Genomic DNA, 144179 nt, shown 5'->3' on the forward strand with positions numbered 1-144179 from the left:
GCTCGGGCGTGGGGGCATCATAGGCCTCTGTGATTTCAAATGCCAGGGCTGAATTTTAGTCTCAGTACGTCCCTGCTGGCAGACAATGCCTGCATGTTTATCGGCTGTGCAACAGGTGCCAAACATGCAAGGCGGGGATTTGAGTATTCAATCCGAACACCAGCCAATGCTCGACGAGAGCCGAACATATCCGAGCACTCAGATACTCGATTGATATCTGAGTATCACCAAGCTCATTCGCTCATCACTAATCATTATCCATTTGTAGAAGCCATCCTCTTTTCAACTTCAGCATTTTTACACATGGTGTTATGTTTGCTTCAAGAATTTGTTGATATTTCATTGAATCCATTCTTCCCTCTACCTGTGAAATGTTCCCCGTGCCATTGGCTGAAACACAATCCCAAAGCATGATTGATCCACTCATGCTTAATGGTTGGCGAGGTGTTCTTTTTCGGAAATTCTGTGCCCTTTTTCCACATATACATTTGATCAATTTGGCTAAAGAGTTCTATTTTAACTTCATCGGTCCACAGGCACTTTTTTCCAAAATGCATCAGGCTTGTTCAGATGTTCTTTTGCATACTTATGATGCTGAATTTTATGGTGAGAACACAGGAGAGGTTTTCTTCTGATGACCCTTCCAAAAAGACCATATTTTTGCAGGTGTCTTTGAACAGTAGAACAATGTACCACAACTCCAGATTCTGCTAAATATTTCTGAAGGTCTTTTGCAGTCAAGCAGGAGTTCTGATTTGCCGTTCTTGCAATTCTACAATAAGCTCTCACAGAAATTTTGCTTGGTCTTCCTGACCTCATCTTGACCTCCACTGTTCCTGTTAACTGTCATTTGTTAATTACATTTCGAACTTAGAAAAGGGAAACTTGAAAATACTTTGCTATCTTCTTATAGCCTTCTCTTGCTTTGTGGGCATCCACCATCTTCTGCTTAAAAGAACCCATGGCTGCTGTTTTTTTGCACAAGGTTTTATAAAGCTGGGAAATTTGCATCACCTGGATTTCCCTAACGATGATAGCGATCAAGCCATAACCCTAACAGGCTAATTAAGGTCTGAAACCTTGGTCAATGTTATCTGAACACACAAAACTCCAAGGGTGCACAAACGTTTGCATAGGCCCATTTTCGTTTTTGTAATTTTTAAAATGTAAAAAATTACAATTTTTTTTGCCTAAAATACAAAGGAAATGTGACATATTTAACTTTAGTCCTGACCCCTTTCACATATCAGTCTTTTGGCATCAGTTTTTTTGCGGATACGTCGCAGATTGTGAAAAACTGATGCAACGGATCCGTTTTTTGCCGGATATGACTGCCCTACCTGGTAATAATAATTGGAGCACACTCAGTTTAAAAAAATGGAATCTGTCGCTGGATTCTGTCATTTGACGGACAGCGACAGATCTGGCGCCTATAGGCTTCCATTGTAGCAAACGACGGACGGCGCCGGATCCGTCGCTGTCCGACTTTTTGAAGGAGACAAAAAACGTTACTTTGTCCATCGTCTCCAGCTGCCGGACACAAAATTTCTGACGAATCTGGTGAATGATGGATGAAATGTGAGGCCATCCGTCGCAATCCGTCGCTAATACAAGTCTATGAGAAAAAAAACGGATCTGGCGGCACCCTTTGCCGGATCCGTTTTTTTTTCCAAAATTGCAGGATTGCGACTGATGTAAAAAAACTGATATGTGAAAGCAGCCTTATAGAGATCATTTCATCTTCAACTTGCTTAAGTGTTCTCAGTAACAATAATTTTGACCGGGGGTGCCCAAACGTTTACATGCCACTTTACACCTAATCCCACAGTTTATGGTTTCCTGGAAAGATCTCCTTCCAGGCCTGGATCTGGACATCAATGAGTTCCTGAACAGTCTTGTTCCTGTGATACTGAGAGAGCTCAGGGAGTTGAACCCTCAGGACTGCGACGACAAACCTCCTTAGGGCAAGCTGGCCAGGTGTACCACCCCCTATACAGGGAGCGTTAGGGGCAGACCCAGGGGAGACTATTGCCGCTGAAGCTGATACCTGGGGACAACCGGAGGAAGACGTAGGCAGGGGACGTGCAGGCAACCAGACGGGAGGTGGTGGTGACCACAGGGGAGACTGCTGTAGCCGTGAGGATGGTGGTGGACAGTCAGGGAGGCGGCAGGAACGGGTAGCGGGTGAGACGCTGGAACAGGCAGACAAAGGCAGGAACGAACTGGACCTGGAAGGGAACACAGGGGGGTAACAAATGGGGAAACTAGAGGGAAACCAGGAAAGGTACGAAGCGCAGAGACAGAAGGTACGCTGGAGAGCATGGACCCGATATCAGAACGGGAAACACAATTCATAGTCAGGCAGAGAGCATAGGGGGAAGCTGCCTGATATAGGGCACGCTGGAGAACTTCCGGGTCAGGGTGCGGCAGAGTCATGGACTAGGGGATAGGGCGCCTAGTCTAGGGGGGTGTGCACCTGCGTACCTGGGAGGGAGCTGAGGCCGGCCGCAGGACAGGAGAAGAGGCACTTGATGGACAGGCGTCAGCAGTGGGGGCTGGCCGAGAGGACCGGAAGTGCCTGAGCGACGTGGAGGCACAGGAGGCAGTGGGAACCACCGGTGACATGACGACAGGAGCCATAGCAGAGGCGGACAGGCCGGCGGTGGCAGGAGCACGGCCAGGGAGAGCTGTGGCAGCGGCGGTCAGAGCGGCGGCCGCTGAAGCGGCAGGACGAGCAGGGGAAGGAGAGGTGCGCGTGATGGCAGGAGCCGGGGAGGTGAGCGTGACAGCGGGAGCCGGGGAGGTGAGCATGACAGTACTCCCCTCCTTACGCCCCCTCTTCTTAAGGCCGGAAAGGAATCTGGCTAAGATACGAGGAGCCTGAATGTTCCCCCGGGGCTCCCAAGATCTCTCCTCGGGACCGAAACCCTTCCAGTCAATTAAGAAGAGGGTCTTACCTCTGGATCTTTTCATTGCAAGAATGCCTTTAACTTCAAAGACATCCTGTGCGGAAGCAGGCAGGGGGCGTGCGGCCAGTGGAAGGATGAAAGCAGTTAAGGATAACTAGCTTTAAGAGAGAGGCATGGAAAGAATTAGGAATCCTTAATGAGGCGGGAAGTTTTAAGTTGTAGGCCACATCATTGATACGAGCAGCGTCGGACTGGAACACCTTGGGCCCACCAGAGAAAATCATTCTTGGGGCCCACTATGTAGCTACATAGAAATACAAGACCACCAATTGTGCGGTAAAACGCGCTAATATCAGGGTATAATATAAGGTAGTACAGGTCTTAGTTATGTAGCAGGAGTTGGGGTAGCCCCCTCATAGAATATAATGCAGCCATCTCATAGAATATAATGTAGCCCCCTCATAGGGTATAATGCTGCCCCCTCATAGGGTATAATGCTTCCCCCACTCATAGGGTATAATGCACCCCCTCATAGGGTATAATGCACCCCCTCATAGGGTATAGCGCACCCCCACATAGGGTATAATGGTGCCCCCTCATAGGGTATAATGCTGCCCCCTCATAGGGAATAATGTACCTCCTCATAGAATATAATGCTGCCCCCTCATAGGGTATAACACTAGATAAATAGATAGATAGAAGATAGATAATGGATAAATAGATAGATATAGAGATAGATATATAGAAATAGATAGCTATAGATAGAGATAGATAGGTAGATAGATAGATAGAGGATAAATAGATAGATCGATGGATAGATGGATAGATAGATATGAAGATAATAGATAGAGATATATATAGCTATAGATAGATATAGAGATAGATGGATAGATAAAGGATAAATAGATCTATGGATAGATGATAGATAGATGGATAGATAGATATAAAGATAATATACATATAGATATAGATAGCTATAGATAGGTATAGAGATAGACTATCTATCTATCTCTGTATCTATTCTCTGTATCTATCTATATCTATCTCTATATCTCTCGATCTATCTCTATATCTATCTCTATATGTAAGATAGAGACAGATAGATCTAGAAATAGATAGAGATAGATATAGATAGATATACAGATAGAAATAGATAGATAGATAGATATAGAGAGAGATATAGAGAGAGATATAGATAGCTAGAGATAGAAATAGAGATATATATAGAGATAGATAGATAGATATAGCTATAGAGATAGATAAATAGATAGATAGATATAGAGATTAATAGATATAGGGATAGAGATAGATAGATATAGATAGATATACAGATAGAGATAGATATATAGAGAGATATAGATAGATAGAGATAGATAGATAGATAGATATAGAGATAGATAGACAGATATAGAGATAGATAGATATAGAGATAGATAGATAGATAGATTGCTATAGGGATAGATATAGAGATAGATAGATATAGAGATAGACAGACAGATAGATAGATATAGAGAGATATAGATAGCTAGAGATAGAAATAGATAGAGATAGATATAGAGATAGATAGATATAGAGATAGACAGATAGATAGAGAGATAGATATAGAGATTAATAGATATACAGATAGAGATAGATATATAGAGAGATATACAGATAGAGATAGATAGATATAGAGATAGATAGATAGATAGAGATAGATAGATAGAGATAGAGAGATTGCTATAGGGATAGATATAGAGATAGATAGATATAGAGATAGACAGACAGATAGATAGATATAGAGAGAGATATAGATAGAGATAGATAGATATAGATAGATATAGAGAGAGATATAGATAGATAGAGATAGACAGATATAGAGATAGATAGATATAGAGATAGATAGAGATAGATAGAGATAGAGAGATTGCTATAGGGATAGATATAGAGATAGATAGATATAGAGATAGACAGACAGATAGATAGAGAGATATAGATAGAGATAGATAGATATAGATAGATATACAGATAGAGATAGATAGATATAGATAGATATAAGATAGATATAGAGATAGATATAGAGATAGACAGATATAGAGATATAGAGAGATATAGAGATAGATAGATTGATAGATATAGAGATAGATACATATAGAGATAGATAGATAGATATAGGTAGATATAGAGATAGCTAGAGATAGAGATAGATAGAGAGAAAGAGAGAGATATAGAGAGACAGATATAGAGATAGATAGATAGCTAGAGAGATAGATATAGAGATAGATAGATAGATATAGAGATAGATAGACAGATATAGAGATAGATAGATAGATATAGAGATAGAAATAGATAGATATAGAGAGAGATATAGAGATAGATAGACAGATATAGAGATAGATAGATAGATAGATATAGATAGACAGATATAGAGATAGATAGATAGATATAGAGATAGATGGATATAGAGATAGATAGATAAAAAAAAATCACAATACTCACCTCTCCTCCTAACTCCCATGCTTATGCCGGCTTCAGACTCAGGAGCTGTCCCATCTGCCAGACACACAGCGGGTGCACGATGGTGACGTCATCGCGCACCGGCTGTGAGTCAGGAGCAGAGAGGACTGATGGGAGAGAGACGCTCTCTCTTCCACTGCAATGGAGGGCGGGGCCGGCTGCCTAGGCTGGGGGGCGGGGCCCCGGGGAGTGGAGACCGAGAGTGAAATGATATTCACTGCTTCGCAGTGAATATTCATTTCTCTTTAGCAGCGCGGACAGGGACTCCTGCCTCCTGACACCCGCTGCTGCTTCGCTGGCACGGGCCCCCATAACAGCTGTGTGGCACTGGCTGGGAGCCCCTGGAGCAGTGGGGGCCCAAGGCAACTGCTGGCCCTGTATGCCAGCAGGTGCCAGGGGCCAGGGCCCACCAGATGCCAGGGCCCACCGGAGAATCCTCCGGCTCCCCGGTGGGCCAGTCCGACGCTGGATACGAGCCAAGACATCAAATGGACCTATATACCGAGGACCCAATTTATACGAAGGTTGCTTCAGATGGACAAACTTTGAAGACAGCCATACTTTATCACCGGGTTGGTACAGTAGAGAATCCAGGCATTTTTTATCGGCATGTCTCTTGATCCTGCCTTCAGCATGATCAAGCGCGGTCTTGGTCTCCTGCCAGACCCTGGAGAACTCCTCGGTCAGAAGATCGGCCGCCGGCACACCCAAGACAGGAGGTACCGGCAGAGGAACACCTGGATGTTGACCGTAGACAATAATGAAGGGTGATTTGGAGGAGGACTCACTGGTATGGTTGTTGTAGGTGAATTCGGCCCACGGGAGTAGGCTGGACCAGTCGTTCTGGTGGGCGTTGGAAAAATGCCGGAGATGTCACAAGGATTTGATTTGTACGTTCTGTCTGGCCATTGGTCTGGAGATGGTAGGAAGAGGAGAAGTCCAACTTTACTTCCATCATACGGCACAGGCCCTCCAAAACCGCGAGGTGAACTGAACCCCTCTGTCAGAAGCGATATGCTTGGGGAAGCCGTGGATCCCGAAAACGTGGGTGATGAAGATCCTTGTTAATTCAGGCGCGGAGGGTAAGGCTGGCAGAGCAATAAAATGGGCCATCTTGGAAAATCGATTAACCACGACCAAGATGACGGTGTAGCCAGCAGACCGAGGCAGATCAGTAATAAAGTCCATTGCGACGTGCTGCCAGGGAGCCGAAGGAACCGGGAGAGGGTGTAAGAGTCCAGAGGGTAGGTGCCGAGGGACTTTGTTTCCGGCACACGATGGGCACGAGGCGATAAAACTTCAGACATCTTGAAGAAGAGATGGCCACCAATAAAAACGAGAAATGAGAAGGAGCGTTTTCTTGAGGCCCACATGGCCGGCTAGCTTGGAGGCATGACCCCAGCGTAACACTTGCTTCCTCTCGCTTTCTTGCATGAAGGTCTTACCCGGCGGCAACGAAGTCAAGCTAATGGGTGCAACCATGAAGACTTTACTGGGGTCCACAATGTGTGATGGCTCCTCTTCATTATCGGAGACCAGAAAGGACCTGGATAAAGCATCTGCTTTGAGATTCTTGTCACCGAGACTGAAATGCAGCTCAAAATCAAACCGGGCAAAGAATAGCGACCACCTGGCTTGCCGGGGATTAAGTCTTTGTGCTGACTGGATGTATGCCAGGTTCTTGTGGTCGGTGTAGATTTTAAACAGATGTACAGCTCCTTCCAGAAGATACCGCCACTCCTCCAGGGCCAATTTGATGGCAAGTAGCTCTCTATCACCAATGGCGCAGTTTTTCTCTGCGGTGGAGAACATCTTAGAGAAGAAACTGCAGGTGAGCAGTCGACCGGAGGAAGATCTCTGGGAAAGAACAGCCCCGGCTCCGATGGCCGATGCGTCTGCCTCGAGGATAAAGGGCTTGTTAACTTCAGGACGATGGAGTACAGGCGCTGTAGCGAAGGCTTGTCTCAAGGTTTGAAAGGCATCTTCAGCTTCCGGAGACCAGAGGTGAGGGTTGGCTCCCTTTCATGTTAAGGCGGAGATAGGAGCGGTCAAGGTAGAAAAGTGTGGAATAAATTGCTGGTAATAATTGGCAAAACCAAGGAATCGTTGGATCGCCTTGATTCCCTGGGGATGCAGCCATTTGAGCACGGCGGACACTTTTCCTGGGTCCATACGTAGGCCAGAGTCAGAAATGATGTAACCCAAGAATGGCAGAGAGGACTGCTCGAAGGCGCACTTCTCGAGTTTGGCGTAGAGACGATGCTCTCTTAATCGAAGCAAGACTTGGCGGACATCTTTTCTGTGGGTAGCCAGGTCCGAGGAAAATACAAGGATATTGTCCAAATACACCACCACACAGGAGTAGAGAAGGTCTCGAAACACATCATTGACGAACTCCTGGAACACTGCGGGAGCATTGCACAGGCCAATGGGCATGACCAATTCATAGTGGCCGTCTCGGGTATTGAAAGCGGTCTTCCATTCGTCTCTGGAACAAATGCGGATTAGATTATAAGCCCCTCGGAGATCCAATTTCGTGAAGACCCGTGCTCCCAGTAGATGGTCGAATAGCTCCGGAATGAGAGGCAGCGGATATTTGTTTTTGATGGTGATATCATTGAGGCCCCGGTAATCAATGCAGGGACGTAGGGATCCATCCTTCTTCTTGACGAAAAAGAACCCTGCTCCTGCAGGCAAAGACGACTTGCAAATAAAGCCTCTGGCCAAGTTTTCTTGGATATATTCGGTCATGGCCAGAGTCTCAGAGGGGGAGAGAGGATAGATCCGACCACGAGGTGGAGTAGACCCTGGGACAAGATCGATTGGGCAATCATAGGGCCGATGCGGGGGCTGGACCTCCGCCTCCTTCTTGTTAAAGACGTCCGAAAAAGCCCAATAAGCCGAAGGTAAGTCTGTAGAGACCGAAGTGGGAGGCGTGAAGTTCTTCGGTTGAACGGGAGACAGACACCTGTCTTGACACGACTGTCCCCAACGCAGGATATCCACGGATCGCCAGTCCAAGATAGGCTCGTGAGTTCTCAACCAGGGTAGACCCAAGAGGATGGTATGGGATAGCGCAGGCAGCACATAAAAGACTATCTTCTCCCGGTGTTAGGCTCCAATCTGAAGTTCCACTTCTTCGGTGACCTGAGTAACGGACATCCGCATGGGTCGACTGAAGCAATCTGCCGAGGAGTCTCCAGGGATCGGACTGGGATGCGAAGTCTCTTAACCACCTCGAACTGAATAAAATTGCCAGCTGCGCCTGAATCGATGTAAGCCCACTCAGAGGAGCGTTTGGAGCCTATGTGCAAAAGAACGGAGAGAATCAAGGGTAGAGAGGAATCACAATTACCTAGGGAGGCCTCTCTTACCTGTCCTAGGCGGATGCGTTTCCCGGGCGTATAGGACAGGAGCGGAGGAAGTGGGATGCACTCCCACAATAGAAGCAGAGCCTCTGTTCGATCCTCTCTCTCCGATGCTCCTCCACCGGTTTGAGACGATCCACTTGCATGGGTTCCGGTGCAGGAGTCGCAGAAGATGACACTGGGTGGGAGCGGGGCGGACTATGAGCGGCTGAGAGAACGCGAGGTCTTCTCTCTCTAGCAGCTTCGCGGGATCGCTCCTGAAATCGTAGGTCGATGCGGGTGGCCAGGGAAATCAAATCCTCCAGGGAGGGGTATCTCTTCCCGCTAACTCATCCTTAACTCGACCAGAGAGTCCCCGCCAAAAGGCACCTACCGAGGCCTCATTGTTCCACCCCAACTCTGAGGACAGGGTATGAAACCGAATGGCGTACTGACCTACCGAGAGCGTGCCCTGGTGGAGATTAAACAGCACCTCGGTAGTAGAGACCAAGCGACTTGGTTCATCGAACACCTTCTGAAAGGTGTCCAGAAAAATGGAGAGCTGGGAGACAATGGGGTCGTCTCGCTCCCAGAGGGGGTTCACCCAAGCTAGAGCCTCACCCTCCAAGTGGGACACAACAAAAGCCACCTTGGCCCGATCAGTAGGGTACTGCAGAGGGGACAGCTCGAAGTGTAGCTGACATTGGTTTAGGAACCCTCTGCATAATACCGTGGGGGTTTCGCCAAATGGGGTGGTGGGTGGGGGTTGCCGCCGGGGCTGGAGCAGAGGCCACGGTCTGGAGGGCCTGAAGACAGTTATCCACTGAGGCCATGTAGTTTAAAATATGGGCCCGAGTGTCACGCTGCTGTGCGAGCTCCTGCTGAAGACCGGCCATCTGGGGGGCGCTAGTGGGGTCAGAGGCCTGTAAGGATGACAGATGGGATTCCATGGATTTGAGGAAGGATATTATCCTCCTCTGGTTTTCTCGTAGGGACAGGAGTTCCTTTTGAGTCGGGGTCGAGGTACCAGCGGGGTCTATGGCCTGACTATACTGTGATACTGAGAGCTCAGGGAGTTGAACCCTCAGGACCGCGACGACGAACCTCCTTAGGGCGAGCTGGTGCAAGTGTACCACCCCCTATACAGGGAGCGTTAGAGGCAGACCCAGGGGAGACTATTGCCGCGGAAGCTGATACCTGGGGACAACCGGAGGAAAACGTAGGCAGGGGACGTGCAGGCGACCAGATGGGAGGTGGTGGCGACCACAGGGGAGGAATGGGTAGCGGGTGAGACACTGGAACAGGCAGACGAAGGCAGGAACGGACTGGACCTGGAAGGGAACACAGGAGGGCAACAAATGGGGAATCTAGCGGGAAACCAGGAAAGGTACGAAGCGCAGAGACAGAAGGTATGCTGGAGAGCGTGGACCTGATATCAGAACGTGAAACACAATTGATAGGCAGAGAGCATAGGGGGAGGCTGCCTGATATAGGGCACGCTGGAAAACTTATAGGGCGCCTAGTCTAGTGGGGCGTGCGCCTGTGTACCTGAGAGGGAGCTGAGGCCGGCCGCAGGACAGGAGAAGAGGCAGTTGATGGACAGGTGTCAGCAGTGGGGGCGGGCCGAGAGGACCGGAAGTACCTGAGCGATGTGGAGGCATGGGAGGCAGCGGGAACCGCCGGTGCCATGACGACAGGAGCCATAGCAGAGGCGGACAGGCCGGCGGTGGCAGGAGCACGGCCAGGGAGAGCTGCGGCAGCGGCGGTCAGAGCGGGGGCCGCTTAAGCTGTAGGACGAGCAGGGGAAGGAGAGGTGCGCATGACTGCGGGAGCCGGGGAGGTGAGCGTGACCGCGGGAGCCGGGGAAGTGAGTGTGACAGTTCCCTACGTTGTAGTTACAGGTTTACCATGACAGAGAGGTGTCAGAAGACTGTGGTGTCTGATTTCACGTACTCCTGAACTAGAACTTCACCATCATATTAAAAAATGAATTTTTCTGCTAGCAGTGAATGAGTTATTCTGTTCAGATGAGCGTTTCTGGAGCTTTCTGTTTTGTTGGTCTCAGCTGTTCAGTTATGCTCACTCCCCTCTGCTTTATATACTCACCTGTTGTGAGTTCATTTTCCCCTTCACTGTTGATGTCTGATGATCTCCCTCTGCTGGTGAAGAGAGGTAGTGAAATTGATTGGGTTGGGAAGAACCTGTCATCTGAACAGGTGGAGCCTGATTGGACACCCGGAATCACTGAGTGGATATAAGGCAGCCGACGCCCTACAGGGGTGCTGGTGATCCTTTCTGCTCTGAGCTCTTGCAAACCAGTTCAGTACCTGTCTTCTGAAAGCTAAGTATTTGCTCTCTTATTTTTCCATGAGATATTGTCTGTTTACTTAGTGTTTGTGTTCTGCCTGCCCTTGTTGGTACAGGCTGAGCTCCATTTTTGTCTCTGGTCAAGTTGATCTTTTGCTCAGTCTTCAGAATATACCTGAGTGCTGATATAGTGTTTTTGAAGTCTAGCGACTTCAGGGCCTTTTTTCTATCAGACGTGTTGGACATTATTTTGGCAGTATTTTTGCGGATTGCAGCCAGCATCTTTTCTGTCCTTTCCTATTTAGTTAGTTGGGCCCCATCGTTTGCTCAACCGGTCTTTCTGTCTGTGTTTGTGTTTTCATCTGCTTTTCACCGACAATACATGTTGGGGGCTGTCTATTGCTTTAGGGTCTGCTCTGGGGCAGTTTAGATTTCCCCTTTCTTTCTTTAGGCTTTAGTTCTCCGGCTGTGAACGAGGAGTCTAGGGCACCGTAGAAACCCCCCACGGCTACTGTTAGTTGTGTGAATAGGATCAGGGGTCTGCAATCCGATAGCTACCAACTTCTCCGGTTTTCTGGACTTAGCTTGTATTTTTGTTTTTTCCTCCTTCGGTGACTCATTCATAACACTCACCTCTGGCAATCAGGGATTGCCAGTGTTAGTTTCATACTGCCTGATTCTGGAGTTAGAGGTGTTGGTTGTTTAAGGAGGCATTTGAAGTGTTGTGCAGAAGACTGTTACTTGGTAATTTGTCTGTGTGCTTATCCTCATCCTGTCCTATTTGGTTTTTCCTTCCTTTACTTTTCGGTGTTCCACTCTGTTGTTTGTGAGTGCATAGTTGTATGATTGATACTTTCATTTATCCCTGTACGTCTTCCCTTCTTAGTCTGGTTTGTGTATTCTTATATAATACAACTCCCCACTTCCCCAGGTGAGGGAGAGGACAGATAAGGGATGATTTTGGATCTCAGCAAGGCACATGGCCCTTGTGTCTTCACCATCAGAAGTAATCCAGAGAGCAAGGATAGCTTGTGTGACCCTAGTTTTAGGGATAAGGAAGGAGCCCCTAGCCCCAGCATATTCTGCAACAATGCCATAACAGTTGTGATGTCAGCTGCATTAACACATAACGCTACAAATGTTGTCAGTTGAATTCAGGTCTGAGAAAGGTGAGGGCTGGTCAGTGACATCAATGCCTTTTTCATCCAGGAAATGCCTACACACTCTGCCCAATTGAGGTCTGGAGTTGTCCTGTACAAGGAGGAACTCACTACAACAGCATAAGGTGTGGCAATAGTTTAATGGACTTCATACTTAACATACATTTAACAGCAACCATTGTACCCTTGACTTCACTTGCAGATCTGTGCAATCCTCCAATGATGTGCCTCTCCAAACCATCACTTCCCCCATCCAAACCGGTCCTCTTACTGAAGTAGCAGGGACAGACACTGACAGCTTGTGGCCCCTGTGCAAGAAATGTGTCTGGGCCCCTCTCCTTTTTTGGCGACAAAGCTATATATATATATATATAGCCACACACATTTACATGTATATATATTACATAGTTTCCTTTATTATGTATGTTGCCATCCCTTATTATACAGTGCCCTCTCTTGCTATGAACAGCACTGTCCCTTACATATTGGATTATATAGAGCCCTGTTTTATATTACATACCATCCTGTCTTGTTAGCTGTATAATGCAATAATGGTTGATGGAGCATGGGAAAGACTCTTTTCTAATGAATGAGCTGATGGACTGGTAGTCTGGTCACCGGCTCCTCCATCAGCAGTCATTTTATACCTAACAAGAGAGAGGACTATGTAATAAAAGAGGGCACTGTGAATAACAAAAATAACACAAATACATTATGTAAGAGACAGCACTATACATAACAGCAGAGGAAGCTATATAATAAGGGACGGCATCATAAAAAGTGACTATACTATATACTGAGGGATGGCACTATACATAATAAGTGAGTACACTATATACTAAGGGCCTGCTATACATAATAAGTGAGTGCACTATATACTAAGGGGCTGTGCTATGTATAAAAAGTGAGTACACTATATACTAAGGGACTGTGTTAAACATAATAAGTGACAATAACATCTTCCTCCACCTCCCCTGTTCCTAAATCCATTATAAATCCCCCTTCCTCCCATCCCAATCCCCCACAACCCCCATTGTCCTCCTTCCTCGCATCCCATTATTGTCCTCTCCCCTACCCCAATTATTGCCTTCTTCACCACTTCCATCATTGCTTTCTCCCCCACCACCTCCATCATTGCCTCCTTCCCCAGCACCCCCATCATTGTCCTTTCCACTGCCACCATCATTGCCTTCTCCCCCACTACCCCCATCATTGCCCATTCCACCATCTCCATCATTTCCTCCTCCCCATCACCCCCATCATTGTACTATCAACTGCCACCATCATTGCTTTCTCCCCCACCACCCCCCATCATTGCCCTCTCTGTCAACCCCATCATTGTCTTTTCCTCCATCACTGCCCTTACACACACAGCACTACAGTATTCACCTCTCTGCATGTTCCCCCACAGCGACACACACACACACCACCTCTCACCTCTCCGCGCGCTCTCCCGCAGCATCACCGTTGCCGGCAGCTTCCTCTCTTTGGTACAGCCGCGGCGCTGAATGATGATGTCATCCAGCTGTACTGCTGACTGTGTGAGAGATAGGAAGCATGAGCAGGAAGCAGTACGGATCCCTGCAGCTCTGCTCCACTGCCACTTTCCCTGCAGGCAGCGGAGCTGCCCGCCGCACATGAGGGCAATCTGGCCAAAGAGGGGCCCCCCGGAGCCTCGGGGCCAGATAAACAGGCCAGATGGCCCTTATTATTAGCCATCCTGCAGGGGCCCCCCTCCACCTCTGGGCTCTGGTGCAGCCGCCCCGGCTGCACATGCGGGATGTCCGCCCCTGTGCTGTAGACAGTATACTGCTGACAATCGTGTTCCCCAATTTTCTCACGTCTGTCATATGTGGTCAGTGTGAATCTGCTCATATCTTTAAAAAGAACAGGAAACCAATTGTGTACCTACCACTACTGAACTTGATTCCAACCTCATGCAGTCTCTCTGACAATTAAGTCATAAACATGTAGAACAGTAGCCTGCTGTAGATGATTTTGGTCTCTGAATTTGCTTCTGTTGTTCCTCCTCACACAAAGGATCAGGTACTAGTTGTAATGCTGGATTGATACCCTTCTATTGCACTGTCCAGAAATACTTTTGTGACAACGGAGATGAGTTTGCCATTGTGATGTAGAGGACTAACTGTAAAAGCAGAAGGGGCTGCACATTACCAACTTGTGCTACCATTAGTGACAAGGATACAAGCAAAATGCCAAACTAGAAAAAAATCAATCAGGAAGGATGAGAAGACGGTAATTGTCTTTGGTCATCATCTGCAAAACTACTGTATATACTCGTGTATAAGCTGACCCATGTATAAGCCGACCCCCCTAAATTTGCCACAAAAAACAAGGAAAACTTATTGACTCGCGTATAAGCCTAGGGTGGAAAATGCAGCAGCTACTGGTAAATTTCAAAAATAAAAATAAGATACCAATAAAAGTAAAATTAATTGAGACATCAGTAGGTTAAATGTTTTTGTATATCCATATTGAATCAGGAGCCCCATATAATGCTTCATACAGTTCATGGTGGCTCCATAAGATGCTCCGTACTAAATACACCACATATAATGCTGCACAAAGGTTAATAATGCCCCCATAAGATGCTCCATAGAATAATATGCCCCATATGTTGCCCGATAAAGGTTATGGCCCATAAGATATTCCATAGATTATGCCCTCATAAAATGCTCCATAGATTATGTCCCATAAGATGCTCCATAGATTATGCCCCCATAAAATGCTCCATAGATTTTGCCCCATAAGATGCTCCATAGATTATGCCCCCATAAGCTGCTCCATAGATTATGCCCCATAAAATGCTCCATAGTTTATGCCCCCATATGCTGCTCCACAGATTATGCCCCCATATGCTGCTCCATAGATTACGCCCCCATATGCTGCTCCATAATTATGCCTCCATATGCTGCTCCATAGTTTATGCCCCCATATGCTGCTCCATATATTATGCCCCCATATGCTGCTCCATATATTATGCCCACATATGCTGCTCCATAATTATGCCCACATATGCTGCTCCATAGATTACGCCCCCATATGCTGCTCCATATATTATGCCCCCATATGCTGCTCCATAATTATGCCCCCATATGTTGCTCCATAAATTATGCCCCCATATGCTGCTCCATAGATTATGCCCATATGCTGCTCCATAATTATGCCCCCATATGCTGCTCCATAGATTATGCCCCCATATGCTGCTCCATAGTTTATGCCCCCATATACTGCTCCATATATTATGCCCCATAAGATGCTCCATAATTATGCCCCTATATGCTGCTCCATAGTTTATGCCCCCCATATGCTGCTCCATAATTATGCCCCATAAGATGCTCCATAATCATGGTCCCATATATTGCTACTGCTGCCGCTGCAAAAAAAAGTGATGCACACACCTCTCATCGTTGGGGGACCGGTGCCGGTGTCCTGAGCAGGCAGTGACAGGTGTCACCACTGGCTCAGGACCCCGGCACTGGTGATATTTACCGATCTCCACTCCATGGCTGCGCGTCGCTCTGTCTGCCACGTTGTCTGTCAGTGATGTTCAGGCAGAGGGCGCAGCGCGCACTAACTACGTCACCGCGCCCTCTGACCGGAACATTACAGACAGAGAACGCGGAGGAGAGGGCAAAGCCAAAGCAGAGTGCAGCGATTGACCGGGGACAGGTGAATATAGCTTATACTTACCCCCTCGTGGCGCGGTCTCTGCAGCCCCCCTGCTTCTCCTGGTCTCAGGCTCCTTCCTTCAGAGGTCACGTGGTACCCCTCATTAAAGTCATAAATATGCGCATATTCATGACTTTAATCAGCGGTACCATGTGACCGCTGAAGGAAGGAGCCTGAGACTGGGAGAAGCGGGGGGGCTGCAGAGACCGCGCCGGGGGGTAGGTATGACCTGACACCCCTGCTCCCCCTCCCCACCGACCCCCGGTATATGACTCGTGTATAAGCCGAGAGGGGGACTTTCAGCCCCAAAAAATGAGCTGAAAATCTCGGCTTATACGCGAGTATATACGGGTATTCACATTTTACAGGGTTGTTTTGCTGTTGTCTCTCTAGAGCACCTGTATTCACTTTCATTTCTAGCAAATAAGGTGAATTCAGGGGTGTACAATGATTAGTGCAAGTTGTGCGGCCGCACAGGGGTCCAAGAGGCAAGAGGGCCAAATTCCACTACCAAACCAGGTGGAAATGTGCTATACGATGAGCTATTGGGCTGCAAAGGGCCCATATACTGTTCTTGCACAGGGGCCCTCTCCTCTCTGTGACCGTCAGTGGGTGAATGGATTCGCAATCTTTTATGCTTCTTAATTTGATTGATGGATCTAATTGAAGTTTAATTGACTTGATATGATACAGTGATTCTTTCTTTTTTTTTTTTTTTACGCTATGTGATGGGCGCTATAACGCCCTCCAGATCGGTGGGGTCTAGGTCCTGAAACCTCAATGAATTGCTCAAAACACTGTGTTCACTTTTTAATTTTTTTTGAGAAATGTATATACTTATATTTAGACATGGAAACAGACAAATTGGATGGAAAATACATTTATAAAAGTATGTATAAGCATATGCTGTCAAACTATTTCTGAGAAGTGAATTCTGGTATTTCAAGCAAACGCATAATTAAAGTACATCGGTAATTAAAAATGCTGGCTACACATTCACAGCCATTTATAAATAGCTTTTCCCCTGCAAACACACTTAAAGGCTTTAGTATTTAGCTATATACTTCTTTGGGAACATGTCCATAGTGCTTAAAATAATTGCTCATGGTTGATTCTTAATATTCACATGAAGCTGGTAAAATGTTTACGAATTATAGGCATAAATAGCATTTTCATTTCTTATAATACCTTGCAATATCATTCATTTAGGGTGTGTGCACAGGTTGCGGATTTTACTGCGGATCCGCAGTGGTTTTGGGCCTGCGGATCCGCAGCAGTTTCTGCTGCGGTGTACAGTACCATTTAAGTCAATGAAAAATGAAAACCGCAGTTCACACGGTGCGGAATTTTCTGCGCGGATTTGCTGCGGTTTTAAAACCGCAGCATGTCACTTCTTTGTGCAGATTCCGCAGCGGTTTGGCGCCTGCTCCATGATCAGGTGTCAAACCGCAGGGGAAAACCACAGGCTAATCCGCAGGTAAAACCGCAGGTCTTTTGACCTGTGGATTTACCTGTGGATTTAGGCATATCCACGCGGACAAATCTGCAGCAGATTCCGCAATGTGTGCACACACCCTAAAGAACCACTCTACTGTTTATTTCATTGCACCGCTGGAGTGGTGCTTTAAATGTAATTCCCCTTCCCCCTACCTCATACTTGCCTGCCGCCGCCTTCATCTTCTCCAGCGTCACTCCCATCGGTCTCCAGCGAAAAGTTACCTGTCAGCAGCTCCAGTGTTTTATGGAGCACAACGAAGGTCACTTTTGTGTGAGCCTCGTTCAGGCCTTGTTCTGGCTCTTATAGACTTGCATTGAGAGCTTGTGACGTAGCTTCTTACTTCCCGTCAGTCAGAAGCTACATTCACAAGTTGGCCCCAAAGGACCGGAACGGTGCCAAAAAATGGTTTAGGTGCCACACGCTGCGGTTTTTGCTGCGGTTCCGCTGCGGTTTTGGCCGCAGCAGTTCTGCAGACAGTCTACAGTAGCATGTTATCCTATGGGATTTACATTCTCCTGTACACATGTTGCGGATTTTTAACTGCAGAAAAGCTGCGGTTTTGAATCTGCAGAAAGAAATGACATGTCAATTCTTTTCTGCGGATTCTGCTGCGGTTTACCATCTCCTCCATTGTAGAGATGATAAACCGCAGGGAAAACCGCAGCCAATCCGCAGGTAAAACCGCAGGTCAGTTTACCTGCGGTTTTACCTGCGGTTCCGCAGATAAAAAATCCGCAGACCAATCCGCAGCGTGTGCACGTAGCCTAAGACCGCCACTCCAGCAATGAAAAAAAAACGCTGGAATGGTGCTTTAAGGGATAATTCTTACAGTTAGCTGAAAAAATGCTCCTCTCCCTTTTCATCCCACAACAAATGTAAGTGCTTTACATGAAATTTTTCTTGCTTGCAGAAATTACACTTGAGTTTGGTGGCAGGAATTGCAGGGCAGCAACAATGGATCCCAACAATAAATGCACGTGAACACTTTTCTTGTCTTTAAAATATTTTACTGCAAGTAGTGAAATGTGCAAAATACTACCATTTCATAATCGGTGTATTATTCTTCACACTCGTAATGTTATTTTATAGACCGGGGGCAATCTTCCAAAATGTAGCTAAGTTACCGTGTGCTATCTCTTGCCTCTGTGAATGCAGTATTATATGAATACCGAGGACCAAATGCCCTATGGACTATGAAGTTGTATAAATGGTCAAAATGTGTGTGGAGAATGTACCATATATGAAATGTTGATGTGAACATTTCATTACTTGCAGTAAAATATTTTAAATGCAAGAAAAGTGTTTATATGTGCCTTTATTGTTGGACTCTTGAATATGGGCATTGGAAGAATTTGTTTATGGCATTTTTTACCTCAGTTGCATCTTTTCTATTCTTACCGCTATTTGATATCCTCAGTCATATTGGATGCCACCTAGAATGAGAGGGCAATAGTTCTTCATTTTGAAATGTCTTTTTCTTCATTTTAGCATTAAATACTGACATTCTATTGCTTTGCACAGCATCTCACATGATGCACCTCTCTCTGCTGCTCTTTTGCCATTAATCCTGTTCTCAATACATACTCCTCTTGTATATTTATTGAAGTAAGCATTTGTTACAGCAGATGTGGATAAAGTGCGGCACATTGGCCACATACGGCCCTTTGTCTGTTCTGGTGCAGCCAGTGGTCCGGGATAGCCAAAGGGCTTCATGCAGTGGCGTCTTGCACGACACGGCTGCCCCCTGTCCAGCGTCTCACATTCACCAGTCACCAGTATCCACATCCTCTGGATGAGATACTTGTGAACATGATGATGGTGTAAGAAGGTAAGATATGATGCCTCTCATGCCTCCATTCCCTCTGATTGTCTTCCAGTACTTAATGTTTACAGATGTGTTTTATGATTATTGCTTGCGGTACTGCTACATGTATAATTATGTATTACCGCTCACTGCTCATGGTATTACCACTTGAATGTGTTACCATGGTATAGATAACTGTATATATTGCCGCATGTTCCTGTATGATAATATTGCATATGTGTTATGTGTCATTTCTGTATGTACAGTCAGGGAAAGTTAGTGCATTCTTCTTGGGGACATTAGAGAAGGGCACTTTTAGTATATACTGTAGCTCCCCCATAGACTGCGTAGGTGTAATAATGTTGCGGGCCACTAGATGGGGCATACTAGTGGGACTTGATAGGAGGTTCATAGAGGGTTAATTATATGAGGGGCTGCTGGGTAGTAAGAGGGAAGCTTGTAGAAAGTTAAGTTAGATGGGGGCAGGGCGCCCAAGAGTCCACATGGGCTATAGTCCTGGACAGCTTAGCAGTCACGTAACGTTAAGTAGTTATTGCCCACGTTACCCACGGCCACTGCACGTCTTAGCAGTGGGTCAGAACAGGAAAAGAAAGATGTGGTGTCTTACCGTCTGTGCCACTGCTTTAAGGGCAGAAGTTGGCTGGACTAAGGAGATGAAAGGAGTTGGCAATTCGACGAGATTGGTACAGACGGGCCGGATGCTTCACCAGGGGTCACCGAACGTAGTGATTGATGAATTCATGTCTGGGGCGGAACAGGCCGAAGGAAATGTCATTGTAGTGAGGTCAGATCAGGAAGGAACTGGGAAGCAGTCTAGTACAGTCCGGGCGTGTACTGCACAGAAGTAACAACAAGCAAGGAAAAGATCAGGAAGCAAGCAAATGTTATGATGTACCAACTGTGGATGTAATGTGCAAATTTCTAAGTAAAGCAAGTGTTAAAGTTGTCTCAGACTGTGTCTCCATCGATGGGGGTCACCTAGAAGAGGAATCTGTAACAAATGGAAGGGGAGGCACAGGTGATGAAGTTCACATTCGTGTAATCTCGGGACTACGGTCCAGGGGGCTCCGAAGGGGGCGTGACTAGTGAGCCCCAGGTACCCATAGTAAGATCCCTCAAACAGGACCAGAGTGGGATACCTGGAGGACACAGGTGTTAACTCCAGTTAGACCCCGGACACATAGCTGTCCCAGTGGGACAAACGGGTAAACAGATATTACAGATATTGTGGAACTGACTGCCGGACACCGGGTACATGAGGTGAAGCTGGCTCTGGCGACTTTAGTGTTGTCCATGGATACGGATGGCAGAGTGGCGGAATGGGACGGAACTTGTGAGTAATGATACAGATGTCGTCTGGAATAGTCGAATCACTGGTCACTGATATTCTGCGGAGACAAAGAATATAAGCAGAGTGCAAAACTGAATGCTATACAGCGCAGGCAGAACAGAGACAGAACCGAGATTAGCAAGAGTAGATACTCATTGCTCCGGCACCCTCCCTATGGCGGAGGAGCCAGAAATAGTAATCGGTGCCCTGCCATTGGTTAATTGGTATTTTCAAAAAATGTGCGCTGTCTCTTTGAAAGGCTGAAGGTAAGCACGTGCGTGTCCAAAGAACTCTCCCTGGAGGCCTGCTGGCAGCACGCCAGGAAGCAGAGGAGAGAGAGGCAGCAGCAGGACGCTGAGGAGTAGACAGAGCGAGGATCCCGACGGGGACCTCGCAGAGGTACAGGGGCAACCTCGGGAGCAGAAGCGGGTGAGGGACCAAAGCTGGGATTAGCGCCAGAACCAGAATTAATAGGATCGTTATTGCCTGGGAAGTGTCCGGGTGAAGATTGATCTGGAGATGCAGGTATGCCGAGGAGCATAGTATTGCTTCATGTAGGGGAAGGGCTGGGTGCAGCTGCCACCAGAGTGCAGGTCATGACTACGGTCTTGGCCCTGCCTTACAATGGAACCTCCTGCTGTTCTCTTAATTGAAGATGTGCAACTGAGAGAACAGCAGGCGTGATAATACATTGTGTCATTGCGCAAATCGAAGCTGGGGAATGGGGTGACATGAGCAATTTTTTTCGTATACCATTTTGTGGGGAGTAAAGGAGACTGTGTGGGGTCAGCACTGTTTATGGGGGCTGTGTGCGGATATGATTGTTTAATGGGGTTGTGTAGGGGACATTCTCCAATAGGCTTGTGGAGACATCATTTTGTAAGGGGGCTATTTGGAGGATATTATTCTCCAAGGGAACTAGGTAAGTGTGGCGCCCCTGAGGGTTCAGTCGCCACAGAGGTACTGCACCTCCTCCTGAGGTGAGGTACACCACCATCCAGGTAAGGTGGAGACACCTGACCACATTCCAACACCTGCATCCCACACAACATAGTAGTGTAGCAAAGCACATTTGGTGGCTCCCTGCTTGGAACACGAAGAGTGCTGGGAGGTGGGTGGAGCTTAGTTGCACAAGTGAGCGGGAGATGATTAGGACTAGGTCAGTCAGTGAGAGAAGATCCCCTGAGTGGGATGGATGGAGAGAGGTGCTGCAGCAGTCTCCTGTGACCTGGAGCTGCTGGCACTGGAAAGAGATATAGAAAGCCTGATGCTCCACAAGGAAGAAAGATTTGTACGGAACGTAAGGAGAAGAAGAGAACTAAGGACTAGGGTCGGAGTGGAACCCTTCCTCAAGTTCTAAGCGCATGGCCGGGGTCCGGTCCCTGAGGTTGTATGGATAATAATGGTCCTGCAGCAGACACCGGAGGAATAGAAGTTGTCACCACTTTATTCCCACACAAGACTTGGGGGCACAACTGCAACGTGAGTGAGCCGGGACTTGGTAGTAAGGAGTCCCCGAAGCAGGCTACAGCTGTCTGCCGTACAAGTAGAGTTCAAAGGAACATCTTAAAGGAAGAACTTGGGTTTAACACACAACCACAAGTACTTCATTACAAGCGCTAGAAAGGAGACGTTCAGAGAAGGCATATGTTGGCGGAGTGTTGGAACGGAGTACTTCATCTTGCCTGGAGGTTGGCTGGGCCCCTGACCTGGAGGAAACAGCACCGAGGCAGGCACCTGTATGCACAACAGACTGTGAGTAAAGCTTTGGAACTACATGCCCTGGTGTCCTCTTATTCCTGCATCAACCCACTCAGCACTGCTACATCTCTGTGCTTAACATTGCACCGTTACGCTCTCCTCACTATCTCCCCATTTACACTGCCCTGGGACTACAACCCTACCTGTGGAGGGCCACAACATCATTGCTGCACCACACCATCTGTCCCAGAGAAGCAACCCTGCAGCGCTGGTCAAATTGACCAGAAACCACAGGTGGCATCACGAATCATTCACTTAAACTTTAATCAGCCACGCTTAACAACAGCCCCTTTCACATGAACGCCCAGGGCCAAGGACCGGGTCACCGCTACTGTGACACTTCCCTCTGAGATACCGGCCCTGTACCGAGTACCCCACGGCCCTGGCGGGCGACCCATAAGGACATTATTCTCCTTGGAGACTGTGTGGGAACATTCTTCTCCAAGAGGGATGTCTGGGGACATCATTCTGCATCAGTGATATGAGGTGGACATCATTTTGCATTTGGCTGTGTGGGGACATCATTCTGCAACGGGGCTGTGTGTGAGACGTTATTCTGTATTGGGGCTGTGTGAGAGACATAATTCTGAGTGAAGGGTGTTGTGAGGGATATCATAATGTGTAAGGGGGCTGTGTGGGGATGCCATATTGTGTGGATGGCTTTGTGAGGACATTATACTGCAAGAGCGACTTTGTGGGCACATGTCACAGAGTGGGGGCCTCTGTGTTGACATTATACTGTGTTGGGAGCTTTGGGGGGACATCATGTTGTATAGGAAGCTGTTAGTCAAGGTACAAGGGCTCAATACAAGGAGAAGTATAATTTGTAAACTTTATAAAAAGCAGTAAATTATAAGGTTTTGATTCACTGCTACTGATAACAATATAAGTTAAAATAAGCCTTACCGTAACATCTATTAACAGTAGCAACGAGTAAATGGACATAATTCAGGTAAATATTAAGTGATATAAATTAATATAAAACATTAATAATGATTATAAGCAGAATTTGAGTTTGACTGGTTGGTTCAACATTCTAACATGAATTGCCCACACCTGTTTTACAGACTTGTTTTTAAATTTCCAGCATGTTACCCTGTTGCATGAAGATGACATCTGATCAACCCAATCATCTGATTCTTTTTTGTCACAAACTTTCCCCTAGTTAGACAATAACGTGTTACTGCTAGTGTTGAGCTTTCCGATACCGCAAGTATCGGGTATCGGACGATATTTGCCGTATCGGAATTCCAGTACCGAGTACCAATACTTTTTCCGTATCGGATACCGGAATCGGAAGTCCAAAATGCAATGAGCCACTTTTGTGGCTCTGATTGGCTGCCGAAATGACGTCATCATGATGCGCTGTCTGTGCGCATCATGATGCGCCGTCAGTTCGGGCCTTCGGGGGGGCTGTGCCGACTGTCCGGGGGTCTGTGCAGGCCTGCCGGTGGTCTGTGCAGGCTCCGGGGGTCTGTGCCGGCCTGCCGGTGGGCTGTGCAGGCTCCGGTGGTCTGTGCAGGCCTGCCGGGGGGGCTGTGCCGGCCTGCCGGTGGGCTGTGCCGGCCTGCCGGGGGGTCTGTGCCGGCCTGCCGGGGGGTCTGTGCCGGCCTGCCGGGGGGTCTGTGCAGGCTCCGGTGGTCTGTGCCGGCCTGCCGGGGGGCTGTGCCGGCCTGCCGGTGGGCTGTGCAGGCTCCGGTGGTCTGTGCCGGCCTGCCGGGGGGCTGTGCCGGCCTGCCGGTGGGCTGTGCAGGCTCCGGGGGTCTGTGCAGGATCGTCCGATGGGACTACAAGTCCCATCGGGCGATGCCTGCTACCATGACAGTGATTGACACATTAGCCAATGATGGGACAGTAGTAGTCCCATCATCCGGCTAATGTGTTGAATGTAAAAAAAAAAAAAATTTTTACATGCTACATACATACTACATACATACATACATGTAACATACATACTACATGCAACATGCATACTACATACATGCTACATACTACATGCATGCTACATACATAATACTTATATACTACATGCATGCAACATACATACAACATATATACTACATGCATGCAACATGCATACTACATATATACTATATATACTACATGTAACATACATACTACAAATATACTACATGCTACATACATGCTACATACATACTACATACATGCTACATACTACATACATAATACATATATACTACATGCATGCAACATACATACAACATATATACTACATGCATACTACATATATACAATATATACTACATGTAACATACATACTACATATATACTACATGCAACATACATACTACATACATGCTACATACTACATACATAATACATATATACTACATGCATGCAACATACATACAACATATATACTACATGCATACTACATATATACTATATATACTACATGTAACATACATACTACATATATACTACATGCTACATACATGCTACATACTACATACATGCTACATACATAATACATATATACTACATGCATGCAACATATATACTACATGCATGCAACATGCATACTACATATATACTATATATACTACATGTAACATACATACTACATATATACTACATGCTACATACATGCTACATACTACATACATGCTACATACATACTACATACATAATACATATATACTACATGCATGCAACATGCATACTACATATATACTATATATACTACATGTAACATATATACTACATGCTACATACATGCTACATACATGCTACATACATGCTACATACATAATACATATATACTACATGCATGCAACATACATACAACATATATACTACATGCATACTACATATATACTACATGTAACATACATACTACATACATGCTACATACCACATGCATGCTACATACTACATACATGCTACATACCACATGCATGCAACATGCATACTACATGTATACTGCATATATACTACATGCATGCAACATACATATATACTACATACAATACATACATATAGACATACAGTACATATAACATAGAGTACATACTCACCGTCACTTGTCACTTTGATCCCCGAAGCCATTGTCCCCTTGAGGAATAAATATCAAAATAAAAAAACACCAATATACTTACCCCGATCCGCAGAAGTCCACGAGGTCCCACGTCCATCTTGCGTGGAGAACAGCAGCATCAGCTGATGCTACCGTTCTCTACCAGCTCCAGGAATACAATGACGGAAGGTAGGTATCCTTCCGCACTGTATTTCTCAACCACTGTAAAAAAAAAGTCCCTAGTCTCACTTTATGCCATTGCTGCGTGGGAATTTCCCACGCAGCAATGGCATAAAGTGAGACTAGGGACTTTTTTTTTTTTTAAAGTGGTGGAGGAATACAGTGCGGAAGGATACCTACCTTTCATCATTGTATTCCTGGAGCTGGTAGAGAACGGTAGCATCAGCTGATGCTGCTGTTCTCCACGCAAGATGGACGTGGGACCCTCGTGGACTTCTGCGGATCGGGGTAAGTATATTGGTGTTTTTTTATTTTGATATTTATTCCTCAAGGGGACAATGGCTTCGGGGATCAAAGTGACAAGTGACGGTGAGTATGTACTCTATGTTATATGTACTGTATGTCTATATGTATGTATTGTATGTAGTATATATGTATGTTGCATGCATGTAGTATATATGCAGTATACATGTAGTATGCATGTTGCATGCATGTGGTATGTAGCATGTATGTAGTATGTAGCATGCATGTGGTATGTAGCATGTATGTAGTATGTATGTTACATGTAGTATATATAGTATATATGTAGTATGCATGTAGTATATATGTTGTATTTATGTTGCATGCATGTAGTATATATGTATTATGTATGTAGTATGTAGCATGTATGTAGCATGTAGTATATATGTAGTATGTTACATGTAGTGTATATATAGTATATATGTAGTATATATGTTGCATGCATGTAGTATATATGTATTATGTATGTAGTATGTATGTAGCATGTATGTAGTATGTAGCATGTATGTAGCATGTAGTATATATGTAGTATGTATGTTACATGTAGTATATATAGTATATATGTAGTATGCATGTAGTATATAAGTTGTATGTATGTTGCATGCATGTAGTATATATGTATTATGTATGTAGTATGTAGCATGTATGTAGTATGTATGTTGCATGTAGTATATATGTAGTATGTATGTTACATGTAGTATATATAGTATATATGTAGTATGCATGTAGTATATATGTTGTATGTATGTTGCATGCATGTAGTATATATGTATTATGTATGTAGTATGTATGTAGCATGCATGTAGTATGTAGCATGTATGTAGTATGCATGTTGCATGTAGTATGTATGTTACATGTATGTATATACACTCACTGGCCACTTTATTAGGTACACCTGTCCAACTGTGTGTTAAGACTTAATTTCTAATCAGCCAATCAAATGGCGGCAACTCAGTGCATTTAGGCATGTAGACATGGTCAAGACAATCTCCTGCAGTTCAAACCGAGCATCAGTATGGGGAAGAAAGGTGATTTGAGTGCCTTTGAACGTGGCATGATTGTTGGTGCCAGAAGGGCTGGTCTGAGAATTTCAGAAACTGCTGATCTACTGGGATTTTCACGCACAACCATCTCTAGGGTTTACAGAGAATGGTCCGAAAAAGAAAAAAAATCCAGTGAGCGGCAGTTCTGTGGCCGGAAATGCCATGTTGATGCCAGAGGTCAGAGGAGAATGGGCAGACTGGTTCGAGCTGATAGAAAGGCAACAGTGACTCAAATTGCCACCCGTTACAACCAAGGTAGGCAGAAGAGCATCTCTGAACGCACAGTGCGTCGAACTTTGAGGCAGATGGGCTACAGCAGCAGAAGACCACACTGGGTACCACTCCTCTCAGCTAAGAACAGGAAACTGAGGCTACAATTTGCACAAGCTCATCGAAATTGGACAGTAGAAGATTGGAAAAACGTTGCCTGGTCTGATGAGTCTCGATTTCTGCTGCGACATTCGGATGGTAGGGTCAGAATTTGGCGTAAACAACATGAAAGCATGGATCCATCCTGCCTTGTATCAACGGTTCAGGCTGGTGGTGGTGGTGTCATGGTGTGGGGAATTTTTTCTGGGCACTCTTTGGGCCCCTTGGTACCAATTGAGCATCGTTGCAACGCCACAGCCTACCTGAGTATTGTTGCTGACCATGTCCATCCCTTTATGACCACAATGTACCCAACATCTGATGGCTACTTTCAGCAGGATAATGCGCCATGTCATAAAGCTCGAATCATCTCAGATTGGTTTCTTGAACATGACAATGAGTTCACTGTACTCAAATGGCCTCCTCAGTCACCAGATCTCAATCCAATAGAGCATCTTTGGGATGTGGTGGAACGGGAGATTCGCATCAGGGATGTGCAGCCGACAAATCTGCGCCAACTGTGTGATGCCATCATGTCAATATGGTCCAAAATCTCTGAGGAATGCTTCCAGCACCTTGTTGAATCTCTGCCACGAAGAATTGAGGCAGTTCTGAAGGCAAAAGGGGGTCCAACCCCTTACTAGCATGGTGTACCTAATAAAGTGGCCAGTGAGTGTATGTAGTATGTATGTAGCATGTAAATTTTTTTTTTTTTTTTTTTTTTTACATTCAACACATTAGCCGGATGATGGGACTACTACTGTCCCATCATTGGCTAATGTGTCAATCACTGTCATGGTAGCAGGCATCGCCTGATGGGACTTGTAGTCCCATCGGACGATCCTGCACAGACCCCCGGAGCCGGCACAGCCCCCCGGCAGGCCGGCACAGACCACCGGAGCCTGCACAGCCCACCGGCAGGCCGGCACAGCCCCCCCGGCAGGCCGGCACAGACCACCGGAGCCTGCACAGCCCACCGGCAGGCCGGCACAGACCACCGGAGCCTGCACAGCCCCCCCGGCAGGCCGGCACAGCCCCCCCGGCAGGCCGGCACAGCCCCCCCGGCAGGCCGGCACAGCCCACCGGAGCCTGCACAGACCACCGGCAGGCCTGCACAGACCCCCCGGCAGGCCGGCACAGCCCCCCGAAAGGCCCGTACAGACCCCAGAGAGGCTGTACAAGGCAAAAATAGGGTTTTTCTTATTCCGATACCGGACGTCCCATAGACTGGAATGGGACTTCCGGTATCGGAATCGGCGATACCCGATATTTTTTTTAGATCGGCCGATACCATCCGATACTTTTAAGTATCGGACGGTATCGCTCAACACTAGTTACTGCATTTATTTGTACACAGTAAACATTATTTATCTAGACTGTTTGCATTATTTCAAGTATCCAAGAAAGAAAAGATCTCCACCACTCTCACTCCAGAGCCAACTGTCTGCTATGCTCAATCACCTCACTTCCAGCTAAATTGCATGAACTCACGGGTGCCAACCCAATAAGAACAGTCCAATGCATGTCATTCAAGAGAATAAAAATGAGTGGCACTCACCATTCTTAAAAAATCAAGGCTTTATTTATATACGGTAGCGTTAAAACATCTTCATACAGGCATGCAAGATTAGAACCAGTGGATGATAATCAGACGACGACCGTTTCACGCCCTTGCGCTTCTACAGGTCCTGTCAACTAAGATACATATACACGATGCATCAGCACAGTACGACTAATGAGCACATGAATTCCAATATTGCTGCAAAACATTAAAAATGTACAGGTACTTAGTATTTTTTGATCAAAGATTGCAAAAGCCATCTAACAATGTCAAGGTGTAACTAAATATGGAGGTCGATAGCAAGTGCGGAGAAGCTAGTAAAGTCTTTGATAACAAATTTTCCAAATCTTCCTATTTAGAGCAATGGAACCCATCAACATGGATGTGGATTTAACATATGCGCTATAAGAGCAGGGTGGGAAATTGGACCAGTTCTTGCCACTGGTTCAAACTGCTGACCTAGAAGTCCTTGGTGTTGGGGCTTAGGGTATCTGCTGGAGAAAGGACACAGCCCAGGTACGACTAAACTTGGCTATTTAGGCAGTGCGTTTGTTTGTTGATATGTGTCAGGCTGGTGCAGCGGAAAATAAAATATCTTATCAATCATATTATATATACCGTAACCACTACTCGGTTACTTGTAGTAGCACTAGAGCTAGCCTAGCCGGCATAATGCTGGCTCTACAGGGAGCACAGAGGTGTCTTCTGGTCAGAGGTGTAATAGAAATGTTTCCACTCAGTGAAAACTTTGTTGTATGGCTTTTGTTGTCCATGCTCACAAGGTAATTTAGCCTTACAAAAATAAAAGGGCTGGGGGTGGATGCAACACTGCACTGTTGCATTGGGAATGGGGTCATGTTTATTCAGGAGGACACTAAGGAGATGTAGGGAAAAGTGGATAAGTGTCCCCTCGTGGTAGAACCAGACTTAGTACTATTTCCACAGCTCCCCAGACACATTGTGGTGCTGCACAGTGACTCTCGACAGTATATTATTCCCACAGATCCCACAAACAAATTATAAGGTTCCCACAGTGACTCCAGCATAGTATGATACCCCCAGTCACCCTTCACAGTATGATGCCCCCACAGTATGATCCTCCCACAAAGCTATGATGGCCCCTCAGCCCCTACCCGTCACACACACACAGAATACAAGGATCAATAGCCCCTGTGTCATGGCTCTCACAAACAGTATCATTGATTCCACAGCAACCTCACATGCAGAATCATGGCATTCACAGAACCCCATGACATAGTGTGCTGGCCCCCACAACACTGCATCATTATAATGGCCAACACAGTCCCCCTTACAGTATCATAGCCCCCACAGTTGCCCACATACAATATCATAGCCCCCACACATAGTATAATGACATTCACAGTCCCTTGCATATAGTATCATGGCCCTTGCAGCACGCCTTGCACATTAGCTTAGGTCCACATCCTCACGCACACAGTAACATGACACCCAAAGTTCCCAACAGACAATATCAAGGCCCCCATCACACCAACACACAGTATCATAGCATCTACAGTCCCCAAAACAGTATCTTGGACCCCACAATCTTCCACCCTCAATATCATACCCCATACACAGTATCATAGCTTTCACAGTTCCACACATATAGTATCATGGCAACACAGCCCCCCTTAAACAGTATAATGGTCTTCACAGACACTTCACAGTATCATAGCCCTCACAGTTCCCCACACACAGTATACTGACCCCCACAGCACATGCACACTATATCATCAAATCCACAGTCTCCTCAACACCCCTAAACAGTATAATGGTTCCCACAGCTCCCCACACAAAATAATGGTTCCCACAGGAAGTCCCAGATCACCACTGAACTGCCAACCTTTGCACTTTTTCAATTGGTATCTGTGACATATCACCAAACTGGTTAACTAGAGACTAGGAGAGACCAGCCTAAGGGCACTAAAACATTTTTAGCAAATTACATGTAAGTGCCACAAAATAAACAGGTGTGAATTTGTATTTCTATATTATGAAAGGATAAAGACTATTGGGCCAATTCATCAAGACTGGCGTAGCACACATTCACACTAAGTTAGTCCTGATAAAGAACAAGGTGCAGATTTCATTAAGAGGCGCTCTCCACTTAATGAATTTGGTGCTTCTTAGAAGTGGCTTGTGTCTCTATGCACAAATGCTACTCCAGCCAGAGACTGGAGTGTAACGGTAGTCACTACTTACAGACACACCGTGAGGTGCAGAAGTCAGGGCATCTGAGGTCAAAAGCCAAAACGGTATGTCATAAACAGAGGGGTGAGGCAAAGGTGTAGTCAGGTCACAATTCAGGGTCAGAATTCCAGGAAGGTAGCGGATCAAGACTAAGGGGCTAGTCAAACAGATGGTGTAAAAGGCAAATTCAAGGCTCATCAACAAAGATCAAAACACTAGGGACTCAAAGAACCAAGCAAACACATACCAAACTGACCATAGCTTCAACTGGCAGAGATGAGAGGCAGATAGCCTGTTAAATATCCTGGGAATCACTCTGAACAGGAGACACCTGTAGGAAACCCAGCATGCCCCAGCCCAGATTTGGCAACTGGACTGTCACTCACTGCTTTGACAGTAAAGCCCACCCAAGCCTCAGATTGGACGGCTGAGCTGCCACTCACCACACTGAGAGGAGGAATTGTTACATGTAGTACCATTTCTGTTGTACGTAACATTGTCATTTACAATGAATTGGACGGGCTGGCATGGTCACTACCAGATCAGTCTTGGCTCCTCCCCACATCCTCCCATTCTTACAAAGTTGATGGAAGCTGGCATGAAAATGCCAAAAGTCGCAGCATCTTTGCCAACTCTGTGTTGCGCAAAAATTTTACATGTTTAAAGCTGTTATACCTTTTTTCTTGTATAAAAGCTTTGATGAATTGGCCCCTATCTGTTGTTTCAGTTGACTTTTCAGGTGTACATGAAGAATAAATAACACAATTTCTGACCAATATATGACTTGTATCCTTAAATACTCACAATATCTTATTGTCAGTTATCCCTGTACTCAACTCCAGAATGGGAAAAGACTGGATGTTATGAAGTCTCCTATACATTGCACACAGAGAGGAGGAGATGCTGTTCCCCTATCTCTCTTGCATACACAAACAGAGGCAGCAGCTTCTGCAATATGGCGCTCATTACAAAGCAGTGGATCAAGCTCTAGGGTAAGGTTGTCAGAGAGTGAAAATTAGTCTCATCTCTGCCTTTCTCAAGACATGTGTCTTATCTATGTTTTATTGAAGTATGCATAGTTTGATAAGATGGCAGTGAAGTAAAATAATAAGTAAAAAATAGTTGCAAATTAAGCATTAGTGCATTAGTATATATGTAGTTTTATGGCTAATGTAGTTTAGTTAATCAAAAGCAAATAAGAAAAAGCGATGAAAATATGCTCCATTATTCCCAGCCTTAACCACAGGGAATTAATAAATTAAATTTAATATCCCTTGCTTATATTTGAAAACATCTCTTAGATTAAAAAAGTTATAATTTATTAGATCATTTAATGTAGTGCAATTATAATAAGTAGGATGAGAATGGTTACTTTATCTGGAAATAACATAAATGGAAAATAAAATGTAATACAATTGTATGAGTACATTATTTTAGCTACAGTAGTATATCATTATCTATTTACAATTATCACAAATTTAATTCCCTAGATATCTACTTTACTATATATATGGCCTAGACCAGACCTGGGCAAAGTGCGGCCCGTGGGCCACAACCGGACCTCTGGCTGTCTCAGTCTAGCCCGCAGACCGAGACAGCCGTGGGGCTGAAAACCTGAGGTCCGCAGGCCGCACCATGCCCGCCCACTCGCTCGCTGTCTTCCATAGTCAGCATTGGTGGGGAGGCTGTGTGGGGCTCAATTAGTATATAGGGAGAAAGTGGGGGCCTCATGCAGTATATGGTAGGTTGTGTGGGGCCTCATTAAATATGTGGAGAGACTGTGGGGCTCATGCTGTATATAAGAAGGCTGTGTGGGGTTCATGCAGTTTATGGGGAGGCTGTGTGGGGCCTCATGCAGTATGTGGGGAAACTGGGGCTCATGCAGTATATGGGGAGGATGTGTGGGGCTCATGCTGTACATGGGGAGGATGTGTGGGGCTCATGCTGTACATGGGGAAGCTGTGTGGGGCTCATGCTGTACATGGGGAAGCTGTGTGGGGCTCATGCTGTACATGGGGAAGCTGTGTGGGGCTCATGCTGTACATGGGAAGGCTGTGTGGGGCTCATGCTGTACATGGGAAGGCTGTGTGGGGCTCATGCTGTACATGGAGAGGCTGTGTGGGGCTCATGCCGTATATATGGAGGCTGTGTGGGGCTCATGCCGTATACAGGGAGACTGTGTGGGGCTCATGCCACATATGTAGTAGGCTGTGTGAGGCTCATGCTGTATATTAGGGGCCGGGGGGGGGTTCAAAGATATATAGGGGTGTGTCAGCATACTTAATTATGCTCATCTTAAGTGATACAATTAATATTGAGTAGAATTAATTTCAAGCTATTAGTTCGGCCCTCCACAACAGTCATGGTCTCTCATATGGCCCCTTGGGAAAATTAATTGCCCACCCCTGGCCTAGACTAAGCAAACTGCTCAGGAATATTGTACATATAGCCATAGTAAACTATGTAAACTGCAAAATATATAAATTTTACTATAAACTACTAATATGTTCATCACTCACCATGCCTTTATAATTTAATAAAATGATTGTCACAACTGAAAAAGTTTGGGATCACATAGTAAAGCTGATTTCCAAAATGAAAAGGCTCTTTTGAACTCTCAAACCTCATTGAAAGTTACACAGCATTCAAAGGATGCATATGTACTTATTATTATTATTATTTTTTTAAACACCTTTAATTCTAGGGTGCTGTATAGGGATGAGCGAACGTGCATGGTGATACTCGGTTTTCACTTGAGCATCAGGTTGCGAGCAATGGGTGGTGTTCAATGTAAAACTCGAATCCATGCCCCTCTTCTTTGGCGCCTGATACCCAGCCAATAAGCATGCAGAGATTGCCTGTGAGTCACTGTAATGCCGTAGCCCTCTTGGTTGTGGCATTACTGTGATTGGTTGGCCATGTGACATCATCAGAGTTTATAAAAGAACAGGCACTGCCAGGCTCGGCACACTAATGCCACTGCACAGCACTGTGACACTTCGTATTGGAGGGAGAGAGTGCTTGTCAAGGCCTGTTTACAGAGCATAACGAATTAGAGGCCTGTAGTTGTTGATACTGGTGATGAAGCTGAGCCATCATACTAATGTGAGGATTCGTGAGTCGAGATAAGAGCAGCTCAAGATTAATTATATATTTAATCGGCGAAAGGCGCACTATAAAGATACAGTTATATATAGAGAAGCGCAATATACAAGTATACAGTCAGGAGTGTAGTACAAGGGTAGGATACAGATAGATTGCAATTACCGTGTTATGTAGCATGTGACCACAGGGAGGCACTGATGGATCACAGGCCCAAATCTTTGTTATGTGATTCTCTGGCCGCATCAGATAAGGGGCCTTCTGCCAGTAGAAAAACTGTGTCCAAAAATTGAGGAGCTGCCTATTATCCCCTAGTCTGCTCCCTCCCACACGCTGCGCCAACCCATGGGCTGTGCTACCTCTCTCCTCCCATATCTGAGAACATGATTTTCTGGCCAGAACCATGGATGGCCATAACTTTCCACCCAAAGCTCTAAATAGGATGGTGGCGATGCCGCTGGGTTCTGCTGGATTTTATCTATGCAGGAAGATCAACTACAGCTACCATATTTATTTCCTGGTAGCTATGCTTTATAACTCAATAACGCAGAGGTGGCTGCATGGCATGGGCTTGTGGGGAAAGGAATGCAGATTTCGATTATGTGCTTGGCTAGGTTCAGAGAAATTGCAGTCTTTTATTATAGGTCATTTTCTAGATTCAATACCTCAGAGCCTTGTGCTGCTGAACCTTGGATCTGTGGTGCCAAGATGTCTGCTTGTCAGCCAAAGGGTAACAAAGGAAGCCAGCCCCCCCCCCCCCCGAGAGAGTTTTAAGAAAAAAACATTGGGCTGCTCTGTCCAAGGAAGTGCCTTTGCTGGATGATGAGGTCCCATTGTTTTGAGGTGTATTTGACTTCTATTTTGGCCTGGGGAGAATGCCAAGGGAGGGGGACTGAGTTTGGAGCTAGTATCTTTGGGCCAGACTGTATCTGATAGAGAACTCCATCACATATCAAAATGATATCAATTATATATAATTTTTCCATATCTCACATGGATCATTTTCTCCTGATACCCTTGCGAAAATAAAAAAGTTTGGTTCCAAAGTAATTTTTTTATGAAAAAAGTAAAATGTTCGTTTTTTCCTTCCACGTTGCTTTAGTTCTCATGAAGCACCTGAAGGGTTAATAAACTTCATGAATGTGGTTTTGAGCACCTTGAGGGGTGCAGTTTTTAGAATGGTATCAATTTTGGGCATTTTCTGTTATATTGACCCCCAAATTCACTTCAAATGTGAGGTGGTCCCTAAAAAAATGGTTTTGTAAATTTTGTTGGAAAATTGAGAAATCGCTGGTCAAATTTTAACCCTTATAATGTCCTAAAAAAATATGTTCCAAAATTGTGCTGATGTGAAGTAGACATGTGGAAAATTTTATTTATTAAGTATTTTATGTGATATGACTCTCTGATTTAAGGACACAAAATTAAAAGTATGAAAATTGCATAATTTTCAAAATTTTGGCCAAATTTCAGTTTTTTTCATAAATAAACACAAGTCATATCAAAGAAATTTTACCACTAACATGAAGTACAATATGTCATGAAAAAGCAATCTCAGAATCAGTGGGCTCTCTTGAAATGTTCCAGAGCTATAACCTCATAAAGTGACAGTGGTCAGAATTCTAAAAATTGGCTTGGTCATTAACCCCTTCACTACCAAGGGTGGTTTGCACGTTAACTCCCGGGCCAATTTTTACAATTCTGACCACTGTACCTTTATGAGGTCATAACTCTGGAACGCTTTCATGGATCCCGGTGATTCTGACATTGTTTTCTCATGACATATTGTACTTCATGGTAGTGGTAAAATTGCATTCAAATAACTTGCGTTTATTTGTGAAAAAAACGGAAATTTGGCGAAAATTTTGAAAATTTCACAATTTTCCAAATTTGAATTTTTATGCCCTTAAATCACAGCGATACGGCACACAAAAAACTTAATACATAACATTTCCCACATGTTTACTTTACATCAGCACAATTTTGGAACCAAAATTTTTTTTTGTTAGGAAGTTATAAGGGTTAAAAATTGACCAGCGATTTCTCGTTTTTGCAACACCATTTTATTTTTAGGGACCACTTCACATTTGAAGCCACTTTGAGGGGTCTATATGATAGAAAATACCCAAAAGTGACACCATTCTAAAAACTGCACCCCTTAAGGTGCTTAAAACCACATTCAAGAAGTTTATTAACCCTTTAGGTGCGTCACAGGAATTTTTTGAATATTAAAAAAAAATGAACATTTAACTTTTTTTCACAAAAAAAATACTTCAGGTTCAATTTTCTTTATTTTACCAAGGGTAACAGGAGAAATTGGACTGCAAAAGTTATTGTGCAATTTGTCCTGAGTACGCTGATACCTGATATGTGGGGGGGAACCACTGTTTCGGCGCATGGCAGACCTCAGTAGGGAAGGAGCGCTGTTTGACTTTTTCAATGTAAAATTGGCTGGAATTCAGATCGGACGCCATGTCGCGTTTGGAGAGCCCCTGATGTACCTAAACAGTGGAAACCCCCCAAGTGACCCCATTTTGGAAACTAGACCCCCCAAGGAACTTATCTAGATATGTGGTGAGAACTTTGAACCCACAAGGGCTTCACAGAAGTTTATAACGTACAGCAGTACAATTAAAAAATCATATTTTTTCCACAAAAATGATCTTTTCACCCCCAATTTTTATTTTTCCAAGGGTAACAGGACCCTAAAAGTTATTGTGCAATTTGTCCTGAGTACGCTGATACCCCATATGTGGGTGTAAATGACTATTTGGGCGCATAGCAGAGCTCGGAAGGGAAGCAGCGCCATTTGACGTTTTTGGCTAGAATTGAGATCGGACACCTGTCACGGGGGCTTAGTTCAACTAAGGCTGAAATACCCGGGGCCCCTGTGGTGTCCCTTTTACTAGGGGAAACCCTGTCTGACCCTCAACCCAGGGTTTTTGCTGAAGGTGCAAATGCCTGAGCCTCCGACCTTTCCTTATCTCCTGCTCAGCCCTGCACTTAACCCTCCACCCTCCACCCAGTGAGGAGTCACACCACCAAAGCTCCCACACAAATAATGACAGACAGGGAGAACTTAAACTGCACTGCGCCGCACACACACAGGAATAAACAGTAATGTGAACAGGGCACAACTAAACACAAATATGGGAAGGAGAAAGGATAACGACGGATCATACGACACCAGATATGAATCTCTCTCTCTTGAACACCTCCACTCCAGACCGGAACCACTTGGTATGAAACACAAGCTATAATCGGCGACGCCCATATGCCAGTATGACTATTTAAAGACCGTGGGCGTGACTAACCTTCCAACCTGGTCTCCAGCAGAATTAACCCCCGAGAGCCTGAAGATCAAACCGGCGCCACTGAGGCTATAGTGGCTGGAGGTGGAACTACCTCTGCCTGCCGGATGCTGTGGTGTGAACAGCGTCCGACATGACAGTACCCCGTCTTCTACGAGGGACCCCAGGGCCCTCAAGACTCATAGGACCTGGCTTGTCCGGATGACGACGGTGAAAAGAACTGACCAGCCGATCCGCATGTATGTCTGAGGCTGGAACCCAAGACCTCTCCTCTGGACCATACCCCCGCCAGTGCACTAAATACTGAAGAGTACGGCGTACTACTCGAGAGTCCACTACCTTGGCGACCTCGAACTCTAACTCGCCATCCACCATGACTGGAGGTGGCATCGGCGTCGTGTCCACCAAGCCTACCACCTTTTTCAATAAAGCCCTGTGAAAAACGTTATGTATTCTGTACACCACAGGAAGTTCCAACCGATAAGCCACTGGGTTAATGATGGCAGAAATCCTAAAAGGCCCAATAAACCTTGGACCCAGTTTTAAAGATGGGATTTTGAGTTTTATGTTCTTCGTAGCTAACCACACCCATTCACCCACACACAGGTCCGGACCTGGCACGCGTCTACTGTCAGCCACCCGTTTGTACCTGGCACTCATGCTCAACAAACGCTGTTTCACCTGCCTCCAGACTGATGACAATTGGGCTCCTAGCTGATCCTCCTCCGGGACACCCCCGGAGTCACCCTGACGTAAGGTACAAAACTGAGGATGTTGACCGTACACACAAAAGAATGGAGACTCTCCTGATGACTCTTGGCGGTGATTATTTAATGCGAATTCGGCCAGAGGAAGGAAAGTAGACCACTCCTCCTGGTTGTCGGACACAAAGCATCGTAAATACTGTTCTAGATTTTGGTTCATGCGCTCAGTTTGTCCATTAGACTGTGGATGAAACGCCGATGAATGTGACAACTTGATCCCCAACCTTGAGCAAAAAGCTTTCCAAAACCTCGCCACAAATTGCGTACCCCTATCAGATACTATGTCAGACGGTACTCCGTGGAGTCTGACCACCTCCTTCACAAATACCTGAGCCAACGTCTTAGCATTGGGCAAAGAGGACAACGCCACAAAATGCGCCATCTTTGAAAAACGGTCAACCACCACCAGGATGACCGTGTTCCCTGCCGAGGCTGGCAAGTCAGTGATAAAATCCATGGAGATTTCTGTCCATGGCCTATTGGGTACCCCCAGAGGCTGTAGCATGCCAGCAGGACGGGTTCGGGGTGACTTAGCCCTAGCGCACGTGATGCAAGCTGCCACGTACGAGACCACATCCTGCCGGATTTTGGGCCACCAGAAACGACGCGATACCAGCTCTAAGGTGCCCTTCACCCCTGGGTGACCAGCCAGTACCGAATCGTGGTGTTCCTTCAACACCTTAGGCCGAAGATGCAGGGGTACAAATGATTTGTTGGCGGGAAGTCCTGGTGGTACCTCCTCTTGGGCCTCGGCAATCTCCGCCTCTACCTCAGTCGTGAGAGCCGAGACCACTACCCCTTTCTGGAGGATGGGTACCGGCTCTTCCCGCGGTTCTCCCCCCGGAAAACACCTAGACAAAGCATCCGCCTTGGTGTTTTTAGCCCCGGGACGGTACGTCACAAGAAAATTGAAACGAGTAAAAAACAATGCCCAGCGAGCCTGCCTAGGAGACAGACGCTTGGCCGACTCCAGATAGAGCAGATTCTTATGGTCGGTGATAACTGTGACCTGGTGAGCCGCCCCCTCCAAGAAGTGTCGCCATTCCTCAAAAGCCAGTTTGATGGCCAACAACTCCCTGTTGCCGATATCATAATTCCGTTCGGCCGGCGACAGCTTCTTGGAGAAGTAGGCGCATGGATGCATCTCGCTCAAGGACGAGCCTTGAGACAGTACTGCCCCCACTCCCACCTCCGACGCATCAACCTCTACCACAAAAGGTTTAGACACGTCTGGTTGCACCAGAATGGGGGCTGAAGCAAAACTATTCTTCAGACGCTCAAATGCACGTATAGCCACCTCAGGCCAGTTCGCCAGATCGGCACCCTTTTTTGTCATGTCCGTGAGCGGTTTGGCGACAGTCGAAAAGTGTTTTATAAATTTCCTATAATAATTCGCAAACCCAAGGAACCGCTGGAGTGCTTTCAGACTCTCCGGCCTCTCCCATTGCAACACCGCTTGCACCTTAGCGGTGTCCATTTTAAAACCGGCTGCGGACACAATATATCCCAAAAAGGGAAACTCCTGGACAAAAAATAAACATTTTTCCAGCTTAGCATAGAGCTGGTTCTCCCGGAGCAACTGTAACACCTGCCTAACATGCTCCAAATGAGTGTCCCGATCGCTAGAATAAATGAGGATATCATCCAGGTATACAATCACAAATCTCCCCAGGACATGAGCAAATACATCATTAATAAAATGTTGGAAAATGGCAGGCGCGGTGGTCAACCCAAACGGCATAACCAGACTCTCAAAATGACCCTCAGGAGTGTTAAACGCCGTCTTCCACTCATCCCCCTGACGGACCCTTATGAGGTTATACGCCCCCCTGAGGTCCAGCTTGGAAAACCATTTCGCCCCCGCTACCTGGTTGAACAAATCCGGGATCAACGGCATTGGGTAGGGATCACGGATCGTAATCTGGTTTAACTCTCGGAAATCCAGACACGGGCGTAACCCCCCATCTTTCTTCTTAATGAAGAAAAACCCCGCGGCTACAGGCGAGGACGAAGGCCGGATGTGACCTTTGCTCAGACTCTCCGCGATGTAGTCTTTAAGAGCTTGTCTCTCAGGACCAGAAATATTAAACATCCTGGCCTTAGGAAATTTGGCCCCGGGTTTTAACCTAATAGCACAGTCATAGGCTCTATGTGGAGGCAGTTCTGAGCAACCCTTCTCAGAGAAAACATCCGCGAAATCCTGCAAAGCCTCCGGCAGGCTGGGCGTCACGGCGGACACACATATGGCCAAGCAATTGTCTTGGCAGAAACCACTCCATTGTACTATGTCCTGAGTTTTCCAATCAATTACCGGGTTGTGCCTGGACAGCCATGGAAAACCCAGGACCATTTGAGCTGGGAGATTACGGAGGACCCTACATGTAACCGACTCAGAATGTAGGACCCCAATGTGGAGTTTCACCTCTGCCACAAACTCAGTAATCTCCCCTTGAGGGAGGGGAACAGCATTAATGGTCACCACCTGTATGGGGTGAGGAAGTTTTTCGATCTTAAACCCGGCGGTGTGTGCAAACTCCTCATCTATGAGATTGGTGGCGGAACCGCTATCCACAAACACTGATATAGGTAGCTCTCTGCCGGCGATAATAACCTTGGCAGGGAGCATACATTGAGATACCATCATGGAGGATATGCATACGCTCAGTTGGGTCTCCTCCATACCCTCTGAGCTTAACAGTTTTCCGCCGGTGTGACCCTCTTAGGTAGTACCGGGCAAACGTTAACATAATGACCTCCTTTACCACAGTAGAAACATGCTCCGGGCTTCCGGAATCCCGGAGCGCGAGGCTGAACCTGTTCCACGCCAGCAATCTGCATAGGTTCAGGGGACTCATCTACTTCAACCACACCTGCACCTCTGTTTTCCCCCAGAGGTAGCGTCTCCTGTGCCCCCTGACGAAAACGGCGATCAATACGTATCACCAAACTCATGGCAGACTCCAATGATGCCGGAGTCTCATACATCAGGAGGGCTTGTTTCACCCTCCCTGATACCCCATGAATAAACTGGCTCCGCAGTGCTGGGTCATTCCACTGTGTGTCTACAGCCCAGCGGCGAAATTCCGAACAATAGTCTTCTGCCAAGCGCTCCCCCTGGCGGAGGGCGCGGATTTTAGATTCCGCTAGAGCCAGTCGGTCAGGGTCATCGTAAATGAGCCCGAGGGCAGAAAAAACATTATCGACCGAATGAAATGTAGCAGAGTCAGCTGGTAAGGAAAATGCCCATGCTTGGGGGTCACCACTCAGTAATGACAACACCAGCCCTACTCGCTGGGCCTCATTACCTGAGGATATTGGCCGCATGCGGAAGTATAATTTGCAGGCCTCCCGAAATACGACAAATTTGCTGCGATCGCCTGAAAATCGTTCTGGCAGCGGAAACTTCGGCTCTGCACCGATACCTGCAGATGCCGTTTGCACCTTTGCGACTACCAGGCCCTGCTGCTGAACTGCCCCTTTCAACTCGGAGACCTGTATGGACAGCGCCGCCAACTGGCGGGTTATGGAATCTAATGGATCCATGGACTCCTGAAAAAATGTGGGCCGATTATAATGTCACGGGGGCTTAGTTCAACTAAGGCTGAAATACCCGGGGCCCCTGTGGTGTCCCTTTTACTAGGGGAAACCCTGTCTGACCCTCAACCCAGGGTTTTTGCTGAAGGTGCAAATGCCTGAGCCTCTGACCTTTCCTTATCTCCTGCTCAGCCCTGCACTTAACCCTCCACCCTCCACCCAGTGAGGAGTCACACCACCAAAGCTCCCACACAAATAATGACAGACAGGGAGAACTTAAACTGCACTGCGCCGCACACACAGAGGAATAAACAGTAATGTGAACAGGGCACAACTAAACACAAATATGGGAAGGAGAAAGGATAACGACGGATCATACGACACCAGATATGAATCTCTCTCTCTTGAACACCTCCACTCCAGACCGGAACCACTTGGTATGAAACACAAGCTATAATCGGCGACGCCCATATGCCAGTATGACTATTTAAAGACCGTGGGCGTGACTAACCTTCCAACCTGGTCTCCAGCAGGATTAACCCCCGAGAGCCTGAAGATCAAACCGGCGCCACTGAGGCTATAGTGGCTGGAGGTGGAACTACCTCTGCCTGCCGGATGCTGTGGTGTGAACAGCGTCCGACATGACAACACCATGTCGCGATTGGAAAACCCCTGATGTACCAAAACAGTGGAAACCCCCCACAAATGACACCATTTTGGAATCTAGACCCCCCAAGGAACTTATCTAGATGTGTGGTGAGAACTTTGAACCCCCAAGGGCTTCACAGAAGTTTATAACGTACAGCAGTACAATTAAAAAATCATATTTTTTCCACAAAAATGATCTTTTCACCCTCAATTCTTATTTTTCCAAAAGTAACAGGACCCTAAAAGATATTGTGCAATTTATCCTGAGTACGCTGATACCCCACATGTGGGTGTAAACCACTATTTGGGCGCATGGCAGAGCTCGGAAGGGAAGCAGTGCCATTTGACGTTTTTGGCTGGAATTGAGATCGGACACCATGTCGCGTTAGGAAAGCCCCTGATGTACCAAAACAGTAGAAACCCCCCACAAATGACACCATTTTGGAAACTAGACCCCCCAAGGAACTTATCTAGATGTGTGGTGAGCACTTTGAACCCCCCAGTGCTTCACTGAAGTTTATAACGTCCGGGCGTGAAAATAAAAAAATCGTATTTTTTCCACAAACATGATCTTTTAGTCCCCATTTTTTTATTTTCCCAAGGGTAACAGGAGAAATTGGACCCTAAAAGTTGTTGTCCAATTTGTCCTGAGTACGCTGATACCTCATATGTGGGAGAAAACTACTGTATGGGCACACGTCGTGGCTCGGAAGGGAAGTAGTGACGTTTTGGAATGCAGACTTTGATGGATTGGTCTGCGGGTGTCAAGTGCATTTGGAGAGCCCCTGATGTACCTAAACAGTGGAAACCCCCCACAAGTGACCCTATTTTGGAAACTAGACCCCCTAATGAACTTATCTAGATGTGTGGTGAGCACTTTGAACCCCCCAGTGCTTCACAGAAGTTTATAACGACCGGGCGTGAAAATAAAAATATCGTATTTTTTCAACAAACATGATCTTTTAGTCCCCATTTTTTTATTTTCCCAAGGGTAACAGGAGAAATTGGACCCCAAAAGTTGTTGTCCAATTTGTCCTGAGTACGCTGATACCTCATATGTGGGAGAAAACTACTGTATGGGCACACGTCGGGGCTCGGAAGGGAAGTAGTGACGTTTTGGAATGCAGACTTTGATGGATTGGTATGCGGGTGTCATGTGCGTTTGGAGAGCCCCTGATGTACCTAAACTATTGAAACTCCCCACAAGTGACCCCATTTTGGAAACTAGACCCCCCACGGAGCTTATCTAGATGTGTGGAGAGCACTTTGAACCCCCAAGTGCTTCACAGAAGTTTATAACGCCTGGGCGTGAAAATAAAAAAAACATTTTTTTCCGCAAAATTATATTTTTGCCCCCAATTTTTTATTTTCCTAAGGGTAACAGGAGAAATTGGACCCCAAAAGTTGTTTTGTAATTTGTCCTGAGTAGGCTGATACCCTACATGTGGGGATAAAACACTGTTTGGGCACATGGCAGAGCTTGGAAGGGAAGGAGCACCATTTGACTTTTTCAACGCAGAATTGGCTGGAATTGAGATCAGACGCCATGTTGCCTTTGGAGAGCACCTGATGTGCCCAAACAGTGGAAACCCCCAATTATAACTCCAACCCTAACCTCAACACACCCCTAACCCTAATCTGAGCCCTAGCCCTAACCCTAGCCCTAACCCTAACCCTAGCCCTAGCCCTAACTCTAACCCTAGCCATAACCCTAGCCCTAACCCTAGCCCTAACCCTAACCCTAGCGGGAAAATGGAAATAAATACATTTTCTTTTAGTTTTATTATTTTTCCCTAACTAAGGGGGTGATAACGGGGGGTTTGATTTACGATTTATGGCGGTTTTTATGTTTGGCGGCTGTCGCACGCTAAAAGACGCTTTTTATTGTAAAAATAGTTTTTGCATCACCACATATTGTGAGCTATAATTTTTCCGTATTTTGACCCACCGAGTCATGTGAGGTCTTATTTTTTGCGGGACGAGTTGACGTTTTTATTGTTACCATTTTCGGGCACGTGACATTTTTTGATCGCTTTTTATTCTGATTTTTGGGGCGCAGAATGAACAAAAACCAGCGTTTCATGAATTTCTTTTGGGGGGGTGCGTTTACACCGTTCCGCGTGTGGTAAAATTGATAACGCGTTTTTATTCTTCAGGTCAGTACGGTTACAGCGATACCTCATTTAGGTCGTTTTTTTATGTTTTGTCGGTTTTTTGCAATGAAAACAATTTTATATAAAAAATAATTATTTTTGTATCGCTTTATTCTGCGAGCTATAATTTTTTTATTTTTTTGCGGATGATGCTGTATGGCGCCTCGTTTTTTGCGGGACAAGATGACGTTTTCAGCGGTACCATGCATATTTATATGCGTCTTTTTGATCGCGCGTTATTGCACTTTTTGTTCGGTGGTATGATAATAAATCATTATTTTTTGCTTCGTTTTTTATTTTTATTTTTTAAGGGGTTCGCTAAAGGGGTTAACTAATGGGACAATTTTATAGGGCAGGTCATTACGGACGCGGCAATACCAAATATGTGTACTTTTATTGTTTTTGTTTTTTTTTATTTTGAAAAAATGGATTTATTGGGGAATTTTTTTTTTTTTTTTTTTTACTAATTTATTTAGCGATTTTTTTTAAATTATTTTTAACACTTTTTTTTTTTTTTTTTTTACTTTATTACCTTGTCCCAGGTGGGCCATCACTGTCCTGTGACAGATCGCTGATCTGTCACATCACAGATCACTGTGACAGATCAGCGATCTGACACAGGCACTGCTGAAGGCTTCCTCATGCCTGCGCTTTGCAGGCACTGAGGAAGCCAGCTTCCTCAGGCCCCCGAAGGCCCCCGTCGCCATCTTGGATTCGGGGGCCTGGAGGAAAGGAGCCCCCCGCAGCAGCGCTGCACATTGCGCTGCCGTGGGGGGCTCAGGGAAGCACGGAGGGAGCCCCCTCCCTGCCGATGCTTCCCTTTAACCCCCCGGTACACCGCGATCGCGTTTGATCGTGGTGTGCAAGGGGTTAACGTGTCGGGGGAGGTCCGTGACCGCCCCTGACACATTGTGCCGGGTGTCAGCTATGATAATTAGCTGACACTCGGCCGCGATCAGCGGCGCTCACCACATGGGCGCCGCTGATCGCGATGACGTAATATTCCGTCCATGGTAATTAGGTCCATGGTCACATGGACGGAATATTACGTCAATTGTAGGTAAGGGGTTAAGTACAAAATTGGCTCTGTCACTAAGGGGTTAAGGTGGTATGTAAAATGTACAAAAAGCATGGCGAATAATTTAGGATTAGATTACTCATCCATACAGTATTACGTGCATTATGTCACATTTTTGTATATAACAGTAGAAAAAAGAGTTTGTAAATATTGCTTGTTTCTTCACATTTATTACCCATACACTATTCCGTGTTCTGGGGTACATTTTTGTGATATATAAAACTAGGGAAAAAATGTTTAAAACTTTTTCTTGGTGACATTTCTCAGCCATGCTGTATTACTTGTTCTTGGATACATTTAATTTGTATATAACCCTCAAAAAACTTGTTTTAAATTTTATTGTTATTACTGTATACTGCTAACCCATAGACTATTCCCTGGTCTGGAGTACATTTTGTTGCTATACAAGCCTCCAAAATTTGTTCCATATTTATCTGTATCATATTGCTCACTCATAGGGTATTACATCTTCTGGCCGTCATCTTCATCTTTATCTTTTTAACACCTGCATAAAAAGTGCAGTCTGTTGATAAACTGCTGTAACGTATCTGCCCCAGATTGATCTGGTTCTACTCCTTACCGCAAGTGATGCCATCTCCCTAGATATTTTAAGGCCCAGTTAGGCACACATCTGTGTCTCAGTATTGAGATTTACGTGTTCATTTGCTGTTGGAGTGCACTACCCATTCAAATTGTGCATTCATATTTGCTAAATTCTTGTGATTCCTGCATTTCCTCAGACCTACTGACTATCCCTTTGACTGCAGCAACATCATAAACAGTTTTTGGACTCTGCATAATCTTTGCAAAACTCCTGTAGTTCCTTTGTCTTCCTCTGTGTGCTGCTTGAGACTGTGCTGCTTCAGACTTGCTGTTTTCCCCTTCATCTGCCTTAATGGTTTTGAGGCTTTCAGTGAATCCACATTCTTGCTATCCCATGTGCCTTCCAGCTTGCTGCATCAATGCCCTTAGTTTGTGTATCCATTTTGACATGTAGGCTCCATAAATCCACGTCACCAGGTGAGCAGGAAAACTGAAGTTTATCAGGGAAATGTAACCCTTCAGCACTATAGCACTTTAGGACTAATGCTAGAATCACTTATATGGTACCTTTTTGATTATTATGGCTTGTGCTTGCTAGTGTTTTCCCTGTATCACTGTCCAGCAGCCTTTATGTGACTAGATATCTACTTGCTTTTTTGTTTTCATTGAACATACAACAAGAAGTCATAACCCTTCAATTTCATTGCAGGTTTTTGTGTCATCATAGATGCTTGTGAGCCCACAAATAAGCAAATTACATAGGCTTTTACAGTAGTTTATTTCTAATATTGTACCAGCCTCATTGTTAATCTTGCATCTTACATTTTACATATTGTTTTCCATGCCTTTTTTAGCCAGTGTTAGAGACTGTAACATTGATGGTCTATTTTTAGGATAGGTAATCAATGTCTGTTCGGTGGGGGTGCAATACCCGGCACCCCCACCGGTCAACTGTTCATGATGGTGGTAACTGGAACTGCTCAGTTACGATGCTGCACAGCACAGCACCATATACTGTATAGTGGCTTCAACCGGTTGCTGCACATCTGCCACCTATTCAAATCAATAAGGTGTGGGCATGCAGTACCCAGCCGTGGCCTCTATTCTATCAACAGAGCTGTGAAGCTCTATGACTGAGCAGCTCCGGAAACAGCTGATTAGCGGGGGTGCCGGGAGTTGCACCCCCACCGATCAAACATTGATGACCTTTTTCTAAGGATAGGGCATCAGTGTTAGGCCACGTTGACACATAGAGTATTTGGTAAGTTTTTTACCTCATTACATGTAAACCAAAACCAGGAGTGGGTGATAAATACAGAAGTGGTGACGTGTTTCTATTATACTTTTCCTCTGACTGTTCCACTCCTGGTTTTGGCTTACAGATACTGAGGTAAAATACTGACCAAATACTGAATGTGTGATGGTGGCCTTAAATTTCTGGACAACTCCTTTAATTCTAGGTGACTAAAGTGCATTCACATAACTTGATAGGCTATTTTGCATTATTGCTTAGTAGAGAGTTATTTTACCAACAGATTTTTAACATACAAATGCAAAGAAAATTGCCAACTTTGGAAAAAATAAGCATTCCTCTTTCCAAGTTATGAGGATAGGACAATTTGAATTGTAATGTAATCATTTAAATAATATTACTTGTGTCTGTGGAAACTGAGTCTTTTCTGTATTTGCTTATTAAATACTGGAATAGCATCAGCATCAAATCTGCAGCTTGACATGAAAATAATTATTTTTTTTCAGCGAACACTAGGCAAGTCTGTAATTGCTTGCAGACTGTAGGATACTAGCAGGAACGCGGGATGCAAGAACGCTCAGGAGGCAGAGCAAGGGTTAACAGGTTTATTTACAGGGAAATTACTCCACACAGGGAGATGAAAGAGTTAAACGGTATTAAAGGCACAGCACAATAGTAACAGTACAAATACACAACAATTTGCGTATTAGGAAGTCCTGACTCTGCAGCTTCTGCTGCATACTCAGTAGCGCCGACAACTGCGGGCGCTGCGCCTCCTCCTGGAGGTGTAAACATTGGCCCGTCATCTGGTGACAGTGGTCGGTCTCTGGCACCTTCCACTGTGGCCCCTTGTCCATATATTTACATGACTAATTAAAGGCACGGGCCAAAGAACTGTGTGAGCCAAATGTGGCCCTGGAAAGTCTGTCCTAACTGATACGGTCAGGTCACAAAGGGTCAGAACAACTATTGAGAGTCCACATCAGGCAGGGCCGGACTGACCATCGGGCTCTTCTGGCAAATGCCAGAAGGGCCGTTGCCTGTAGTGTGCCGCTCGATCCGTTCCTGCTTCCAGGGCACTGCACGCAAATGCGGGGTCCCCCTCCTGCAATGACGGGATGAGACGCTGCAAGGCACTTCTGACCCCCCTCCACAGGCGGCTCCGTTCTCAGGCTGCAATTGGCTGCTCTGTGCACACAGGACCTGTGATGAGGTTGTGGTAATGGCAGGTACGCCGGATGCAGTGACGAGACGCGAGACAGATATGACTTTAAACGTTAACTTTTATAGATAAATGCCGTTAGGGCTATGTTACGCAACCAACAGAATAACAGTAGTTGTCCTCACAGGGAGCCAATACACATAAACAAGAATTGGGAGAACGCGACTAATACGGCAAAGACAGGTCACTATAGGACCGCGGAATGGCCGACCACGGGTCCTTAGTCATTATGTATCACTTATCTGTCCTGACGTCCCTCGGCGTTCTGTTACACGGTGTGTCTGCGTCGCAGCCACTGGGCCCAGCCACTGAAGATCTGGCGTAGTCTTCGGACGTTCTGACGCCAAGGAGGAGCAGGGGCACAACAGGCCCGTGGAGAGTTCTTTGGCGGGATGTCCCCCAGCGGAGGCAGCGGGATACCGCCTGGGAGTGGGACAGTGGAGGTCGCAACTCTCTGACAGGGACTGGCAGCGGCGGTGATAAGTGGCGGTTGATAGGCCACAGGCACAGTCTGAGGCCGCACTGGAGGATCCGCAGCGGGCACAGGCCCAGTCTCTACCGTGGACTGGAGCGGGGCGGTGGCAGCTGCAGGAGGCAAAGGAGGAGTCACCGCCGTGGTCGGGAGTGAAGCAGAGGTGTCTGCGGGCAGCAGCGAGGAGGCCACAGCCGCAAGCTGGAGTGAGGCGGTGTCGGCTGCGGACGGCTGCGAGTAGGCCGCAGCCAAGAGCTGGAGTGAGGCAGCAGTCTTCTTTTGTCAGTAAGCTTGGCGCCGTCTCCCTGCGGTCCACCAAGAGTCTCCATCCTGTCGCTGTCCTCCTCTCAGGTAGCTGCTCGTGACTCTCGCACTCTGGCCCTCATCAAGTCTCCACCTCCTTCTCCCTCGTTCTGCTGACTCACCCAGTCTGGCCCTCTCCGCCCCTCTTCTCTGGACTCCTCCCCCAACTGCCCTGTCAGTCTCAGCGGTCCATCCCCTAGCTCTGCTCCCTGGAAACAGATACCCCAGGAACCTAGAAGACGGTCCCCTCGGTTCCGGCCCGGGTACTCGGCGGAGGCCTCTCCTCCTACACTGTCACAGGAGGGGAGGAGTCAGGGGTCACATGATCAGGAGCCTCCATGTGTATGCAGGACTATGCCATGCTGGTTGTCATGGTGCACTGTTGGATCTGGGTAAGTTTCTGTGTGGGGTCAGGGGGGATTTACAGGGTGGATGTAGCAGAACCATGTTTATGAAGAGTATGGAGCGGAGCCGCATGTGTACGAGGTGAATGTGAGTGGAGCTGCGTGTGTACAAGGTGTACGGAGCGGAGCCGTGCGTGTACGAGGTGTACGGAGCGGAGCCGTCCATGTACGAGGTGTACGGAGCGGAGCCATCCGTGTTCGAGGTGTACGGAGCGGAGCCACACGTGTACAAGGTGTACGGAGCGAAGCTGTGTGTGTACAAGATGAATATGAGCGGAGCCGCGTGTGTACGAGGTGTAAGGAGCAAAGCCGCTTGTGTACGAGGTGTACGGAGCGGATCCTCGTGTGTACGAGGTGTACGGAGCAGAGCCGCGCGTGTACGAGGTGTACGGAGCGGAGCCGCGTGAGTACGGGGCGTGCGGAGCGGCACGTGTACGAGGTCTACGGAGCGGAGTCATGTGTGTACTTGGTGTACGGAGCGGAGCGGCGCGTGTACGAGGTGTACGGAGTGGAGCCATGCGTGTACGAAGTTTATGGAGCGGAGCCACGTGAGTACAGGGCGTGCAGAGCCGCATGTGTATGAGGTGAATGGAGCGGAGTTGTGTGTGTACATGGTGTACGGAGCAGAGTCGCATGTGTACGAGGTGTATGGAGCGGAGCCGCGTGTGTATAAGGTGTATGGAGCGGAGCCGCGTGTGTATAAGGTGTATGGAGCGGAGCCGCGCGTGTACGAGGTTTACGGAGCAGAGCCACGTGTGTACGGGGAGTGCGGACCCGCGCGTGTACGAGGTGTATGGAGCGGAGTCGCGTGTGTACTTGGTGTATGGAGCGGAGCCGCGTGTGTATGGGGCATGCGGAGCCGTGAGGGTACGGTGTGGAGCCATATGTGTACGGGATGTACGGAGCGGAGCAAAGTGTGTACAAGGCATACAAAGTGGGCTTTTCCCACGGACACAGGAGTACATGGCGGAGCCCCGAGGAGCATTTTAAAACTCGCACATGGCGTTCCACCGGAAGTGATGTGCTGGAAGCTGACCGGAAATTAGATAATTTCATGCGGAGATTGTGAAGGAACTAGGAATGCTTCAGATCCATCACCATGTCCTCCGACAGCGCACACAGCAGGATTGCCTTGGAATCGGGGATGCCGGCCATGTGAGCGGATCATGATATGTCCTGCACCGGGAGGCTCAGGTGGGCACTACAATGGGAGCCAGGCTGCTATAGTATCTTTATAGAATCTTTCTTGATTTCTTTCTCTCTGTTTCTTTCTTTCTCTGTTCTTTCTTTCTCGCTCTGTTCTGTCTTTCCCTCATTTTCTTTCTCTGTCTGTTCTTTCTATCTCTAATCTTTCTTTTTTCTTTCTCTCTCTCTGTTCTTTCTTTCCCCTCTTTCATTCCTTTTATTTTTCTTTCCTCTCTTTCTTTCTCTCTGTTCTTTTTTTCTTTACTTCTTTTCTCTCTCTGTTCTTTCTCTGTCTCCCTCTGTTCTTTCTTTCTTTCGCCTCTTTCTCTCTCTGTTCTTTCTTCTTTCTCTCTCTGTTCTTTCTTTCTCTCTCACTCTCCTTTCTTTCATTCTTTCTTTCTCTCTGTTTTCTTTTTTCTCTCTCTCTGTTTTCTCTCTTCCTTAGTACCAGTCAGTGTGCCCACAGTACCAGCAAATGTGCCCATAATGCTAGCCACTGTGCCCTCAGTACCAGTCAGTGTGATCAGCAGTGCTAAATGGGTGCGGTTGGGCTTGGACATGGGTGTGACTAGTTGTGAAATGGGTGTGGCCGGGGTGTGGTCTAAAATTTGCAGCGGCGCGCTGCACGTGCCGCAGTCCTTGTCCCTCTTTCCCTTCTTCAAATGTTGGGAGGTATGATAGGGGCGGCTATGACCAGGGAGTCTGGTTGCCCAATGGATAGCAGTTCTGCCAGGAATTCTGTCACTGTGCGTACAAAAGGGGACAGAGCTTTGGGAGGAGTACTGCAACTAAAAGCAATAAATAGGACTGAGCTGAAATACTGGGCACAGCTGTGACTACATGTTATATAGTTGTGTTAATCTCCTCTCACTTCTTGTAACCTACAAGTGTACAAAGATATTATATAGTCACCATGTGAATAGTGGCCCTGTGTAACTTCAAATGCCAGGGCTGAATTTTAGTCCCAGTCCGGCCCTGACATCAGGGATGTGGGTGTCAGGCCTATGAGTGGTCCCTCGTGGACAACGTGTGTGCGGTACTCACGGTCACGTCGTGCACGGCACTGGTACTCTCTGGCGGTCACTAGGCACACACCGTAGGCCCCGCTCCCCCGGATACCTGCTGTTGGCGGCAGGCGGCACTGGACTGTCTGGCGTTGTTACTCCCGACCGAAGCACTACTCACTATGTCCACTGCGACACCAGGGTTGGCTCTGTTTGGGTATACTGCTCAGCAAGGCTCTGCTTTGCGTGGTTAGGCTCCACAAGACTCTGCTCTGCGCGACTTGGCTCCGCAAGACTATCTCTACTGGCAACTGTATCTCCCTCTTTCTTGCCCATCGCCACACCGGAACTCTCTTGGGGGAAAGGAAGGGCGCACCGCTCACTGCTCTCCCGGCTGCTCTCAGCGCAGCCGTCTGCACTCCTGTCTGCCAGCGCCAGGCTCTGCAGCTTCGCACGCTTTTTCCCTTTATCCTGCCGACGCTGCGCGCCCTTTACAGCTCCCAGCCCACTTGTCACTCCAGGAAGCTCCATCTCCCTGAAGCTTCTCCCTGACTGCAGGGGAAGCTCTGCCTCCCTAACCCTTCCTCCCGGGGACAGAGGATGCAGTGGCATGGTCCACCTCCCTACAAGAGAGTGAAAGGTCAGGATCAGGAATGCCAGAAATATTAAAAATAAATAGTACAGTGCAAGGTGCATCCAAAAATAAGAAATTTGCTTTGATGAAAAAAAAAATCTAAAAGTATACAAGTTATATAAGCAACAAATACAGGAATTCAAAGTAACTAGATGATTTTACATGTAGGGACAATTTACAATCGCTGATTTTGTGACACCACAACGATCTCGCCAGCGAGATTGCTGTGTGTGACGGGGATCAGCAACCAGCCCCCCTGCCGGGTATCGCTGATCGCGCTCCATTGTCCTGGGCCGTTTTTTGATCGCTGATCTCCCGCTGGCGAGCAAGCACCGCTGCGTGTGGCAGCGAGAGACCAGCGATCAGCGACGCTAGACGCTGGTTTCCAAGGTAAACAGCGGGTATCCAGGAGCCGCGCGGCTCTTAGATACCCAATTTTTACATGGGAAACCAGCTTGCTCGCTGGTCCTGATTGCTGGAGGGGCTGTCTATGTGACAGCTCACCAGCGATCAGCCTAACGATGTCCCAGTGATCCCATCCATGTCGGATCGTTGGTGGGATCGCTGGGACATTGTTATGTGTAACGGGGCCTTAAGACAGCTGACAGCTCTGAAAGACGATATCTCAAATTATTTACAATGATACATAATTTAGCTCTGCTATATCTCTAGACACTAGTTGCAGAGATCAGTGAGGAGAGGAGGGCGTGTTCTTTTTTACATGTATGATGCTGCCTGTTTATGATTGCTCAGCTTCATGCAGGAGAAGAAGCACACGCCCCTAGAGATAAACCTCTGGTTACATCCAGTCAAACGTTACATAAATTATAATCTAAAACTTTATAACTCTTTATACCAAAAAAGAAAAAGGAGTATTTAAATAACCTAATATAAATCAATAATATACCAAATAAGGTTCAAATAGACAACTGAAACTTATACATATACAACTACTTGACTACTAGAATCAACACAAAAATATAATGCAAAGAATATGTATAAAAAATAACATATTTTTTATTAGAGACACCAATTACAAAATAAAAGGTGGGGGGGCAAGACATGATAAACAGGTATAACAAACAGGGGGAGCAGGGCACCACATGCAATGTAAACATAGAAGAGTTTGATGACCATAAATATCAATCAGTACTTTTTGAATGATAAAGTGCTGTGCATAAAAATAATCCAAATGGTATTGGAGAATTATAAAGAAGAATATATATAAATATTTAATTCATGTATTGCAGTGTCCATATGCATATAAGCACCGCAAGGTGTCAGAGTTAAAATAATGGTCTGTTGGTCTATCTCGGGTTGGGTGAGAGCTTATTTTTTGCATGCTGAGCTGTCTTTTTTATTGATACCATTTTGGTGCAGATACGATATTTTGATCGCCCGCTATTGCATTTTAATGCAATGACGATGTGACAAAAAAAAATTAATTCTGGCATTTTGACTTCTTTTCTCGCAGTGCCGATAAGCGATCAGGTTAATCCTTTTTTTACTGGGAGATTCTTTTTTTAATATTTTGAAAAACATTAGAAGCTGCCTTAACCCGATCGGCCCTGATACATACAGGCGATGATCAGAACACCTGTGTTGGCGTGGCTGGTCAGGAGCCGGAATCTCCAGGAGTGGACCCTCTGGACCGTGGCACCGAGGGGCCCCGGGCTAGCTGCCAGGTGGAACCGACCCCTATACAGGGACCATTAGGAGCAGGCCCGGGGGTTCGAGTACCTCGGTAGCCGGTACCGAGAGGGGCGGCTGAGGATGGACTGGAGTAGGAGTGTGGGACTGAAGTGTAGATGACAGAACAGAGCTGGAACACAGGAGACAGGAGTGGAGTAAGACTGTAGACTGGAACGTGAAGGGACTGAAGTGTAGATGACAGGACAGAGCTGGAACACAGGAGACAGGAATGGAGTAGACAGTAGACTGGAATGTGGAGGGATGGCTGGAGCAGGAACACAGGAGACAGGATTAGAGGAGGAAGGAAGGACTGGAGCAGGATGGAACTGGCACACTGGAGGCAGGGCTGGAGTAGGACAGAAGGACTGGAGCAGGATGGAACAGAAACACCGGAGGCAGGACTGGAGTAGGACGGAAGGACTGGAGCAGGATGGAACAGGAACACCAGAGGCAGGACTGGAGTAGGACGGAAGGACTGGAGCAGGATGGAACAGGAACACTGGAGGCAGGACCAGAGTAGGACGGAAGGACTGGAGCAGGATGGAACAGGAACACTGGAGGCAGGACCGGAGTAGGACGGCATGACTGGAGCAGGATGGAACAGGAACACCGGAGGCAGGACCGGAGTAGGACGGCATCACTGGAGCAGGATGGAACAGGAACACTGGAGGCAGGCCTGTGGAATACACAGGGAACATGGATAGCAGGACTGAGAGGCTGCTGCAGGGAGCAGACGAGAACGGGACTGCAGGACTGCAGAGAGCACATGATGAAGCGAGGCCCAGTGTGCTAGGAAACACAACGATCAGGCGCCTCCATCAGGAGGAAGCGGCCTGATATGCCCCTGTCTGGTCTGCCATTGGTCAGGGGGTGTTTCCGGGTCAGGGCATAGCCGGAGCACAAGAAGCAGGAGGGAGGCGCGGCCTATGGCGCATGCGCATTGCATGCAGAGACGCCGCCGGCTGCGAGCCTGTCGAAGATAACCTCCGTGGATGTTGGGCGGCGGAGGGCTGTGGCGTGGGAGCGGTGGCCGGGTGAGTATGCAGAGAAGGCGTGACAACCTGTATGTAACAGAATTGCTGACTTGCTATGAGCGCTGACCACCGGGCAGCGCTCACAGCAATCCGGCACTGACAACCATAGAGGTCTCCAGGAGATGCCAACCCACCAGTGACCCATGATCACATGACGGGGGTCACCAGTGGGCGGATTTCCGGCCCGATGGCCGGAAGCGCGCGTTAAATGCCGCTGTCAGAGTTTGACAGCGGCTTTTAAAGAGTTAATAGCTGCGGGTGGATCGCGATTCCACCCGCGGCTATTCTGGGCACATGTCAACTGTTCAAAATAGCTGACATGTACCGGAAAAAAGTGGGCTTACTGCCGGAGCCCACATCAAAGGGAGGGAAGCGACCAGTGCACTACTAGTATGGGGGAGGTGGCAAAGGGGTTAAAGTATCACTTTGAAGAATTTAGCACAAATACTGCAGCAGAGTCAATAAGAAAAGTGATTATTCAGGGCCTAACTGCATAATTAACACATGAGATGGCCTAACACAAATCTCCTAAATTGTCAATTTCATTGTAAGTCAGGAAATATAACAGAATTTAACCACACAAACAACATTTTAAATTTATCCTAAAACTTTAATCATGACCAAATGCAGACAATTTAAATGGTCATTACAAAAAAAAATAAGTTATCCCCTTGGTGTATAGGGCATGACTTGCTGATAGCAGGGGGTCCAACTGCTGAGACCCCGAGTCATCCCAAGATTGAGGCTTTACAACCCCAATGAATAGGATTCTGCAGCCACGGAATGAAGAGCGGAGGTGTGCATGTGCAGACTCTGTTCCATTCATTGTCTATGGAACTGCAGACCGTTATAATTGGCAGTTTTATAGACTATAAAGTGTGAAGCGCTAAAGCCCCGATTTCAGGAACACTGGGAATACTAGCACTCTGACCTCCAGCAATCAGCAAGTTAGCCCGTTTTCACTGAATAGGGAATAACTTGTTTTATTGCGGGATTAACCCTTACTATACTCTTTTAAGTTGTTTGCTGCAGGCAGGAAAGCAAAAAAGTTCCAGCCATTATTCTAACCGAGACCATACAAGTGGCAGAAACTTGAGGTCCTGAGTCATAGAAGGATATATTTCACTGATACATGTAGAAATGCTTTCTTATATACGATCCTTTTTAATATGACATGGAAATTTGTGAGAATATGTAACTGGAGATTTGTGAGAATTTACATGCAATGACAGAACACCATTGCCAGTGTCAGTGGAAAAATATAAGTTCTGTTTACCTAAAGCTAAACACATTCATAAAATAAAGGACATTGTTCTTTATGTAATAATATGAGCACTTGTTGTGTGTCATCCCAAACAGCCATTTATATGGGAGTGTGTATGACCCAAATAAACACAAGACTTGGTGACAGTAGCACAACCAGTTAAGCCAGTCATATTGATTCAGGCAAAAAGTATTACTAATACTTAATTATAATGTGATTCATTCAGATCAATGTAGTCTCATGATCTGAAGGTAGAAGACAAATCAGATATTACTTCTGTTCTGTGTCGATCTAAAATTAGTAATATGAATGATAATTAGTGTTGATTTACACCATCAATCACTGTCACTCAACTGCATCATTGTTCAATATCTAAAGCGACAGGGGCGCAATAAACGCTGCAGGGCAATCAGAGGCTGGCAGCTGACGTCGAAGTGCCAGTCACAAGTAGCGCATGGCAGTGACGTCATGTGCTGCCCGTACCGACACTCGGAGGTCAGCTAAAAAGGAGGACACCGCATGTTGTGGGAGTAGGGTAAGGTGAAAAGAATCTTTTTTTATGTAGTGCAAAAAGGTGGCAGAACATTACAATCGTAAGGGGCCCAGGATGGGAGACACTATACCATGATGGGGGGCATTATACGTATAAGGAATGGGCTCCAGATTGGGCTTTATATAAGGAAAGGGTCCAGTATGGGTAGCGTTTTACAACAATGGGGCCAAGAATGGGGAGCATTATACAGTGACGTGGCCCAGGATGGGGCTTGGCTTTATATCATTGTGGGGGTCATTATACCAGGAACGGGCCTAAAATGGGGAACATTGTTAAAGAATGGGGGATATTATACTAGTAAAAGGCCCAGGATGTGTGACATTGTTTTAGGATGTGGGACATTATACCAGGAGGGGACCCATGATGGGGAACATTATACCAAGGAGGGGAACATTACTCAAGGAAGGGACCCAGGATGAGGGACATTATAACAGGAAGAGGCACAGGACACGGGATATTATAGCAAGGAAGGAGCATAGGATGGGGGGATATTATACCAGGAAGGGGCCTATGATGAGAGACATTATTACATGATGAGGGAGATTATTAAAGGAAACAGCAAGGACAGGGCACATTATTACTTAGAGGTGAACATTCAAATCTTTTTGGATTTAAGACTGCTACAAGTGGCCATACATCTCATCAACATGCAGGCGGGGGACCAGATCCAAACTTGGCACTGGAGCCCATCAGACTCTAGTTACATCTCTGAATAGAAAGGTACTGTGTACAAAATTGGGAAGGAAGAGTCAACTCACCAGAATCAATTGCACCGACATCCAAGTCTTGCGTTCATCACACAGAACCGCCGGAGTCAAGGCCACAAAAGAACATGCTTGAAGGAACAGGAATTTCCAGTAATGATCAGGTAAGTATAAAATAAAACTTCACTTTTATTATAATGGTTAAAAACACTAGTAGTGAAAAACAGCAAATCATCATTTTGCCTGAAAGACCTACACATTTTGTTATATAGCCTTAGGGCCCTGTTACACGCTTCAATGTCCCAGCGATCCCACCAACGATCCGACGTGGATGGGATCGCTGGGACATAGTTAGCTGATCACTGGTGAGCTGTCACATAGACAGACTCACCAGTGATCAGGACCACCGAGCAAGCTGGTATTCAGGGTAACAGCGGGTAACTAAGAGCCGCGTGGCTCTTAGGTACCCGCTGTTTACCCTGGATACCAGTGTGTACGCTGGTATCCAGGGTGAACAGCAGGTATCCAAGAGCCGCGCGGCTCTTAGTTACCTGCTGTTTACCCTGGATACCAGTGTGCAAGCTGGTATCCAGGGTAAACAGCGGGTATCTAAGAGCCGCGCAGCTCTTAGTTACCCACTGTTTACCCTGGATACCAGCTCCCAGCGTCGCTGATTGTTGCTCTCTCGCTGTCACATGAAATAAATAAAGAAAATTCTGGATTTTACTCCTTGAGCTGGACTTTCCTTTTTCTGTGAAGTATTCCAAGACGTCCAAGTGGAGACGTGTCCTTTCTCGGACCTTGCTGCGGCATCAATGAGGGGTGAGCTGAACTAAATCATTTTTTCTCCAGCGATGTGTGCTGCCCAGTGGTAGACCAACGATAGAATTATGGCCCAGACCATTAGGCAACGATTAATGATCGGCCAACTGATCGTTGATCGATGCTACATGTCACACGCAACAATGTCGTTTCGACATCTCTGCAACATCACCAAACTGGTGACGTTGTAACGATATCGTTCACAATATCGTTGTGTGTAACGGGGCCTTTAATCATGATACAAGTTGTCATGACTTTGAGGTAGTTAAATATACAAATGATCATGTCACGTGTGTAAGCCAACAAATCAGGTTAAAGTCCTAGACTCTCAGAGATGCCTCTACCTTTGTCTGCATTTTTAATTATAATGTCCCTATTTACTGTCAAAGTGTGGTTCTTTAATCAGGAATAAGGTTGTTCACATTTTTAGAAGGGGTATGTTTGTCTAGTGAAGGATCAGTTTTAACAAGTTTCTGAAACTGATCCAAAGCTGTTGGTCATGATTGCAGCAGATAAAAATAAGGATTACTTGAGATGAAGCAGTCATTGGATGTGGTATCCATAGGTAACAAATCCGATAGCATACAAAGGTGGAGGCATTGTGGTTAGCGATGATGAACACTAAAATGTTTGAGTGCTTGGTGCTTGAATTGAGCAGGTTGGACACTCGGACAGACTCAAATCGAGTACCGAGTATAATGGAAGTCAATGGGAAATTTGAGCATTTTTCCAGAAGACCCTAAGAGGAGGGCTGGATGGGAATGAAAATCACTAAAATGGAAGGAAACAGCACTCAAATGGAATGGGCAGTGCATCTCTGACTCTCAGGTCACTGCTGGGAACAATGTTGTCAGAGTATTGCTCCACTTTTACGGCCTGACAATAAAACATACAAACCGAACATAAAATGATGTTGGACTACGTTTGGTGCAACAACTCCATTCCTGCCTATGAGTGTTCAGTTGCTAGATTTGTATGCTGTTTATAAATTTAACAAAGAAAAAACTCCCACAGGCTCACACAGGGAGAGCATGTGACTGTATTTCCTGTTTTCAGGTGTCTGTGTATGAGAGAAGCAGCCTGCTGTAGATGCTGCACAGATAGAGACACACAAATGATTTATTCCTAATCTATTAAGCTTATCATATATTTTTCCTGTTTGTTCCTGAATAAAGAAGCTCTGTTGTCAAACTCTTGGAAAGTATCCTGAATAATCTGCTGCCAACAGGATATGGGTCCAGAGTGACACAGAACTCCTGAGTAACACAGCAACAGAAGCGAGAGCAAAATCTGCACAGAGCAACAGAGAAGATGTCCGCTAGCAGCAATCCTGTCAAGTTCTCAGTGCCAAGCCTCACTAACCAGAACTACCAGTCTGGGAAATTCAAGGTGAAGATGCTGCTCATAAGAGAGGGTACGTGGAAAAAAACTCAGGAACAAGTGCCTCATCCATTATCAGATGATTGGCTAGAGAAAAGGCCCCGTCTCACTAAGCGACTTACCAGCGATCCCGACACCGATATCAAGGTGTCAGGATCGCTAGTAAGTCGCTATGTGATCACTGGTGAGCTGTCACACAGACAGCTTCACCAGCGATCAGCACAGCGATGCCGAGCGCCCGGCATCGCTTGCCATCCTGTAAAAAATAGAATCAAAATAAAAAATATTGTTATTCTCACCATCCGATGTCCCGCGCAGTCTTCCGGCCTCTCTCCACGCTCCGGTCCCAGTGATCCTTTGCACGAATGACCGCGAGATGTCACGGTCTTGCGGGATAACAAAGTCTCGCGGTCATTCGTGCAAAGGATCACTGGGACCGGAGCGTGGAGAGAGGCGGGATGGCTGAACGGGATGTCGGAAGGTGAGAATAACTATATTTTTTATTTTTTTTATTATTTTTTACACCTGATCGCTGGTCTCCCGCTGTCACACACAGCGATGCGTGCTGGCCAGCGGGAGACCAGCGACAAAAGAAATGTCCAGAGATTTCTTGCAGCGATCAGCGATACCGGCAGGGCGGCCGCTCGCTGATCGCTGTCACACACAGCAATCTCGCTGGTGAGATCGCTGTTACGTCACAAAAGTTGTGACTCAGCAGCGATCTCGCTACCGAGATTGCTTAGTGAGACGGGGCCTAAAGATCAGAAAGCACAAAGAACTATCTCCCTCAGTGTAGATGATAATCAGATTGTGCGTATATGCAACTGTGCAACTGCAAATGAGATGTGGGATGAATTACAGAAAGTGCATCAAAGATCAAATCTCAGCAATAAGCTTTATCTCATGAGATATCAGTCTAAGCTAAATGATGGACAGAATATGCAGAACTATATCAGAAACACCCTAGAGATTGGGAAGCATTTCAGGGGTACTGGAGAAGAAATTAAAGATTTTCATGTTGCTGCACTGCTATTAAGTGGTCTTCCGGAAATTTATGACACACTCGTGACTGCACTAGATGCACGGCCAGATGATGAGCTGACACTAGAGTATGTTAAAGGCAAACTTGTGGATGAATTCAAGAAAAAAACACAGCATGTAAGCAGCAGTAATGAATCCAGAGCAGAAACAGCATTAAAGACACAGGATTTCCGTAAATATAAGAGCAATCTAAAAGAAACTTGTGAATGTTTTGTCTATAAAAAGCCCACTTAAAGCAGACTGCAGAATTTGGAAAGAAAGAATGAGTCAGCTTAAAAAGCAGGTCATTAAAGGGTTAAAACAGCTGTAAACGAAGTTTCTGCATGTGTTGAAGCTGCATTTAATGCCACTATAGGCCCATCTGCAAAGCATATATGGTGTATAGATTCTGGTGCAAGCAGTCATATGACAAATAACAAGGATTTCTTCACTGACCTTAATGAAAGCAAGTCAGAAAAGGTCATCTTCACTAATGATCGCTATATGACTTCAGGAGTAGGAGATGGCTGCCTCCACTCTCCAATTTCCACAGCGCAAAGCAGAAAGATCCCAATAAAGGATGTTCTCTATGTTCCCAGCCTTGAAGGCAATGTTCTGTCAGTAAAGAAGCACACGCAAAAGGGGAATAATAATAATAAGCTTTATATAGCGCTAACATATTCCAGAGCACTTTACAGTTTTCAGATATTTTCATCACTGTCCCTGAAGGGGCTCACAATCTAAATTCCCTATCAGTATATGTCTTTGGAGTGTGGGAGGAAACCCACGCAAACACAGGGAGAATATACAAACTCCTTGCAGATGTTGTCCTTGGTGGGATTCAAACCCAGGACTCCAGCACTGCAAGGCTGCAGTGCTAACCACTGAGCCACCATGCTGCCCTATGTGCTTACTTTTAAAGATAACAGCTGCATCATCTCAAAGAAGGGTCACACTCATGCAGAAGGAAACATCCAAGAAGAACTTTATCAGCTAAAATGCAAAGAAAGAGTGTACAGTGCTAGACAAGATCTGCATAAGAACTGTATTCATGTATGGCACAGACATCTTTGACACAGAGACCCAGAAGCAATAAGGAAGCTAGCTCAACTTGGAAATGATATTGAAATCAACCAGTGTAGTCAGATGATGAAGTGCACTAGCTGTCTTAAAGGGAAAATGTCCAGAAAATCCTTTCCTAAAATAAGCACCACTAGATCTGCACAACCACTGGATCTGATACATACAGATGTATGCGGTCCAATGAGTGTTCAAATACCTAGCAAGAAAAGATATTTTCTCACATTTATTGATAACTACTCCAGATATACAGTCGTCTATCTGCTTCACAGTAAGGATGAAGTTCCACAGAAGCTTGAAGAATATCTTGCTGTAGTATTTAACAAATTTGGAAGAATGCCAAAAGCCCTGCATGCAGATAATGAAAATGAATATACAAGTGGTAAGGTGCAAACCATTTTGAAAAAGGATGGAATTGTGTTCCAGACTACCATTCCATACAACCCAGAGAGAAAGAATCGTACTCTCTGTGAAAGTGGAAGAAGTATATTGTTTGATGCAAATCTACCTACAACATATTGGGGAGGCGCCATCATGACAGCTTGCTATCTTCAAAACAGAGTGCCAGGTAAAGCCACAAATAAAACGCTGTATGAGATATGGAACAACGAGAAGCCTAACCTGAAGCACCTCAGGATATTTGGAAGCAAAACGTTTGTGTATGTTCCCAATGAAAAACGTTCCAAGTGGAAATCACACGCAAAGCAAGGAGTCCTGGTGGGCTATAGCGAAACTCAAAAGGGATACAGAATCCTGCACCCAGAGACCAACACAGTAACAATCAGCAGAGATGTAGTGATTGATGAAAACTCTGTATCGCTCAAATTCCATGAAGTTACACCAATTAATCAACCTAAGAAGCAAGAACAAGAATCTCAAGCACCAAACCCAGATGTTACGGGCTGGCGGAACGCACCAAATAATAAAGATGGAATAATATATGAGGTGCGTTTGTAGCCTGGGGCCCACCGTGCAGAGGTGACCAATTGCAGCTGAACAATGAGGAGAAGGCGTGTAAGGAAAGCCGGACACCGGTGGGTAACCACTAACCCGGTGCTAGCAGGAACGAACTCTGTTACTTCACGTAATTCGCGCCAGCTGGCGAACAACCGCAACCTGTTAACGACACAGGTCACGGTAATGTGATCCACTGCTTGGAGCGGGTGCAATGTCCGCCCTGATGGACGCCACTAACCAGCCTGTCAACGGTGCTGGAAAGCACACATATGGCACATGGCACTGCTCTGGCGGACGCTGCCTTAGCAGTAGTCCAGAGGCCTGGACTGGACAACGCCCAGGGCACTAGTGGAGGATGAGGAGACACACTGCGGGGCTAAGCAGTGTCAGAGCTACGGTGCTGACTCTGATTCCTAACCCTAACTCATATGTAATATCCAAGGAGGGGGGAATTATAATGCATCAGTCACCAGGCTGATTTATTCATCATCACATATACACTAAGCACTATAGCCTGAGAGTATATCATAGCACATGGCGGGTCGGCCATGCAAACCTTTTATAGCCATGTCCTTCTGGGACCTTCCTGATCCCCCTGATGGTCCAATCAGAACTGGAGAAGGACCTGAGCATGTGACTCCCGATCCCCAATGGGAGATCGTCCCATGAGCATGCTCAGTGGAGCGACAGAAGGACTTAGACTCTGGAGTCTTTTGCTGCTGGCCAGGCATAACTGGACCAGAGGTGGCAGCAGCAACCGATCCCACACTGCTGGTGTGAGCAGAACGCTGGGATTGAGGAGTCTGTTGAGCAGGCTCCACTGCGGCAAAAGAAGAATGGGAGACCGCCGACGGCAAGGATCGAGATTCCCGCTGTGCAGCGCCCAGAACCTAACACCAGACACCAGAAAGGAAAACACTGAAGTGTGGATAATCTCTGAAGCCACCAAAGAAGATACAGAAGAACCAAGTCAGTCTCCAGTCAGGAGATCACAAAGGTATCCCAGCTAGACTCCTTTCTTATATGGTCAGAATACTTCCTGGACCAGAGCCACAGTCATGACAAGAGATGCAAAAACTGCCTGTTCATGAGAAGCAGAAGTGGTTAAATGCCATTAATGAGAAGATGGCATCCCTTCACCAACTCCAGACATGGGAGCTTACTGAGTTACCGGATGTATGTGGGTCTGCAAAAACAAATATGACTCAGAAGTAGAGTTGAGCGAAACGGGTTGGTCATATTCAAAAGTTGGTGACTTTCGCTGAAGTTGGGTTTCATGAAATGAAACCAGACCATAGCGTGAGGTCAGCAACCAGAGCGCCAAAGTTGCATTTCAAAAGATGCTTCCAGAGCCCATTTTCAGCCAATGACGGAGGATGCACACTGTGGGCAACGTGATGACATAGGCATCTGTCACCACCATCTTTGAGAAGGGCATGCAAGTGATTGGCTGGCTTTGTGTGGTGTCACAGGAGCTATAAAAGGGCGTGAACGCCGACCGCCATCTTACTTCTGCCGATTATTAGCATTAGGGAGAGGTTGCTGATTCAGAATAAGGCCTGTTTCACACTTCCGTTTTTGTGTCCGCCAAACGGATCCGTTTCCGTTTTTTTGACGGAAACTGATGCAAACGGATCCGTTTTTAAAAAAACGGATCCGTTTTTTTGACGGATCCGCGGTAACCACTAATGGAAGTCTATGGGACAAAAAAACGGATCCTGCAAAAAAATGGCGGATCCGTTTTTTTACGGAAACCAACGGATTTTGACGGATTTGAAAAAACGGAAGTGTGAAACAGGCCTTAGGGAGAGCGTTAGGCAGGGAAGAAGATCCAAAAAACTGCTTCTGCTGTTAGCGATTTCCACTTACAACACAACACTTTGTGTGCAGTGACAGGGGAGACTCTATTTTTGTGCCTCAGCTCTGTTGGTTATTAGGCTGCCTTATAAGGCTCCCTGATAGCTGCATTGCTGTTTGCACACTGCTGTGCAAACTGCTTTTTTAAAAGCAAAAATACTTTTCTTTCTCTTTTCTGCACAGTTACCAAGCGTTCATTTTTCCACCCTTTTGTGTGTGCAGCAGTCCTGCTTATTAGGCTGCCTGCATCCATACTTGGACTGAGAGCATCATTGTCAGCGTCCTCAAATCTCTAGTCAGATCCAAATTCTCACCAATCCTATAGACACCCTCCACCTTGTCATACACCATCCAATTTCAGCCTATTACATTGAGGTGTAATCTCTACTGGGCCTGAGACAATAGTTCAGCATCCTCAAATCTATAGTTAGATTCAAATTCTCATCAATCCTATAGACACCCTCCACCTTGTCATACACCATCCAATTTCAGCCTGTTACTTTGAGGTGTAATCTCTACTGGGCCTGAGACAATAGTTCAGCGTCCTCAAATCTATAGTTAGATTCAAATTCTCACCAATCCTATAGACACCCTCCACCTTGTCATACACCATCCAATTTCAGCCTGTTACATTGAGGTGTAATCTCTACTGGGCCTGAGACAATAGTTTTGCGTCCTAAAATCTATAGTGAGATTCAAATTCTCACCAATCCTATAGACACCCTCCACCTTGTCATACACCATCCAATTTCAGCCTGTTACATTGAGGTGTAATCTCTACTGGGCCTGAGACAATAGTTCAGCGTCCTCAAATCTATAGTGAGATTCAAATTCTCACCAATAGTAGATACACCTTCTACCTTGTTTTACAGTACAATATAGCTGGTGGTATTTTGGGTACATTTTCACAAAAATGAGGAAGTATGGTGGAAGACGCCATGGAAGTGGGCTGGAGTTTCCAGCTGGTCCCGATGGTGGTGATGGTGTTGCATCTGTTGGTAGTGGCAAAAGCACAATAGCACCTAAGGCAGGACGTGTTGAGCCTGCGTCATTGTCTGGCTCCACAAGGCCTCGAAGGCTCTCTTTTCTGGGAGTAGTTAAACCACTTTTAAAGCCGGAGCTTCAGGAACAAGTTTTGGCTTACATTGCTGACACAGCCTCCTGCTCTCTCGCCTCCTCTTCTGAAGTTTCAAAAAATAAAAGCACTGAGTCGTCAGTGGAGGCTCCTGGTCAGGAACAACACCTTTCCTTGTGTCCTTCACCCCTACCAAAAGTGAAGGATGTGGCAGGCCACACTACCGATTACTCCATTGAGCTCTTTTCACATACCATGCCTGGGTTAGCAAGTCAAATCGTGAATTCCCCAGTCCAAGATGAATCTGACATGGAGTGCACTGATGCACAGCCACTGCTAGATTTTTCTGCTGGTACATTCATTCAGAGCACTACATTGTCCTCGCAGTGTACTGAGGCAGAATCAGACCCTGATGAAACTCAGGTGCCCCTTCCCGCATACTATACCACCTTACACGGTGACACAGAGGAAGGTGCACATGAAATTGAAGAGGAGGTGATGCATGACCCAGTTGTTGACCCAGATTGGCATCCATTGGGGGAAGAGGGTGCCGCTGCCAATAGCTCAGAAGAGGAGGAGGAGGATCCGCAGCAGGCAACAACATCGCAACAGCTGTTATCTGGCATGACCGTAGCAGTCCAAAAACATGTTACAAAAAACAAAAGAGTTGCAGGACAGCTTGGCCAGACGGTCAAATTAGCACAGCGTGCAAGGTCTCAAACTGTCTTCCATAGTAGGAAGAGTGCAGTGTGGCACTTTTTTGAACAAAATCCTAATGATCAGGCAAAAGTTATCTGTAAGAAGTGCGCAAAGACCTTTAGCCGAGGGAAAAATCTGAGAAATTTGAATACCAGTTGCATGCTTAGACATTTAACCACCATGCACTTGCAAGTGTGGACGGACTACCAAACCTCACGTACCACATGTGCACCTGCTCCGAATGAAGGTAGTCAGCAACGCTACATCGCTTCCCCCACTGTAAGCCCACAGGTTAGCACGCCACCAGCAGCAAATGTCGAGGTGTCGTCGAAAGGGCAAAGCAGTCATGGAATCACAATGTTATTGCTACGAAAGACTGAATCTAGGCCATCAGCAACACCACCAACACCATCACCATCACCCACCCTCTCTCAGTCCACCATATCCACCACTAGTTCCGCCATATGCAGCTCTCAAGTCCAGCTCACCCTACCAGAGACTCTGAGTAGGACAAGAAAGTACTCATCCTCTCATCCACGTACACTGGCTTTGAACGCCTACATTGCCAAACTAATCTCGTTAGAGATGATGCCCTACTGGTTGGTTGAAAGCAAAGCTTTCCGTGAGCTCATGGCCTACGCAGTACCACGCTATGACCTACCCAGTCAGCATTTCTTTTCGCCAAAAGCCATCCCAGCCCTCCACGTGCATGTGAAAGACCGCATTGTCCATGCACTCAAGCAATCAGTGAGTGGAAAGGTGCACCTCACAACAGATGCATGGTCCAGTAGGCATGGCCAGGGCCTTTACGTGTCCATCACTGCGCACTGGGTTAATGTGGTGGATGCAGGGTCCACAGGGGACAGCGGTGGTGGGACAGTGCTCCCTAGCCCACGGTATAGGAAACAGTTGGCTGTAGGCGCTCGACCCTCCTCCCCCTCTTCCAGAAGCGAAAGCTTGTCCGCAGAGCGCAGTCACACGAGCTCTCCATCCGCAGCTGCCAGTGTTGCACATGAGTTGTCCCACTATCAAACAGCTAGTGGTAAGCGTCAGCAGGCTGTGTTGAAGATGATGTGTTTGGGCGACAACAGACACACCGCGAAGGTACTGGCCGACTACTTGCAGCGACAAACTGAGTCATGGCTGGGCAGTCTACATCTTGAGGCAGGCAAGGTAGTTAGTGATAACGGACGGAATTTTGTGGCAGCCATAGCCCTTTCAAAACTCAGACACATACCTTGCCTGGCTCACACCTTGAACCTGGTGGTGCAGTGCTTCCTCAATAATTATCCGGAGTTAACACCCCTGCTCCAAAAGGTGCGAAGACTGTGCTCGCACATCCACCGGTCGCCCGTACACTCCAGTCGTATGCAGAAGCTGCAGCGATTGCTCCACCTTCCCAAGCACCACCTAATTATCGATGTTGCAACAAGGTGGAACTCCACCCTGCACATGGTTCAGAGGCTGTGCGAACAGAGGCAAGCTGTAATTCATTTGTGGGAAGATACACGGGCAGGCAGTTTTCAGGCAGACATGGAGTTGTCTGGTGTGCAGTGGTCGAAGCTGAAAGACCTCTGTAAAGTCCTTCAGTGTTTTGAGGAATACACACGGCTGGTAAGCGCAGACGGCGCCATCATTAGCATGAGCATCCCACTTATGCGTCTGCTCATGCAAACTTTGACACACATTAAGGAGCAGGCGTCTGCAGCCGAGGAGGAAGAGGAGGAGGGAAGCCTTGATGACAGTCAGCCATTGTCTGCTCAGGGAAGTCTCTTGGATGAGGTGGAGGAAGAAGAGGAAGAGGAGGAGGAGGATGATGGGGATGATTATTTTGGGGAGGCGGATGCTTCTCAGGGGGCAAGAAAAAATGTTGGCGTGGCAAGGTCAGGCACAGGGTTTGTGCGTGACTGGAGGGATGTTGATTTGCCAGAAAGTGCTCCTCCACCCAGCACTCGCAGTGCATCATTGACACCTGGAACATTGGCCCACATGTCTGATTATGGCTTGCAGATCCTAAAAAGGGACCCCCGCATTGCCAAAATGATGAACGATGAAGACTACTGGTTGGCCAGCTTCCTGGATCCTCGCTATAAAGGCAAATTCCAAAACATCATGCCACAGGAGAACCTTGAGCTAATATTGGCTAACAAACAAGCAACTCTGGTAAACCGTTTGTTTGAGGCATTCCCAGCACACAGCGGCGGTGATATTTTTCCAACGAGCCATAGGGGGCAGCATCAAAGAGGTGTTCGTGGCACTGGACACAGGGGTTTCATGACCATATTGTAGACTGATTTTTCAAGTACCGCTCACATGACTGGTAATACTGCATCGATCGAAAGTGACAGGAGACAGCAGTTGTCAAGTATGGTAACAAACTACTTCTCCTCCCATATCGATGTTCTCCCTCACCGGTCATTCCCATTTGACTATTGGACCAGTAAACTTGACACCTGGCCTGAATTGGCACAATATGCCTTACAGGAGCTCGCTTGCCCTGCTGCTAGTGTGTTATCTGAATGAGTCCTCAGTACTGCTGGATCAATCCTGACAGAAAAAAGGACCCGTCTGTCGACCCAAAATGTTGATGATCTAACCTTCATTAAAATGAACCATGCATGGGTTTCAAAGGATTTTGTACCACCCTCCCCTGCTGACACGTAGGTTGCCAGAAAAATGGCTTGCTTTTGTCCTCCTCTTCCGCGGACTTCTCCAATTACTCCATTTGCAGATGCTGAATGTCCAACATCAACATATGCCATTTTTTCCACCTCCCTAACTGGGCTGCCTCCCCCCACAGGGCTGGGGTCACCACCTGGCACATGCACCCGTGCGAGTGCCGTTGCCCTGGACAGGTGGGTGGGCACACTCTTTGGCAACGACACTGGCACAAGGTCCCTCATAGTAGAATCAAGTGTCTCTGACGGTGGGGGTGCACACCCACCATCAGACACACCAGCGTACTATGAGGGGTCCTGTGCCAGTGCCGCCGCCCACGAGTGGGCCCCCCCTGCTTGCTCAGGGCACCAGCACTTGCAATACTTACCTTTCCCTGCGCATGTAGTCTGGCCTGTTAAATACTTCACTGGGACTGCCAATACAAATTTGGTGAAATGATAGATGATGGTTAAGACGTAGCTATGCCCTGTCCTGCTGGGCTCTATCTTCAGATGATCAATGGCTTCCATTTGTTATGGACGTCGACTCACAATGAGATGCAGTGGTGGTTTATCATCAGCTTTCACGGTTTTCCGACTCACAGACGTGTGACATTCCTGCCCACATTTTTAAATGTGTCCTCTCATGCCAATCCAATAGAATCGCCTACGGCCTGTGGCTTGTGTCTTTTGCACTCCAAAGTTACCTGACAGATCATGATAGGCAGTGAGGACAATGTCTACATCTGTCCCTGTGATCACAATTTGATGGAGATGAGTAACGGTGATGGGTTCCACGGTACTGCGATACAGCAAACCTTTCTTCACAAGAACTGTTTTCACTGTCTCCACAGACAAAGTAATTGAGGGTCAGCATCGCCTCTGAGAATTCTCCCGGGAGTTTTTACTGTGATTAGTAATTCTAAAATTTCTGCAATCAGTCGACTTTCCGTCTGTACTTGTATCCATCTCGATTCCTCTTGCAGGAAGATTGAAAAATACCCCAACAGTGTATACTGGTGTATGCTTCAAATACATAACCCTTTTTCTACTTTTTAGATTCTTGTCTAATCCATACTGAGGCTGTGAGTGTTTTTGTCGGACTCCGGAAATATACACGCAGATTTTTAATGTTTAAACTATGCTATATATACCTGCTATCCAGTGATACTGTACCCTTTCTCAACTTTCTACAATCACGTCGAATCCATACTGGGCCTGAGACCCCCTGAGTCTGCCTCCTTATATATAGACATAGGTTTTTAATGTTTAAACTATGCTATATATACCTGTTATCCGGTGATACTGTACCCTTTCTCAACTTTGTACAATCACGTCAAATCCGTACTGGGCCTGAGACCCTCTGAGTCTGCCTCCTGATATATAGACATAGGTTTTTAATGTTTAAACTATGCTATATATACCTGTTATCCGGTGATACTGTACCCTTTCTCAACTTTGTACAATCATGTCAAATCCATACTGGGCCTGAGACCCTCTGAGTCTGCCTCCTGATATATAGACATAGGTTTTTAATGTTTAAACTATGCTATATATACCTGTTATCCAGTGATACTGTACCCTTTCTCAACTTTGTACAATCACGTCAAATCCATACTGGGCCTGAGACCCTCTGAGTCTGCCTCCTGATATATAGACATAGGTTTTTAATGTTTAAACTATGCTATATGTACCTGTTATCCGGTGATACTGTACCCTTTCTCAACTTTGTACAATCACGTCAAATCCATACTGGGCCTGAGACCCTCTGAGTATGCCTCCTGATATATAGACATAGGTTTTTCATGTGTAAACTATGCTACATATATACTTGTTATCGGGTGATACTGTACCCTTTCTCAACTTTCTACAATCTTGTCGAATCCATACTGGGCCTGAGAATGTCTGAGTCTGCCTCCTGATTAGAGATGAGCGGTGTTCGAGTCGACCTGTTCACCAAGTTAAAATTCCAGATGTTTTGGGCGGTGTTCGAGCCGTTTGTCGAACTCGAACACTTTGCTTAAAATTCAGCTGTTCAAGGTTCCGTTCGAGAACGGTTCGTTCACCAAAAGCGTAACTTCATTTTCACATTAATAATGGTTTTCAATGTTAATAGACTGTTTCATGGCATAGTAGCGGTTGTGTGGTAGCAAGCGGTGTAGTACACCTGTCAAGAAAATCCTTTTTGGCCTTGTAGCACTGTCTGCTACTCAGCAGAGAAGCCCACCAGTGAACCAAGCTATGCTGCCTGTTTATGTAAGAACTGCGTGCTACTCAGCATAGGAGCCCAGCTGTTAAGCAAGCTACAGCACCTGTGGTTGGACACTTAATTTTTTCATTTTTTCTGGAATGCCGGTTAGGCCTAATTCCAGAATTCCGGTTGACCTGCACTTACTGGGAAATCCTCGTTTGCGGGGAAGAATTGTAATCCCAGATCCCCATCACTAACGGGGTTCAGCGGGTTATCTGCACCTGTAAGCGACACACGCTGGACCTTTCAGTGTAGCGCGCATGCAGCCCCGGACATGTAAGGGCATGACAGACCTGTTATTGATCGATCTCGCATGCCAGAGCCTCGCGTGTCCCTCTAGTAAGCTTGACGCGTACCGCGGGGGCATGCCTGAGTCTCGTTCGTTAACGGAATTAAGCTGACAAATCGCTAGCACAACTAAAAACGGATATCCACCACCACCCACAGAATCAACAAAGCTTGCAATCTGTCAATCTTATCTGTAGCTGGCATGGTTGAGGTTTCCCGGGTGGAGTCGAATTAAGCCGCAGGCTCCACTCCTGGTGGTGCCCTTCTGGACATTCCTTTAAGGTTCAGCTTTACAACCATACTGCCCCCAGAAACCAAACACTTTGCCTTCATGGACGCTGTTCGGAGGTTTGTGGGAATAATGCCGCCCAATCAGCAGTTGGCCTAATTTATGGTGGGAAGTCCGACGGTATATGATCGTCTTCGATTTCAGATTTTTACTGTTTTTTGGTATTTTACATTTTTATTCCAGCCTTTATTGACTTCATAAGGGCATGACATGCCTATATCTGTGTCTCCTCCTCCTCCTTTTACTCCTCCACCTCTTTTCTATATGTAGTTGCCATTTTCCATATGTTATTTTTGTATTCTGAGCATTTTGTCTGCTTTGGGACACCTTTTAAGGTGTTTTGTAATTGTTTTCTATGTGTTTATATGTGTTTGTGTTTGCCTGCCATTGTTTTCAATGATGTTCGATGTTGTTCGTCGAACGCTCGACAAACATTTGACGAACTTGCCTCGTGTCCGACAAACCAAAACGAACTGGAACACTAGCGGGGTGGCTCAACACTACTCCTGAATATAAAGACGTACATTTTTAATGTTTAAACTATGCTATATATACCTGGTATCTGGTGATACTGTACCCTTTCTGCCAGGAAGTCCTTCTCCATCCACCACTCTAAGTGTATCATAGACACCTGGAACATTGTCCCACATGTGTGATTATTTCTTGCGGATCTTCTTGTTATATTGTGGTGTGATCCATCCTGAGCGTGTGACAGTCTGTGGGTTACTCCTGCAATTTAGATGTACATTTAAAAATTACCCCAGCACTAGTGTATACAGCTCTACGCTTGTGATACATTACCCATTTACTGCTTTTTATATTATGGTCTAATCCAAACTAACCAAGTGAGAGTTATTTTCTGACTGTGGAAATAAATACTGAGATTGACAACAATGACCCCTGCACTGTGTACAGCTGTACTCTTCAGATCCATTACCGTTTTACTGCTTTTTATATTGTGTTGTAATCCATACAGAGCCTGAGAGCGTCTGTGTCTGCCTCCTGAAATATCTACGGAGATTTAGAATGTTTAAACTATATTATATATACCTGCTATCTGATGATACTGTACACTTTTTCTACTTTTTATTTTCTTGTCTAATCCATACTGAGCCTGTGAGCGTCTCTGTGTGACTGATGGTATATATAGGGAGATTGACAATCATCCTTTGACTGTATAGAGCTGTATTCTTCTGATACAGTACCATATATCTGATGTTATTTTGGGTTCATGTTCTGCAACATTTTGAAGTTTGGTGGAAGAGGCCGCGGATGTGGGCGTGGGGGGCCAGCTGGTGCTGATGGTGGTGGTGCATCTGCTGGTAGTGGCAAAAGCACAATAGCAGCTAAGGCAGGAGGTGTTGAGCCTGTGTCATGGTCTGGCTCCGGAACACCAGGAAGGCTACCTTTTCTGGGAGTAGGTTAACTGCTTTTAAAACTGGAGCATCAGGAACTGGTTTTGGCTTACATTGCCGAAACAGACTCCAGCAAATATGCACTCCTCTTCTGAAGTTTCAAAAATGCAAGCACTGAGTCGTCAAGTGCTGGCTCCTGGTCAGGAAGAACCCCTTTCCTTTTGTCCTTCACCCCCACCAAAAGTGAATGATGCAGCAGGCCACACTTCACATTAGTACATGTAGCTCTTTCTATCATACCATGTCTGGGTTATTAAGTCAAATCGTGAATTCCCCAGTCCAAGATGAATCTGACATGGAGTGTGGGTGGCCAGCCAGGGCAGTGGGGTTAATCGGTACCGGGCCAGTGTCTCAGAGGGATGTGTCACGTTGGTGGTGATGACCCGTTCCATGGCCCTGGGCGTCCATGCAAAGGGGTGAATAACATTTATAGGTGAATGATACATGACGCTACCTGTGGTTTCTGATCAGATTGACCCACGCTGCAGTGTCGCTTCTCTGGGACAGATGTTGTGGTGCAGCTAAGATGTAGAAGCCCTGCACAGGTAGGGCCGTAGTCGCAGGGCAGATGAAAGAGTTGGTAGATGATGTGCAGTGCAGGATGTAGCAGAGCCGTGCGCCAGGCGCAGGAGAAAGATGACAGACACAGTCGTGCAGTTCCTTTACCTGTACTTGGTAATTGCCGTCCAGGACCCAGAGTACAGATGGAGAAGGAGTTGGTCAGCCTGGAAGCAAATTTGGAATTCTCTCTCTGCAGATAGGTAGTGTGGCCTCCCTGCTAGCGCTTATCTGAGGTACTTGCAGTACTGAGTTCACTGAAGTTCCCCCTGTTGACTCTCTTTTGGAACTTTCTCGTATGGCAGGCAGCCATAGCCTTTTCCTTCTGGCTCACACTTGTCGCTGCTGGGGCCTCTGAGCCTTAGTTGGGAACAGAGCATTTACAGCTGCTACTTCCTCCGGTTTCTGCTGCAGAACCATCAGTGTCCCTACAAACTCGGAGACCGGAATCCCGACCATGCGCTCCAGCTAGGAGTGAGCCTTAACTCTGCTCATCCTCCATCTCCCCTTCTCATGTGCACACACTTCCCCTTCCCTGCACAGAGTGCCATAACTTACCTCCTCCCGGCCACAGAGAGCAGCTCCTCAGCAGTCAGGTTCAGATGTCTCCCTGCTGGTCTGGAGTGGGAATTGTGTTGTGTGTTGGTTTAACTGCTACAGAGATCCTTCGTTGCTCCCAAGCATGACATCACACTCCCTAGGAGGAAGGTAATGCCACTGTGGCGACCGTACTCCTGGGGGCGCCACAAGTGTACTGATGCCCAGCCATTGCTAGATGATTCTGCTGGTACATTGACCCAGACCACTACATTCCCCTCACACTCTACACAGCCAGAATCTGACCCTGATGAAACTCAGGTTCCCCTTCCCGCATACTATACCACCTTACACGGTGACAAAGAGGAAGGTGCAGATGAAAGTGCAGGTTCCTTGAGCAGGTGGGGGGGCATACTCATGGGCGACGGCACTGGCACAGGGCCCCTCATAGTACGCAAAAGTGTCTCTACCGGTGGGAGGGCCCTCCACCCGCCGTCAGACACACCGCCGTACTATGAGGGGCCCTGTGCCAGTGCCGTCGCCAACGAGTGGGTCCCCCCTGCTTGCTCAGGATCACAGCACTTGCAAAGTTGAAATACTTACCTCTCCCTGCTCCACCGCCGTGACGTCTTCCGCGTTTCCTGACAGTGACATTCTGGTCAGAGAGCGCGATGACATCACGTCTGTACGCCCTCTGCCTAAACAGTCCCAGTGCAGTGAGATGGAGGATGGGGACGACGAGGAGTCCAGACTAGTACAGGGATTCCCTAGCGAGGAGACTTATTTAATTGTTTTCAATGTTGGGACAGCTATGTTTGGGGAGCACTATACTCTGGAGAATGATATATGAGGCTCACCATACACTGGAGCATTCCAAAGGTGGACTTCAGACACTGGAGCAGCATTTACAGGGCCCATTATGCACTGGAGCATTAGAAATGGGGCCCATTATATATGGAGCATTATTTGGGCCCATAACACAGTGGAGCTTCATCCATGGGGACCAACATATACTGTAGCATTATGTGGAGCTCATCATATACTGTTTCAAACATTATATGGGACCAATGATTCTGTATGGAAAAATATATGGGCCTCATTACTCTGTATAGCGCACTCTGCGGTTGCCATAATACTGTATGGAGTAATATACTGTCCGTTTTTGGAGCTATTGGAGAATTTAAAATGGATATTAGTCATGAGATGTAAGAAGTGAAGTATTTTTCATTGTACTATACCACTATTTCTCTGCCGTATCAGAGGATCATGAATTGTGGCATGTGTTAAAAGAGCCCAGTGACACTCTTTGGCCCAGGGCCCACGAAAATCTGGAGCCAGCCCTACACCCCCCACAACTTTAGCCAAATAACCCCCAGTTTTCAATGCCTAACTATTATTGTAAAGTAAATTAAGGTTGACAAGCTTAAGTAATTAGAATTGATGTTTTTGGCATTAAAATGGGCACTGTAGGTGTGTTTCCTGTCCTCCTCTCACTGCCGACCTTGGTTCCCCATTGACTTGCATTGGGTTTCGTGTTTCAGTCGGCCTTCGAATTTTCACGATAATCGGCCGATTTCGTTCAACCCGACTTTTGAGAAAGTCGGGTTTCATGAAACCCGACTCGACCCGAAAAAAAGCAAAGTCACTCATCTCTACTCAGAAGGTAAATTTCACTGGTTTAAAGAAAGATTGGACGCAAAATGGTACTCGCAAAAGTATGGTGAAGATTATGATGCTACATTTTCTCCAGTTGCGAAGCAAACCACATTCAGCACTTTAATGTCTATAGCTGCATTTCAACAGATGACAGTGAGACATTTTGACATCAAAATAGCCTTCCTACATGGGGACATTGAAGAAGAGTTGTACATGAGATAACCCGAGGGATATATTAAAAAGGGTGAAGAGCACCTTGTTTGTAAAATGCAAAAATCTCTCTTTGGACTTAAGCAGTCAGCAAGAGCTTGGAACTTGAAAATGAACAAAGTTTTGATGGATGAAGGATTTAAAAGATCTCAAGCTGATCCATGTTTGTATACGAAGAATGTAGCGAAGGAGTGGATGTATGTTCTCATATATGTAGACGATGTAATCATGTCTCATCAAGATGAAAAAAAAATTGCAAAGCTAGGTGAAATTCTCAACCAGCACTTTGAGACTAAGGACCTTGGAAATGTGACATATTATTTGGGAATCCAAATCTAGAGAGATGGGAGTTTTCTTCTCAACCAAATTTCTAAAATTTCCGCAATCCTAAACCAGTTTGGAATGTCAGAAGCCAAATGTGAGTCAACACCAATGGATCCATCCTGTTGAGGGCAGAGCAAAGTACTGCAGTGCGCAGGCTCTGGGCCTCTCTGACCTTTCCTGGCACCTGCGCACTGCAGTACTTTGCTCTGCCCTCAACAGGGCAGATAAGTACGCCTGCGCAGGAACGTGATGCCGGGGAGCGATAAAGTAACAGGAGAGCGGCGTTGCAAGAAGATGGGAGGCGTCGGACCCGGACCTGGGACACCCATCGGACCGGACCACACCAGACCGCCCCCCTAGATGAGGATAATAAAAGATATTTTTCTTATCTTTCGGGGTCAGTGGCCTTATCTTATAGCGACCAAAACAGGTGACAGGTTCCCTTTAAGAGCTCCCCTGTCCACAAATCTTAGCCTGACTTTTTATGAAGAACAAAGCCAAGAATGGGGCATGTTTGCCTAAATAATGGGAACATATAGTTGTAGCCATCTATATTTGCAAATGAAGTCAGTTCTTGTTCTTAGATACAATGTGTCAGCAGAGATAGTAAAGCACCTGCTGAACAATTTTGTGAATGATAATAAAATATAAAAACTAAAGGCCTATTATTGCAAACCAAAGTATATAATGCATGTGATTGCTTCCTCGAAAATTATAGGACATAATGTCCTTGTTTGGTACTTCTATTCAAATAGATAATGTAGTTGCAGTCCATGCTAGTATGTTGCTTTTTTAATTAAGCTGGGTTAATTATCTTGTATGTGTTGTTTCAGAGATGATACCAAAAAAACTGACTGCCTTGGGGAAAACAAGGGAACATTCAAACACTCATTTGTTTCAGGAAGAGTGCGTTCTTCATGTGTATTGTTCCTCACAATTAAATGGAAGACATTTATCTGGTACCAATGTCAATTTAAAATGTGAAAATGGGTTATAAATGTATTTTATACATAAACAAAATACAGTTTTGCATTAATTCAACCTTAATACAACTGTATAAATCTAAAATTAAAAAGTATATTCGCGCTGAAAAAGGAAAAAAAAAATAGGTCGGAAAAATATATACATGTAAACAAACCTACTCCATGGTACAATATAGCCACAGGTGGTAGTGTGCTATATTTATTGCTATAGCCTTGTGCTGAGACCAGAGCGATCATACAAATAATTCCTGCAAATAGTCTCACTGGTTTTGTAAATAGACATTAACATAATTTGTAAAACCACAGTCTCAGGATATTAGATAGTGTGAGACATGGTAGTCTCTTACCTTATTGAAAGGTGCATTGTCCTGTCAGTGAAGGACCTGATGTTTGCTATAAGGATATCGAGGTGCAGTATCCAGACGTCGCACGCTGGTATCGAGCGGTTAGTGCAGCCGATTTGTAGGACCTGTGTGATGCGGTGGATAACATGGTGCCTGCGTGACTGGATTTAGGTACAGGTCGCGGTAAGGACCATTAACTGAAGTGTTTCGGAAACACCGCGTTTCAGGGAAGAAGGAAACAGGTGTTTCCGAAACACGTCGGTCCTTACCACGACCCGTATTTAACTCCAGTCACGCGGGCACCACGTGATCCACCGCATCACACAGGTCCTACAGATCGGCAGCACTAACCATTCGATACCAGCGTGCGGCGTCTGGATACTATGACCAGGATTCCCACCGTCTATTGGAGGTAATTCACGGAGTAGCTGCTACCGGCCGGGTCAGCTCTCCGACATCGACTTACAGATTTTGCCACCTGTCTACTATTGCACCTCGATATCCTCATAGGAAACATCAGGTCCTTCACTGACAGGACAGTGCACCTTTCAATACAGTAATTTGCAAGCAGGGAAAGGGAAAAAAAGGGAGAATTCAGCTCACCAATTTCAGCAGGAATCCAACCTCATAACATGCACAGGGCGTCAGTCCCAGAGAAGTGTAAAAGTAATGCACGCTTGGAGGTGCCTTGATCAGAGGCTTTGTCCACAGCAAGGAGAAACGGGAAGAGAAAGAATGATCTCCAGCGTGAAGACTTGGATCAAAGCTCAAATTTACTCAAAAAATATATTAAAATACACATCCAAAGTGATACAGCAAATGGGCAGAATCCCTGGTACAACCAACGCGTTTCGACCCGTTGGGGTCTTAATCATGGTATAAAGTGTAGTTAGACCAGTGAGACATTTACTATGTCTCACCCTATCTAATATCCTGAGACTGTGGTCTTGCAATTTCTGTTAATGTCTATTTACAAAACCAGTGAGGCTATTTGCAGGAACTATTTGCAGGAATTATTTGTATGATCGCTCTGGTCTCACCACAAGGGTATAGCGATAAATGTAGCGTACTACCACCTGTGGCTATATTGTACCACGGAATAGGTTTGTTTACATGTATATATTTTTCCCATCAATTTTTTCCCATCAATTTTTTTTTCAGTGCGAATATACTTTTTTAAATTTATAATCCTTTTTGACAAACTTTGTGGTTGTTGTCTTATTCACAGCAGACTAAAATCTTAACACCAGCGCCACTTCTGCATTTTTCGTTAATTCTATAAATGTATTGCACAAATTGTAGATTTTATTAATAATGTACATATATGCGATTATCTAAAACACCAACATTCAGTTAAACACTAAAGCCAGAAATCATCATGCAATTCTTCACCAGTTTTCTGTTGTAAAAATGTCACAAATTTTTGTACAACGTATAGTTGCACAACCAAAATGTTTGTGACTTTTGGTGTTTTTAAGCCAAGAACACAACTTTTTTAAAAAGTGTGTGTATCTTACAAGGAAAGCCAAGTACAACCAGACCAACTTATTATAATTTATGTAATAATGTGGCTTAGAGAAGATGTCTAATCTTGTGGCCATTTTCTTTTTACATATATGCATAATTTCGGGGATATAAATCATTTTTACAATTGAATTTCATGAAAAATTTTGCTTTTTCAAGCTGTTTCGCTGTACGTTTCACTTTGATGTAGTCTGTGGTCATAAATCAGTTTAGATGAGCTCAGAATAAGACAGATAAAAAAGTTTAAATTCTCCCATCATTCAATCTGAATCAGCTCACTGATATACAGTAGTCTCAGTTAATTCATTTTTGCAGACAAGGTTATAGAAGACAAATGGTGCAACAATTTGAGTGAAACTCAATTGCAAAAATTATTTTAACCCAAAAGGCATGCATTTAAGTAAAAAAAAATGACCACAAAAGTTGACAACCCCTAAGCATAAATCTATTCCAGCTCATCACAAGGGAGCTTAAAAGGTGTGGCGTTTTCATTATGGGGTGTGCATCATCTAATACATTTAGCACATCTTATTTCAGCAGACTGTTCTTCAAGACTGGAATGCCAGTCTTATGTGGCCCCTGAAACATAATTACACTGCTCAAAAAATAAAGGGAACACTTAAACAGCAGAATATAACTCCAAGTACATCAAACTTCTGTGAAATCAAACTGTCCACTTAGGAAGCAACACTGATTGACAATCAATTTCACTTACTGTTGTGCAAATGGAATAGACAACAGATGGAAATTATTGGCAATTATCAAGACATCCTCAATAAAAGGAGTGGTTCTACAGGTAGGGATCACAGACCACATCTCAGTACCAATGCTTTCTGGCTGATGTTTTGGTCACTTTTGAATGTTGGTTGTGCTTTCAAACTCGTGGTAGCATGAGACGGACTCTACAACCCACACAAGTGGCTCAGGTAGTGCAGCTCATCAAGGATGGCACATCAATGCGAGCTGTGGCAAGAAGGTTTGCTGTGTCTGTCAGCGTAGTGTCCAGAGGCTGGAGGCGCTACCAGGAGACAGGCCAGTACACAGGAGACGTGGAAGGGGCTGTAGGAGGGCAACAACCCAGCAGCAGGACCGCTACCTCATCCTTTGTGCAAGTAGAAACAGGAGGAGCACTGCCAGAACCCTGCAAAATGGCCTCCAGCAGGCCACAAATGTGTATGTGTCTGCACAAACTAGAAACCAACTCCATGAGAATGGTCTAAATGCCCAACCTCCACAGATGGGGGTTGTGCTCACAGCCCAACACCATGCAGGACGCTTGGCATTTGCCACAGAACACCAGGATTGGCAAATTTGCCACTGGCGCCCTGTGATCTTCACAGATAAAAGCAGGTTCACACTGAGCACATGTGACAGACATGACAGAGTCTGGAGACGCCGTGGAGAGCGATCTGCTGCCTGCAACATCCTTCAGCATGACCGGTTTGGCAATGGATCAGTAATGGTGTGGGGTGGCATTTCTTTGGGGGGGCCGCACGGTGTTGGGCTGTGATCACAACCCCCCTCTGTGGGCGTCGGGCACTCAGACCATCCTCATGGAGTCGGTTTCTAACCGTTTGTGCAGACACATGCACATTTGTGACCTGCTGGAGATCATTTTGCAGGGCTCTGGCAGTGCTCCTGTTCCTCCTTGCACAAAGACGGAGGTAGCAGTCCTGCTGCTGGGTTGTTGCCATCCTACGGCCCCCTCCACATCTCCTGGTGTACTGGCCTGTCTCCTGGTAGCGCCTCCAGCCTCTGGACACTATGCTGACACAGCAAACCTTCTTGCCACAGCTCGCATTGATGTGCCATCCTGGATGAGCTGCACTACCTGAGCCACTTGTGTGGGTTGTAGAGTCCGTCTCATGCTACCACGAGTTTGAAAGCACAACCAACATTCAAAAGTGACCAAAACATCAGCCAGAAAGCATTGGTACGGAGATGTAGTCTGTGGTCCCTACCTGCAGAACCACTCCTTTATTGAGGGGGTCTTGATAATTGCAATAGTTTCCATCTGTTGTCTATTCCATTTGCACAACAGTATGTGAAATTGATTGTCAATCAATGTTGCTTCCTAAGTGGACAATTTGATTTCACAGAAGTTTTATTTACTTGGAGTTATATTCTGTTGTTTAAGTGTTCCCTTTATTTTTTTCAGCAGTGTATATGATATGATGGTGTGAGAAGCATGGGGGAATCGTGGATGAGGGTGCGTATATCTCGCCCAGATACCTTTCCTATGTGGCCTAGTCTGGTCAGTATTTCACCTGATGACTAATGAGTAAGGGGAGGCAGATATAAAAGGACGCCAGGTGGTATGTTAGTCGCTCAGCTTGGGGAACACAGAGAGCCTGTCTGTGTGAGACACACTTGTGAGTGAAAGCTGTGCTCACGGTAACTGTGGTTGGGCTGGACGGGAGAAGCCCTCCATTTGGTAGTTAGTTCGGACCCTGTTTAGTTAGTGCTGGACAGGCAAGGATTTGTTTTATGTTTTATTCCCTGTATGTTTTGGCTTTCACCTTAAATTAACCTGACCCAGTGTCAGTTATGTCCGGATACCGGCTGTGCACCTGAGTTTCATGCTAAACCCACGTGGCCTTTGACCCCAGCAAAGGCGATCCCGGAGTGTTTTGTCACAGCATGGTGGAGAATGCGGGCATCACGTTGAAAGCATGAACATGGAGGACGTGGTGAAAGCGCTGGTACAGTCCACCGCAGTCCAGCAAGAAGCTAATCGGGTGATGATGGCCCAGCCGAAGGAGTTGGTGGACATGACAGCTACAGATCGTTTGCTTCTCCAGCAGGTGGCGCAGCGCCTGGCGACCTTACCTGAGGTTAACCCGGAAGCCGATTCGAGAGTGATTCACGTGAGTCGGTACTGGCAGAAGATGACGACCGAAGATGACGTCTAGGCATACCTGACCACGTTTGAACGGACGGCAGTGCGAGAAAAATGGCCGAAGGCCCACTGGGTCGGCCTGATTGCCCCGATTCTTTCCGGTGATGCCCAAAAGGCTTATTATGACTTAGAACCTGAAGCCGCGCAGGACTTTGACAAACTGAAAGCCGAGATCTTGGCCCGACTGGGAGTGACGACCGCTGTCCATGCACAAAGAGTGCATCAATGGACTTATTTGCCTGATAAACCACCGCGGTCACAGATGTTCGACCTGATCCACCTGACGAAGAAGTGGCTACAACCTGAGGTGCTGACGACGCCTGAGATGATCCAGAGAGTCGTCCTGGACAAGTACCTGAGAGCTCTACCACCAGCCCTGAGGAAGTGGGTAAGCCATGGAAATCCTACGACGGCAGATCAATTGGTGGATATGGTTGAGCGTTACTCCGAGACGATGCTACCCCACCACAGTCTTCATCATCTCCATGTGGAACCGGTAAGACTGTTCCCGGGAGTAGGGGAGAAGGAAAAATTCCTAAGACAGTGGGGGAGGAAAACGGGACTGCCCGCACGGTGAGGCCAAGAGTACCGAACATTGGTCTAGGCAAGGGGCCCATTAGGTGTTTTCGCTACCAAGAGATGGGCCACATCACTGCGAACTGTCCGGTCACTACTGAACCCATGCAGTGCGACGTCACAGACTCTCAAAAACGCATGTCTATGGTTGCCTGGGTAGTGAGTGTGAATGCCGGTCAAAGTAAGGTGGAAAAACACCTGTGTGATGTAACAGTGGATGGAAAAAGGGTGGTGGCATTGGTAGACTCAGGAAGTGTGGTGACTCTGATGAAGGCCAGTCAGGTGTCAGCCCCGACTGGACCATCAAATTTTCTGTAACGTGTGTGCATGGAGACACCTGTTCGTACCTCACCGCGGTCATATGCATTTCTACTTCCTATGGGTCTGTGCAACATAAAGTGGGACTCGTCCCCGCGTTGTTGCATGAGGTTACCTTGGGCCAGGATTTTCCCCACTTCTGGCAATTGTGGGAGAATCAGTTGATGCCCCAGGGTAACAGTGTACGGGATTCCTCTCCCAGGGCGCGGGTGGGTCCCGAACCCCTGGAGGAGGTTCCCCAGGGAGACTCTAGTGAGAGTTTACTGGAAATGAACTTCAGTTCCCGTTTTCAGTCATGGCGGGGGATTCTGAGACCAGGGAAGAGGAGGGGGCAGGCAGCCGTCCACCTCCCCATTTGCCGGATGTGGAAGTCCAGAAAGATGACTTCCAAAGCGAGCAAATAAAGAATCCTACCCTTTCTCAGGCTAGGACAAATGTAAAAGTGATAAATGGGGTACCCGTAGAACCTGGCACTAAGCTGGCATATCCGTACATGGTCCTGGAGAATGATTTATTATATCAGATAGAGAAAAAAGGGGAAGACATGGTGCAATGATTAGTCGTGCAAAAACCCTACCGGCGGAAAGTGCTGGCCCACTGACATGTGATGGGAGGTCACCTGGGAGTCCAGAAAACCACTGAAAGGATATTACACTGTTTGGTTTGCCCAGGCATGCATCATGATGTTCGTGTATATTGTGAGTCTTGTCCTGACTGCCAAGCCTCTGCACCTAAACCCCGGTTCTGTAGCCCTTTGGTACCCCTACCTATTATTGAAGTCCAGTTTGAGAGGATTGGGATGGATTTAGTTGGGCCCCTTCCACGGTCTGCCCGTGGACACCAACATATCCTGGTCATCTTGGATTATGCCACTTGTTACCCGGAGGTCATCCCTTTGCGTAACACGGCCACCAAGACTATTGCCAAGGAACTGGTGCATGTGTTTAGTTGGGTCGGTATTCCAAAACAGATACTCACCGAACAGGGGACTCCCTTTATGTCAAGGGTAATGAGGGAGCTCTGCAGGCTGCTACAAATCGAACCGTTACGCACTTCCGTGTATCACCCTCAAACAGACGGCAGTTCAAACGGTTCACTAAAACTCTGAAGCAGATGCTGAGAAAGGCGATAGACAAGGATAGGAAAAACTGGGACTATGTACTTCCATATTTGCTTTTTGCCATCAGAGAAGTTCCCCAGTTTTCCACTAGATTCTTGCCTTTCGAGTTATTGTACGCCCGACGTCCCCGCGGACTGTTAGACGTAGCAAAAAAAACCTGGGAGGGTCAGGTCACTCCGTTTAAAACGGTGATAGATCATGTAACACAAATGCAGGACCATATTGCAGCTGTTATGCCCATCGTCAAAGAGCACATGATGCAAGCTCAGAGAGCCCAGAAAAGAATCTATGATAGGGGCGCCAAGATCCGTACGTTTGCACCCGGAGATAGGGTGTTGATCCTGGTCCCCACGGCCGACAGTAAATTCCTGGCAAAGTGGCAGGGCCCCTTTCAGATTAAGGAAAGAGTTGGTGAGGTAAACTACAAAGTGTATCAGGCAGGTCAAAGGAAACCTGAACAGAGTTATCATGTAAATCTGATAAAACCCTGGAAGGATCAGTCTGCCTTATCAGCGGATCTGGCCCGGCCCATCTGCTCACATACCGTACCGGAGGTACGGATTGCAGAGACTCTCTCGGAATGGCAAAAGACTGAGGTCAGGCAGTTTCTATTTCACAACCAAAAGTTTTTCTCTGAAAAACCCGGGCAGACAACGCTAATGAAACATGACATCTGTTAGGGTCGGCGGAACGCACCAGATATAAATAATAGGAGGTGCGTTCGCCGCCCGGGGTTCACAGTGCGGTAGATGTTAAGACCGCTGCTGGACAATGGCAGATGCACCAAAAGGTAAAGCACTGCGCTTGGGTTAACGTCACCCGAACGCTAAGAGCGGCTCTTTTAAGACTAACATTACCCCCCTTCTAAGGCCCCCTCCCCTCCGCGCTTCACTGCGCTCAAAAGCCGCGATCAGGAGTGGTGCGTGGATGTTTTCCACCGGCTCCCAGGTCCGAGCCTCGGGCCCATGACCCTTCCAATCCACTAAATAAAATTTTTTGCTACGGACAAACCTGCGCCCTACGATGGCATTAACCTCAAACTCGTCAGACGACAAACCCGGCCGATGACTCAGAAAACCGGACCATGTGAACTGGTTTGAGGAGGGACACATGAAACACGTCCGAAATGGCTAAATGTGGAGGAAGAGCCAGGCGGTAGACCACCAAGCTAATTCGCTCGAGAACCTTAAAAGGTCCAATATATCACGGCGCGAACTTAGGGGACTCGACCCGTAGTTTAATATTTCGGGTGGAGAGCCATACCATGTCGCCAGGGGAGAAGCTAGGAGCGGGTCGCCGATGCGTGTAGGCGAATGCCCTCATCCTTTCCTTAGATGCACGGATAGCATCCTGAGTGCGATCCCAAATGTCCCGAGCCTCCACTGCCCAGTCTGCCACCCTGGAGTCAGTGGAGGACACTGGCATCGGGACAGGGATGCGTGGATATTGGCCGTAGTTTAGGAGGAAGGGCGTCTGACCAGTGGAGTAAGCCACCGCATTGTTTAGGGCAAATTCAGCCCAAGGTAGCAAGGATGCCCAGTCATCCTGCCTGGCAGAGACAAAATGCCGTAAGTAGGTGATCAAGGTCTGATTGGCTCTCTCGACCAAGCCATTCGTCTCGGGATGATAAGCGGAGGACAAATTTAGCTCGATGCTGAGTAAGCTGCAGAGCTCCCTCCAAAACCGAGACGCAAACTGGGGCCCTCGGTCACTCATGATTTTGTCCGGCATGCCATGCAAATGGAATACATGCTTAATGAACAAAGTGGCAAGACCATGAGCGGAACGCAAGCATGCGAGTGGCACCAGATGCACCATTTTGGAAAAAATGCGAGTGACCACCCAGATGACCGTACTGCCACCAGACTTGGGCAGGCAAACTATGAAATCCATGCCAACCATCTCCCACGGTCTATCCGCCACTGTCAAGGGATATAACAGCCCCGCCGGCCTCTGTCTAGAGGGTCTGTTCCGAGCACACGAGACGCATGCTTGCACATATTCCCTGACATCTCGAGCCTTATGCGGCCACTAATATGACCTTGCCAGGAGTTCGGTGGTCCGTTTATTACCAAAATGACCACCCACCTTGGAGGCATGTGCCCAGGCGAGGACCTCCAGCCGTAGCTGAGGAGGCACCAAGGTCTTGCCCGGTGGCACTGACTCAAGTGAAACTGGAACCACGGTCGTAAAACTCTCCGGCGGGAGAATAAGCCGAGGCTCAGCCTCTCCCTCTTCCGCCGAAACCACCGAGCGTGAAAGAGCATCCACACGGACGTTCTTCTCTCCAGAGAGATAATGCAGGGTGAAGCAGAAGCGGGAAAAGAAGAGCAACCACCTAGCCTGACGGGAGTTCAGGCGCTGGACCGTCTGCAAATAGACCAGATTTTTGTGATGTCTCCACTCAGAAAAGGCCAACTTCATGGCCAGCAGCTCCCTGTCACCGATGGAGTAATTCTTCTCCGCCGGTGAGAAGGTCTTTGAGAAGAAGAAGCATGGATGCTTCCGACCTTGAGCATCCTTCTGGAAGAGGACTGCTCCTGCACCGACGGAAGAGGCATCTACCTCCAGTATAAATGGCTTATTCACATCGGGACGATGTAGGATGGGAGGGCAAGCAAAGTGGGATTTGATAGACAAGAAGGCCTTGGAGACCTGTTCAGACCAAGCATTAAGATTAGCTCCTTTCTTGGTGAGAGCAACCAAAGGAGCCACCAATGTGGAGAAGTGCGGTATAAACTGGCGGTAATAATTTACGAACCCTAAGAAGCGCTGCACCGCTTTGAGTGAATGGGGTTCCTGCCAGTCCATCACCGCTTGTAGCCAATCCCTGGGCCGAGATGATGTAGCCCAGGAACGGCAAGGACTCCTGCTAAAACTGACATTTCTCCAGCTTGGCATATAGAGAGTTCGCCCATAGACGGTCGAAGACCCTGCATACGTCTCTCCGGTGAGTGGTCAAATCTGGCGAGAAGATGAGTATATCATCCAGATAGACCACCACCGAAGTAGAGAGCATGTGGCGGAAGATGTCATTGATGAAATCTTGGAAGACAGCTGGTGCATTACACAGGCCGAAGGGCATGACCAGATATTCATAGTGGCCATCCCTGGTATTAAAGGCTGTCTTCCACTCGTCTCCCTCGCAAATGCGGATCAGGTTGTATGCCCCCCGTAGATCTAGTTTCGTAAAGATCTGGGGCCCTCGCAACCTGTCAAACAGTTCAAAGATCAGCGGAAGAGGGTATTTGTTCTTTACTGTTATGGCATTGAGACCTCTGTAATCAATGCAGGGACGTAACTCTCCGCTCTTCTTCTGAATGAAAAAGAACCCTGCACCAGCCGGCGACACCGACTTCCTGATAAAACCTCTAGCCAGGTTCTCCCGGATATATTGTGACATAGCTTCTTTTTCGGGGAGTGATAGGGGATACACACAACCCCTAGGAGGTTCTGTGCCTGGCATGAGGTCTATCGGGCAATCATATGGGCGTTGTGGTGGGAGCGTCTCCGTAGATTTTTTGGAGAAGACGTCCGCGTACTGATGGTAGGATTTAGGAAGCGCGGAGAGATCCGCAGGCACTTCAGTGGAAGCCACCTGAAGACTGCCCTTCAGACACCTTCCCTCACAATTAGAGTTGAGCGATACCAGCCGATACTTGAAAATATCGGATCGGAATGGATCGGCCGATCTTAAAAAAAAGTATCGGTATCGCCGATTCCGATACCGGAAGTCCCATTCAAGTCTATGGGACTTCCGGTATCGGAATAAGAAAAACCCTATTTTTGCCTTGTACAGCCTCTCTGGGGTCTGTACGGGCCTTTCGGGGGGCTGTGCCGGCCTGCCGGGGGGTCTGTGCAGGCTCCGGTGGTCTGTGCAGGCCTGCCGGTGGTCTGTGCAGGCTCCGGTGGTCTGTGCAGGCCTGCCGTGGGGGCTGTGCCGGCCTGCCGGTGGTCTGTGCAGGCTCCGGTGGTCTGTGCTGGCCTGCCGGTGGGCTGTGCAGGCTCCGGTGGTCTATGCTGGCCTGCCGGGGGGCTGTGCCGGCCTGCCGGTGGGCTGTGCAGGCTCCGGTGGTCTGTGCCGGCCTGCCGGGGGGCTGTGCCGGCCTGCCGGTGGGCTGTGCAGGCTCCGGGGGTCTGTGCAGGCATCGTCCGATGGGACTACAAGTCCCATCGGACGATGCCTGCTACCATGACAGTGATTGACACATTAGCCAATGATGGGACAGTAGTAGTCCCATCATCCGGCTAATGTGTTGAATGTAAAAAAAAAAAAAAAAAAAAATTTACATGCTACATACATGCTACATACATGCTACATACATACTACATACATGTAACATACATACTACATGCAACATGCATACTACATACATGCTACATACTACATGCATACTACATACATAATACATATATAATACATGCATGCAACATACATACAACATATATACTACATGCATGCAACATGCATACTGCATATATACTATATATACTACATGTAACATACATACAACATATATACTACATGCTACATACATGCTACATACATACTACATACTACATACATAATACATATATACTACATGCATGCAACATACATACAACATATATACTACATGCATACTACATATATACTATATATACTACATGCATACTACATATATACTATATATACTACATGTAACATACATACTACATATATACTACATGCTACATACATGCAACATACATACTACATACATGCTACATACATACTACATACATAATACATATATACTACATGCATGCAACATGCATACAACATATATACTACATGCATGCAACATGCATACTACATATATACTATATATACTACATGAAACATACATACTACATGCTACATACATGCAACATGCTACATACATGCAACATACACACTACATACATGCTACATACATACACACTACATGCTACATACATGCAACATACATACATGCTACATACTACATACATGCTACATACCACATGCATGCAACATGCATACTACATATATACTGCATATATACTACATGCATGCAACATACATATATACTACATACAATACATACATATAGACATACAGTACATATAAGATAGAGTACATACTTACCGTCACTTGTCACTTTGATCCCCGAAGCCATTGTCGTCTGAGGAATAAATATCAAAATAAAAAAACACCAATATACTTACCTCGATCCGCAGAAGTCCACGAGGGTCCCACGTCCATCTTGCGTGGAGAACAGCAGCATCAGCTAATGCTACCGTTCTCTACCAGCTCCAGGAATACAATGACGGAAGGTAGGTATCCTTCCGCACTGTATTCCTCCACCACTGTAAAAAAAAGTCCCTAGTCTCACTTTATGCCATTGCTGCGTGGGAATTTCCCACGCAGCAATGGCATAAAGTGAGACTAGGGACTTTTTTCTTTTTTTTTAAAGTGGTGGAGGAATACAGTGCGGAAGGATACCTACCTTCCGTCATTGTATTCCTGGAGCTGGTAGAGAACGGTAGCATCAGCTGATGGATGTGGGACCCTCGTGGACTTCTGCGGATCGGGGTAAGTATATTGGTGTTTTTTTATTTTGATATTTATTCCTCAAGGGGACAATGGCTTCGGGGATCAAAGTGACAAGTGACGGTGAGTATGTACTCTATGTTATATGTACTGTATGTCTATATGTATGTATTGTATGTAGTATATATGTATGTTGCATGCATGTAGTATATATGCAGTATATATGTAGTATGCATGTTGCATGCATGTGGTATGTAGCATGTATGTAGTATGTAGCATGTATGTATGTTGCATGTATGTAGCATGTAGTGTGTATGTATGTAGCATGTATGTAGTGTGTATGTTGCATGTATGTAGCATGTAGTGTGTATGTTGCATGTATGTATGTAGCATGTAGTATGTATGTTACATGTAGTATATATAGTATATATGTAGTATGCATGTTGCATGCATGTAGTATATATGTTGTATGCATGTTGCATGCATGTAGTATATATGTAGTATGTATGTAGCATGTATGTATGTTGCATGTATGTAGCATGTAGTATATATGTAGTATGTATGTTACATGTAGTATATATAGTATATATGTAGTATGCATGTAGTATATATAGTATATATGTAGTATGCATGTAGTATATATGTTGTATGTATGTTGCATGCATGTAGTATATATGTATTATGTATGTAGTATGTAGCATGTATGTAGCATGTATGTAGCATGTATGTAGCATGTAGTATATATGTAGTATGTATGTTACATGTAGTATATATAGTATATACACTCACTGGCCACTTTATTAGGTACACCATGCTAGTAAGGGGTTGGACCCCCTTTTGCCTTCAGAACTGCCTCAATTCTTCGTGGCAGAGATTCAACAAGGTGCTGGAAGCATTCCTCAGAGATTTTGGACCATATTGACATGATGGCATCACACAGTTGGCGCAGATTTGTCGGCTGCACATCCCTGATGCGAATCTCCCGTTCCACCACATCCCAAAGATGCTCTATTGGATTGAGATCTGGTGACTGAGGAGGCCATTTGAGTACAGTAAACTCATTGTCATGTTCAAGAAACCAATCTGAGATGATTCGAGCTTTATGACATGGCGCATTATCCTGCTGAAAGTAGCCATCAGATGTTGGGTACATTGTGGTCATAAAGGGATGGACATGGTCAGCAACAATACTCAGGTAGGCTGTGGCGTTGCAACGATGCTCAATTGGTACCAAGGGGCCCAAAGAGTGCCCAGAAAAAATTCCCCACACCATGACACCACCACCACCAGCCTGAACCGTTGATACAAGGCAGGATGGATCCATGCTTTCATGTTGTTTACGCCAAATTCTGACCCTACCATCCGAATGTCGCAGCAGAAATCGAGACTCATCAGACCAGGCAACGTTTTTCCAATCTTCTACTGTCCAATTTCGATGAGCTTGTGCAAATTGTAGCCTCAGTTTCCTGTTCTTAGCTGAGAGGAGTGGTACCCAGTGTGGTCTTCTGCTGCTGTAGCCCATCTGCCTCAAAGTTCGACGCACTGTGCGTTCAGAGATGCTCTTCTGCCTACCTTGGTTGTAACGGGTGGCAATTTGAGTCACTGTTGCCTTTCTATCAGCTCGAACCAGTCTGCCCATTCTCCTCTGACCTCTGGCATCAACATGGCATTTCCGGCCACAGAACTGCCGCTCACTGGATTTTTTTTCTTTTTCGGACCATTCTCTGTAAACCCTAGAGATGGTTGTGCGTGAAAATCCCAGTAGATCAGCAGTTTCTGAAATTCTCAGACCAGCCCTTCTGGCACCAACAATCATGCCACGTTCAAAGGCACTCAAATCACCTTTCTTCCCCATACTGATGCTCGGCTTGAACTGCAGGAGATTGTCTTGACCATGTCTACATGCCTAAATGCACTGAGTTGCCGCCATGTGATTGGCTGATTAGAAATTAAGTCTTAACACACAGTTGGACAGGTGTACCTAATAAAGTGGCCAGTGAGTGTATGTAGTATGCATGTTGCATGCATGTAGTATATATGTTGTATGTATGTTGCATGCATGTAGTATATATGTATTATGTATGTAGTATGTAGCATGTATGTAGCATGTATGTAGCATGTAATTTTTTTTACATTCAACACATTAGCCGGATGATGGGACTACTACTGTCCCATCATTGGCTAATGTGTCAATCACTGTCATGGTAGCAGGCATCGCCCGATGGGACTTGTAGTCCCATCAGACGATGCCTGCACAGACCCCCGGAGCCTGCACAGCCCACCGGCAGGCCGGCACAGCTCCCCGGCAGGCCGGCACAGCTCCCCGGCAGGCCGGCACAGACCCCCGGAGCCTGCACAGACCACCGGCAGGCCGGCACAGCTCCCCCGGCAGGCCGGCACAGACCCCCGGAGCCTGCACAGCCCTCCGGCAGGCCGGCACAGACCCCCGGAGCCTGCACAGACCACCGGCAGGCCTGCACAGACCACCGGCAGGCCGGCACAGACCCCCGGACAGTCGGCACAGCCCCCCCGAAGGCCCGAACTGACGGCGCATCATGATGCGCACAGACAGCGCATCATGATGACGTCATTTCAGCAGCCAATCAGAGCCACAAAAGTGGCTCATTGTATTTTGGACTTCCGATTCCGGTATCCGATACGAAAAAAGTATCGGTACTCGGTATCGGAATTCCGATACGGCAAATATCGGCCGATACCCGATACTTGCGGTATCGGAAAGCTCAACACTACTCACAATCCTTGCTCCAAGCCAGTATTTTCCCTGATGCGCACTCGATATGAGGAGAGTGGCAACGGAGCCAGGGAAGACCAAGTAGCACCTGGTTAATACCATCAGGCAAAATGAGCAGGGACAAGGTCTCTCGATGGGAGGGAGAGATAGAAAGCCCGAGTGGAACTGTCTGATGGGATACCTGAGTGGGCAAATGCGCCCCATTAACCACCATTATGGTCAGTGGTTGAGGCAGCAACACCTGAGGGATAGCGTGTTTCTGAGCGAAGGTTGAGGACAAAAAATTCCCTTCGGCCCCGGAATCCACAATAACCTCTGCCTCCCAGGTGAAGGGACCACTGTTTAAGGTACCCCGGAATACCGGTTTGGGTGAGAAGGGTTTCATGTTGGACTGACCGCCTCCTATGACCACAGGCGTTTTTTCGCCCGCAAAGGACACGTGCTAGCCGAGTGACCAAACTGTCGGCACTGATAGCAACGTACATATCTTCGCACCGGTGGTGGCTTGGTGTCGGTGCGAGACAACTCCATAGGTTCAGAGGGTACAAGCTCCTGTGCAGGATATCTCAGCGGCTCGGTGAAAGTGGGAGCCAAATTGACCCTTCGTCTGGATTGTGCACGTTCCAGCCCGCGCTCCGTAAACCAGAGGTCAATGCGGGTGGAAACTGCAATCAATTCCTCCAGACTTGTGGGAACTTCTCTAGTAGCTAGAGCATCTTTTACATGCCCAGCCAACCCTCTCCAAAACACCGGGACCAATGCTTTGTCCAGCCACTCTAATTCGGAAGCCAATGTCCGGAACCGGACAGCATAATGGCTGACCGAGAGTGACCCCTGTGTTAGGGACAGAAGTTGAAGAGAGGTGTCGTGTGTGATCCGTGGTCCCAAAAAGACCTGCTTCAGGGCCGCGAGGAACTGAGCAACACCCTGAACCACAGGATCATCACGTTCCCACAACGGTGTAGCCCACTGTAATGCCTGGCCAGACAAAAGTGACACAATAAAGCCCACCTTAGCCCGCTCTGTAGGAAACCGTGCAGCCAGTAACTCGAGCTGAATTGAGCACTGGCTCACGAATCCCCTACAGGGGAAAACTTGTCGGGAAGCGGGAGGCGAGTAATTGTTGGCGTGGGCAAAAGTGCGGGTACACGTGTGACAGCCTCAGCAACTGTCTGAGCAGCAGCTAGTGCAGTATTCGCAGCTGAGTTGGTGCTCTCAATAGCCGCCAACCTGCTCTCCAGCTGCCGAATATAGCGCTGCAACTGCTGCACGTCTGCCATTACCAGCCAGACCCTGGCACTAGTGTAATGTTAGGGTCGGCGGAACGCACCAGATATAAATAATAGGAGGTGCGTTCGCCGCCCGGGGTCCACCATGCGGTAGATGGTAATACCGCTGCTGGACAATGGCAGATGCACCAAAAGGTAAAGTACTGCGCTCGGGTTAACGTCACCCGAACGCTAAGAGCGGCTCTGTTAAGACACAGAGTCGCCTTACAGTAAAGAATGTAAGAACGCTGGCCCTGTTAGCCTCACAGGATGACCAGCGAGTGGCGTTGCAGCCGCAACCGCCAATGGACGCTTCTACCACAGCGCGGCAGTAACTATAGCCGCTGCACAACGGCGCCGGAAGGCCGGACACCGTCGGACGCTAGTGTGCAGTGCAGGAGGAACAGTGGCGTGTAGCTTGCCACAATCTGGCGCTGACTAACCAACACTCTGTCACCATTCGTATTATCAGAGGGAAGGGGTTTCTTAATAAGTCAGTCACCAGTCCATGCATACATCACCATACACACAGCATAATATGCTACACTAGCGCATGGCCGAGCCGCCATGCGGGCTTTTTATAGCCATGCGCCTCCGGGACCTTCCAGTACCCTGGGAAGGACCAATCAGATACAACACAGGACCTGAACATGTGACCCCTGCTCTCCACTGAGAGGTCACCTTACGGGCATGCCCAGTAGCACGGCATGAGGACTTAGCCTCTCGAGCGGTTCCCTGCAGAGCAGGTTGCGCTACCATGGCTGCACCAGAGGTGGCAGCAACATCCAGGCTGTCAGAGCAAGTCTGAGCAGCACGCCTGGCTCGCCGTGATTGCTGAGCAGCACCCGGAGCGGTCGGAGGAGAATGGGAGACCGCTGGATGTCTGGCTCTGGATTCCTGATGTGCAGTGTCAGGAATCCGATGCCTAACAACATCATAATGGAACCTGGGGTCACCGTCCATGTGAAACCCTACAGAATCCCGGAAGCGTGCCGTGAAGCCGTTTCCCGAGAAGTCAAGGCAATGTTAGAGTTAGGGGTCATTGAGGAGTCGCACAGTGCTTGGTCCAGCCCGATTGGGTTAATTCCTAAACCGGACGGCACTATCTGGTTCTGCAATGACTTCTGGAAACTTAATGCTGTCTCAAAATTTGATGCTTAACCTATGCCTGGGGTCAACGAGTTAATAGATCGGTTATGGAAGGCCCGGTATATTACGACCCTAGATCTAACAAAGGGATATTGGCAGATCCCTCTGGCAGAGGCTGCCAGAGAAAAGACGGCGTTTGCTACATCGGAAGGTTTATTTCAGTATGTGTATATGCCGTTTGAACTGCACGGAGCGCCAGCAACATTCCAGAGACTGATGGATCGAGTCCTGAGGCCACATAGGCAGTACGCTTCGGCCTATTTGGATGACATTGTCATTTACAGCTTGGACTGGGAGACTCACCTCCAGAAAGTGCAAGCTGTGATTGAGGACCTGTGGGGGGCAGGTCTAACCGCGAACCCCAAGAAATGTCACATCGGGCTAGAAGAAGCCCAGTATTTGGGTTATGTAATTGGGAGGGGTATTGTTAAACCCCAGGTCGATAAAATTCAAGCTGTTCAGGACTGGCCGCAACCAGTTAACAAAAAGCAGGCGCAAACCTTTCTGGGGATCGCCGCTATTATCGCCGGTTCATCCCCAATTTTGCAGCCATCGCTACCCCCCTGACGGATCTTACCAAAGGGAAAGATTCCGTCATGGTTAAATGGAATTTAGCGGCTGAAGAAGCCTTCCATAGCCTAAAACGGGCACTTTGCTCTCAACCCGTACTGGTGACGAGTTTGTGGTACAAGCTGATGCCTCTGAGACCGGTATCAGGGCCGTACTGTCACAAGCGAGGGACGGAGTGGAACACCTGGTCCTCTATCTCAGCAGGAAGCTGAATAAACGTGAGCAAAAGTATGCGGCAGTGGAAAAAGAGTGCCTAGCCATTAAGTGGGCTATAGAGTCCCTCAAATATTACCTGGTGGGCAGAAAGTTCAGGCTGATCACTGACCATGCCCCTCTCAAGTGGATGCACTTGCACAAGGAACGGAATAGCCGAATGACCCGGTGGTTCCTTGCTCTGCAGGCCTACACTTTTACGATGGAGCACCGCCCAGGGGTACAGATGGGGAATGCAGATGCCCTGTCCCGAGTGCACTGTTTGGCGGGTGTCATTGCTCGACCGGAGTGGTCTGAGCAGAGGGGGGGATATGTGAGAAGCATGGGGGAATCGTGGATGAAGGCAGGTATATCTCGCACAGATACCTTTCCTATGTGGCCTAGTCTGGTCAGTATTTCACCTGATGACTAATGAGTAAGGGGAGGCAGATATTAAAGGACTCCGGGTGGAATGTTAGTCACTCAGCTTGGGGAACACAGAGAGCCTTGTGAGTGAAAGCAGTGCTCACGGTAACTGTGGTTGGGCTGGACGGGAGAAGCCCTCCAGTTGGTAGATAGTTCGGACCCTGTTTAGTTAGTGCCGGACAGGCAAGGATTTGTTTTATGTTTTATTCCCTGTATGTTTTGGCTTTCACCTTAAATAAACCCGACCCAGTGTCAATTATGTCCGGATCCCGGCTGTGCACCTGAGTTTCATGCTAAACCCACGTGGCCTTTGACCCCAGCAAAGGCGATCCCGGAGTGTTTTGTCACAGTGGATAAGATATTTTATTTTCCGCTGCACCAGCCTGACACATATCAACAAACAGAAACGCACTGCCTAAACAGCCGTTTAGTTGTACCTGGGCTGTGTCCTTTCTCCAGCAGATACCCTAAGCCCCAAAACCAAGGACTTCTAGGTCAGCAGTTTGAACCAGTGGCAAGAACTGGTCTAATTTCCCACCCTGCTCTTATAGCGCATATGTTAAATCCACATCCATGTTGATGGGTCCCATGGCTCTAAATTGGAAGATTTGAAAAATTTCTTCTCAAAGACTTAACTAGCTTCTTCGCACTTGCTATTTACCTCCAACTTTAGTTACACCTTGACATTGTTTGATAGTGTTTTTTCATCAAAGAGTGCAAAAGCTAAGTGTTGCTTCCTAAGTGGACAGTTTAATTTCACAGAAGTTTGATTAACTTGGAGTTATATTCTGTTGTTTAAGTGTTCCCTTTATTTTTTTGAGCAGTGTATTTTAGGAAGACCAGCAATTACTAAAAAGACAACCACCAAGCACTGTAAATTTATGGCTCTTTGTCTTGGGCTTTAACTCTGCATTACTGCAAATTTACAGCGCAGGATAAACCTCCTGCAATCTAGCAGTAGCAAGTCCAGTTCCAAACTATCAGATCATAGCCAAAGACTCTGGGGAGAAAACACAAGGATTTTATTACCGCTTCTGTGTTCTCCTTTGCCGATTACATAGTGTTCGGTGAGCAATATGCAGCAACAGGAGCCATAATAGCTTCTGTAGGACCCGGCAATCACATAATCGTCTGGTCACTGCCGGCATAGCGGGGCTGCTGGATCCTAGCCTATCTAAATCAGCTCTGCCATTGAAGCTTGACACAGCAGGAGACTGTTTAGTCTTTCAACTTAGGCTTCTATGGATGCCCCAATTACAATGGGAATAGATAATAAGTAAAAGAAAAAAATGCGCTCCGCAAATCGTTTATGACTTTTTGGTAGACAAATTATGTTAAGTAGATAAATATGTATAAAACACTGACCAAAAAAATAAATAAAGTCATCCATGTGTCATCAGTGTGCACGTGTTGCAAAAAAAAAAAAAAAGACATGTATAGGCCGCTTTTTCACACGGACACACAGTCTATGCGAAAAACCTGACATGTGCGGACCACCATTAAATATAATGGATGTTCATGTGTCCATATTTGCAGTCCTTAAAAAAGGATCAAAACAAAAAAAGATGTGGGAGGTGGGCCTAAAAGTGACAGCCCCTTTTCACATTATCATTATGGCTTCAGCTTTGCTAGTACTCATTAAAGAGGTTGTCCGCTGCTTGGATTTTTTCTTCCAAAATTCTGTGTTCCCCAGTGTAAAGTAAAAATAACAGATACTTGCCTCCTGCATAGGTGCCATTCCAACGATGTCAGCACTTGGTCTGCCGACATGTTGCCGCTAATGGTCTGCTTCACTCACACCTCCCTCGGACATCCGGGAAAAGTGTGAGAACATTTTCCTGATATTTTACAATGGGAATAAAGTTTTTAAGAATGGGTTGCCCAAGTAAAGGAAAACACTTTAACTTATTATGGATCTCCCAGATTCTAACTTCAAGAACATACAGTTAGGTCCATATATATTTGGAGAGAGACCACAAATTTCTTTAATTTTGGTTCTAGACATTGCCACAATGAATTTTAAACAAAATAATTCAGATGCAGTTGATGTTCAGACTTTCAGCTTTCATTTGAGGGTATCCACATTAAAATTGGATGAAGGGTTTAGGAGTTTCAGCTCCTTAACATGTGCCACCCTGTTTTTAAAGGGACCAAAAGTAATTGGACAGATTAAATAATTGTAAATAAAATGTTCATTTCTAGTACTTGGTTGAAAACCCTTTGTTGGCAATGACTGCCTGAAGTCTTGAACTCATGGACATCACCAGACGCTGTGTTTCCTCCTTTTTGATGCTCTGCCAGGCCTTCACTGCGGTGGTTTTCAGTTGCTGTTTGTTTGTGGGCCTTTCTGTCTGAAGTTTAGTCTTTAACAAGTGAAATGCATGCTCAATTGGGTTGAGATCAGGTGACTGACTTGGCCATTCAAGAATATTCCACTTCTTTGCTTTAATAAACTCCTGGGTTTCCTTGGCTTTATGTTTTGAGTCATTGTCCATCTGTAGTACGAAACGACGACCAATCAGTTTGGCTGCATTTGGCTGGATGTGAGCACACAGTATGGCTCTGAATACCTCAGAATTCATTCGGCTGCTTGTGTCCTGTGTCACATCATCAATTAGCACTAGTGACCCAGTGCCACTGGCAGCCGTGCATGCCCAAGCCATCACACTGCCTCCGCCGTGTTTTACAGATGATGTGGTATGCTTTGGATCATGAGCTGTACCACTCCTTCGCCATACTTTTCTCTTTCCATCATTCTGGTAGAGGTTGATCTTGGTTTCATCTGTCTAAAGAATGTTCTTCCAGAACTGTGCTGGCTTTTTTTAGATGTTTTTTAGCAAAGTCCAGTCTAGCCTTTTGATTCTTGATGCTTATGAGTGGCTTCCACCGTGCAGTGAACCCTCTGTATTTACTTTCATGCAGTCTTCTCTATATGGTAGATTTGGATATTGATACGCCTACCTCCTGGAGAGTGTTGTTCACTTGGTTGGCTGTTGTGAAGGGGTTTCTCTTCACCATGGAGATTATTCTGCGATGAACCACTACTGTTGTCTTCCGTGGGCGCCCAGGTCTTTTTGCATTGTATGAGTTCACCAGTGCTTTCTCTCTTTCTCAGGATGTACCAAACTGTAGGTTTTGCTTCTCCTAATGTTGTAGCAATTTCTCAGATGGGTTTTTTCTGTTTTTGCAGCTTAAGGATGGCTTGTTTCACCTGCATGGAGAGCTCCTTTGACCGCTTGTTTCCTTCACAGCAAAACCTTCCAAATGCAAGCACCACACCTCAAATCAACTCCAGGCCTTTTATCTGCTTAATTGAGAATGACATAACAAAGGGATTACACACACACCTGCCCATGAAATAGCCTTGGAGTCAACTGTCCAATTACTTTTGGTCCCTTTAAAAACAGGGTGGTACATGTTAAGGAGCTGAAACTCCTAAACCCTTCATCCAATTTTAATGTGGATACCCTCAAATGAAAGCTGAAAGTCTGAACTTCAACTGCATCTGAATTGTTTTGTTTAAAATTCATTGTGGTAATGTCTAGAACCAAAATTAGAAAAATGTTGTCTCTGTCCAAATATATATGGACCTAACTGTAGCTTAACCCCTTAACGTCCAATGACGGATATATCCAACATTAAATGCCTCCTGCGATGAAGCCGCACCTTTTCAGGCACATGACAGCTGATCTGATCAGCTGACGTGCCCCTAACCCGTCACATATAGCGACGCTACAACGATCCCGACAACGATACGACATGACAGGGATCGTTGCCGCATCACTATGTGGTCGCTATTGGGATGTCAGACAATCCAATCTACCCAACGACGGCGCAACGATCTGGCGTGCCATAGCGACCTTTGTAGCGATGTCGGTGGTCGTTGGGACCTGTCACATAGCATGTTCCCTTGACGATTTACACCTCGATGAGGGATGTACTGTGTGACGCTGTATTTACACAGGCGGTGATTGCGTTCCCTTTTTCACGCCCTCTCAGCTCTGATTGGTGGTCGCTACTGCATCCTGATTGGCTTTGCATTTAAAAGAAGGTGACATACTAGCGCTTCATTTCATTGATCCTGAGTCTTTTGGCTAGCAGAACCTAGTAGCAATCACCGGTGTCCTATTTGCGTTCACCGGCTGTCCAAATAGCGTTCACGGGCTGTGATTCCAGATTGATTTACCCAGACGCCTACTCATTGTTGACGGTATGTATCTTTGGGGTCTATTTTGGTCTACTTGAGGGAGGGCTTTGGTTTATTTGACGTTTGTATAGTCAGCCATTTTAGTTTGTAAAAACATGTAACCGGCACGCCCGTATGAAATTGTCTGCACAGTCATTTTAGTTGGTCAAAGCACGTTACTGCCACGTCCGTTAATAGGATGGTATGCAATTTTGCATCACACGTACTTTGTTGTTGTTTTTTTAACCCTTTTATAATATTTCTACTTTTTTTTGCAGTTTGCTCCATCATGAACAAGGCACAGTGTTCGGTTGTGGTGGCTGCCTTTTGGCTGAGGAAGCTCGCCGTCGTGATGAAGCCCTAATCCTGGAGAGGCTTTCGAAAAGAAGACGTCGCATTTGGACCAGAGAATGGCTGCAGAGGAGGTCCCAATTGTCGCACATGCAGCTAGTGAGAGAGTTGCAGGACAAAAATCCACACGATTTCCGGAACTATCTGCGGATGTCAGAGGAATCGTTCATCTACTTACTGGAGCAAATTACTCCACTTATTGAATGGAGGGATGCAAAAATGCGTGCTGCCATCCCGGCAGATGAAAGATTGGCAGTCACGCTGAGATTCCTGGCCACCGGACGCTCACTTCAGGACCTGCATTTTTCTGCCGCTATTTCAAGGCACCTCCTCAGTGTTCTTATTCCAGACACATGCAAAGCGATTTTCCAGTGTCTATGCAGCTTCATGGATTTTCCAAAAACGGACGAGGATTGGAAACAGATTGCCTCCGATTTTGAGGAACTTTGGCAGTTTCCTAATTGTGGTGGTGCTTTGGACGGCAAACATGTCCGCATCACCCAACCGCCAACAGCGGGTCATACTTCTTCAATTACAAGGGCTATTTTAGCATCATCCTGATGGCCCTTGTAAACGCCAAGTATGAATTTATTTATGTGGACGTCGGCATGAACGGAAGGGTTTCCGATGGGGGAGTTTTGGAGCATACCCATTTTGGAGAACGCTTATTTGGCTCTGACTTTCAGTTGCCTCCAAACTCCGACACCCGAGGAAACATGAACTTTGTTTTTGTTGGCGACGAGGCATTCCTGCTTCATCCACATTTGCGTAAACCCTTCCCCCAAAAAACTCTAACGGCAGAAAGACGTATTTTTAATTACCGCTTGTCAAGGGCACGTTGAGTGGTTGAAAATGCCTTTGGGATCATGGCCAATCGGTTCCATGTATTGCACACGCCAATTAACATGAAACTGGACTCAATTGACTCTGTGGTGATGGCCTGCTGTGTGCTCCATAACTTTCTCTGTCGGCGAGATTCCAGTTCGTACTGTCCGCCAGGGTTCATGGACTCAGTCGACGCAACAAATGGTGAAGTTCAGCTGGGGGAATGGCGTTCGACCGCTCCTGCAATAGCAGGTCTTCGACCTTTAGGACCCGGCAGATACACCCAGGATGCCAAGACCTGCCGTGAACAGTATTGCCATCATTTCAATGGTCCTGGCGCTGTTGCTTGGCAGCATCAGCAGTGATTTTTTTTTCTTTTACCGTGTTTAAAAATTATGTTACTTTGTTATTTAATAAATGTTATAATAATTTTTTTTAATTAAAAAAAACTTTTTGGTGTTTTTAGTTCTTTACAAAACATATGAAGGTACATACTAATCCTTTTACACACATTGAGACACACAACCATAAATGTGTCTTTACCTAATAATACACATACTACACAATCACAAACTGAAGCGCACACACACACATTCTGTACACAATATTGACATATGCCTATGTGAAAAGTGGTTTGGTTTCGGGGCACAAAAGCGCCCCCGTCGGACCGTGACGGTATAGGGGGGAAACCTTTGGAGGACGCTATAGCGTCCGAGAAGCCGCTGCATGTCAATAATAAATGTTGGTGGAGCTGTAACGTCGTGGGTTTGTGTTATGACCTTACTGCGGCCTAGCAATTTTGAACATGGCGACCAGGTGGCGTTCTAGTCACTGGGGTGACGCAGAGGTGCGGTATCTCATCAGGGAGGTGGATGAGCAAGATTATGCCTGCACCCAGCCAAATCAACACCCTGTCCTCCATAAGCAGGCAGTACTGCGGAGGATTAGGCGGGGCTTGGCCAGGCAATTTGGTGTGGATCGGTCCACCAAGCAGATAAAAAAGATGCTGGAAGATCTGCGATACCGGTCAAGCAGACGCATCTCCAGTGTCCGTGCCCTGATGGTCTCCCATCGTGGTGAGTGCACATAGTACAGACACACGGACCCCTGTATAGTCCCTGAAAAGTCCCACCCGGGACCTGCACAGACCCACATAGTACCTGCACAGACACACAAACCCAGTATAGTCCCTGAAAAGTCCCACCCGGGACCTGCAGAGACCCACATAGTACCTGAACAGACACACGGACCCCTGTATAGTCCTTGAAAAGTCCCACCCGGGACCTGCACAGTCCCGCTTAGTACCTGCACAGACAACCGAACCCCAGTATAGTCCCTGAAAAGTCCCACCCGGGACCTACACAGACCCGCTTAGTACCTGCACAGACACACGGACCCCAGTATAGTCCCTGAAATGTCCCACCCGGGACCTGCACAGACCCACATAGTACCTGCACAGACACAAGGACCCCAGTATAGTCCTTGAAAAGTCCCACCCGGGACCTGGACAGTCCCGCTTAGTACCTGCACAGACAACCGAACCCCAGTATAGTCCCTGAAAAGTCCCACCCGGGACCTGCACAGACCCGCTTAGTACCTGCACAGACACACGGACCCCAGTATAGTCCCTGAAAAGTCCAACCCGGGACCTGCACAGACCCACATAGTACCTGCACAGACACACGGACCACAGTATAGACCCTGAAAAGTCCCCCCCGGGACCTGCACAGACCCACATAGTACCTGCACAGACACACGAACCCCAGTATAGTCCCTGAAAAGTCCCACCCGAGACCTGCACAGACCCACATAGTACCTGCACAGACACACGGACCCCTGTATAGTCCCTGAAAAGTCCCAACCGGGACCTGCACAGTCCCGCTTAGTACCTGCACAGACAACTGAACCCCAGTATAGTCCCTGAAAAGTCCCACCCGGGACCTGCACAGACCTGCTTAGTACCTGCACAGACTCACGAACCCCAGTATAGTCCCTGAAAAGTCCCACCCGGGACCTGCACAGACCCACATAGTACCTGCACAGACACACGGACCCCAGTATAGTCCTTGAAAAGTCCCACCCGGAACCTACACAGACCCACTTAGTACCTGCACAGACACACGGACCCCAGTATAGTCCCTGAAAAGTCCCACCCAGGACCGGCACAGACCCACATAGTACCTGCACAGACACACGGACCCCAGTATAGTCCCTGAAAAGTCCCACCCGGGACCTGCACAGACCCACATAGTACCTGCACAGACAACCGAACCCCAGTATAGTCCCTGAAAAGTCCCACCCGGGACCTGCACAGACCTGCTTAGTACCTGCACAGACAACCGAACCCCAGTATAGTCCCTGAAAAGTCCCACCCGGGACCTGCACAGACCCGCTTAGTACCTGCACAGACACACGGACCCCAGTATAGTCCCTGAAAAGTCCTACCCGGGACCTGGACAGTCCCGCTTAGTACCTGCACAGACAACCGAACCCCAGTATAGTCCCTGAAAAGTCCCACACGGGACCTGCACAGACCCACATAGTACCTGCACAGACACACGGACCCCTGTATAGTCCTTGAAAAGTCCCACCCGGGACCTGCACAGTCCCGCTTAGTACCTGCACAGACAACCAAACCCCAGTATAGTCCCTGAAAGTCCCACCCGGGACCTGCACAGACCCGCTTAGTACCTGCACAGACACACGGACCCCAGTATAGTCCCTGAAAAGTCCCACCCGGGACCTGCACAGACCCACATAGTACCTGCACAGACACAAGGACCCCAGTATAGTCCTTGAAAAGTCCCACCCGGGACCTGGACAGTCCCGCTTAGTACCTGCACAGACAACCGAACCCCAGTATAGTCCCTGAAAAGTCCCACCCGGGACCTGCACAGACCTACATAGTACCTGCACAGACACACGACCCCTGTATAGTCCTTGAAAAGTCCCACCCGGGACCTGCACAGACCCGTTTAGTACCTGCACAGACAACTGAACCCCAGTATAGTCCCTGAAAAGTCCCACCCGGGACCTGCACAGACCCGCATAGTACCAGTGCTATTGATAATTGTGTTTTTGTCCTCCAGATACTGAGAGCCAAGTTGGCACAGAAGAAGAAGAGCCGGAGCCACAGCCAGACACAACGGAAAACGAAGAAGAGGATGCACAAGGATCCGGGTGGAACATAAGCCCCTCATCCTGTGAAGAATCGGTGGGTGCGAGAAACCGTAAGAGTTTATTAAACTAAATAGTAACCAATAATATGTAGCATGTTTAGAATTGTAAAGTTTTACCATTTCACACCATAGGTATCCCAACACCTGAAGAGCTCCTGGAGTCACTCAGGAGAGTGACCCAAGCTGTTGAAGACCACAAACAGCTACTGTTAAGGGCGGCAGCGGCGCAACCACGGGGCGGAAGACGCTAATTTTTTTTTTATTTTTGTTTTGTTGTGTTAGTTCTTGTTTTATTTTCTACATGGTCTTAAGTTGCCGAAACCCAGGCTATAAAAAAGTTTCATATCAACTGTTGCTACGTTTTCTCTTAAAGAAAAAAAAAACCTCACTCACAAGAATTATAGCTTTTCTTTCCTATTTAGGTTCCACTTTAAAATCCAAAATAGTTTGTATTTTTATCTAAATAGGCAAAGTAAAATGAAGAATGCAGTCAATTAAAGTGCAAATACAGTAAAAGTTTATTAAAATGCAACAAACAATAAATAAAAAAAGGTTTTAATTATATAGTATATTTACAAAAGATTAAAAAACAATAAAATATATTTTAAAGTGGTTATGAAAAAAAAGGGAATAAAAAAATTATAAGTCTTCATATTCATTATCTAAATTTGAAAAACCACGCCTGGGCGAAGAAGATAGTTCAGAGAGAAACGACCGAGAGTAGTGAGGAAAATGGTGGTTGGGTGGCGGTTGGGGATGGTTTTGCAGTGGCTCAATCCTCCGCACTGGTGTGGTCCGCAGTGGCTCTGGAGTTTGTGTCCATGAAGGTGGCCAAGAAGGGTCACGGGCGAGCAAACTTTTAACCGTAGAAGTTTCATCCATTTGACCTGAATCCGCCTCACTCAAAGTTTCAAAAATCACCCTTTCGGCATGTTTCTTCTGGTTTGCATCCAGCTTACCAAGGCGATCAGCTGTAAAGTTGGCAAAGCTGTCCATGGCCGAGCTTGCCATTATTTGGTTGGCCAAGCATATCAGGTCTGGGGACGGGGGCAAAGTTCCCTTTCTTTTGCGAGCATTATTTTGTCATCGACATTCAGTAAGGGGAGCAGGTTCTTGACTCGACCCCTCTAATGCGTCCTCCATACTCCGTTCACACTCGGTGATGGTATCACTCCCTTGCGTGGCCTGTTCTTGTTGACGCTGCTGATGTGGGAAAAAAGAAACCAAAAAAAATACGTTAAGCAAAGAATGGCAATTATGTCGCAAATTTCAATGACTGGTGGTCTATATGCTAATGTTTTAGATTACATATTTTTCACAATAAATACGTCATGTACATGCAAAATAATAATTCACTTTTTTTTAAAAAAAGAAGGTACTTACATCTCCAACAGGGGAGTCTGGATCTTTCTCGATCTCCGTGTCAGGTTACACATTCGGCCGCATGGAAGACACTGTCTTCCTCGGAAGTTCCTGGTCACGAGCGAAGCCGAGTAGGCCGTAGTACCACAGCGAGGGCACATAAACCTCATCTGTGCCGGCACCCGACTTCCTCGACTTCTCCACCTTGTTCAGCTCCTTTTTATAAATGGTGCGGAGAGACTGGATTTTTTTCCTAACAAGAGTTTCGTCCACCTTCTCGCTAGGGTTATGACGCTTAAAGAGGCAAATCATGTTCTCATACGCCTCCCTTTTTTTGATCCTATTACTGTACTCAGCGGACTTTATCTTCCAAAGACATGGAAGAGACTGATACAGCTCAATCATCTCCTGAACTAACTCCTCACTATTGTAAGACATCTGTAAAGAAAAAAAAAGGTTTACAAACAACGAACATGAATGGAACTTTATTTTAAGTATACAACCAAAAAAAAAAAAATGATTACAGAAAAATACAGGGTGTTGGTTGTGTTCACTTCATACAGCCTAAAATGGCTGCCCATGCATGACCCTTTGTTCTCACAAAGAAAAGAAAAAAAAAAAAAAACACTCTCCCATCATAGCAACTGGAGCACAAATTTAAAAAGAGTTTAAAGAAAATAACACAAAAAAAATTATATATATGTGGAAACCCTGTTGAGACCCCAAAAATATACCTACCATAAACTGGCTATAGAAGCAACGCTGATGGTAAAGCAGATGAGACAATGTGGAGTCACAGCCGTTGGACGCAAAAAGGATCTGAACAAGGACACACCCGGGTCAGGAACAAAGAACTGAAGCGCTACTTAGCTTCTTTTAAAAGAAAGCTCGCCAATCAAGACTCTGTAGTGACCACCAATCGGAGCAGAGGGAGGCGTGGAAACGGGAACGCAAATCCACGCCTTTGTCTTGCTTGTGAGTCGCTAACGAGGTCGTTGGGCTAGGTGTCAAACGTGACGATACAAGCGACGCTGCGGGACATGAGTGACCAAAAAAATGTCCAGACATTTCGGGCACGATCATCGATACCCTGCAGGGGGGTCTGTCGCTGGTCACTGTCAAACACAGCGATCTCGCTGGTGAGATCGTTATAACGTCACAATACTAGTGACTCAGCAGCGATCTCGGTAGCGATCTCGCTTAGTGTGACAGGGCCTTAACAGCCGCGGGTGGAATCGCAATTCACCTGCGGCTGTTAACATGTTAGATGCCATTGTCAAACTCCATGGACACTATTGAATCAAGTAAAAAAAATGTATTTAAAAATATAAAAAAAAATAAAAAAAATTTAAAAGTTCAAATCACCCCCCTTTGGCCCCATTCAAAATAAAACAATTAAAAAAATCAAATATACACATATTTGGTATCGCCGAGATCAGAATTGCCCAATCTATCAACATATAAAAAGAATCAATCCAATCGGTAAACGGCGTAGCGAGAAAAAAATCAAAACATCAGAATTACAGTTTTTTGGTCGCCACAATATTGCAATAAAATGCAATAACAGGCTATCAAAAGATCAAAATGGTATCATTAAAAATGTCAACTCGGCCAGCAAAAAAATAAGCTCTCACCCAGCCCCAAATAGCGAAAAACAGAAACGCTACGGATCTCAGAAAATGGCAACTTTTTTTTTTAACAAATTCGGATTTTTTTCTTCAACACTTAAATAAAAAAGAATCTAGACATGTTTGGTGTCTGTGAACACATAATGATCTGGAGAATCATAATGGTAGGTCAGTTTTAGCATTTAGTGAACATGGCAAAAATAAAATCCAAAAAATAATTGTGGTATTGTACTTTTTTGCAATTTCACTGCACTTGGAATTGTTTTCCCATTTTTATTTACACTATATGGTAGAATCAATGGTGCAGTTCCAAAATACAACTCTTCCTTCAAAAAAAAAGCCTTCACATGGCCATATTGACCAAAAAATTAAAAAGTTATGGCTGTGGGAAGAAGGGGAGAAAAAAATGGAAGCGCAAAAGTGGAAACACCCCTCGTCCTTAATGGGTTAAAGTCTTATTTTCGAGTTATGAAATTGGTATAGTTAATTAGGCAAGATGAAGATAAGAAAATGTTGCAATTTGCTCATTTTTTTCTATCTACTGTCATTCACCTTCTATGACAGCTTTTGTTTTACAGTTTTTACAGCTCACTGCCAAGCAGAGACAGACCACCAGAGCCTAGTTGAACATGTGCAGCAGCTACATTGCAATGTAAGGAGTTAACTCATGAGATTTTCAGCTTATTAATTCCTATAGAACAGTTAGACAATGCTGCTCACCATTCTCATTTGGCTCACCTCCTCATCATTGTCAGCACTTGATCCTGTGCTGCTGTTATCAGTCCTGCAAAATCACAAGGCTTCGGCCCAATCATTGGCTTTGTAGAGAGCAGTTCTCATAATCAATCACTGCTCACTTTGCCCATGAGCTGCTATGAGCTTGTTCAAAAGGCACTGTTTTATCAATGTTAAAATAAAATATAACATTTTAGACTTTAGGACAAGTGCACTGTCAGATCTGAATGTGTCACAGTAGCACATTTAGAGCTGCAGAAGGATGATGTTGATCAACCAGAACTGACACTCAAGAAGGAGCATCAGCATTACCTTTCACTGCTCATATGCAACCAGCAAGTGAGAAAGCTGGAAATAAAACATGTTGAGATTAACCCATTAACTGGCTGCAATGGTCACATGCTGTAGATACTGACACCACTGTATAGCATGTATTATACAGCAGCTCACTGCTGCTATGTAAGCCAAGACTGGTGGAAAGTCATTAGCACTAGTGATGAGCGAGTATACTTGTTACTTGGGTTTTCCCAAGCATGCTTGGGTGATCTCTGAGTATTTTGGCATGCTCGGAGATTTAGTTTTCGTTGACGCAGCTGCATGATTTGCGGCTGCTAGACAGGCTGAATACATGTGGAGATTCCCTAACAAACAGGCTTTCCTCACTAGTATTCAGGCTGTCCAGCAGCCACAAATCATTCAGCTGAGGCGAGGAAAACTAAACGTCCAAGCACTACAAAATACTCGGAGGCCACCCAAGCATGCTCTGGGAAACCCGAGTAAGGCCGGGGTCAGACATGTGAGAAACTCGGACGAGACTCGCATGTTAATACCCGGCACTGCCGCCGGTACTCGGGAGCGGAGCGTGCGGCTCCATGTATTGCTATGAGGCTGCACGCTCCGATCCAAGTGCCAGCAGCAGTGCCGGGTATTAACATGCAAGACTCGTCTGAGTTTCTAATATGTGTGATCCCGGCCTAACGAGTATACTCACTCATCACTAATTAGCACTAGTGAGTTTTGGTGGCAAAAACATATGCAACTGTTTTAAAGCTTTGCAAGGACGTCTTTAAATTTCTAGAATGTATGATTGAATAAATGATTATACCAAAAAAGAAAAGGAAAGAAGCGCCACAGTGATGCATACACAGCCCAATATTGAATGAAAAAAGGCTTTATTAATACAATGCCAGACAGACAAGGATAATTAAAAACACATAAAAACATGCAGCCAATAACATGTAAAGACAGTGCATAGCCTGAGGAAGCTGTCCGTGTGTCACGCTCTCGCTCCCCGCTGCTTCTGACACTTACCAGCGCGGTCCCGATGCTCTCCTGCGCGCCTCCCGGCACGCTGCTGCTCCACGACGCGTCCCCGCTCCTGACATCCGGGGTACTTGGCGTCGGTCCTGCACGTCTGCGCCTGACACCTTCCCCGGCACTTGGACCTCTGGGAGCTGTGACGCGGTGGCTCCGCCCCCAACATGGCGGCGCCCACCGGGTATTTCAGCACGGCGTCTAGCCAGGTAAGACGGCTGATTATTTCTTGCGGTGACGCTGTCCCTGCGTTAGCGCTCAACCTGTCCTCAGGGCTCGGTATCCTCTGTGTTCTCCCTTTTGTCTCTCTGTGCCACCCCTGGTAGCCTCTGCGTTTTTGCACCTCCTGCCTTGCCTTTGTCCCGGTCTTTTCCCTGTGTACCTCTCTCTGGTCCGTCACCCCCGGTTATCTGACTGGCCACTCCTGTGTTCCCTTAGCCCTGTCCGTAGTGTGGTTATCTCTCTCTCTCTTGCAGCCTCCAGTCTCCATCTATCTCCGGTCCCGCTGGCCTCCCTTGATCCATGGTCCCTGAAATCCTCTGCACACCTGCATCCCATATTCCTCGCCTCTGACTTTCTATAACCTAGCCCTGGTCGCCCCTTTGGCTCCGGCTGTTGCGGTTCCATCCCTCATGGGCCTGCCCCTAAAACTCCCTGTATAGGGGGTGGTTCCACCTGGCCCGCTCGCCCTCGGGGGCTCTGGAGCCATGACCCAGAGGGACCACTTCCAGGTTTCCATCGCATTCCCACACAGTTACAGCATAATCAGGCCATGGATCCTGCTGGAGCCGCGGCTGCTCAGAAAGAGTTAGTGTTCCTTCGGGAAAAACAAACGTGCATAATGTCCTTTATGAAATCGATGGACTCGCGCCTCTCTGCTCTCCAATCCTCTGATCCAGGGAACGCTTCTCAGCTGGTAGGCTTACAACAGGAACTGGCCCAGCAGCGAGACACCCAGGCTCATATTCTTAGCTACATGGCTTCGGTGGACGCTCGATTGCTCTCCTTACAGTCGGCTGCCGCTGCATCCTCGCCCGCCGCAGTTTCTCACCCTCCACCGTGCTTGGCCAAACCGCCCCAGTATAATGGTGACGCCAAACTGTGCCGGGGTTTCCTTAACCAGTGCCGTCTTCATTTTGAACTGTTGCTCCAACAATACCCCACTGACTGGGCCAAGGTGGCCTTCATAATCTCCCATCTTGAGGGGGACGCTTTGGCGTGGGTGAATCCCCTTTGGGAGCGCGATGACCCCGTGGTTACCCAGCTAGCCATTTTTCTGGATACCTTTCGTCGGGTATTCGGCGAACCAGGTCGTCTAGCCTCCACTACGGAGTCCCTGTTCAGCCTTCGTCAGGGCCCGCAAACCGTGGGACAGTATGCCATCCAGTTTCGGACTCTATCGTCTGACTTGGGCTGGAACAACAAGGTGTTGGTGGGGGCCTTTTGGCGGGGTCTTTCAGGCCGAATAAAGGACGAGCTTGCTGGTCGCGACACCCCCACTGCTCTGGAGGATCTAATTTCTCTGGCCACCCGGATTGATCTCCGGTTCCAAGAATGGGCTCGTGAGAGAAGACTCTCTCGCCCATTGCCATCTGCTCGCAGACCACCCAGTCCTCGACCTAGGGCTTTTACTCCTGCCTCCGCTCCAGAGCCGATGCAAGTGGACGGCGTGAAGCTCTCTGAACAGCTCCGTAGGGAGAGAAGTACCCAGCGTCTTTGCTTCTATTGCGGCAATGGGTCCCATTTGCTCCGCGCCTGTCCGGAACGTCCGGAGAACTTCTCCGCCTAGGTCAGGCCTCCCTAGGTGTGTGTTATACCTCTCAACCCCTCACTTTGTCCGTCCTCTTGCATGTTGGTGGTAAGCGAGTTTCTTTGGTGGCCTATGTGGACTTGGGTGCCGCTGGAAATTTTATTAGGTTCGAGGAGGTTAACAAATGGTCTGTCCCCTTTAGAACCCTCGAGTGGATGGCAGACCCTTGCAAGAGACCGTTACCTTAGTGACGCAAGAAGTAGAGTTGCAGGTTGAGGCCCTGCACAAGGAGAGAATTACGTTCTATGTTTTGGCAGGTATCTCTCATCCTGTCCTTCTCGGCCTTCCTTGGCTGCGGCTCCATGAGCCCACTTTGGATTGGCATAACGGCAATGTTTTGCGCTGGGGAAGTCCTGTCGGGCTCGGTGTCTGCTGTCGGTGCGTCCTGTAGGTATTCCCTAGCCTTCCCCCGTTCTCGCTGGACTACCGTTTGCATACAGTTTTTTCTTGGATGTCTTTGACAAGAAAGAAGCTGAGGTCCTTCCTCCACACCGTCCCTACGATTGCCCTATTGAGCTCATCCCTGGTACCACTCCGCCTCGTGGAAGGATTTATCCTCTCTCCCCGGCGGAGACCAAAGCCATGTCCAAATACGTCCAGGACAACCTAGCCAGAGGCTTCATTCGGAAATCTTCGTCCCCTGCTGGAGCAGGCTTCTTCTTTGTGAATAAGAAGGATGGGTCCCTTCATCCATGTATTGACTATCGTGGCCAAAACCACATCACGGTGAAGAACAAATATCCACTGCCGCTTATCTCTGAGCTTTTTGACTGCTTGAGGGGAGCACGAGTATTTGCCAAGCTCGATCTGCGAGGAGCCTATAACCTTGTTCGCATACGTTCTGGAGATGAGTGGAAGACCGCGTTCAACACTCGGGATGGCCACTGAGTATTTAGTCATGCCGTTTGGCCTCTGCAGCGTACCTGAGGTATTCCAGGAACTCGTAAATAATATCTTCCGAGATCTCCTATACTCCAGTGTTGTGGCCTACTTGGACGACATCTTGATCTTCTCCCCAGACTTGGCCACACATCGCCGAGACGTCCGCCAAGTCCTCCAACGTCTCAGGGAGAATCACCTTTTTGCCAAGTTGGAGAAATGCATCTTTGAGCAATCTTCATTGCCTTTTCTTGGCTATATCATCTTGAGCTCTGGGTTAGAGATGGATCCTGAGAAAGTCGCTGCTGTCCTCGATTGGCCATGCCCCCTTGGAGTAAAAGCAATCCTGCGTTTTTTGGGATTTGCCAATTATTATAGGCAATTCCCCATTTCTCTTCCCTGACTAAGGCCTGTTTCACACTTCCGTTTTTGTGTCCGCCAAACGGATCCGTTTCCGTTTTTTTGACGGAAACTGATGCAAACGGATCCGTTTTTAAAAAAATGGATCCTTTTTTTGACGGATCCGCGGTAACCACTAATGGAGGTCTATGGGACAAAAAAACGGATCCTGCAAAAAAATGGCGGATCCGTTTTTTTACGGAAACCAACGGATTTTGACGGATTTGAAAAAACGGAAGTGTGAAACAGGCCTTATAAGCCGATTTCTGCTCGCGTCCGCAAGGGGGCCAATCCTAACCACTGGCGCGCAGACGCTGAGGTCGCCTTCGAGGCCCTGAAACAAGAATTCGCAAAGTCTCCTGTGCTCCACCGTCCCGATGCCAATAGGCCGTTCATCCTCAAGGTGGACACATCTTCAGTTGGCGCAGGAGCAGTCCTTCTGCAGAAATCCTCCTCTGGTCGCCTGGTCACCTACGGATTCTTTTCTAAAGCCTTCTCCGCTCTGGAATGAAATTACTCCATTGGGGACTGAGAGCTGCTAGCCATAAAGCTAGCCCTCGAGGAGTGGCGCCATCTCCTCAAGGGGGCCGTCCATCCGTTCATCATCTTCACGGACCATAAAAATTTGGAGTATATTCAGTCCGCCCAAAGACTCAATCCACGGTAAGCCAGGTGGTCTTTATTCTTCGGACGCTTCGATTTCGAACTCCACTTCCGACCAGGGAATAAAAACATCAAGGCTGACGCCATATCCTGGTCATTTTTGCCAATGGACACTGAGGAGGGACCGATGCATATTATCAACCAGGCCCAAATTCTTACCGTAGCTCCAATAAGTCTAGTTACTCCACCACCGGGTAAAACCTTTGTTTCAAGTGGAGACAGGCTGAAAGTCTTACATTGGAGTCATTCCTCGAAGTTTACTGGACATGCAGGAGCCATGAAAACCCTCTCTCTCGTCTCCAGCTATTATTGGTGGCCTTCGCTTCGCCAAGACGTGTTGGGATTCATCGCCTCCTGTCCCTCCTGTGCCAGAAACAAAGTCCCTAGACAACTTCCTTCGGGACTCCTACACCCGTTGCTGGTGCCTTTGGCCCCATGGAGCCATATTGCTATGGACTTTATCACCGATTTACCTCCGTCCTCAAAATGCACTGTTATCTTGGTGGTCGTAGATCGGTTTTCCAAAATGGCCCACTTCGTTCCTTTGCCAGGTCTACCTTCGGCTCCTGAGTTGGTGAAGATCTTCTTGCTCCACGTCTTCTGACTCCATGGCTTTCCTAAGCATATTGTCTCGGACCGAGGGGTTCAGTTTACTTCTCGTTTTTGGCGAGCTCTCTGCGGATTGATGAAGATCACACTGGATTTCTCCTCAGCTTATCATCCCCAGTCAACCAGGCTTTAACATCCTACCTCCGGCATTTTTCCAATGCTCACCAGGTCGACTGGGTTCCCCTTCTTCCATGGGCTGAATTCGCCTACAATAATCATCCCAGTGAAGCCTCCTCAAAGTCTCCCTTTTTCTTAGTTTTTGGACAACATCCCGGCATCTCCCTTCCCGTTTCCCCCACCTCGGGTGTACTGGCAGTGGACTCCGTGTCCACGGACTTCTCTCAGATTTGGAGAGAGACCAAGGAGGCTCTTGAAAGAGCCAGTTGCAGAATGAAACGGTTTGCTGATAAGAAACGTCTGGATGTTCCCCCGTACCTTCCAGGAGATAAGGTCTGGCTGTCTTCACGATACATCAGGCTAAAGATCCCCTCCTACAAGTTAGGTCCATGCTACATTGGCCCCTTTGAAATCGTAAGTCGTATCAACGACGTGGCCTACAAGTTGAAATTGCCCGCTTCGCTACGAATCCCCAACGTTTTTCATGTATCACTCCTCAAACCAGCGGTGTTTAATCGTTTTCACTCAGCTCCCTCACTAACTTCCCAACCAAGTAGTGCTGATAATATCTTTGAGGTGAAGGATATACTTGCTATGAAGGTCGTTAGAGGGAAGACTTTGTTTTTGGTCGATTGGAAAGGTTTTGGCCCTGAGGAGAGATCTTGGGAACCCAAAGAGAATATTAATGCTCCTGGTATTATGAGAAGGTTTCTCTCCAGCATTTGAAAGAGGGGGAGTAAAGAGGGGGTACTGTCACGCTCTCACTCCCCGCTGCTTCTGACACCAGCGTGGTCCCGATGCTCTCCTGCGTGCCTCCCAGCACGCTCCTGCTCCATGACGCGTCCCCGCTCCTGACATCCGGGGTACTCGGCATCGGCCCTGCACGCCTGCGCCTGACACCTTCCCCAGTGCTCGGATCTCTGGGAGCTGTGACGCGGTGGCTCCACCCCCAACATGGCGGTGCCCACCGGGTATTTCAGCACAGCTTCTAGCCAGGTAAGATGCCTGATCATCTCTTGCGGTGACGCTGTCCCTGCGTTAGCGCTCACCCTGTCCTCAGGGCCCGGTATCCTCTGTGTTCTCCCTTTTGTCTCTCTGTGCCACCCCTGGTAGCCTATGCGTTTTTGCACCTCCTGCCTTGCCTTTGTCCCGGTCTTTTCCCTGTGTACCTCTCTCTGGTCCGTCACCCCCGGTTATCTGACTGGCCACTCCTGTGTTCCCTTAGCCCTGTCCGTAGTGTGGTTATCTCTCGCTCTTGCAGCCTCCAGTCTCCATCTATCTCTGGTCCAGCTGGCCTCCCTTGCTCCGTGGTCCCTGAAGTCCTCTGCGCACCTGCATACCGTATTCCTCGCCTCTGTCTTTCTATAACCTAGCCCTGGTCACCCCTTTGGCTCCGGCTGTTGCGGTTCCATCCCTCGTGGGTCTGCCCTTAACACTCCCTGTATAAGGGGTGGTTCTATCTGGCCCACTCGCCCTCGGGGGCTCTGGAGCCATGACCCAGAGGGACCACTTCCAGGTTTCCATCGCATTCCCACACCGTTACACCGTGTAGGCAGCGATACGCGTTGGACTGGTGCAAACAGGGTGTCTGATGCGCTCCATCTGGTAACTATGATCTTTTACTGATTGTTTAGCATGTTGTGGACACTCATGGATATGATCTAGGGCAGATTAAGCTGGTATGGATATATGGGTGCTAAAGTCTAATATGTGGCAATCCTTTTGGGCCAAAAATTCATGTATTCATTTATTAGCACATCCATGTGTTTGAATTTGGTATAATACACATATGCATATATATTCCTGTGTTATAGGATCTATTTATTATTTATATGCATATATGCTAGCTGCTGTCCCTTATGAGATTGGATTCATGAGCGTCCCTCGCCGCATACTATTTACATAATTACCTACTGCGTGGTGGTTCTATTTGAGTATTATACTCTTAATATTTGTATTGTCATATATCCTTGCTATGCACTGTCTTTACATGTTATTGGCTGCATGTTTTTATAAGTGTTTTTAATTACAGTACCCTTGTCTGTCTGGCATTGTATTAATAAAGCCTTTTTTCATTCAATATTGGGCTGTGTGTGCATCATTGTTGCGCTTCTTTCCTTTTCTTTTTTGGCGCAAGCTTACACCTAGCTAGAATATTCTCTGTGGTGCCCGCCTGTCATGCTCGCCATGTCTGTTATTTCCGCCATGTCTGTTTTGCCTCATGACCCTGGAGCGGTGTGCACGCGCATCTCATGTCTGCTATCCTGCTTGTTCCCTAGAGCAGTGTGCACACTCACCTCATGTCTGCTGAGCTGCAAGATGCCTGCGTTTCTGCTTTGCCTTCTGTGAGCTTCTCGACATGTCTAGAAACCTGTTAGCACCGCTCCCCGCTCCCCGGCTGTACTCACCGCTCCCGCTCCTGGTCCGGCTTCCTCCTCAGTCTCTGCCTTGACGCGCGCCCCCGCTCTGCGCGCTTTCCGGCAGCTGGTCTCCCGACGTCCTCCTCCACTCCCCTCGGCCGCGCGCATGGTACCTCTGCGCACGCGCCGGAGGGGTAGATCGTGCGCCTATGGCAGTCTGTCGGCGTGACCTGCTAGGATCCCCGCCCGACCTATCAGCGCCCTCCACTAGGTATTTCAGGCCGCCCTCCCCTAGGGGAGGCGCCTGACTATTGAGTTATTTCCTCTTGTGTCTAGGCCGTGCTTGCTGCAGTAGCAGCCGCTTTCCTGTTTACCCTCTGTGCTGCCTGCCTTTGGGCTCCCTGTCCCTTTGCTCCCTGTCTCCGTGCTTCCAGCTGTGCCATCGTGTTATCGCTGTGTCTCCTGCCCCTGTCCGCTGTTTAACCCTCTGTGTCCTCTCTCCTTTTAGTGTTGCTCCCTTTCCTGCCTCCTGCTGGTCCCGCCGTTCCACCCTCCACTCCTTCCGCCTACGGATCCCGGTGTACCCGTCTCCTCCCCGGATCTCCCACTACTCCTCTTCATCGCTCACCCTCTTGAGCCGACCCCTGGTCCTGGCTGCCGTGGCGCTTGAACTCCCCGAGTCTGTTCCCTAACGATCCCTGTATAGGGGTCAGTCCACTTGGTGCGCTCACTCGGGGAGGGTTCGGCGTCGCGGCCCAGTGGGTCCACTCTCGCTTCCGGCACCCGAAGTGTAACAGAATAGTCAGGCCATGGACCCCGCCGGGGCTGCGACCCAAAAGGAGTTGGTATTCCTGAGGGAGAACCAGACTCGAATTATGTCTTTTATGAAGACCATGGATTCCCGCCTGTCGGCCTTACAGGCCGCTGACCCTGGCAACGCCTCCCAACTGGCCAGCCTCCAGCAGGAGCTGGTTCAACAGCGAGACACCCAATCCCACATCCTCTCTTACATGGCCTCGGTCGACGACCAGTTGCTGTCCCTGCAGTCGGCTGCCGCACGCAATCCGTCCCACGGTTCCGATTCCGTACCTACCCCGTCACCCAGGCTGGGTAAACCGCCCCGGTATGGCGGCGACCCAAAGTTGTGCAGGGGCTTCCTAAATCAATGCAGGTTGCATTTCGAACTATTGCCCCAACAGTATCCCACAGATCGGGCCAAGGTGGCCTTTATTGTGTCCCATTTGGAGGGAGAGGCCCTCTCCTGGGTGAATCCTCTGTGGGAGCGGGACGACCCCGTAGTCTCTAGTGTCCAGAACTTCATGGACACTTTCCGTAGAGTCTTTGACGAGCCCGGTCGGGTAGCCTCCGCCACGGAGTCCCTTTTCTGCCTCACTCAGGGTACCCTTACGGTCGGACAATATGCCATCCGGTTCCGTACCTTGGCCTCTGAGTTGGGGTGGAATAATGAGGCGTTGGTCGGGGCCTTCTGGCGTGGTCTCTCCGGCAAAATCAAAGACGAACTGGCAGGGCGTGATACCCCGACCACCCTGGAGGATCTTATTTCTCTGGCCACACGAGTCGACCTCCGGTTCCAGGAACACGCTAGAGAGGCTGCGAGAGAGAGGCGTCCGCTCAGACCATCTGCTTCTTTTCACAGGCCGTCCAGTCCCCGTCCTCCTGGTCCATCCTCCAGTCTGGCACCGGAGCCGATGCAGGTGGATCGAGTCAAGTTGGCTGAACAGCGCCGTAAGGAGAGACTGATGGAGGGTTTATGCCTGTATTGTGGCAGCGCATCCCACTTCCTGCGTTCTTGTCCTGAGAGGCCGGGAAACTCCTCCACCTAGGGCAGGTAAGAGAGGCCGACCTAGGTGTATCTCACTCCTCTCATCCCCTTACCCTTTCGGTTCAGCTGGTTTTTGGTCAGAGACGTGGCTCGGAGGTGGCCTATGTGGACTCGGGCGCGGCGGGGAACTTCATGAGATTGAAGGAGGTGAGGAAGTACCGGATTCCCGTTATTACCCTAAAAACTCCGCGTGTTATCGCCTCCGTAGATGGAAGACCCCTACAGGAGTCCGTGTCCCTGGTTACGGAGGAGGTATGTCTGCAAATCGGGGCCTTGCACCGGGAGCGGATCGCATTCTACGTTCTTCCCGACTTAGGCCATGCCTTGCTACTTGGCCTACCCTGGCTTCGAACACACGAACCCGTCCTGAATTGGCGTTCCGGGGAGGTCCTCCGCTGGGGACATCCCTGCCAGGAGAGATGCCTGAGGTCTGTGCGTCCAGTCAATTCTCCTCCAGTCCCCTCGGGTCCTGGAGGCTTACCAGCCGCATACTGGTCGTTCTCTGACGTGTTTGATAAGAAGGAGGCGGAGATCCTCCCTCCGCATCGCCCCTATGATTGCCCTATCGAGCTACGACCCGGGACCATTCCGCCTCGTGGGCGAATTTATCCCTTGTCCCCAGCTGAGACTGCGGCCATGTCTGAGTACATTCGTGAGAATTTAGCCAGAGGATTCATACGGAAGTCTTCTTCGCCTGCCGGAGCTGGGTTTTTCTTTGTGAAGAAGAAAGACGGTTCTCTCCGTCCTTGCATCGATTTCCGGGGTTTGAACGACATTACTGTAAAAAACAAGTATCCCTTGCCTCTCATCCCAGAACTCTTTGATCGGCTGCGTGGGGCCCGCATCTTCTCGAAGTTGGATTTACGCGGGGCCTACAACCTCGTCCGCATCCGTCCGGGTGACGAGTGGAAGACCGCCTTCAACACCCGGGACGGGCATTACGAATATCTGGTCATGCCCTTCGGTCTCTGCAACGCTCCCGCGGTGTTCCAGGAATTCGTCAACGATATCTTCCGAGATCTACTATACTCCTGCGTGGTGGTGTATCTGGACGACATCCTTATTTTTTCCTCGGATCTGGCTTCTCACAGGAGGAGCGTCCGACTGGTTCTACAACGCCTACGGGAGAATCACCTCTACGCGAAGCTGGAGAAGTGTCTCTTTGAGCAGTCTTCCTTACCCTTTTTGGGGTACATTGTTTCTGATTCTGGTCTGGAGATGGATCCTGGAAAGCTGTCGGCAATTCTTCAGTGGCCCCGGCCGGTGGGAGTCAAGGCGATTCAAAGGTTCCTCGGCTTCGCCAATTATTATCGCCAATTTGTGCCACATTTTTCATCCGTCATCAGACCTATCTCCAGTCTCACTCGCAAAGACGTCAGTCCCTCGTCCTGGTCTCCGGAGGCTGAAGAGGCCTTCTCCTGTCTGAAACAAGCCTTTGCAACGGCACCTGTTTTACACCGACCCGAGGCTACCAAGCCATTCATTTTGGAGGTGGATGCCTCTTCCATCGGAGCAGGTGCAGTGCTTTCTCAGAGATCCCCGTCTGGCCGACTGGTTACCTGCGGGTTCTTTTCAAAAGCCTTCTCTCCAGCAGAGTGTAACTACTCCATCGGGGATCGTGAACTGCTGGCCATAAAATTGGCGTTGGAGGAGTGGCGCTACCTCCTTGAGGGGTCGGTCCACCCGTTTACCATCTTTACCGACCACAAGAACCTGGCATATCTCCAGTCGGCCCAGAGACTTAATCCTCGACAAGCCAGATGGTCTCTATTCTTCGCTCGGTTCGATTTCAAGCTGCATTTCCGCCCCGGGCCAAAGAACTTCAAGGCGGATGCCTTGTCCCGGTCTCTGCAGTCTTCTGATTTGGTGGAGGAACCGACTCACATCATTGATCCTGCCAAGATCATCACGGTGGCCCCGGTGAGACTGATTACTCTTCCCCCAGGCAAGACCTACGTGCCCGAGGCAGACAGGAGAAAGGTACTGCATTGGGGACATTCCTCTAAAGTTTCTGGACATGTCGGAGTCAAAAAGACGATGGAGCTCATTGCTCGTTTTTACTGGTGGCCCTCTCTCCACCAGGACGTGTCTGACTTCACGGCATCCTGTTCCTCTTGTGCCAAGGTCAAGGTTCCTAGGCGATCACCCTCCGGCCTTCTGCTTCTCCTGCCGATCCCCTCAGTCCCTTGGCAACATATCGCTTTGGATTTCATTACGGATCTACCTGACTCTTCCGGATATACAACTATCCTGGTAACTGTCGACCGCTTCTCCAAGATGGCCCATTTCACGCCTCTTCCAGCCTTGCCCTCCGCCCCAGAGTTGGCGAAGACTTTTATCCAGCACATCTTTCGCCTCCACGGCTTTCCGAAGCATATTGTGTCTGATCGAGGCGTACAATTCACCTCGCGATTCTGGAGGGCCTTATGTAAGCTTCTGGAGGTAAGGTTGGACTTTTCCTCCGCGTACCATCCTCAGTCCAATGGCCAAGTGGAACGCATTAATCAGGTACTAGCGACATATTTACGGCAGTTCACCAACGCTCATCAGGATAACTGGGTCCATCTCCTCCCCTGGGCAGAGTTCTCCTACAATAATCACCCCAGCGAGTCTTCAGCCAAATCTCCATTCTTTGTTGTGTTTGGGATGCATCCTGGTATCCCGCTACCTATTTCCACTACCTCTGGTGTGCCTTCAGCAGATTCTCTGACCCTGGAGTTCTCTAAAATCTGGTCTGAGACCAAGGAGGCTCTCGAAAAGTCTGGGGAGCGCATGAAAAGACACGCAGACAAAAGACGCTTGGACTCTCCGATCTACCTCCCGGGTCAACAAGTTTGGCTTTCGGCCAAGTACATTAGGCTAAAGCTCCCTTCTTACAAACTGGGACCTCGCTACATTGGACCTTTCAAGATTCTCAAACGCATAAACAACGTATCTTACAAACTGGAGTTGCCCGTCTCGCTTCGGATCCCCAACTCCTTCCACGTCTCTCTCCTTAAACCAGTTGTCTTGAATCGGTTCCACCCGGCTCCCAACCCTTCTCCTCTACCTGTCTGTTCTGATGATATCTTTGAGGTAAGAGACATTTTGGCCTCGAAAAAAGTCAGGGGTAAAACTTTTTTCCTAATTGATTGGAAGGGTTTCGGTCCCGAGGAAAGATCTTGGGAGCCACGGGAGAACATCAATGCTCCACGCATTCTTAAGAGGTTTTTAGCCAGACGCAGTGGAGGGGAGGGTAAGAGAGGGGGTACTGTTAGCACCGCTCCCCGCTCCCTGGCTGTACTCACCACTCCCGCTCCTGGTCCGGCTTCCTCCTCAGTCTCTGCCTTGACGCGCGCCCCCGCTCTGCGCGCTTTCCGGCAGCTGGTCTCCCGACGTCCTCCTCCACTCCCCTCGGCCGCGCGCATGGTACCTCTGCGCACGCGCCGGAGGGGTAGATCGTGCGCCTATGGCAGTCTGTCGGCGTGACCTGCTAGGATCCCCGCCCGACCTATCAGCGCCCTCCACTAGGTATTTCAGGCCGCCCTCCCCTAGGGGAGGCGCCTGACTATTGAGTTATTTCCTCTTGTGTCTAGGCCGTGCTTGCTGCAGTAGCAGCCGCTTTCCTGTTTACCCTCTGTGCTGCCTGCCTTTGGGCTCCCTGTCCCTTTGCTCCCTGTCTCCGTGCTTCCAGCTGTGCCATCGTGTTATCGCTGTGTCTCCTGCCCCTGTCCGCTGTTTAACCCTCTGTGTCCTCTCTCCTTTTAGTGTTGCTCCCTTTCCTGCCTCCTGCTGGTCCCGCCGTTCCACCCTCCACTCCTTCCGCCTACGGATCCCGGTGTACCCGTCTCCTCCCCGGATCTCCCACTACTCCTCTTCATCGCTCACCCTCTTGAGCCGACCCCTGGTCCTGGCTGCCGTGGCGCTTGAACTCCCCGAGTCTGTTCCCTAACGATCCCTGTATAGGGGTCGGTCCACTTGGTGCGCTCACTCGGGGAGGGTTCGGCGTCGCGGCCCAGTGGGTCCACTCTCGCTTCCGGCACCCGAAGTGTAACAAAACCTTGATCATGTGATGTTTCCTAAGATCCTGCACTGTCTGGTTCTGCAATCATCTTGTCATGTCTGAAACCTTGATTATGTGACGTTTCCTAAGATCCTGCACTGTCTGGTTCTGCAATCATCTCGTCATGTCTAGAATCCCTGATCATGTGTCCTTCCTAGGATCCTACACTGTCTGGTTCTGTGATCATCTCGTCATGTCTGAAACCCTGATCATGTGACTGCGATCTGTGATCCTGGAGCATCTGAACTAGGAAGTTCTCCCCTGGTCCTGACCCGGAAGAGGAGGTGCTATGCCCTATATTAGACCGCCCCTTCCTATGCTCAGGGCCTGAGTATTGTGTTGCTTCTCTGCATGGCTGTTTGGTCTGTGGGGTTGCTCCCTCTATTCTGTGCCCTTGCACTCTGCTCTGTCATGCGTCTCTGCACACGCTCCGTGCTTGTACTCCAACTCTTGTCCCGTGCCTTGTCTTATGTTTGTCCGTTGTGCCATGTTCGTCCTTGTCCTGCTTGGACTTGTAGTCCTTCTGTTATTCTCTGCCTTGCCTGTTTTCGCTATGCCTTGTTTCGTACCTTGCCTTGCTCTGCCTTGTTCCTCCCTGTGGTCTCAGTCTTTGCTCGCTCTGCCTCGCTCTCTCCTATGGTGATCTGTAGTGCTACCTGGCACACGCACCATCCCTCCTTTCTTTCCTTTTGTGCTCTTTTCCATGTCTAGTCCCAAGGCTCGCCTTGGCCCGGCTCTGGGCTTCGGCCTACGCTCCGCTGCTAGACTCATTCCTATTGTGCTCTCTTGCACGTTTCCAGGCTAGTCCCAAGGCTCTGCCTTGGCCCGGCTCTGGGCTCCGGCCTACGCTCCGCTGCTAGCTCTGTTCTTGCTTTGTTCTTGTTCAGTGTTTCTGCCTATGCTTCCGTTCCTGGTTCCGTACTCTGCCTAAGCTCTGTCTTGTTTCTCGTCTTGTCTTCCCTTGCTCTGTTTCTTCATGTGCCCTTTGTATGCGCCTGGCCTTCCTAGCCTCCTGTTTGTGCCTCAGCCGTGTCCGTCCTAGCCGTGCCCGCCTGCTTGTGCCTCAGCCGTGCTCGTCGGTCAGTGACAGCTGTGTCGCCTGCCATGCCTCAGTCGGGTTCGCTGGAGTCTTGCCTGTCTGTCAGTGCCGCAGCCCGATCAGCTAGCCAGTGCCCCAGCCGTGCTCTCTATGCTCTCTTGCACCCCACGCTGTTTCTGCACTGTGCTCTACGTGCTCTCTATAGCACGCGCAGGCCTCGCCTGCCCATGGCATACCTTCCCGTGCTTCTTTAAAAGTGTGAGCAGGCTTTGCCATGTCCCCTGTCGTGCCCTCTTGCATGCACAGGCCCTAACCCTGTCCTGCAACCCTGACCCTGGCGTGCCTCTCTGCCTGTGCAGGACTCTGCCTCGCCTGACCCTGGCGTGCCTCTCTGCACGTGCAGGACTCTGCCTCGCCTGACCCTGGTGTGCCTCTTTGCACGCGCAGGACTCTGCTTTGTTACCTTGTGCCTTGGCGTGTCACTACACACACACTCTGTCTTACCTTGTGCTTTGGCGTGTCTCTACACACACACCCTGTCTCGTTTTGTGAACCCTGGCGTGTCCCCTACACATGCACCTAGATTTGCACCTAGCCTTGAACCCTGGCGTGTCCCCTACACACGCACCTAGCCTTGCACCTAGCCTTGGACCTTGGTGTGTTCCCTAGCATGCACCATGCCTGGATATCTGACATGCCTCCTTGCCTGAACCCTGGTTTGCCTGCCGGATGCCCGGAACCTGCCGATCGCTGCCAGAGATCGTAAGCTGGATGACTGCGGCCTGATGTCCGGAGCTGATGTCCGCAGCCTGATGCCTTGATCATGTCGATCGTTGCCAGCGGTCCGGAGTCCGATGCCATTGTGCCTTTACCTGTACCTAGGTGTGCCACCTGGCACGTACCATGCTATGGACCTTGGCGTGCCCACGCACGCACTTTGCACGTTTGGCTTGTTCTCACGTTTTTACACTGAATGTGATTCTGAAGATCTTAATGAATATACCTTGCACTTACCTCTTGTCTTGTCTTGTTTCCTGCCTGTCCCTGGTCATCAGTCACTCCCGTAGTGTCCCCCTGAGCTGGCCGTCTGGTCCCAGCAGTCGTGGTGGCTCACCCCCTTGGTCTTGCCCCTGACACTCCCTGTACAGGGGGTGGGTTCTCACTAGGTCAGCTCGCTCTAGGTGGGTGGGTGCCACGGCCCAGAGGGTCCACTCTAAAAAGGAAAATGGGCTCAGCAGAAGCTGAGTCCGTCACACCACCTTTCCATTTATACACAAGTTGAATAAATGATTAGCGATCATTTATGTTAACTTTTTTCCATGTATTCAAACTAATGATCAGTATATTCCAATTACAATTTTTATATTCTTCCCATTTACTAAAAATAGTAAAAGACATTCAAATAAAAATTTTGTTACATTAGCATAGCCTTCCTTTGCTTGTACAAATAAAACAGTAGTGCAATATTACTACCAATAACATCTAAACATTTGTACAAAAATCTGTTTATGCTACTTCAGCAACGACTTGAAGTCAGATGGAATGGTAGAAGATTCACAGCATATACCCTTTTCCGTAATTTAGACCTAGCTGTCCATAGCACAACACATAAAACTGACTCATTAGAGGCCATAAAATAGGATTACCGTAGTACAGTATGAGGAGGTTATTAGAGGGTAGAACTAAATGGTTTACTGAAAAATTTTAGTTTTAAGCTAATTACAGGGGGAAATGTTGATGTAGCAAACCATAATAAAATTAACATCTGTGTTAAAAAGCATGAACTAGGAAGATTGGGAACTAAATGATAAACTATTGTGTTATCTAGGAAGAGATTGAAATTTAAGTGACAAAAACTCATGCTAGACTTGTAACACATTAAAGCAGTTTGTTAGAGAAACTGTAAATCGTTTTTCCTAAAGGTTTCAAACTTGAGAATATGCACTACATTCTTGTAAACAAGTTCAAACACCAGTTCCTAACATTAGATAATGAAAAAATAAGGAAAAATTAAACTAGTATATAATAAAAAGGTGACTTGATTATGGTATTCTCTACCTGGATCCTATCAGGGAAAGCAACTGAACTATCTGTCAATGCAGGGTGGACCATGTATATGGATACACCTAAATAAAATGGGAATGGTTGGTGATATCAACTTCCTGTTTGTGGCACATAAGTATATGGGAGGGGGAAAACTTTTCAAATTTTTGTTTTGCCCATTCTGCAAATTCAGCAAGCCTGTAAGGATGTGGAATGGACCGTGGGTACCTGCATGCCTGGTCCGGAACTGAAAGGGCTGCATCCTCTGTTTCTGGGGGGGAAGCCTGAGGTAGGCGGACCTTACCCTGCTGCAGGAGGGAACGAGAGGAGAGACGGAGTTTCCTGCTGACAAGAGGGGACGGGGAAACCCTAGAGAGAGCACGCTGACACAGGGATATAAGGAGGAAAAAGCGTGGGCTGCAACAGGAGTTGGCGCCAATTAGATGCAGTGAGCAGAGCAGAGAAGAGCACGCCCTGCTTCTCCCTCTTGAGAGTGCTGGCCCTGTGACAGGCCATGCTGCTGCTGTCCAGAATAGGAGCTGTGGTGCTGGGGGAATTAGCCGTGTCAGCAGAGTGGAGTGTGCGAAGCCGTGCCAGCCAGCAGAGCTGAGTGTGCAGAGCTGTGCCAGCTGAGCAGAGCGTGTGGAGCCAAGCCAGGTGCCGTACACAAGGAGACAGTGAGTACCGCACCCGCTCTGCCCAAGAGTGACTGCATACTCAAAGAGCCCTCCTGCTGAGCACTGAGACAGACCGACAGTATGGGGTGAGCGCCCTCTGTGTAAACGTGGACCTGCCAGCCTCCATGACAGGAGGAGACTCCCTTGACAAGCCTGAGACAGTCGCTAGTGCTTGCAGGCCCGGTGTGCGCAGTGATAGATCTGAGCCCCTGAGATTATTAGCTGGACTGACCGAGGAGTGAGGCACTGTCCCTGCGCTGACACGTTCTGAGTGTGGACTTGTGACTAAGAGTGGTGAGAGCAGGACCCCCTCTCACTACCCAGCATCCTGTTGTTTTCTCCGGAGGCTGTTTCTTTATCGTGGGCAGAGATTTGAGAGACTGCATGTGCTGCTGTTGTCGGTGCCACCGTTGGATTCACGCCTGTCAGAGACTGCAACGAGACGACCCGCGCCACTGTTGCCGGTGCCACCGATGGAACCTTATCAATCATCATGGATTCAGGACATCTTTAGAGGACAGTGATGCAAGAAACTGTAGTAAGTAAAGGGCCTGTCACACTAAGATATCACTAGCAATATCGCTATAACTGGTGACGTTATAGCGATATTGCTAGCGATATCGCTATGTCTGATACTTACCTACGACCGGCTCCCCCGCTGGTTATCGCTGATCGCGCGAGAACATTCAGGACTGTTTCTCGTCGTCAGCTTCCTGCGGCGCTTCCTGCTGTGAAGACGAGCGAGGCGTGGAGCCGGGCGGGAGGACGCAGGATCGCCTGGTGTGACAGGTAAGTAGCGACCCCCGTCCCCAGCGATGTCGCTAGTGAGATCTGCCTGTGTGGCAGCTCACTAGCGACCACTTAGCGATGTACCAGCGATCCTGACCGCGTCATATCGCTGGTCGGGATCGCTGGTACATCGCTAAGTGTGACAGTACCTTTACTGCAGCGTTGCCCCCTGGAGATGTCCTGTTCCAGGAGGGAAGATAGATGCTACAGAGAAGTGAGAGCAACCCCAGCCATCTGTAACATCCTGTGTGAGACTCCTCTTAAACAAAATGTTACAGGAAGTGAAGTTAAAAAATAGATTTAGTGATTAGCAGTATAGGGAGAAGAGTGGGGAATTTTATAATAAAGGGCACCTGTCACCCCCTCCAGCCATTTTTAAGTAAAAGAGCCACCTTGTGCAGCACTAATGCTGCATTCTGTCAAGGTGGCTCTTTTACTTAGGCTCTGTTCCACCGCCGAAATAATCATTTATAAAGTTGTTCACAAATACCTGAAATTTGTCAGGTGGGCTGGACTTTCCTCCTCTGCTAGACGCCTGTCATCCATCCTTCCTTTCAGACCTGGCGCCGCCTCCTTAGTTTGCTTTTCAAAGTCTGACGCCTGCGCTCTACTCTTTTTTATGGGGCATGCGCAGTTATCGCTGCCCGACGTGCCCGTGCTGCTAGATCACATCAGGGCCTTTGATATCGCGAGCCCTGAGATCCCGCCCTGCAGTGTGAATAACTCATAAACGACTGCGGGGCAGGATCTCAGGGCCGCGCGATATCAAAGGCCCTGATGTGATCTAGCAGCATGGGCACGTCGGGCAGCGATAACTGCGCATGCCCCATAAAAAAGAGTAGCGCGCAGGCGCCAGACTTTCAAAAGCAAACTAAGGAGGTGGCGCCAGGTCTGAAAGGAAGGATGGGTGACAGGCGTCTGGCAGAGGAGGAAAGTCCAGCCCACCTGACAAATTTCAGGTATTTGGGAACAACTTTATAAACGATTATTTCGGCGGTGGAACAGAGCCTAAGTAAAAGAGCCACCTTGACAGAATGCAGCATTAGTGCTGCACAAGGTGGCTCTTTTACTTAACCCCTTCCTGACATGCGACGTACTATCCCGTCCACGGTACCCGGGCCCGTATGACCGTGGACGGGATAGTACGTCTACCGCGATCAGCGGCGCCCACGTGGTGAGCGCCGCTGATCGCGGCCGGGTGTCAGCTGATTATCACAGCTGACACCCGGCACTATGTGTCAGGGGCGGTCACGGACCGCCCCCGACACATTAACCCCTTGCACACCGCGATCAAACATGATCGCGGTGTACCGGGAGTTAAAGGGAAGCATTGGCAGGGAGGGGGCTCCCTCCGTGCTTCCCTGAGCCCCCCACGGCAGCGCAATGTGCAGCGCTGCTGCGGGGGGCTCCTATCCTCCAGGCCCCCGAATCCAAGATGGCGACGGGGGCCTTCGGGGGACCTGAGGAAGCTGGCTTCCTCAGTGCCTGCAAAGCGCAGGCAAGAGGAAGTCTTCTTCAATGCCTGTGACAGATTGCTGATCTGTCACAGTGATCTGTGATGTGACAGATCAGCGATCTGTCACAGGACAGTGATGTCCCACCTGGGACTATGTAATAAAGTTAAAAAAAAATTTAAAAAAAATGTAAAAATAAATTTAAAAAAATCGCCAAATAAATTAGAAAAAAAAAAAAATATTCCCTCAATAAATCCATTTTTTGGAAATAATAAAAAAAAAAAACAATAAAAGTACACATATTAGGTATCACCGCGTCCGTAATGACCCGCCCTATAAAACTGTCCCATTAGTTAACCCTTTTAGCGAACCCCTTAAAAAATAAAAATAAAAAACGAAGCAAAAAATAATGATTTATTATCATACCGCCAAACAAAAAGTGTAATAACGCGCGATCAAAAAGACGCATATAAATATCCATGGTACCGCTGAAAACGTCATCTTGTCCCGCAAAAAACGAGCTGCCACACAGCATCATCAGCAAAAAAATAAAAAAGTTATAGCTCACAGAATAAAGCGATGCAAAAATAATTATTTTTTATATAAAAGTTTTCATTGCATAAAACCGACAAAAACATAAAAAAACTACCTAAATGAGGTATCGCTGTAACCGTACTGACCCGAAGAATAAAACCGCTTTATCAATTTTACCGCACGCGGAACGGTGTAAACGCACCCCCCCAAAAGAAATTCATGAAACGCTGGTTTTTGTTCATTCTGCGTCCCAAATATAGGAATAAAAAGCGATCAAAAAATGTCACGTGCCCGAAAATGGTACCAATAAAAACGTCAACTCGTCCCGCAAAAAATAAGACCTCACATGACTCAGTGGGTCAAAATACGGAAAAATTATAGCTCTCAAAATGTGGTGATGCAAAAACTATTTTACAATAAAAAGCGTCTTTTAGCGTGTGACAGCCGCCAAACATAAAAACCGCCATAAATAGTAAGTCAAACCCCCCGTTATCACCCCCTTAGTTAGGGAAAAATAATAAAACTAAAAAAAAAGTATTTATCTCCATTTTCCCGTTAGGGTAAGGCTGTGTGCACACGCTGCGGATTAGGTGCGTATCCATCCGCGCGGATTTTATAAAATCCGCAGGTGAAACCGCAGGTCAAAAGACCTGCGGTTTTACCTGCGGATTGCTCTGCGGTTTTGTCCTGCGGTTTTTCATCTCCTCAATAGAGGAGATGGCAAACCGCAGGAGAATCCGCAGAAAGAATTGACATGTCAATTCTTTCTGCGGATTGAAAACCGCAGATAATCCGCGCGGAAAATTCCGCACCGTCTGCACTGCGGTTTTTGATTCCCATAGGGAATCATGGTACTGTACACCGCAGCAGAAACTGCTGCGGGTCCGCAGCAGCCAAAACCGCTGCGGAACCGCAGCAAAATCCGCAGCGTGTGCACACAGCCTTAGGGTTAGGGCTAGGGTTAGGGCTAGGGTTAGGCTAGGGTTAGGGTTAGGGCTAGGGTTAGGGCTAGGGTTAGGGCTAGGGTTAGGGCTCAGATTAGGGTTAGGGGTGTGTTGGGGTTAGGGTTGGAGTTATAATTGGGGGTTTCCACTGTTTGGGCACATCAGGGGCTCTCCAAATGCAACATGGCGTCTGATCTCAATTCCAGCCAATTCTGAATTGAAAAAGTCAAATGGTGCTCCTTCCCTTCCAAGCTCTGCCAGGCGCCCAAACAGTGTTTTACCCCCACATGTAGGGTATCAGCCTACTCAGGACAAATTGCAAAACAATTTTTGGGGTCCAATTTCTCCTGTTACCCTTAGGAAAATAAAAAATTGGGGGCAAAAATATCATTTTTGTGGAAAAAAATGATTTTTTTATTTTCACGTCCGAGTGTTATAAACTTCTGTGAAACACTTGGGGGTTCAAAGTGCTCACCACACATCTAGATAAGTTCCGTGGGGGGTCTAGTGTCCAAAATGGGGTCACTTGTGGGGAGTTTCAATAGTTTAGGTACATCAGGGGCTCTCCAAACGCAATGACACCCGCAGACCATTCCATCAAAGTCTGCATTCCAAAACGTCACTGCTTCCCTTCCGAGCCCCGACGTGTGTCCATACAGTAGTTTTCTCCCACATATGGGGTGTCAGCGTACTCAGGCCAAATTGGACAACAACTTTTGGGGGTCCAATTTCTCCTGTTACCCTTGGGAAAATGAAAAAATTGGGGACTAATTGATCATGTTTCTGGAAAAAATACGATTTTTTTATTTTCATGCCCTGGCATTATAAACTTCAGTGAAGCCCTTGGGGGTTCAAAGTGCTCACCTCACATCTAGATAAGTTCCTTAGTGGGTCTAGTTTTCAAAATGGGGTCATTTGTGGGGGGTTTCCACTGTTTAGGTACATTAGGGGCTCTCCAAAGGCAACATGACACCCGCAGACCATTCCATCAAAGTCTGCATTCCAAAATGTCACTACTTCCCTTCCGAGCCCCGACGTGTGCCCATACAGTAGTTTTCTCCCACATATGGGGTATCAGCCTACTCAGGACAAATTGGACAACAACTTTTGGGGTCCAATTTCTCCTGGTACCCTTGGGAAAATAAAAAAATGGTGACTAAAAGATCATGTTTGTGGAAAAAATACGAATTATTTATTTTCACGCCCGGGCATTATAAACTTCTGTGAAGCACTGGGGGGGTCAAAGTGCTCACCACACATCTAGATAAGTTCCTTAGGGGGTCTAGTTTCCAAAATGGTGTCATTTGTGGGGGGTTTCCACTGTTTTGGTACATCAGGAGTTTTCCAAACGCGACATGGTGTCCGATCTCAATTCCAGCCAAAAATGTCAAATGGCGCTGCTTCCCTTCCGAGCTCTGCCATGCGCCCAAATAGTGGTTTAGCCCCACATGTGGGGTATCAGCGTACTCAGGACAAATTGCACAATAACTTTTAGGGTCCTGTTACCCTTGGGAAAATAAAAATTGGGGTGAAAAGATCATTTTTGTGGAAAAAATATGATTTTTTAATTGTACCGCTGTATGTTATAAACTTCTGTAAAGCCCTTGTGGGTTCAAAGTTCTCACCACATATCTAGATAAGTTCCTTGGGGGTCTAATTTCCAAAATGGGGTCACTTGTAGGGGGTTTCCACTGTTTAGGTACATCAGGGACTCTCCAAACGTGACATGGCGTCCGATCTGAATTCCAGCCAATTTTGCATTGAAAAAGTCAAACGGCGCTCCTTCCATTCTGAGCTCTGCCATGCGCCGAAACAGTCGTTCCCCCCCACAAATCAGGTATCAGCGTACTCAGGACAAATTGCACAATAACTTTTGCAGTCCAATTTCTCCTGTTACCCTTGGTAAAATAAAAAAAATTGAACCTGAAGTATTTTTTTTGTGAAAAAAAGTTAGATGTTCATTTCTTTTTAAATATTCAAAAAAATTCCTGTGACGCACCTAATGGGCTAATAAACTTCTTGAATGTGGTTTTGAGCACCTTAAGGGGTTCAGTTTTTAGAATGGTGTCACTTTTGGGTATTTTCTATCATATAGTCCCCTCAAAGTGGCTTCAAATGTGATGTGGCCCTAAAAATAAAATGGTGTTGTAAAAATGAGAAATCGCTGGTCAGCTTTTAACCCTTATAACTTCCTAACAAAAAAAAATTTTGGTTCCAAAATTGTGCTGATGTAAAGTAAACATGTGGGAAATGTTACTTATCAAGTTTTTTGTGTGCCGTATCTCTGTGATTTAAGGGCATAAAAATTCAAAGTTGGAAAATTGCGAAATTTTCAAAATTTTTGCCAAATTTCCATTTTTTTCACAAATAAATGCAAGTTATTTGAATGAAATTTTACCACTAACATGAAGTACAATATGTCACGAGAAAACAATGTCAGAATCACTGGGATCAATGGAAGCGTTCCAGAGTTATGACCTCATAAAGGTACAGTGGTCAGAATTGTAAAAATTGACCCGGTCATGAACGTGCAAACCACCCTTGGGGGTGAAGGGGTTAAAAACGGCTGGAGGGGGTGACAGATGCCCTTTAGGCTAAGTGAACACGTAGCAGAAAATTTCTGCCAGAAAACCTGACTCCCTTTCCAGAAAACGCCCTTTTTTTGGCGAGTTTTTAGCGCGTTTTTTGCGCGTTTTTTTTCCGCGCATTTTCAAAACGCATTGAACTAGACAGAAACGCGGAAAAATCCGCAAAATTAATGAGCATGCTGCGTTTTTTACCGCGATGCGGTTTTTTCGCGGTAAAAACGCATCAATGTGCACAAAAAGTGCAAAATGAATAGAAATGACTGGGAAGCTTATTTTTAGCGGTTTTATAGTGAAAACCGCTGAAAAAACGCTGTGTGTGAACACAGCCTAAAAGTTAAGTTTTTTTGTAATGTTAAAAGAACAAACAGTCACCCGTCATACTATGTATATAATAAACTTGGTCTATGTCTATCCATTTGAAACCACAAAAGGACATAAAGGTAAAATAGTAATGGAAAACATAATTTAGAAAAAAAGGAAGTAGAATTCTTTGTGGTTTATACCATGTTTATTTTTTTAGTTCATCTGGGAATAAATGTCTATAATTTCTAAAGTCACAAATATAACTAAATTTCTACAACAATCAGTAAATCAAATGAATAATCAATGAATTAGTTTAATGCCTCTGGCAATGCAGAAGAAATAGAACATAAAACAACTATATTTTATCCTGAAAATGAAGACAGCTTGTCTTAAGCTTATTGTTTTATGGTTAGCTGTGTACAATTAACTCCTACAGAGGACAAGGGAGGCTGGTTAAAGCACAGCTCAAGCAAATGAATAGAAATCTTTACAGTCTTTGATGACCTTTAATGCAAAGCAAATTAATTATTTATAAGGCCAGCAGACGGGGAAGGGAGCATTGTCATGCAGACGGTTAAATAAGAGACAGTTTAACTACTCAGCTCTGTGATCATCATAGAGCTATATCCGCTGTGGGATTAACGAAAATTACTAAAGAATAAATATTCCAACTTTCAAAGATGGAGAACTGGCAGCTGTAAAAGTAAAGAATCTTTTTTTTTACTATTCCCTATAAACTATATGGTTCTTTCTAAACATTTGTGATATAAAATATCAGAAAATGTATAAAAATTTTATAGTTGATAGTACTTTGGATTCATGCCAACAGTAACATACAGGAAAGTATTATCTGATCCTACAAAACACTTTTCACTAGAGATGGGAGAATCGATTCACAGGACTCTGATCCATCGACCAGGTCAATAATCTGTGACCGCTAGACGGGAGGCTTACAAATCTCCTTACCTTCCGGCATTCCTGGCTCATCTTTTGTTTAGCTTGGCTGGCACAACTTCACCTTTGTGATATGATATGAACATGATGTCACGCCAGCCCAGCTTCTCAAATGAAGAACTGAGAAATGTATGAGGCAAGAAGATTCACAGGCCTCCCATACATCATCACATATTACTGACCTGGCTAATGGACTAGAGACTTGCAAATCAATTCCCTCATCTCTATTTTTCACAATTGTTCTCTGTATCAATAGTAATGGCTTACTACACGGACCTAAAATCAGATCAGTAATCCAAGAGAGTGCTAATATCCAGGGTATATGGTTAAATCCTTCTATTTGGGCCATTATTCCTCAATTATTTTTTTCTGATATAGTACAGTGACGACTGATACTTTTAGGATTATGGGGGTCCTAACCCTGTTACAAGACAATCCAATAGATCAAAGGATAGGTCATCAGTGTAATATTCCTATAAACCCCTTGAATGTATGATAGTAAGGGATTATACAATCAATTCATAGGATCTGACATTCAAGCAGTCACATCAAGTTTTAGTAGTGGAGATACAAATTTAATTTTGCTAGCAGATAATAATTTCAGAGAAATAATAGTACATCTTGTGAGGAAGTGACCAGTGTCATATGAGGGTCGTTATGTGTCCTCCCCAGGATGCGCACATAGGCGTTTTGAGGTCACGGGAGTGCTTTGCAGTCACTAGCATAGCTGTGATTGCAATGCAAAATAAAAGTAAGTGTTGGTCTTTTGCAAGCTATTGTCCAAGGCAGATTTAAGAAACCCTACTCTGGGCTTTATTTTATAAACGGACTACAGGTTGGTAGTGAGGTGGTCCGTTTCTTTCCTGGCTGGGATTTCCATGTGGCCTACGGCCATAGGTTCCTTGTAAAAACCCTTACAGTAGAGGGTTGGGTGTATCAGTTTGGTTTTGCAAGCGTGCAGAGCAGAAGGCCCTGAAAAACACCTGTGTGAGGCAACACAGGGCCCAACGGAGCCAAAAGGCTTGGCACCTCTCATCGTACACGGCAGTGCAGTCACCCACGGCAATCGGTCTCGGATGTGGACTATTTTGTTTCCCGGCTGTGATCCGGTTGACATTGTGTGCTGTGTATTTTCTGTGACTTGGACATTAAAACACGTTTTGCTTTGAACTTTGCTGGGTCACTGCCTCGTCAGTGCACTACAGTCTTCAAAACTGGTTTTGGTAGCATCACCAGTACCTAGGTTGCTTCCTTATGTCATAATCCCATGCACGAACCAAATGACTTGAGGCCAATGAATTGTAAAAAAAAAAACAGAAATATTTATGTAAACTATGGTTTGCATGCTGTGAAATCAACAAAGCATTTGACCTAAAATCTGTAGCTTGTAGTAGTTAAATCATAGATTAAAAAATTACAAAATCTTCATAGTAACATTACCATGTATGTTGTAGTCTGGAGGGATGCACCTAAAGTGGTGACATCTTTAACTTCCACCATAATAATGTCTGCCTGGATTAAACATTATGGATTAAGTTGAAATATCCTTGCTTCTAGCCTTCAAACTCTGCAGCAATCCAGAAAATTTCATTTTAAAATTGATCATATGTATATCCATTATAAAAGTATACTCAGAAACTTCTAATTACCTCTTTCCTTAAAACGTGTTTTGGTATAAATCCAGTACCACTCAGTAATTATTAAAATGCATACAAAATTGCAGTCGCTGCAGTAATTATCATTTCTCCTTTACATTAATTTCCTACATTAATAAGACAAGTGATGAGAGGTGTGAATGGCCATATTGTTAATATTAGTTTCTAAATTTCCTACATATGGAACTATGTACAGATTTAATAACTAATTTTGGCCTTGCTATCACTTTCTAATATACTACATGTCACCATTGCCTAATTTAGTATTTAGATTTCTGTAAGCCCTCCTGAGTCCTGACTTGTCTATTGTAGTATATGCTCATTGCTTTTGATATAACAATGGTGGAGCATCTTATCTGTTTACTTTACATTGTAATGTTTCTCTGTTCTTATGAATAATTTGACAAATGGATATTACTATTCTCTTTGGCAAAAAGGTGTCTTTGTACACACTAATGTAGATTGGACAATGTCATACAGTGAAGTGACTTGCACCCCATTACAAAGATATTAGTATTATAATTTACTTTCTAGGATGGAAAACAATGATGCAAAGTTCTGAAAAAAAAGCTGTAGAATGAGTATTTTATGGAAATTATAAGAAGTTACAAAAACAGACATGTTGGACACCTTTTATGTAGAATTAAACAATGCATGGAAATTAAAAAGTAACACGTAAAAAACATAGGTTTCTTAGTTAACTTTTTTTGATTAAAAAAAACACACAAAAGCTATCCCACTGCAACAAGGTGCTCGCAAACATGATGGTCCCTACTGTAGTAACTCACCTCACTATGTGCCAGAAGGCCTCAAAATAAACGGGGAAGAGCTTGACCTGGGTCTCACTGTTTTACACCTGGCTGTGGATAGCTGAATATATATAGATGCACAGTCCAAGGAAGCAGCCACACTTCCACATGAACTGAATACAAGAAACTAAAGCAAAACCCAAAACTTGGGCCAGCACACTAGTTAGTATAAGTGCAATATGTAGGTACTGTGAGGGGTTGACTCACTCAACTGCTTGCAGAGATAAACACAGGAACGTTCCTTGTGGTAAATCACCTGCTGGTTTATTAAAGCACAGTATAAACCATAGCAGGGATGAACAAAGTAAACATGGCCTTTCTGGCCTAATGGCAAAACAGAACAAAGATAAAGTACAATATAGTCCTTTTTCCTGCAAGATTCACCCGCAGTGAGCTCTCAAAGTCCTCAGCTCCTCATGGAGCCACATCTGGAGACTTTCCTCTCCAAACACACAACAGAGAAAAAAAATAGTGGTTGAACATTTGACTCCCCAGCCACATCCTTGAGGTGGAGATATGGTGAGTAGGCGTCCCGTCCATCTCTTAGGGTACCGTTACACCTAGCGATGCACCAGCGATCCCGACCAGCGATATGACGCGGTCAGGATCGCTGGTACATAGCTAGGTGGTCGCTAGTGAGCTGCCACACAGTCAGATCTCACCAGCGACATCGCTGGGGACGGGGATCGCTACTTACCTGTCAGACGCGGCGATCCTGCGTCCTCCCGCCCGCGTCCACGTGTCGCTCGTCGTCACAGCAGGAAGCACCGCAGGAAGTGACCGACGAGGAATGGTCCAGGAGCTTCTCGCGCGATCAGCGATAACCAGCGGGGGAGCGGTCGGAGGTAAGTATCAGACATAGCGATATCGCTAGCAATATCGCTGCAACGTCACAAAATCGGTGACTTTACAGCGATATTGCTAGCGATATCGCAGTGTGTAACAGGGGCTTTACCTACTCACCAAAAAACCTGATACCTTATCATGGCTGATTAACCCATTCAGCACATAGCATGCTGGAGAGTAACTTATGGGCTTTTAGATCACGGAAGAAAGCAATCTTTGTGACACATATCTCCCCTGAAATACAGTGAGAGTGACCCTGTCACAGTACAGACTCACACAGTGGCCATTACTAAATAAATATAAACAATAGAAACCTTACAGCAAGTAAATAGTAACACACGTAATAAATATAAGGCACTTGGATAACTTTTAATCAAAAAAGCATAAAAGCTATTCTACTGACACAAGGTATACCCAACAAGGATGGTCCCTACTCTTGTAACTCACCTTGCTATATGCCAGAAGGCCTCAAAATAGATGTGGGCAGAGCCCCTTTGGATCTAGACCTGATTGTTTCCCACGGACCAAACACTGATCAAATTCTGCTCCAACACACTGTTGAAAATCAGACCATTTCTTGTTCATATACGAGGGAAAAAAATGGACGTCTGAATAAAGCCAAAGATGAATTCACGCATTACAGAATTCAGTTGCATCTCAGTCGCACGTCCGCAGGGCAATGTCAGCTATATGTGTCCTTTCCCTAATGGTCCTGCAATCAATTTCACTGTAATATTTTAAATTATATAATCCAAGATATAAAAGTAGGAAGGATAGTTCTTCTTGGCTTAATTGTAATTTATAATATAGATGATCCCCAAATACTAAAGCAGCCTACTAGACGGCATACACTATGGACTGGCAGTTATCACCGTCGCACATATTATTTATCAGATATGCCACATTTTGCATGAAATTACACACTTAAAAAAATTTAAATTAAAAATTACAAACTTAAGCCCCCATAAACATCAGGCCTCATTCAGGCGCCCATGTTGCACGTACATGTTGTATCTGTTTTTTGTACATGGATGTAGCATGTACACATTATAATCTATGCTGCTATTCACATGTCCGTGTTTTCTCACAAACCATTTGACTCACTGATATCAATGGATACGGCCAACACTCTGTATAAGGGGGCACCAGTCACCTGATTGCTGGAGATGTCAATCTTATATGTCTGATCAGAGGTGTATCTAGGCTTTCTGGCACCCGGGGCAAGAATTCGGTTTGGCGCCCCCCCCTCCCCTAAGCACACATGCCATTTGCACACTTAGTCCTGTACCAACGAGCTGCCCTTCCTAATGCTCTCAATGTTGAGTGAAAAACTGAGAGAAGCAGGAAGAGAAGCTCGTTGTCACAGGACCATACCTATGAAAATCGCATATGAGTGAAGTGTCCATGTGATGACTACAGGAAGCTGCAGAGCTGAATCCTAACACTGCAGCTTCTGAATTCTCACAACAAATGTATTGCACACACATAGGATTCTCCCTTACCGGTGGCAAGAGTGCACAGTCATGTCACCACAAGCATGTGATTTATATACTTCTGGCCACATTCTGACTATACGTGCACTGCCTCGCTCTGTTCATTTTCATTGAGTGAGGCCACACATGTCTAGTCAGCATGTGACCGCATGTATGTAAATTACTGGCACAAGAGAATCCTAACAGCGTTCAGTGCGCACTGTGAGAATTCAGAAGTCTGCAGTCACATAGTACGTATGTCTGCAGACTCAGCACAAACCTGGAAACCCCTTTAATGTTCCTAACATAAATAAAAGCATGAGAATAAGTCAGTTTCACAAATAATATTTGCATCCAGGTACCTTATAGATTATGTAGTCTCTGGAGTCGTTCTCCTTCTTTTCTTCTTCTTGTCCAGACCCCATGATGAGTTTTCTCATCCACAACTCGTCTCTGCAGATGTCCATTTTCTCCGGTCTTCTGCAGCAAATCTCCACATGATGCCCACCTGTTCACCATACTGTCTCCTCATATCTTTACCCCCTCACTATCTATATTGTCTGGTCACACATACCCCTGACTCCCCATACTGTGTCTGCAAACATCCCATCACCCTCACTCCCCATACTGTGTCCACATACATTTTTCCCATCGCTACTCATACTTTGTCCACATACATTTACCCGTTCGCTCCCCATACTGTCTGCACCCATCCCTACTCACCATACTGTGTCTGCACCCATCCCCCCATACTGTTTCCTCATACATGCCCTCATACATATTCTTCATTTTGTGTCCTCAAATCTCTCAACACACAATAAATCCCCCATCCCCACTCCAAATCCCCCCACACACATTAAATCCCCCCCATCCCCATGCCAAATCCCCAACACACATTAAGTACCCCCATCCCCATGCCAAATCCCTCCACACATTAAATAACCCCCCCTCCCCACTCCAAATCTCCCCACACATTAAATAACCTCCCATCCCCACTTAATGTCTCCCCACACGTTAAATAACCCCCCACCCCCACTCCAAATCTCCCCTCAAATTAAATAACCCCCATCCTCATTCCAAATCAGCCCCACACATAAAGTACCCCTCATCCCCACTCCAAATCCCCCACACATTAAATAACCCCCTATCCCCACTCCAAATCTCCCCAAACATAAAATAACCCCCACCCCAACTCCAAATCCCCCCACACATAAAGTACCCCTCATCCCCACTCCAAATCCCTCCACAAATTATGTACCCCCCCTCTTAATCTTCGGTGGTTTCAGTAGAGAACACTTACCACCAGTGTTCTCCCTTCTGGGCACCGGCAAGTGACGTCAGCAGCGTGATCACATGAGTTGATCACGCTGCTGGCGTTGCTCTGACCCGGCGGTCAGAGCTTCAATTGTACAGACGCCAGTGCAATTGATCCCTGTCAGCTTGACAGCCAGCACAGAGAACGGCCGACTCCCAATCCGGGGACGGCAGAATGCAGCCACCAGGGGAGACACTGCGGACCGCCGCATTAGGCGGCCCGACTCTGCTCCCCTGCCGGCTGCGCCCAGGGCATATGCCCCGGCTGCCCCCCCCCAAATACGCTTCTGTGTCTGATTTTAGGCTACTGATTGCATTATTCTCTCAGAAATAAGCTGCCGGCAGAGATTTCTCTCACCAACTTTCTCATAGAAAACACTGGCTGAACAAATGCTCCTATTTATGGGGAGCCAGCCTTGATAACTGCCTGCCAAAGGATCGGCAGAAGCATTATTCGGATGATTACTATCTAATGTGTATGGGAGCCTTTAGGCCAACTCTTAATTGAATTACTTTAGGCCTTCTCAATTCCCTCAATTTATCAGGTATCATCTACAGATTGAGCCAAAATAGATCTTTGCAAGACTGAAAATGCTAAAATGTTCTCTCTATCACCACAACCATCAGCCTGAATATCTCACCTATGTGCTTGTACAAACTACTATCCAGTACTATGCATACTTTACAGTAGACTACAACTTTCAAAAGTATTTTACAAACAGCACCTTATATTTTGTGATATCTTAATTTATGCATGGAATTGTATGACAGGACACATATCGGTATCGCAGGTCATAATGCCAGGCTTTGTCCCTTAGGCTGCAACGACCTCCAGGTGTTATACTGCAAATCTTTTTAACAATCTCCTGACAACTGGGAAAATGTTTCAGATTTGTTTTTTTTTCAACTGTGCAATGTTTGGTTTATGCGTGGAGATCAGGTTTCAAATCTTCTAATGTTCAAGAATCATCCTTTAAAGAAAACCTGTCATCAGGATCATCCATGTTAAACTAAAGGCATAGGCAGAATGGCGCTGTCATACTGATTTAATACATACCTTTAAGCCCCCGTCACACACAGTGATCTCGCTAGCGAGATTGCTGCTGAGTCACAAGTTTTGTGACGCAACAGCGATCTCACCAGCGAGGTTGCTGTGTGTGACACTTATCAGCGACCGGCCCCCCTGCCGGTTATCGCTGATCATGCTCGATTGGCCTAGACATTTTTTTGATCGTTGGTCTCCCGCTGGCCAGCACTCATCGCGGCGCTTAGAAACCCGATGTTTACCTTGGTTACCAGCTCCCTGCACCAGCGCGCTGGTATCTTAACGTACACTACGGGTAACTAAGCGACGTGCGTCGCTTGTTACCCGCGTGTCACTGTCTTGATCGCTGCTGAGATCTGCCTAGTTTGGCAGCTCACCAACGATGATTTGCTTATAGAGCGCTATCATATTCCGCAGTGCTTTACAGACATTATCATCGCTGCCCCCATTGGGGCTTACAATCTAGATTCCCTATCAGTATGTCTTTGGAGTGTGGGAGGAAACCGGAGAACCTGGAGGAAACCCACGCTTAGTACTGGACCCGCGTAGAGTGAGTAAAGTTCAGCTTCTTTTCTTTTAGAAAGAAATTGAATCTGTGGGATAGGGATTTTATGAAGTAAGAAACTCCTTTATGATAATTTTTTTAATGAAAAGAAGTTCTCCATGATTTTTGCATAGCACCAGAGAACTAAGAATGTAGCATTCATGGCATATTTCTAGTCTACCAGCAGCATATGGAGTACAGAAATGTGCCCAAAAGCAGTACAATAATAATCGCAAGCAGCTATCTATTTTACTAATAGATCACTTTACTAGAAGGAACTATTCTAAATGTCATTCTGCTTTGCTTCATCTGATTTATTGATGAGCATCATGTTGTTTCTGTATCTACGCAACAGCAGGGGTGTGTGACTTAAAGCAGATCATTGTAAAGATCTGCTCTATGACAGTAGATGTAAACAGAGAAAGTGCAGGGAGCAAAGCTTAATAATGTGAACGCCTGAGAAAGTGTTTTAGGGCCTTTTTCCCATGGACAATTATCACAGTAACAAATCACAAACTCTGTGGCAGTGAATTTGTTAAGGGTGTAGTCGTCAGCTTGCTTACAGTACATAGTGTATACTGTACGTTGTGCTATGTTACTACTTTTCTCATGCACTGGTGATTGTTAGAGGTCATGGGGCCATAGAGAATTAATTAATTCAGATTGTTATAAATATTGCTTTTAGTTTTATGTCAAGCATGAAATACATTGACTTTATCTACTGTAAATCAATTACATGACTTCTATTGTTACCATTTTTGTATACTTTTTACCATAATTTACACTTCTTTCTTGAAGATCACACATTTTAAAATCTGTTTTTACAACTATTATGGTAAAAATCAGACGTGGCTGCACTATTTTATTTCAAAATTGTGTGGTCTAGAGATCCACAAGGTAGAAAAAAAATGATTGTGTTACTTTCATCAGGAATTTGGATGACTGAAATTGCACTGTAATTTTAAGCAGTCCGTTTATCACATGTAAATATTTAGTCTACATTATTTAGTAGGTTATTAAATTACAAATTCATTTTGTTTAAAACAGTAGAAAACTATTACATTATAGCCTGGTAGAAAGGTGAGAAGATGTAAAGTGGAGATGGTTTATGAACTGAATAATTTTCAGACACTACAAATTGTTTGGTTTTCAATTTGTGTAAAGAAGCTTGTTATGTCCTCGCTATACATTACCCTTGAGGTGTGTGTGTAATAAGGGGCATGGGGTGGTAGTCATGGGCGAGTCCACTAAGGCACAGTCAGTGATCACCCCGGCACCTTGCACATGAATAGACGGTTCTGGTCCCAGCCCCGAGTCATAGTGGGTTACCCCAGAATCACGGCTGCTCTCCATGTTGGAATGGCATCCTCTGGATGCACAACATGTCACACTCTTTAGGACCCAACAGTGGCAACTTGTTTAATGAAGATGAGGAATTGAAGAAAGTAGCAATTCCTGAAATGTCCCTGTTCAGCAACGGCTGCAGCAACAGAGGCAATAGCTCCCAGTAGGGTCCCAGAAGCTACAAGTCCCTTGTGAGGCACACCACAGTCCTTGTGCCTGCTGCCTGGTAGTCAACTGGCAGCTCTGCTCTTCTCCAGGGGTATGACCAGGTCCCAGCAGGGGAGCACACCCACGGATCAGCCTGCCCGGGCTCTGACCTGCAGACAGGGACTTCCTGTCTGCCTCGAGGCTGCTAACCCAGCCCCTAACTTAATCCTTTGCTATCCCTAAACTACATTCATTGCAATAGACAATGGTGATACAGTAAGACAAGGCAAACACAGCACATACCTTAATACATACAGTAAACATTACAAGACAAAACACATTAATGACCACATACAGGGAAGGAGAGAGGGAGCAGCTGAGGGTCTCCACCACCTTTACATGTGGGAACTCTGACAGCCAGCTAAACTGATCTACAATAGTCCAATAATAAAAATTTGTATTGAAGTCTGAGCAGTTTATTGACCATTAGTGAATACATTTGGGGAATCTAGGAGCAATTATATAACAAGGTATCAGTATTTGTTTTCAGTATAAGGTGGCTGTCAGACACCTAGTTGTTGTAAAGTAGCGCTTGTCATTAAGGTAGGGGATACTCGCTAGGCAGCCGATAAATCACGTCCAGCATAGGTTTCTTAACATAACTCAGTCCATTCGGTTTATTACGCAGCATAAACCAAAGCAACAGCAACAGAAAGTTCATATAAACAGCATAGCGTCCATGACAGAGCTTCACTCTGTTTATC

The sequence above is a fragment of the Dendrobates tinctorius genome, unplaced genomic scaffold, assembly GCF_039654945.1.
Source record: "Dendrobates tinctorius isolate UK_male_01 unplaced genomic scaffold, ASM3965494v1 ptg000224l, whole genome shotgun sequence".
Classification (NCBI taxonomy): Eukaryota; Metazoa; Chordata; class Amphibia; order Anura; family Dendrobatidae; genus Dendrobates; species Dendrobates tinctorius.